Here is a 124,509-nt window from a genome sequence, read left to right as displayed (position 1 = left end):
CAGAGAAGAGCGACAAAACTTATTAAAGATCCAGAGAACAGGACCTGTGCGGGAAGATTGAAAAAACTGGGTTTGTTTAGTCTGGAAAAGAGAAGACTGAGAGGGGACATAACAGTTTTCAAGTATGTAAAAGGTTATTACAAGGAGGAGGAAGAAAATTTTTTATTCTTAACCTCTGAGGATAGGACAAGAAGCAATGGGCTTAAATTGCAGCAAGGGAGGTTTAGGTTGGACATTAGGAAAAATTTCCTACCTGTCAGGGTGGTTAAGCACTGGAATAAATTGCCTAGGGAGATTGTGGAATCTCCATCATTGGAGTTTTTTTAAGAATAGGTTAGACAAACACCTGTCAAGGATGCTGTAGATAATACTTAGTCCTGCCACTAGTGCAGGGGACTGAACTAGATGACCTCTTGAGGTCCCTTCCAGTCCTGTTATTCTATGATCCTGATACATGTCATTATCCACCTACCTGAGAAATAAGATAAATCAGTATTTGTCAGAAATAAATCACTTTGCTAAAGTACAAACGCTGATTAAGGGAATACAAATGGTCTGGCACTACATTGGATTATATGGACGTTTAATAATGATTCACTTACAGGGCCATAAGAAAATTAGAGCATTTGCACATTGAGCTGTCACAGAAGTTATGGTCTCAATGACAGAGAAAAACAGGCAACTCTTTTTTTAAAACACAAGACTTCATACAGCTACTCCATGAGGAATGAAAGAGCCAATTTGAACTCAACTTTGCCATCAGTTGTTTAGTTTGATTTTCCCCAGTTTGTTTGTTTGCCAAAAGAACATCTTTGAAATAACACAGGACCCTCAATTGTACAGATCTTCCACTTTTGCAGAACATAGTCTTACGTGTGAAGTCTGTCTGAATTACCATAAATTCTTTCCATAGCAACAGTATTGCCTAGCGGAGGTCTGGGACTATCAAAAGCCTTTGTAGATCAGACTTCTGTCTGGAGCTACCACCAGAATTCTTTCAGCGTCTCTGGTGTCAGGTAACGCAGCAATGAAAGTAGTGCTTTCTCTGTATTCTCCTGGTGGGAGTTCTTTAAGGCCTCCCCATATGTACTGTAATTAATCTGGATTTTCATTTACTTTTAAAGGCCTTGGAGCTCTGGCAGTATTTCCTCCCAACAACCCCATAATATAAATGATTTTTAGTCTGCACTGGTTTTCCAGAGCATAGTCTGTATCTATACTACAGAGACTACATTGGCGTAGCTATGTCCGTGTAGTTAAGGTGTCATAACCCCATAGCGTAAATGCAGCCTACACCAATGGAAGGGTTTTTTCCATGCGTTTAGGAACATCACCTCTCTGAACAAAGTCAGCTACATCAGCAAAAGTGTTCTTCCATCAACATAGCTGCATTTACACTGAGGGTTCGGTTGGCATAGCTCTGTCAGTCAAGGGCGTGCATTTTCACACACCCTGACTGCTGTAACTATGTTGAACTAACTTTTAAGTATAGACCAACCCTAGTAAGCACAGCTTATTTGTATGATTGAAATAAGTAAGCCTTGGGCTACACTTAAAAGTTAGGTTCTTAAGGTCATTATTGTTGAAAGCCTAATTTTTAAGCTCTTCTCCACAGCAGAGATGGTGAGTTGTAATTGTTGTCAGTGCCCCCAGATTCCCTTAAGCTCTGAAGCAAGACCACTCTGATGAAAGGAGTTGGAGGAGCTGAATGTGATGGTATGCTACAGCATCAGTTACAAGCTTCAATGTCAACATTATCAGCTACCAATTTTATTTTAAGCAGTCTCAGAATATGCTTATGTATATGAGCCCTACCCAGAAGCTGAAAGAGCTATTAAAAGGATCTGATGCAAAACAATGCTGATGTAGAGTGCTAATTATTGCTTGGGTGTAGCACACAGGAAGAACTACCAGCTGGTTGATGAGCCCTCTTCTCTTTTTAATTTGTCTCTTGTTTTCAAACAGATCACCAGAGATGACAATCTGTCACAAGACAAAAATAAAAGTGTGTTATAGAGAAGTTTTAAAAAGTCTGAGCTATCATAGGAGAATAATCAGTGGGGTTTGAGATATGACTTCTTTACACTATTAACTCAGCAGCATGTTTCACAGCCAACATATCTGCTTTTTCTCTAGCTGCTGAACAGTGAAAAAGTCTTCCTTCTAGGGACCCTGCTTCCTGCCATCTTCTTTTTAGTTGTATCAACAGCAGTTGATATTGAGATCTGCTTAAAAGTCAAGAAATTAAACTGACAACACTTGCCCACAAACAAACACTTATTTTACTTCTTGTTTCATCTTATATAGTCTCTGATTGTGCAGCTACCTCTTACTTTTACCTTGTTCACAATATTGTCTGTAGGGTGCAGTTTAAAATGTCTTGGATGCCTTTAAAAACTTTTAAAAGAACCAGATGTACATTAAGGGTTCTTGCTGTCCTTAAACTACCACGACATTTTGCAGTCACCAATTTTTCAGTCTGTTGCCATTTGAACACAGAACTGTGCTGTTTAAACATGACCATTCTTCTGAGTTTTAAATCTAAAACTCAGAAGCATAGATCAAAGATTTGCTTCAGCTTGGAAAGCTAGATTGATCTATTATTGTGCTTAAAAAAATCTACTGTAATTTTGATCTACAAAGCCCTTTATGGGACAAGTCTAAAAGTTGCCACATCCTCACAGAAGACAGCTGCTACGCTCAAGATGACAGACCCCAGATTTGTACAGAGGGACATAGGCTTGGTCAGTAGAAAGCTCTTGGTTCTGGCAGTTGTTGTTCCCTTGGTCCAACAAGCTCACACGGAGTCCAAAGCCCATTGCTCTAAGAATGGATGTTTGCTTTGTTTGTTTCTCCCCTCAGCTCTGGCTAGCAGTTATGTTATTCACAATGTATCATTCTTAACGTAAGCATGCCTAGAGATTTAGTATATATAGATATCATATACAGACCTGGAATGAGACTAACTAAGAGAGAAAAGGAACTCCAGTACTAAACCAGAAGTCAACCTAGTGTACTTTGACTATCCATTGTATCCACAGAGTAGGTTATGAGCCAAACTCTCCCATCAGATCCACAGCACATTGCTCTAGCTTACATTGCTGTGATTTCTGCAGCTCTGAGAATGGCGTCAGACTTAGCTAAGTAGGACAGCCCAGTGTTAGGGTGTTAAACCTGGGGTCTCCAAAGTCCCAGGCTAATTTCCTGCAAATGTCCCATGTGACCTTTTGCACATCACAGCCAGTTTTTTTAAAGGTATTACACATCAAAAGATGCAGATAGGCACCTAGTGGGGTTTTCCATGGTGCCTAGGTACCTACCTGCAGCTTTAGATGTCTAAATACCTTAAAAAAATCTGTCCCCTAGTATCTTTGGGCCTTACTTCCCCATCTGAAAAATGGGGATAATAGCACTTCCCTACCTCACAGGTCTTGGTTCCTTGAAATTTAAGAGGCTGCTCAAACACTATGGTACCGGGGGCAGATAAGTACCTTGTCAAGTAAATTTAAGGTTTACAGCAGCCACCTCATTTATTCTGATCTGCTCAAACTATGACTCTGTCTCTCCTGCACATTTGGCTCTGTGTGTTGTCTGAAAGAACAGACCTACTAAAAACACTTCCTTCTAGCTATCCTCTTTCCAAAGCAATAAACAATTCTGGACTATAAAGGGTTTAGCTCATAAAGCCACCATGTGTAGCCACACATATGTAAAGTTCCCTATAATTTAGTTTTAAGAGTTCCTATATCTGTGACAGGTTGTACCATGACATTTAGTTTGTAGTTCTGCAGTAGTCAGATGTTATCCAAGACCTTTACACAGACTATTTTTGTATGGCATAATGATAGCCTTCAATCAAATGAGTCCTTTCGCTTGAAAATTAAATGGAACAATGCATTAATTTATGAAAGAAACATCAGAGCTCCCTAATAAAGGCAGCGTTTGAATAAAAAGCTTTTTATTCTTGTAAGTCAGGGGAGAAGATGACATGTGCATGTGTTAATATCAACCAAATGCTGCTTGCTTTATTCACCCACATAGTCCCTTGGACTTCAATTAATTGAATTCATATAAGTAAGGGGGTGGGAGATGTGGCCCTTTGACATATCTAGAACCTCAAACCAAGTAAAAGTTCAAAACTCAACATATTAGATATGTGAAAAGTGGCACATACTGTGCACTGGTAAAAAGGAACCAAGAGAATACTCCATTCATTTATCTGTGACAAATATCTTGGCTCAGTGTTTACTAGTCAGGTGACAGGAGTCTCTTGACCAACTCCAGAACATTACATGATGTAAACATTCCTTTTTAAAAGGTTCCAGTAAACAGTGGTGTTTATTTTGGTGACAAAAAGTTGAGCTAGGAAAGAGAATAGGCTTGGCTGCACATGATAGTAATAGATGTAAGTTAAGTATGGATCATATTGATCTTCATGTGTCCTTAAAAGCCATCAAAAGTGATGTTTTACATCTCTTACCTACAAGGCAGAGTAGCTCTCAAAATTGACAGCAAGCTGTGACCTCCTCTTACCAAGGTCTGAGGTATCATAAATGTAACCCCCCCCACATATTTCTGAATTTTACTAAAGAATAAAGCACCATGCAATCAGGAGCGCTGACCTTCCGACACCATGACTTTCACCATCCCTTCCATAACAATCTTTTCACTTTCCCTAACAGTACACGATACTGAAATGTATGCAACAGATCTTTTCAGTCTCTTCACTTCTGCTGCAGCTAAGACTTCTTCTCCAATGTATAAGGGAGCTGGGAAGTGAATTTCCTGAGAAAGAAACACACAACCATAGCCAGGCATTTTAGTACCTATAACTGCAGAAATAAGTCCGTTGATCAAAACTCCATGTACAATTGTTCTCCCAAACCTAGTTTCCTTTGCATAGTCTTCATTCAAATGCAACGGGTTTGTGTCCCCAGTTAAGTCAGCAAAACAAACAACATCCTTCTGTGTGAAGGCTTTAGTAAGTTCAGCCTTGTCTCCAACTTGTATATGTAAATACTGAAGAGAGGGAGATTTAAGCAATGAGCTGGCAATGTTTGGTTTTGTTAGGATGGTTCTTTTGAAATCTCCACCAAAAATTCTAGGTCTGAGTACTGCCAACATCTTGAGCAACTTCTGCTTCTTACAGCCCAACCTTGTCTCCTGTGTATTCAATCCAATATGAGTTCTCTACTGTTCCCAGATAACGCAAGGAGAAATGGAGAGGTCTGGTGGGAAAAAAGAGACGCATTATGAAAACATCACACATACCAAACAGTTTCCAGCAGGCAAGATAAAAAGAACAAAAAAAAAAAAAAAAAAAAAAACACCCCACAAAGCAAAATTAGAGCAACTTAAGCCAACCATGTTATTCAACTATCCCCTTGGAGACCAATTCCAGCTCCCAGACTCAGGTTACTGAAAGTTACATGGCAGAATGAAGTGAAGCATTTCAAAAGGAACAAGCATTGGGCTCTGGAGTTCAAGTACAATGGGGTTTCAAGTGAGTGACTGACAGTGGGGGGAAAAAAAATACAAGTTTTATCCAGATGTGGGCCAAAGACAAACTGTAATGGAAATTAGTTTCCTCAAAAATCTGTTAATGAGATCAGACCTGACCTCATTGTAGTAAATATATAAAGTGATGAAACTCAGACACAAGAGTCTAGTTTTACAAGATCGCATCTATATGGGCCCCCAAAAGGAAAGAGGATTCCCAGCATCTACTTCCTCTCAGACAACCCCAGATATGACAACAGGTCATTGTTACAAGCACCGTACAATATAAAGAGAGACATGGACATGACAATTTAAGTTGACTGAATTTCAGTAATTATAAAACAGACTGATTCAATCTCTCACCAATCTGTTTCACACCTATCTTTAAGGGTATTTAACTCTAAATACTGATCAGTTTTTACACAAGTAAACCATGTCTCTATTAAGAGGTTTTGTGTACTTGAGTAGGCCGAGTAACCCTAAAGAGGACTAACATTCAGGGGCAGGTCCCAGAGTTCCCCAGGACTTTACCTGTATCACTCTAAAAGCACACTTCCTGTTCTGGTAGGAGCCCAGCAGTGTTAGAGCACTCCACAGCTTGACAAGGCCACTAAATAATGACAAAATTAAATATATTATTAGGATTCACATGACTCAAAGGTTTTCCTGCTGGTGTACACAGTTTAAATAGAGATACCCTAAACAGAAGGAATAATGAACTCTCAACTGCATTTAACAGCTGGTAATTTCATCAGTGGGCTCTGGTGACAAGTTTGTGACACAATTACCCTTCAGTGTAGTTTGTCTTATCGATGGTTTGGAGTATTTAATACAATCAATGCTCATGGGTTTTGCCCTTGTCAAACCCTTTTTTTCTGGGCCTGTTTCCTGAACCCCTCTTCCCGTTCCTCTAATCTCCTTCCCTACCCCCAATAGCTTTCATTCATCTTTAGTTCCCTAATCTCCCAACTGCTCCTGACCTCTTCCCACAGCAAGGGATAACAGACACCAGTTTCAGTATTGCATCATCCACACCTGGTCATTTTATGTTTTAAGACAGGAACCATATATATGGATCCATGTTTATCTCCTCATTGAGTACACATCAAGTTTCCTCAATTTAAGTAAAAAGATGTTTTAGTCTTTAACCTCCAGCCCTGCATACTCAGCCTAGCAAAGTCAAGCTGGGTTCTTTCTAGGTCATGCATGGTCATCAGTAAGAGATTCTGTGGGCCCAATTTTCCCTTCAGTGCCACCTGAGCAACCCAACTGCTGTCAGCTGATTAACCACAGCAGGAACCAATTCTGTTGATGCACAAGTAACACTCTCCAAGTCACTCTAACTTGCATTGGCTCTGCAGATGTAACTAGTACTGAACACTCACTTTTGTAACTAAATGCAGCAGACAGGACTACACACAAGAAGATGTGTCAAGACATTGTGAGGTTTACACATCTGTGTCACTTTTTAGACCACAGTGTCACCCTAACTATTCTGGACCTGTCATATTTTTAAGGTCAGAGTCAGAAAATAGTTGAAACCCACAAATGCCAATGGAAATTTGTTGTGTTTGAGGTGGTTTCTTAGTCTGCCTTTTTACTGCTCTTTTGATTCCCAGTGCTTTATCATTTTTCTTATGGCTTGTCTACGCTGGCAATTTACAGCACTGCAACTTCCTTGCTAAGGGCTGTGAAAAAACACACCCAAGCACAGCAATCACAGCACTGTAAAGCACCAGTGTAGATGCTGCACCAGCACTCGGAGTTACACCCCTCGCTGCCTTGTGTGGTCGCAGCGCTCTAAAAACCCCCCATCTCAACAAGGGGCATAGCTCCCAGCACTGGGGCACTGTTTACACTGGCGCTTTACAGCACTGCAACCTGCTGCGCTCAGGAGGATGTTTTTTCACACCCCTGAACAAGACCTAAATTAGGCAGACCTCACAGTATTAACATTGAAAGATAATAGGGACGTAAAGACTGCTCTAAAAGGCCAATTACTCGATTTCACACCTTAAAAAGGCATTTCACATAGCTTTTTGAAATGGAGATGAATCATTTACAGTTTTGCTCCACAACTAATTATCTTCCACGCCAAGTGCCAGGCACATTATTCAAACTGCTTTCTCTAACATGTAGCCGCATGTACATTCTAAAATCCAAAACAAAAGACACTACGCTATACACATAATTCTCCCCAAGGAGAGGATGAGAGAGAGAATAAACCATGTCATTTAATGCACTCCTGGAAGGCACTCAGATACCATGGTGATGAGGGCAGTAAAAGAGTACAGTACAGACTATCTAGAGGCCAATAAGGCTGTAAGTGTCCTCCTCCAGACTTTTAAGCAGCCACTTGATAACAGAGTGAAAAGGTCCCTCTTTCAGCAATGGATTATCTTATATCAGTGAAGGCTGAAGCTTCTACCAATCCTGGGCCATGTGCCCCCCTAGGTATCTCTTGAAATTCAAGCACAGTTAGGGGAAAAAAAACAAAATTCCTGAGTGATCACTAAGCAGCATTCACATACACCCCAGAAACACACAGGAATCATAGGACAGGAAGGGACCTCGAGAGGCCACCTAGTCCAGTTCCCCGCACTCATGGCAGGACTAAGTATTATCTAAGACAGTGGTTCTCAAACTTCATTGCATTGTGACCCCCTTCTGACAACAAGAATTACTACATGACTCCAGAAGGGGGGGACTGAAGACTGAGCCCACCCAAGCCCCACTGCCCCAGGCTGGGGGGGCCAAAGCTGAAGCTCTGGGCGGTGGGGCTTGGGCTTCTGCCCTGGGCGGTGGGGCTTGGGCCCCTGCCCTGGGCGGTGGGGCTTGGGCCCAGGGCCAACACCAGCCTTGGTGACCGCCATTAAAATGGGGTCCCAACCCACAGTTTGAGAATCCCTGATCTAAGACCATCCCTGACCGGTGTTTGTCTAAGCTGCTCTTAAAAATCTCCAATGATGGAGAACAATTTTTCTCCCTCCTCCTTGCAACAACTGTTTACATACTTGAAAACTTATTGTGTCCCCTCTCAGTCTTCTCTTCTCCAGACTAAACATTTTTTCAATCTTCCCTCACAGGTCATGTTTTTCTACGCTTATCATTTTTGTTGCTTTCCTCTGAACTTTCTCCAATTTGTCCACATTTTTCCTGAAATGTGGCACCCAGAACTGGACAATACTCCAGTTGAGACCCTAATCAGCATGGAGTAGAGTGGAAGAATTACTTATTGTGTCTTGCTTACCATACTCCTGCTAATACATCCCAGAATGATCGTTGCTTTTTTGCAACAGCGTTATACTGTTGAGTCTCATTTAGCTTGTGATCCACTATGACCTTCAGATCCCTTTCCACAGTACTCCTTCCTAGGCAGTCATTTCCCATTTTGTATGTGCGCCACTGATTGTTCCTTCCTAAGTGGAGTACTTTGCATTTGTCCTTATTGAATTTCATCCTATTTACTTCAGATTGCTTCTCCAGTTTGTCCAGATCATTTTGAATTTTAATCCTATCCTCCACAGCACTTGCAACTCCTCCCAATTTAGTACTGTCTACAAACTTTGTAAGTGTACTCTCTATGCCATCATCTAAATCACTGATGAAGATACTGAACAGAACTGGATCCAGAACTGATCCCTACAAGGCCCCACTCAATATGCCCTTCCATCTAGGTTGTATTTCCCTACTTTGTTTAGGAGAAGGTCATGCAAGACAGTATCAAAAGCCTTAATGAAGTCAAGATATATCACATCTACCGCTTCCCCACTATCTACAAGGCTTGTTATCCTGTCAAAGAATGCAACAGACAAACAGGCTCAGAAAATCTGACCCATGAGGGAACATTAAACAGGCATGTTTAGTATTGGGGGAAAAAAAAAAAAAAAGACTGAAGGGAGACCTGATAACAATCAACTATGTTAAGGGCTGTTATAAAGAGGACAGTGAGCGATTGTTCTCCCTATCTACTGAAGGTAGAAGTAATAGTGATGAGCTTAATCTGCTGCAAGATAGATTTAGGTTAGATATCAGAAATAACTTTCTAAACTTGAAAGGTAGTTAAGCACTGGAACAGGCTTCTAAGGAAGGTGGTGGAATCTCCATCGCCGGAGGTTTTTAAGAACGAGTTGGACAAACACCTGTCAGGGATGGTCTAGGTTTACTTGGTCCTGCCTCGGCGCAGGGCTGGATTTGAAGGATTTCCAAGGTCCCTTCCAGCCCTGCATTTCTAAGAAATCACAGCTATTATTTTCTCCCTTATTTTGATAGGAAACTGTCAGAAGTTGTAAGCGAGTTATTTTCAAATTAAAGGTTATTTACACATCTTACACAATTCCAGGTTGGTACTTGCAAGTACTGTATATGCAATCAGTGTCTCTTACCTGCTAGAAACTCTTAGTATTGCAGACAGGGTCTTTTCCTCATATGTTAAGACATCAACAGGCAAGGCTGCACCAACCTATGCACCAATAGGGCACTACTGTTAAATCAATATTATTCACGGCTTTAACACCAGTTTATGAACATATGATTTCCATGTTCTCCAGCTAAAATTATTATTAGAGCAACTTTGTAATATCCAGCTCTTTTATAGCCCTTTTCATTCACAGATCTCAAGGCACTTTACAAAGGAAGCAAACATCATAATCACCATTTTACAGCTGGCAAAACTCAAAGAGGTGATAGGACTTGCCCCACCTCACCCAGCAAATCAGTGGCAGGGCCAGGAATAAAACCTAGGACCTCTTGAGTTCCAGTCCAGCAGGCCATATTCCCTCCTGCTGTTTTCCCTTTGAAGCTTCACTGCAGCAGGAACAGGAATACCAGGACTTAAAGGAAAATGGTTGTTTTCACACCCAGATCAGTGAGTGTCAAATAGCACTGAAAGCAGCATTCAGGCTGATAGGAGGTACATTAAGGCTCCTACTTCAGTTTCTTGAACTTAAAAGCCAAAGTCTATGAAACAGCAGAAAGCAGAGAGAGAAGGGCTCTGAGGGAGCAGGAGGGAAATAATTTTAAATGGTTTCTTCCTTTCCCTTTATGTCCCATGAACCAAGCCTCCTTTCTGCTTTAGCTCTGACTTTTATTAGTAATTCTAATTTGGATAATACTATTCACTAAATTATGTTTTCTAATGGAAAGGATGAGCTGGAATCACTCATTAGGCCACAAACCTAGAGAATCTTGGTTATCTTTTGAGGGGCCCCATCCACATACTGACCCAGCCTGACCATTTAGCTTCAGAGATCTTCCAGAATCACTAGTTTGCAATTTGGGGTGAAACAGCTTCCACACTAAGAAGTCAATTAGTCAAAATTCTTTGCCCGGCTAAAATTAATTTTAGGTCAGATGAATCATGTATGCAGCACAAGAAACCTCAGGGTTCAGAAAACTTTGAATACACATCAGAACTGCCGTGAAGATGGGATTTTCATATATTTGCCTACTGAAACAGAAGAATTGTAACATTTACTACCATTGTTAAAAGCAGCCTGAAGTTTACGGATTTTTTTTTAAATGTAATCATAGCATGGTAAATAAAGAATAAGGTGTTAAGGTGAAGAAATATCAGCCTCTGCCATTCACCAGCACACTCTCCTAGACGTTCCATTTGAGATAATGGTTTTTTTTAAAAGTCAGCACTATTTATTTAGTGATTCTCCATCATGTTCAGTCTTCAAGTTGAGAGAGACGCTCAACTCAAACCAGAGGTATGGGCTTGATGCATAAATTATTAGAGGAAGTTCTTTGACCATTATTATGCAGGAGCTTAGACTAGAAACTAGATTCTCTTAATGGTTGCTTCTGGCCCCTAAACAAACAAACAAAAAACCTATGAAGTTATATTTACAAGGAATTCAGAAAAGCGCAATCGTCAGTCACACAGTCAATGATCCCGTACCTCCCCATGTAATTCCTTCAGTGCTGAAAGGATAAGTTGCTTGAAATGAGCAGCGTTCAATCTAACTCCACCTTCTTGAAATTCTCTGAAACGAACAACGTTCACACGAAGCCTGATTATTCAAGTCTATGCATCTCAAAAGGGACGCTGTGGTCAAAAATGGGGGGGTGGGGGGAGCCGAACTTACAAGCAAACCTTCACGTAGTGGTGCTCAGAAGCGTTCTTGAAAACGATTCTTTCAAACGCCGCGGGCGTGGCCCCCCTCCCGCCCCCGAGCTGGGCCATGCAAGCCACGCGCGGACCCGGGAGGGAAGACCGAGCAGGCCGCGGAGCGGCGGCGAAGGCTTGCGGCTGGCCCCGGCGACAGGCCAGGCGGGCTCCGGGAGCGGCCCGTACCCGCGAGCCCGCCAGAGCGGTGAGCGCCCGTTACCCTGCGGGCTGTCCCTGGGCCCCGGAGCCCAGCGGGTCCCGCCGGTTCTGGAGCCCGGAGCCTCCCCCTGCAGCCAGCGGCGGCTGCAGCTCCCGGCACGGCGGGCTCCGCGCCAACGGGGCCCGTCCGCCGCGCGCTGGGGCTGCGAGCTCTGCGCATGCGCAGCGCCGGCCCGGCCTAGGAGCGCGCTACAGAGGTGCGGGGTCACAGGCGCTCGCCGCCCTCGCGAGGCCCGGCCAACAGGGTGGGTGCGCGAGTAAGAACCGAACCGGCCCCGCGCTTCCAGCGTTCCCAAACCCACACGCTGCCCTCCTCGTTCGCTTTCTGAGGGGAGCAGCTCCTCCTCCTCGTGGCCAATAGGAGCCACCGACACGGCCCGCCCCCTACGGCGGCCCAGCGGGGCCAGTGAGAAGCCGGAGAGGGGGCTGGGCGCTGCGTTGGGGCTTCCGGGGAGTAGCAGGGGCGACACCTTTGTTACTGTCGCAGCTCAGGGCGCGCCCGGCGGGGTCGACTCTGCTCTGCGCGTGCGCGATGCTCCCCAGCCGCGCGCCGCTGGGGCCTGGTCACGGTTGCTGGGCTCCCTCCCCTCAGGCCGCCGCGTTGCCATGGGGATCCGACCCCGCCGCGGTGGGGCGCCCTATGCAGGGCTCCCCGGGGAGAGGCGGAGCTCGCGGCCCGGCCCGGCCCAGGGCGGCTGCCTGCTAGGCGGGCCGGGGACCAGGGGTCAGTCTGCGGGGCTGCTAAGTGACTGGACAGCGCGGGGCCGGGAGGGGGAGGGGGGCACAAACATGGCGGCTCTGGGGCCGGCGGAGGCGGGAAGGGAGAGGAGCCCGGGCTCAGGGCAGGCGCAGAGCAGAGGGACATTTCGGAGGAAGGGCGCAGGGTTGAAAATACACCCAGGGAGAAACAGGAGCCGGGCGAGAGAAAATCAACCACCACTTCCTTCCTCCACCGCCAGGCCTCAGGAGTCGCCTCCCCCCTGGTTCTTCGCCTTTCGGGGGGCCTCGCCTCGGCACCGGGGTTACTGGCAGCCCCGTTTGCTGTCACTGGTCCCTGGTGTTCGGAAAGGGGGCTCGAGGGCAGGGAAGGCGTTGGGCGCCTGCCGGGGACGGGACTTTTCGCGCCTCTGGTCCGCTGCTGCCAGTGCCCTCCTGTGCACACAGCTCAGTGCCCGTGTCCTGGCTCCTCATGCTGAAAATCTGGTCCTGCCACCCACCGGCCCCGCATCTACCCTGCCTCAGCTTCCACCTTCCCTCTCCTCCTGGTAGCCCTTTGACTGGCTGCGGAGCAGGATCTTGTGTGCTGAGGGTGGAGTTCACTTTTGTGCAGAGCTCCAGCACAAGGATTATGCACACAGGCCCTGTACTACTGCTTTGCACGAAGGTAAAGGGTGCCCTGAAGTCTTAAAGCACTTTCTGGGTAGAGAGCCGCTCCGACCATTAGTTCTGTAGACAGTTTCATCACTCTGGATGTTACAGAGAGACTATAACATGTATAAGCAGAACTTGAGTTGTTTAAACGCTTATTGGCTGGTGATTTTAAAACAGATATTCAGACTGGCCTCAGTGAGGGCTAGGCACCCGTAAAATTGCCAATTTAAAGTACATCCATGAGTCAGGTACACAAAGTATCTTAGCATTTTCACAGAGTGCAGCTACTGTATTTTTTCACCTTAAAGTAAAAACAAGTGAAAAGATATTCTAAAAAGTTCACCCTTTGGGCTGAGACAGAGTGTGGAAAATGCCAGACTCAAAGGGAAATTCACTGGAATGCTGTGAACTCTTAAGAATTGGAGTTTTCAGCCTGATGAAAGTCACAACAACCTTAACTACAATGCATGCTACCCAGCAAATGCTGCATCTAACATTTCATTTTATATGTTATAATGAACTTTCCTCCCTGCCTAAGTTCCACAGGGAAAGAGCTGTGCATTGCATGGGTATGGACACTTAGTGATTAAAATTCCCTGCACAGACTTGCCATGTTCATTAACATGGTACAGGATCAAAGCTGCATTTGTTGGAGCTGCTGCTGCTTCTTTTTTTAAATTTCCCATAACTGGGTTGTTTAAAAAAAAAAGGCAGAAGCTACTGGTACTGCCTAGAAACTGTTCCTGCACCATGGCCTCTACCTGCCCTCTAATCTACTATGTTACAAATGTCCTGGGGACCCTATACTGCTGACTTGTCCCATGACTTTGCTGCTGTCACTCCGCCATTGCAGCCCTCTCTATAACAAGTGCTGCTGTTGCTATCAGGACCTGTGCTCTAAGCCACTCACATGCCTGTCACACCTGAGGGATCCTTTAAAACTAGTTCCCTCTAGAGACAGGAGGGGATAGAGGAGGTGTTGCTGTGTCCATTGCAGGTGCTCTTTTAAACTTTGATGTGGGAGAAGGTCTTTAAGCATGGCGTTCCTGGGATTGATTTGTTGTTGGTAAGTTTGGTTTGGGCTTGTCTTCTGAACTGCAACTAGTACTTTGGTCAATCTTTCCAATCTTGGAAAGGACATGTGGCCCAGTCCTGCAAACCCTGACACATATGAGTACTCATTAACTTTATTGGAATTATGCAGGTGAGTGCAGGTTTGCAGGACATAAAGAGTAGACCTGGCCCATTTCTGGACCTCCTCTCAAATGGGTAGATGAGCACACACTGGACTTAATCTTTAGTCTAGCACTAGTCAGCAAGAATACAGAAACTATTCTTTAGTTCACGTCCCACGGTGTTGTCTTTTATATACACCTCATGATGGTGATCATCACCAATGACAAATTTAACACAGTCATTGAGCTGTCATTCAGAAAATTCCTAAGGCTAAAGTTTTTGGCTATTCCATCTGTAAACACCAGATGGCAATGCGGAATTCAAAGTGGGCTTGCGCAATGAAAGGGTGACCGTCTCACATGGCTCAGCGTATCTAGGCTTGGAAGGAGTAGCTTATCATCAGTAAATGTCTATAGACGTCTGTTTCACTGTACACACACAAACTGATGAAAAAATACTTACATTGATGATAATCAAAATTGACAGCTAGGCAAAATAAGAAAAATGCTGCTTGATTAGAGTCACAATCCAGTGATTTCGTCTTTTGAATTAGGCTTGTGACAAATGGCCCAGCGAAGGAACAGAAAAAACAGGTGTGATTTGTTGATATAGGATATTTACTTTGTCTGTGTGGACAGTTAATGCTGACAATGTGTGTTTTGATCGTTTATTAAGCTTTAACTTTTTGAATCCTAGCATCTACTGAACTGATCCTATGCAGACTCATTGAGGAACCGCCAGTCATCAGTAGTCTCTGAAACAACAGCAGTGCCTATGGATATTCTGACCCATTCCTTCTGAACTTGGTTCTCAAATTTCCTAAAAAGCATCATGGAAGGCAAGCTACATCCTGCTCCTCAAACATAGGATCCAGTTTGCACTTCTTGTTTTTGAGAGGTCTGCTATTAAGTCTTTGTCTTCATAATATCTCTATTTGTGTTGTTAGGCAGACAAAGCAGGAGCATGGCTATTGTCTTCTGTTCTCTCAGTGTCAGCTTCTGTGGTACTCTTTGGCTGGTTTTGGCTTGGAATATCTATGCTTGATCCTTTGTGAGAGCAAGAGTCCCAGGCTGGGGGGTTTGTTCCATGTGAAAAGCTTGTGTGCAGGTCTCAAGGGGGCCCTGAAAAGGGGGAGAAACAGAAGCAAAATGCTTGCAAAGTGACCTCCAGCCATGAGTGGGGTTATCGTGTCACATAAACCAGCTACATCATTCAACACACAGGGATCAGAAGAACAGAGTTGTTTTTTTTAAGAACTACAGTTAATGATAATCCCATTCCAGCCAGGAGCCCTTACCTCCCAGATGTGCCAGGAGTGGCTGTGTGTATTTGCTCTGTTTCTGATACAAGTTAATTGTATCAGAATACACAGGACATTTATTTGTAGATCCTGACAGGGCTTGTTGATGTGTGAATCACACATAACAAATGCTACCTAATACATAAGAGCAATAATAGAACTGAGCTTCTCTGGCAGAAAGAACCATACCAACAGGTCCTGTAAAAAGTCACTGACTATTATAGTACATGTAACTTGTACACAGATGGAAATATTCCATATACAGAACACCTGGATACAGGACAATAGCATTAAATGGAACAAAGTTCATGTCTTTCACACTAATTTTTCTTCCTTCCTGAAAATATATATATTTTTTAGAATATACCAAAGAAGAGTTCTGGAACATTCTTCATGAGAACATGAACGAAGTCCCAATGCGGGTCATCTGGGGAAACGAAGATCAGGTATTTTGGTTAATACAGGAACTGATACTCTCTGTAGCTGTGGGAATGGAATATGAACAAGAACAATTATTCATAACTTTAAGGAGTGTTTAGATTGCTGTGCATTTTATTTCCCAGAATCGTCACTATCATGAGGTGGCATCGAAGCAGTTAGAAATAGAGTGATTCAAAAAGAAAAAAGGTGACACGAGATGAGGTTTTGAGTTTAAGTAAATCCGAGGCTTGAAGGATGTCAGACTGGCAGCAAAGGAGTCACAATGACCTCGTGACTGAAACAGGACTGCTGGAGGCAGCGCTAGCTTTACCGTGCTGCCCCGGCGCTCTGCCTGGAGCTTCACTTGGAGGAGCTGAGCAGTCTGAACTCCCTCAAGTCGTGTCTCCTTCTGAAAGTGCCAAGATTATCAGTTATGAATGTGTTCTGCATACTAGGAGCTAGACGTGAGATCACAGACTCATTTCCCATAGATCAGCCATCATTGATACCAAGGACTGTAGTGACAGAATGCAATGTGATCTAGAGCAGAAAGGTTGCTGGTCTCGTCACTAGTCCACTCAGCCATCCTGGCCACTGATGGAATTATATATTGAACTGGCTGATGTCTCTCTAAGCCTGAATAAAGAAAAGGAGTACTTGTGGCAGTACTCCTTTTTGCGAATACAGACTAACACGGCTGCTACTCTGAAATAAGCCTGAATAGCACAGCATTGATCCCTATGGATAGAAACTCCTATCTGCAAAACAGAGAGAGATTCAGTGAAGTAGCTTAATAATGGGGAAATGTTGGTCCTGCCCTTACTAGGGGCAGAACTCTGCTAGCTACATTTAAACACAAGGGGTGTTAAAATAGCAGGGTTCTTGCTTTACTACCCTGATCTGAGTGTTCAAAGTGTTATAAACCTGTGTTACAGCCTGCCTGAGGGGATAGGTATCAGAAGGGGGGAAAACAGGGTCTGGTTTTCAGAAGTGTTCTGCATCTACAATGCCAGTTTAAATTTATGCTCAGCATTTCTGAAAAATCAGGCCTAAAAGAACCCAGCCTGCAGAGGGAAAAAGCACCATTTTTAAGGGGAGAAAATCTTGTCTAGAGTCAGCACACAGTGTTAGAGCACTGCTAGCATCAGCCATTCTGATCAGGGTTGGAGCTAGCATTGTTCCGAACACTGTGTGGATAAGGACTAAATGTTCTCATTACTTAACTATTATGAACTTCCTGTGGGTAGATAAAGGAAATAAATGAGTTGCTAGCTGAAGCATCTGATGTGAGGAACAAATGCTTGTCACACATAGTATCCTACTCTGCTACCCAAATGCATATAAGATAAATGCAGAGATTTTTTGCCCCAAAAGGGTCACGGTCACAGAGTCACAAATAACTTTGTACCCTGAGGCGAAGACTTCCTATAGTACTTAACCCTGTTTCTGTCATACAAGTGCTGGCTGTTTCTGGAGTGGCTGTTTCAAGAAACTCCATTCCTGTCACATCTACATTCCAGACAAAAGCGCATCTTGGAGTTTGTGGATCTGGTGGATAATACAAAGGACATTAAGAAACTAGCATGAACTTCAGGAGAGTTGCAAGAAGTAAAGTCTGATTCTGTTCTGAAAAGTAACCATATAAATGGCATACGGTGCTCTATTTGTCTCCAGATTTCTAAACAGATGTGCTCAATGTACAGGCAGAGATATTTAGTTCTTGCAGATTCAATCTGGTATCTGAGAACCCAGCTGCTCCCTCTGCTTCTCATACATTACCTGTAATAAAGGTCCCAAATTAGGCCCTGTACAAACCCACATCATGTCTTTACATGATGCCATCTGAATCACCTGTGCTAACTCAGTGCTTTCAGTGGAGTTACACAGATAGGGCTGACTAAATATTAGTAAACTCTTCTGCTGAAGATACATAAAAGGAATAGGGATTGCTCCCTCTGAGCATGTTTGGCTTTGCAGGGCTGACCAGAGGGGAAAAAAAAAAAAAGCTGCAAAATGTTAGTTTAGTTTAGTTCAGTTCTTAAAGTCAGCAGCTGTGTCTAAATATGTACCTGGAGCAAATCAGCTGAGCAAACATGGCACCTTCTCACAGCCGCTTCTCAGACTAGGACCACACGTTAATTTAGAAAATTCTGCTGCTCTGAAAAGCTTGTGGGAGTTCTTCTACAAAATGTGACAGTGCCAGAGTTTATGCAGCTCATGTGATCTCATCTTCTGTATCAAAATTTTATCAACATTTGTAAGTGTATAGCAGACCCAGGCAGATTTAAGATTCTCTTAATTTTTATAACCATCTAGGCAATATGATAGACCTTGTCATAAACATACAACTAAGGGTAGCATAAAATCCCTCCTTTACCTGTAAAGGGTTAATCAGTGCCATTAACCTAGTTGGCACCTGAACAGAAGGACCAATGGGGAAAGAAGATACTTTCAAATCTGTGGGGTGGAGGGTTTTTGTTTGTGCTTTTGTTGTTCTCTCCGGAGACAAAGAGAGAGACCAAGCAAGTAATCCAGCTCCTACTGAATGATACATCTAAAATTACAGAAGTAGTAAGTAATAGCAAGGAAATGCATTAGAGTATCTTTTGTTTTAGCTTGTGAATTTTCCTTATGCTAAGAGGAAGGTTTATTCCTGTTTTTTTTTGTAACTTTAAAGTTTTGCCTAGAGGGGAATCCTCTGTGTTTTAAATCTTATTACCCTGTAAAATTATCTTCCATCCTGATTTTACAGAGGTGTTTCTTTTACTTTTTTTTTCTTTATAATAAATGTTCTGTTTTTAAGAATCTGATTGGGTTTTTAGTGTCCTAAAAACCCAAGGATCTGGTCTGTACTCACCTTTACTCTCAAGCCTCCCCAGGAAAGAGGGTGAAGGGCCTGGGGGGCATATTTTGGGGAAACAGGAACTCCAAGTGGTCCTTTTCCTAAATCTTTGTCTAACTCACTTGGTGGTGGCAGCGATACCGTTCCAAGGACAAGGAAGAATTCGTGTCTTGGGGAAGTTTTTAACCTAAGCTGGTAGAAATAAGCTTAAGGGGTCTTTCATGCGGGTCTCCACATCTGTACCCTAGAGTTCAGAGTGGGGAGGGAACCCTGACAGACCTGAAGGAATAAAAATACCTAAAGTCTCAAACTAGAAAATTTAAGAATATGTAAGAAATGTGGTAAGAGGAAAACTTTTCTGGATTGAGATTTTAGGATTTTTTATTCCTTCGGGTTTATCACATTGCCTAGATGGTTATAAAAATTGTTGAGAATCTTAAATGTCTGGAACATCAGAAAAGTACTGCTTATATCATTATGTCATATGGAAAGAACTGTGTATGAAAGGAAGACTTGCAGGAGAATACTAACTCTGTACGTGTGGTGAATGAAATGGATGCCCATAGTAAAGAAACAATGTTCTGCATCTTTAAATTTGTTGAGAACTGTTAGATTCAGAGATATACTGCATCAAAGCCAAGCCCATTTAAAAGAAAAAGAGCATCTCTGCCTTTGTTGCCCACAGTGTATTTATCATGGAGCATTCAATATTTGTCTTTCTGAAGCTGAAAGAGCAGCTTAACTTCAGGAAAAGCCATCTGTACTCAGCTGTGTCTGAGGGGATTTATTCCAGAACCAGTGAGTATTTCTTGTCCTCAACAGCCTGAAACAAAATTGAAGATGAGACTGCAGCACCCTACACCTTCAGTGCCCAGTGAATTTCTTGTAGCTGCCTCAAGCCATGTTACGTACCAAGTATTTGCAGGGATGTTTCCATGTTAAAAAGGGCACTTTACATAGTTAAAATGGCCGTGTCAACTTGGGAGGAAATGTAATTTTCATAACATGCAGATTTGGCCAAAACAGTTGATTTTAACCTCACAGATTTAAGGGACAGTAGTTCTGATAACCATTCGTTTACAGTATCAGTATACTGTAGATGTTAACAGTTCTGCAGCTGTGGCAGAAGATTGGTTGTGCTTGACTGTAATCTCAATTTACAAGAAGTGCAAGGTGATGAACACGAATACATTTCCGACCTGGAGTAACCTTGGGCAGCATGAACTCATTTGGGGATGGGGTGGAGTTGAGACAACAACAGAACAGGGACATACTCAGAAAAGTGATAAACAGTTCTAGTCCCTCATGCTGGGCAAAAAAAAGCCGTTTTCTACATTTTGTAGTGGATCCTTTCTCACTTTGTAGTGATAAAGCATAAAAGATTCTCTGTACAGAGCAGTGCACCGTTCACAAGTGATCTTCAGTACAAACTGCTCTGCACCAAAACACTGATCCACATAAGGGAGCTAGAACTTTATCAGGATGGGAGAAAAATGGGTCACTTTTGCCTTAACTAAGTTCATGATTTAGGCCTGGTGTGCACACAATTCTTGTACTGATTGAGCTACTGCAGTTACAGGGGGGCGTGATTTTTCTACTGAGAACTTCATCGGTACAACCCCTAGCGTGGAAGTAGTTGCATCAGTGTAGAGCAGGGGTTCCCAAACTTGGTTTGTGGCTTGTTCGGGGTAAGCCCCTGACAGGCCGCGAGACACTTTGTTTACCTGAGCGTCCGCAGGTACGGCCACTCACAGTTCCCACTGGTCGCAGTTTGCCGTTCTCAGCCAATGGGAGCTGCGGGAAGCAGTGGCCTGGCCTGCACCACTTCCCACGGCTCCCATTGGCCGGAAATGGTGAACCGCAGCCACAGGGAGCTGGATGGCTGTGTCCATAGAGGCTGCACACATACCCTTGTGGATCCAACTGCTTGGCCCAGGAGATGCGACTTACTGTCCTGTAGCTCCTTTCCACATGACCAGAACCTATATGTGCCAGGATTCTGCTGTTGGGGAATTTCCTGCAGAACCTTTCCCTTGCTGTGGTCTCTCTGCTTTCATGAAAGAACAATTATTTATGTAGGCCTCTTCCTGCCAAAGAAAGCCTTCAAAAACACAAACCAAAAATAACTGCTGCAGTGCTGTCTTCCTTGAGTCTGCAGCCAGCCTGAAACAATGGCAGAGATCTGTCCCCATTTGCTGCAGTGGGGGTAATAATGCAAATCTTAACATCTTGCTGATATGCGGATCCCAGATGACAAGTGTCTAAGCATCACCTGCACAGACATCAGTAAACTGTTGATCTGCTTGGTGCCAAGGGAGCCTCAGCTCCATGCCGCTTGTTTTCTTGGGCTGGGAGGTTTCTCTCCCCGCTCGGTTCCAATGGAGAGGGATTCGAGTGCTCAGAAGGTGTGGGGTTCTTCCAAACGCCTAGTGTCTTGGCAAGCTTCGGATCCGATCTTTAGCTCATGCCTTGGTTTGGGAGACAGAGTCCCTAGTGGATGCACTTCAGTACATTTTAGTGACACTGACCTGAACAGTTCCTAGCTTCCCAATGCTGACATGGGAAGCAAACCCCAGAGACATGACACATTTATTTCATCCAAAGCCCCTAGTGAATTTGCTAAGGCACTTTCCATTTTGAAAGTTGATCAGTGTCCCATGGATACACCAGAATTCTCCCAAATCTATACATTTAAAGCTGTATATACAGTTTAAGAGGGTTAAAATAAAACCAGCTCAGCAAAAGCAAATATGCCATCATGCTGGGTGTTCAGATAGTAAACTCTCCAGGTCACACAGCACATCTTTTGTACTGGATGTTTACTTGTTTCCTTTAAAGGTTTTGTGTTAGTTTTGTTAAAGAAACAGACAGCCACAGCTCAGCACATACTATGTGTCAGCCACAAATGCAGGGCAGCTAACTTTAGAAACTTATCTCATCTTAAAACTAGTTTTGTTCTCCTGCAGAATTTGTTTTAGGACAATCTATGTTTTGCACAGTGCTCAACACACCAACAGTACTCAAATAATAAATCAGAAAGCCAGTTGCACCATTTTACTATGTAGTGTGGCAACAACAGCATAGGAGCTGGTTTTATCCATAGCAATAATATCCAAATACAGGTGTAATCTTAATGCATCAATAGGGTCCTCTCACCAAATAGTAAAATTCTGTGGTTGGGGAATTTTGTAACTGGTTTTATTGTGTCAGGGAGAGAATACCATTTTCAGCAGGCCCCTGAGAGTACTAACTATAGTGCCTCCAACAGTCCTCCAAGTAAGGCTTTCTCCTTTGTCACTAGACATACACAGCCACTTCATTACATAAATGCTGTGGGGGGCTGTGTCAGCTGGAATAAGTTAACACACACACAGGATTGTACCAGGAAGGCTGGACACGACATGTCAGCATTTTATTAACCAAAAGTGAAGCTGAACCCCAGAATGATTTTTTTTTAAAAAAACCATAAGCTTATATGGCAGGTATTTTTCCCTCCCGCTGTCAACACTACAGTGCAAGAATCGATCTCTCTGCAATCACTCATCCTTTGAGAATCAAATACTAGTTGTAAAATGAGTTAATAAAATATGGGTCTCCCAATGAATCAATAAAAAACATTTAACTCAATGCAACAGACCAATTTGCAAAACCAACTTATGGAATTCTCCCAGGTGAAAGACCTTAAAGCACTTGGAGCCTTGAGGTAGCATCTTTATGCAGAATTCAATTTTTTTTGAGTGGAGGAAAATATTGGTAGCACATCTTTAGCTCCAGCCAGGCTAAGTGGATTTCAGTAATTCTCTTATGAGGCTAGTGGCTTTCTTTTGCATCTTTAAATACTGATATTCCATTATAGCCTGTAAAGAGAGAAATTACAAGGAAGGCCTCTTGAAATAAAGCATATGGTTGAAGTGACTGAAAACAGAAGTAACTGTAATAACAACAAAAAGTAACTGGAGTGAAAAAACCCAAAACATCTGTATTTTGGCAAGACTGGTTTACAAATACATGTCAAGAACCAGAGTCCCAACATCAGCTAACTGAAAAGGAAAGAGAATGGAAGGTGACATTCAAAGGGGTTTTTCTTTTTTCCTCTGTGCAAAACTGCACTTTGTTTTTTTTTTGTTTTTGTTTTTTTAAAAGACAGCTTTTTTTTTGTACATTGTGAAACCTGTGCTGTGACATTAACCAGAAATACCATATGCCAGGACACTTGACCACTGAAAGCTCCTCTCACTGACTTCACAACAATCACAAGCAGAGAATCAGAAATAAGATATTTCTCCTAATCTCAAGATCATCATCCTCTTGCCCACTTTGCTGCTGAGGTCTCTTATTAAACTAGAGCTCTCTCCACTACCAGTTGCTGGGAATCCATGGCAGATTTACTGAACACAGAGCAATACCAACAGAGAAACTCACACATCCATTAGAGACATTAAAACAAAAGTGGCTGGAGTAAGACAGGGATGTGGTGATGTAGCTGAATCACTATTGGCCAATGTCTCAAAGTCAGTTCTCACTCTCTCTTTTCAAGCATTCTTTGTCCTTTATTGATACTCTGGCTGGCTAGCCAAAGGTGCCATTGAGTAACATTCTATAGGTCACCTCTCCTTATCTTCCTGTCCCCACTCCCCAAAAGACTACAAAGCAAATTGGTTAAAACAAACCAGACCAGCCAGGCAGATCCCAAAGATGGACTTTAAACTGATGATCCCCCACCCCCTGCCCTTAGAGGCTCATTCTCTCTGCTCAAAGTTCAGTTGCTCACTTGCATCATACTACAGTGTCCCATCTGACATTGGGTGTGACACGGCTGTGTGTGATAATTCCACTCTACTGCCTGCAAGGAGCATAGAGATAGATAAAAGTTTGTAAATCTGTTCCCTCATCTGGGACCACTAGCTTTCTGAGTCCATAGCCTCATGTTCCCTCCCTCTGCCTTCTAAATCTATTAAAATCCTTCCATGCAGAATTTCCATAAGGCCCTAAGGGTGTCCAGTAGACCTTGCTTCCTTTTGGCCAGGCTTCAGTACAGTTTACCAGGTTTGCATATTCTGAGGCACCGAGTCCTATAATGCAGAGAACTGAAAGTTGTAAGCGTAGCCAAATGTGCTTTACTCCGGTGGATACAAGGGAGGGGCATCTGAGGAAGTGTTTGTATGGGAAGGACCAAAGCTGGTTGAGGATAGTTATTCAGAGAGATTTCTTTAGTTCATGTGACAGCTTAAGCTGTACGGAAACTCAGATGGGTTTGGAGACCAGCTTGTGTCTGGATTGCCTGGACAATCCACAGCTGGCCTGATTTGAGAGCCTGAGTCTGCTTCTGAATCCTGATCTCTCAGTTATCAGCATGAGGACCTGCCAACTGTTCTTTTTTTAAAATTCTACAATTAAAAAGAAAGATTGAGTGTTTTTAGTGTTAAACCTCAGAAACATGAATGAAATTCCAGTTCCTGCTGCTTTTTTAGCCTTGCAGAACTGAACCTGTACAGTAAAATAGGAGAAACACACTGTGTGTGGAGGCAGTTACAAGAGCAACTAGATAACAGCATCAGGGCTGTAACAGTGAGGCACGCCTTGTTCAGTGGTATTCATTACAAACCAGTCCATCATCTGAAAGCATAATGCAATCTACTGTAACTAGACAACAACAGTACACACTCAACCTGATACGGATCCCACTTTACAGAACAGTGCAGGAGCTGGAAGGAGTGAGGAAAATATTACAGGCTAGAAGCCAACTCCGTGTTGTAGCTCTGCACCTTCCACCTTGTTAGAGCAGATTTCTAGTGTGCTAACAAGCAGGAATTCACAGTTGTAGTATTCTCTCCCCTTTCTCAGGTGATCATAAAAATTAAATAGTGGGTTCAGTTCTACCCATCAGAGTCTGCAATTAAAATTTCACCATCCCAGAAACATGTAGGTAAGTTTCACATAAATTTAGAACACTGAAAATGGAAAGGGGACCACTAGACTTATTACCTACAAATTCATTGCCTTTTCTTTATATAAATATTATATTTTATGCCATAAAAAGGGTCCCCCTGAAGGTCGGAGTCTCATTTAGATAATACTCTGATAAAATCTCAGCAGGATGTGCCTTAAGGTCAATAGATCTATAGAAATAGAAGTCTTCCTAATAAACGCTGCAGATCTGACAAATAAATATCTTTAACTGAATTATTACCTAAAGCAAAAGACCACTCCAAACACACCAACTGCCTAGTTAGCAAAGGCATTTGCTGCATGAAGTCAAATGTTGCTAATTTCTGAAAGATTTAACAAACAGACTTGGCATTTGGAAGTATCTAAGTGCCTAATCAAGTTAAATAATATTACAAAATATTAGAATTGAGGGGAGCTGCTTAAGTACATAATTATTATTCCTTTAAATTACAAAAAATTAACCTCCTTAAAAAGAGAGTTTTAAAACTGATCCAGACAACAGCAATGCCCTGTGAAATCTAGCAGTATAAAGGGTATCTAAGCAGGAGAGGGTCATGTGCTGCAACATCTCAGCAGTAAAATCTGCCCCCTTTAAGAAATGGAGAGCAAGTTTATGGGGATGATACAGCTATGGCACCTTCAGGCCACTGGAGCTGTTGGACGACTATCAAACTCTCTGCATATGTGGTAGCATAAAGAACGAAAACAATTCTTTTTACTGGTCAGAAAATGTTCAGAGTCAATCATTCTTCATTTTCTGCATTTCAGTATTGAGCAGTTATTTCTTTCTTGTGCCCCCAGCTTTGCTTATAGTTTTATTACAGAATTGCAGTACCTGCAGCTTTCAGCAGATGGCAGGAACACCTCAGTGCCAACTTATTCAATGGCTCTGATAATTTCAAGTCCCCTTGATATATTCAGCATCAAACCCAAATGCTACAATTACATTTTTGACACTCTGTAAAGGAAGTGTCAAAGGAAGATATTAAGAGACTGTAAAGAGAAGGCTGCTCCCTGGGGGAAGATAAGCAGCCTGCCATTACAAATCTGCTCTGAAGATTTGCCACAACAATAAAATGAGAAAAAAAAGGAAGGTTCTGTATCTTTTACACTTTGGGTTTTGCATCAGGCACTTATATTGTTGGAGAGACATGCCATTCTGAGCCAAACAAGTGAGAGAAGGGTTAGAATCATCTTTAAACTAAGCCTAATAATGAAATTTCAGCAGCAAAGTGGAGGCATGGAGTGAGCCTCTCCCCATCCATCTGTGCTGAGACTTATTTATGGTTTCTAAAATGCCCAAGAAGACAGCAGCAGTAACTGTTCTGTAGTGTCCATTTTTCCTTATGTGTTGTGTTGCTGAGAGGAGGCTTTTCTGTGTCTTGAACTGAGAAGGCACTAAGGTACCCTGTGCCTAATTCCCTGGATCCAACAGGTCCATGCTTGTACCAAACATTGCCACCAGCTGCTCCTCATAATGTGTTATATTCCTCTTCATAATGTCCATGCAGGGGCCAAGCAGCCTCTCGAATGCTTGCACATCCATGACTACACAGAAACAAATAGAAGAGTGAAAACAAATAAAGAGCTGCCCTGCAAAATAAAGCAATAAGCCAATCCGAATTACTTTCTAAAACTCATGTAACTTGAGTCCAGCCAACATGGTTCTAATGTTTCAGTGGAAGCCACTCACACTGAAGTCAAACTTCTCATTTTACAAAGCTGTCATGCTGATCCAGGAGACTAATAAAAATAAATGTCAGATCCTGGCATAAATCTGGAGGCCAAATGCAAAAAACACACAGCTGCAATACAAGCATGACTGAAAAATCTCTGTCATGTGTAACAAACATCTTTAGAGGGAAGGAAATCAAGCTGAATGGAGGTTGTGCTTTTTATGCTACCATGCTGCGGATACACACTTGACTCTATGACTTCCCTTTTCTGGAATAGTGGAAGCCAGGCACATAAAGGAAGTAACGTACTTAATCTCCATTGGGCACTTACGCCATCCCCAGTCAAAACAGAAATGGTACAAAGAAAGGCAAGATGAAGGAAACAAGGGTTCCCATACTGAAGTGCTGAAGGACCCTTACAGGCCAAAACTCCTGGCCTTGACTGAAGAACAAGCAGTCCAGTTTGGATGCCAGTTAGAATCTACATGGCTGTACAACTTAATGGAATAGCATAGACAACATGAAGCGATTGGGCATTGCTTGAAGGCACCTACTGCAGAGAGATACCTAGCAGCACAAAGTACCCTTACCTAAACACTTGACATCCCCAACAGCATAGGCAGAGGCTGCTCTGGGTTTGTTGGTAACAAGTGCAAGCTCTCCAAAATACTGTCCTTTCTGACACCGGGCAATCTCCACTTCCTGGTTAGCGTCCTTACTTGTCATAGTCTGTGCCAGAAATAGAACAATAAGCAAAGTGACTATTTTAATCACAATACAGTGCTATGCATACAGCTCTCTCTGAACAGAAGATCACAGCTGGCAGAGAAATGCTTCAGTAATGGCCCAGTATCCTGTGCACAGGGTCTCCAGAATATTCCCTAACAAAGATTTTAAGTATAACATACACAAGGCTCTGCCCAGTAAAGATTGCCTCAAACCGGGAGAACTATTTGTTTGAAAGCAAGACTCCAGTTAAAAGAAGTCACAGAAGGGCAAAGGGTTAAAAAGATGCTGTACTTTGAGTATCTGTTGACTGTTGCCTACTACAGTCCCCCCTAGGGAAGACTGTATCCATGTTTGAAGCTTGGAAGGAAACATCATGACAATTTGCACATGTGCAGATGTAAGCAAAGCATGTTTCTCAAAACAGACATGCATCATCTTCAGAATCGGTTTTTGAAATAGCTTGAAGTGACTTTGGGGAGATGTACAGCCTGCCTTGCCCAGCTAGAAACAATAACGATCAGATCTTCAAATAATCCGAGAGTTCGTCTGTTGTACAGTACAGCACTTTTATTAAGAACATAGATCAGGCCGAGAATCCATCGAGCCCACTGTCCTGTCTAACCCTATCCAGTACCACATGCTTCAGGAGGAAGGTCCTATGATGAGAGGGTATTTTTCTTTTTAGACCCCCCCCCCCGAAGATGTAGATTGAGCAGGGCTGCCTACAATGATGCCCAGGACTTTTTTAAAATTTAGAACACAGCAATAGCATGAAATGGTTCAAATTTTTTCCCTTCAGTGTTGACTTGCATTTGTCAACACTGAACGTAACCTGCCATTGTGCTGCTCATTCACTTTGTTAGGTCCCTCCGCAACTTTTCACTCTTCTGTAATCTTTATTCACCTACATAACTGTGTCATCTGCTGGTTTTGCCAACTCACTGTTCACTATTTTTCCCAGCGCATTGATAAATATATTAACCACCACTGACTCTAGTATGGAACCATGCTACACCTCCTCTCTATTAACCTTTGTCTAGAGTGAAAATTGACCATTTATCTCTACTTTTTGTTTCCTGTCACTTAGTTTCTAAACCACGATAGCACTGGACTTCTCACCCCATAACTGTATTTCAACTCACCTTGCTTTTAATCAAGATTTTTACTTCACCAGACTCTACAATGTAAAAGCTGTCTGCTTTATCACCCTATAAAGAGAAAAGGTAAGAATAAATTTGCCATCCTGTTTTAAGATACAGAAATTATATTCAAATGTTCACACTATTCAGGGCTTAGTGCTAAATTGTGCACAAGTTGAAAATTTGCTGCAGTGACTAATACAGGAAGTGGCCTATATTGGGCTAAAGCAGTAGCTCAAAAGAGGGGTGAGGAGTCTGAGGAGAGTCTTCCTGCTGACATCCAAAAGGCTAACATACCAATATAAACAAGGAAGGTTTTAAAAATGCTGGTGAAATAGAAGGGAAAAAATTGATAGGAAGTTGAACTGGTAAACAGTCATCAAGGAATGCACATGTAATATTAAGAAAACAAAAACAAAGCAACAAAGTGATAACTAGAGGAGTCAAAAGCAATAAGAAAGGGTTTTAGAAGTACGTTCAGTAAAAGAGAAAGGTGAGGAATTACAGAATCTCTGCAACATCAGAAAGGAGAGCAAGTATGAGAAAATAGCAAAAGAGCCAACACTGCAAGGAGCTGCTTCTGCTCAACTTGTAGTGAAAACCTTGTGCAGGAAGCAGTTCAGTGATTTGAGATGGCAAATGGAGAGGCCAACAGCAAAAGGGCAAACAAAGACGGGGGGAAATCTGGCAAAACTACTGCAGATCCTGATGAAATGCATCATATAGTTTTTAATAAAACTAACCAAGGAAGGCCTGGAACCTCTGAAAACAAGTTTCAGTGAGTCATTGGAGAGAGACTTGCTGTCTGGAAAATACCAAACATGGTAGCAACTATTCCTTTAAGGTCAATAGGAGGAAAGAACCAGAAAATTACCAGCTAATTAACCTGACACATTCTGGGCAAAACAGCTGAGACTAATAGGAGTCCAATACATCAGCTTTTGTGGGAAAGGTGTCTGAAAACTAATAAGAGATATTGTTTTGATAAAACTAAGCTATGCCAACAAATCAAATGGCCTTCTATAGGATTAATGGTATATCTGACAATGAGTGGACGGAGCATATTGGGATGTCAATAAGGCATTCAATATAAAGCCAAAAATATAATATTAAAGAAACAAAGTCATTCATTCAAGGGAAAAAAAAAGATACAAATTGGTGGACAGCTACCTGAAGAGCAAACAAGTCCAACAAAGATATTATAGGGTGGCTTCAGGTAATCAGCTAAATATGACCTTGAAGTGCAAAATGGCTGGGGAAAATGGGTGTGTACACCCACAAATGCACCAGAACTACCACCCTTGGAAATACAGTGTGTTCACCTTAGGGCTCACAGGATGACCCCCATTATCTGTCTAGCTTTACTTTGATTCCATATATATTATATATATATATATATATATATATATACACACACACACACACACACACACACACAAGTACAGAGACAAGCGTTTTGTAGACAGGGCAGGAGCTTCGTCTAACAAGAACATTGGCCAGCACTTCCCATTATAAGATTGCGTTTTCAGTTGCTTATAACTTTGCAAAAGTAACCATTTGGGCTGAAGTTTTCCATGCCAGGCCTCTGCTGCAGGAGAGTTTTTTGGGAAAATTTCAGCCAAAATGGTTCAGCTGTATCCAAGAATAAGCCTAGGGAAAAATTTGTTTTGCCCATGTTAAAAAATTCAGGCAACCTTTTCTTTGAGAAGCTCTAGCACTTCAAAAAGTGCTTTGGACCAGGAAGTTGAAATTTGTTAGGGGACTACCCTTTGTGTCAGGGATTTGCCTTTTGCCTTCCCTATGAAAATCTGCACAAATTTGGCCAAGCTGCAAGTCTCTGAAATATCATAGTTCATACTGCTCAGTAGAGACTTGATATAGCTTAATCCCTCTGCACTGGGCATGCTCCAGCCTCAGACTGAGCAGGACTTTCCTTGAACCTGTAGCTCTGGGCTGCCGCAGGCTGGCTGGGGTACCAAAACTGAGAGAAGGGGAGAGCCTGTCCATCCTGTATTCTCAGTAACCACTCCCCTCGCTGACACCCAGGCAGCATCGAAGAGGAAGCTACCTGAGTCAAATGCAAAGAGGACAAGAGCAGAGAGGACAAGGGCTGGGGAAAGAGGCCGGGACATAGGGTGACCAGACAGCAAGTGTGAAAAATCGGGACGGGGGTGGCGGGGTAATAAGAGCCTATATAAGAAAAAGCCCCAAATATCAGGACTGTCCCTATAAAATTGGGACAGCTGGTCACCCTACCGGGACAGCCTGGGCAAGCAGGCTGGTGGTAGACTGGGGATGGACTGGGCATTAGTGGGATGAGGCCAAGGAGACAGATCTGATGAGGAACCGGGTGTGAGCACACCGGAGTTGGATGAGGAGCATGAGAGTGAAACTGGGACTAGGAGTCAGTGAGGAAGGGAAACGCAGGCAGAGAGACCCAACTAGAGGTTGTGGGGAGACAGACAGTTCAGATGAGGAGCTGGGAGGTGAGAAGGGAAGACTGGGAGTGTGATGGGGAGTCAGAAGAGGGAACACTATGACTTGTTGGGCCAGGAAACTGGGATAAAAAACCCTGAGGAGTGGAGACTGGAATTGGTTAGGTGAGGAGAATGGGATGGGGATGAGGAGCCTGGATGGGGAAGAAATACAACTGGGACGAATTGGTGAGGACAGAGAAGAAGGGGTCAAGGTTTGGGGGCAATGGGCAGAAGACCATATGACTGCTAGAGCTTGGAATGGAGCCCAAGATTTCTGAGTCTCACCATTCCTCTGCTGCTTGCAAATATCTGTGAAACCCAGTGGCAAAGCATCCCATCCCCCTCTAGTGCTGGTCCACACAGAGGATGGCAACCTACCACGGCTATCAGTTACTCTGTCAACTCAAGTGGCAGAGGTCTGTGCAATGGATCTAGAGGTTCTAACCCTGCTGATGAACCATGTGGGTGTCAATGTGACACCACATAATGGAACTTTTTTTTTCTAGTTTGCTTTTTAAAGAAACTAGAAAACTGCACACAAAATTTATGTGAAAAGAACATTAAGGTTGCAAAGTCAAGCACTCGGATGTTAGTGCAACCTTAACTCAGCCCGTTTGAGTGCATACTTTATGATACAGTCTTTGATTACATGATCACATACTGTGTTTTCCACAGGACCCTGCCTCATTCAATATACAGGACTGATCTGTTCTGGGGATGAATCCGAGTTGTGTGTGGTGAAGGAGGCTGCTGTTTGTAGGACCTCTGCCTCATTTGTTGCAGGAGTGTAGTGAATGAAGCAGGGGATTGCAGGAAAAGAAAGGAGGGTCTCATATTTAAGGCAGCTGAATGCTGTCCTGAAGAACTGCATTCTTTCCCTGCTTCTGTTCCTCTGTGATGCTAGTTTCATATGTGGTCACTAATTGTGTGTTCTTGATTTTCTGGGTTTGTCTGGCTTGAGACCCCTGGACTCTGATTTGCAGAAACTTGGAGCACTCACAGGTGCAACTGAAGTCACTTAGAAATGTGCTTTGAACATATGAAGCGTTATACAATGTTAAGTGTTGTGAGAAATCAAGTCCTATGCGTCTCAGACTGGGCAACCAAAATTAGTGAACATAGGTGAGTTGTACAGACTCTCTTTATTCTGGCATTTCCTACATTAGCATGCTTGACTTTGCAAACTTAATGCTCTTCCATTGTTTATGTTCTTACTCTTCTCTTTAGTTTGTGTGTAATACATATATGGGAAATACATGGATATGAAACACAGATAGAAGGTACCTAAGTGGCCAAGGAAAGAGGATAGAGAGAATCAGAGGAGACATGAACACAGCTTATAAATACATTACAAAGAACATAAGTGAGAAGGGAACTGAACCCTAAAATATGGCAGGAGAGAGAGCCACAGCCCAGTGCCAAGGCAATACATGTTTCCAAGACTATAGGAAAAGATATGATGGTATGGCTCCTCTGCCATGTCTGAGGAGGACACCTCTCCTAGCAGCTTCAGGGCAAGTCCCAAAACCCACTGTCTATCATGCTGACCAGTGTCTCATTGTTCACTTGTACTCCCGTCCGTCTATATCTGTTGTTTCTAGTCTTTGCTTGTAAGTTCTGGGGGCAGGGACTATCTTTTTGTTTTGTGTTTTACAGTGCCTGGCATGATGGGGTCCTGGTCTATGATGCTAAGATAATACAAATACAACAACAACAGAGTATAAGCAGGCCAAGCAATCCAGGAGGCCATAGAGATTCTTTCTGTCATCTGGTCTTAGCACCCTTAGTTGGCTGGTGTTGGTGGCCTGTGACATAGAGCAGTGCTATTCAAAGTGGTGGTCCGTGGACCGGCAGCCATCAGCTGCTGGTCTGCGCGCACATTGGGAAAAAAAATTGCCGGTCCCCCACATCAGACAGCTTGAGAAGCACTGACAGAGGGTGTCAGAAGAGAGGAGCTCGTGGTCCCTCTAGACTTTATCTAGAACTCAGACACTGCAGAAGGTTAGGTGTCATTCAGACAGCCCAAATGTCAATCCAGCTATTTCATTTCACACAGTTTTGCAAGCTATTAAGGCATTAAAAGATCTGTGCACCACATCTATGTTGGAAAAAAACATTTCTACCTTAAAAGAAACAAGCTGAGTGGGAAATGCAAGGATTTCAACTAGGAACTAGATAATGCTAACAACTTTCAAATGCTTTAAAGATAATGTTACTCTTAGCTGAATGACCAAATTAATGGAAAATGATTTTTTAAATGTAAAATTATTTGGTAAGAGAGTGTGCATGGCACTGACATGACTCCTAGCATACAAGACTTTTCCAGGCACTAAATCTGATCCACTGTTGAAGGTGTACAAAATACATCATATCCCAGCTGCCCACATAAATTCAGATCACTAATCCCCTAGGCAATATCTAAGGAACGTTTTATATACTTTTCCTAAGTTCTGTTACTTGTGGAGATTAAAAGTGCTGCATAATTGGATCAATGACTGCATGTGATCCCAAACCTGACATCTCAGCGTGGGCTTTTTGCCTTTGACTCTCCGTTTGCCCAGAGCTCACTCTTCTCAGGCCCCCAAGCAGGAGGGTTTTTATCTTGCAAAACAGAGTGGATTTTTGGATGGAATTAATTGGCTTTGTTTGGTTATTAAAAGGCTAGGTTCATTTATTCAAAATTATCTGTCACTCAAAATAATTAAAATTAATGTATGCTGAAGACATCATCGATGATTCTTGGTCAGATTTTTACTAGTTAGACTCAATTCAGTTAGATAATTTCCTGATGACCTAATTCAAGTGTTATACAAATCACTGCTGCTGAATTGTTTTAGATTTTGATAGGAACAAGATCTAAAATTTGTCAGAGATCATTTTACTATTTATCCGCCCTTGTTTCATCGGGCTACACTGTGCATTTAAAAGGCTCGTTGTGATTGTCTAAGACGTCTGCTGTTTTCAGGAAGATGAGGAACTTCATGGAACTCTGTATCAATAGGGATCTTTCCTTAGTGTTTTTTCTTAATCACCCAAATAAGAGTCATTAATTGTATTGTACTTCCTGTATAACTTTTGATAAAAGGCTTTTTTAAAATATTCACAAGCAGGAAGTAAATTAGAGTAAGAAAAATGGATAATAGAACAAATTCCTAGGGGAACTAGGTACCATCCCATCCCTGAAAATAATAAAAAAACCAACAACCTTAAATAAGATGTTAGTAGGAATAATGGCGTGAATAAGGTCAAACTGGACAACCAAACTGGTATCTATGATTCTATGTAGTATAAAAAAGAGGGGGGAATTCAAAGTCCAAATACCTGAGAAATGATGCGCTCCCCATCTCGATACACCTTCTCCCCTATTACATCAACTATCTTCATTCGCTCTGAAACCTGGAACAGAGAGAAAATTTCCATTCAGCCTACAACTGCCCCTGACGAATTAGGACCTGAAACCATGTGAAGCTTTTCCTATTTTTGTGTACTATATTAAAAAGAATGCTTGCTATGCTCTTTGAGATCAGCATGCCATACAATTTACAGTGAGCATCTGGGAGTTTCTGCTTTTTCTAGTGTCATAGATAGGGAACCATATTCAACAGTGGATTAAATGAAGATTGACTATTGACTTTAGTGGCGTTTACTCATTTATTCCAGAGCTGAATTTGACCCTATGTACTTATGACTAAGTAAGGGGAAAAAGTCAAATGTGTTAACTTGACTACAGTTTAAAGGTCTGTTGTTTTAATGATGGTAAATTAGAAATTAAAAATTAGAAAGCGGTTGTACGAAATATGTATGCCCGAGTCTTCATGTACAGGGAAGAGATGATAGTTTAAAGAGATTAATCTTCCATTAAAGCTCACATTTCCTCTTGTCCACTTAGCCTCTCAAGAGAGAATTTGATGGGTCCAGAGTAGCGGCAAAAACAGTTCAGAAAGGAATAATTCTACACCAAAGATGATACATCAATAATGGATTTAAATCTTACTCAACTAATCTTGAGCATGTGTACCTCAAATGTAATGAAATGAGTTATTCTACATATAATATAAACACAGTTCGTCATGCAATAAGCCACCAGAAATGCTAATGAGATATTTTTGTATTTTCCTAAATATTTATGAGACACTTTAGTGCTCAGGAAGGTCACAGTGATGGAACTGGTTTAACCCAAGTACAGAGGGAGCAGGGGCTGTGGATGCTTCCTCCCATAGCTTTGCCAATACACCTCTGTCCTGACCTGTACCACCATGTTTTTTCCAGCCCTTGAGCAGAGATTGCCAGTCACATCTAACCATAATACTTTGCTTTTCTCTAGCACCTTCCATCAAAGGATCTGAAAGTGCTTTACAAACATTAATTAAGCCTTAGAGAACACCCCTGAAAGGTATGCCTGTGATGGGGAAACTGAAGCAAAGAGACATTAAGTCACTATCTAAAGTAACAACACATCAGTACCCATAATCTGGAAGAGAACCCTGACCCCTTAACTCCCATTCCTTGCTTTGAACAATGTTGTTTCCTGAATGTATGGTGATTTCGAAGAAGGGTACATATGGTATTTAAGATTAAATCAGCAACCTTTCATTCCACTTGTGAAGGAAGGATTTGAACAAATTTTTTGCATAATTGCTGTAAAAGAAATTAAGTTGTTCTACTAATGTGGTGTTACTGTAACTTCCATTTCAAATTGTGCTCTAGCAAGGATCCAACAAGAATCCTATCTAATTGAAAAGCATCAATAATAGCAGACTCTCTAAAGCAAATGCTAACAAAACACCTTTACCTCCAGCGATTTAAGAAGGGGCACAGACTCAATAAATAATTCAAATGTCTTCCTCTTCTTCGCATTGTTTTTCAATATAATTCTTCTGAACGTCACTCGATCCTATAAGAGAAAGGACAGAAAAATAGATTATTTCATTTGGACAAAATGGCAAGTGTTTAAGAGATATGCAGACTGATGCTTTCTCTCCAGAAAGCAGGAATGCTGCAAATGCTAGTTTATAAACAGTGTGTTTAAAAAGTCTATTAAAATTGTGCTGTATTAATCAAATAATGGGCATTGCTGATAAAAAGGACCTATTGTAATAGAAATCAGAAGTTAGGAATTGTTGAAAACTGATAAGGGAAGCAAAGGGACACAAGGCGAAATCTATAGCCAGCAGAGTTAAGGACAAGAAGGAGACTTTTTAAAATATATTAGGAACAAAAAGAATCCTGACTATGATATTGGTCCATTGCTAGATTTAAATAGTAGAATAGTTAATAATGCAGAAAAGCATAAGTGTTCAATAAATATTTCTGTTCTGTATTTGGGGGAAAAACACAGAGGATATAGTTTCATCATATGGTGACAGCACTCTCCACTCCACTAGTATCTTTGGAGGATGTTAAACAGAAGCTGTTAAAATTAGACTTTTTAAATCAGCGGGTCCAGATAACTTGCATCCAAGTGTTTTAAAAGAGCTGGCTGACGAGCTGGCTGGACAATTAATGCTGATTTTCTGTAAGTCCTGGAGCACTGGGGAAGTTCCAGAAGACTGGAAGAAAGCTAATGGTGTAACAATTTTTAAAAAGGGTAAATGGGATGACCTGGGTAATTATAGGCCTGTGAGCCTGTCACCGATCCTGGGAAAGATAGTGGAGAGACTGATATGGGGCTCAATTAATAAAGTATTAAAGGAGGGTAGTAATTAATGCAAAACAACATAGGTTTACGGAAAACAGATCTTGTCAAACTAACCTGTTTTTTTTTTTTATGAGATTACAAGTTTGGCAGATAAAGGTAATAGTGCTGTTGGGACATACTTAGACTTCTATGTGGCATTGGACTTGATACTGCACAACATTTTGATTATAAACCAGAATATTAAAATTAACATGACATATTAAATGGATTAAAAACTGGATAACTGATCGGTCTCAAAACGTAACGGTAAACAGGAAATTGTCATTACGCATGTGTTTCCAGTGGGGTCCTGAAGGGACCAGTCTTTGGCCCTATACTATTTAACGTTTTTATCAATGACATGGAAGAAAATATAAAATCATAACTGATTAATTTTGCAGAGGACACAAACATTGGGGGAGTGGTATATAATGATGAGGACAGATCACCAATTCAGCACCATCTGGATTGCTTGATAAATTGGTCACAAGCAAACAATATATGTGTTTTAATATGGGTAAATGTAAATGTATACATCTAGGAACACAGAATGTAGGTCACACTTACAGAAGGGGGACTCTATCCTGCGAGGTTGGGGGGGTCATGGTGGATACTCATGGCGGAACATGAGCTCCCGAAGTGACACTGTGGCCAAAACAACATAAGCAGTCCTGGGATGCATAAAGAAGGGAATGTCAAATAGGAGTTGAGAGGTTATTTTACCTCTCTTTTTGGCATTAGTGTGACTGGTAATGGAATACCATGTCCAGTTCTGGTGCCCACAATTCAAGAAGAAAGTTGATGAATTGGATAGGGTTCAGAGAACAGCCACAAGAATGATTCAAGGGTTAGAACACATACCTTATAGTGGTAGACTCTAAAAACTCCATCTATTTAACTTAACAAAGAGAAGGTTATGGGGTGACTTGATCAATGTGGCCACTAGGTAGCAGCATTTGACCAAATGAGATTAAGCTCGCCCAATATCTGCAAGGGTTGTTCACCTCATATTTTTGTACCCGCAATATCAGAAATATTTAGCTTTCTTGAGAACTTCTTCTCAGCAGGCTAAGGGAAGAATAGTACAAACATGTAGGGACAAAATCAGAAAAGCTAAGGCACAAAATGAGTTCCACCTAGCAAGGGCCATAAAAGACAATAAAAGATGTTTTTAAAACATATTAGGAAAATATGAAGGAATTATTAGGTTTTCTACTTGGTGGGGAAGCAGAGCTAATAAATGATCACATCAAGAAAGCTCAGGTGTTTAATGCCTATTTTGCTTCACTCTTCACTTAAAAGGTTAATGGTGACCAGGTACTCAACACAATTATAACAACAAGGGGGAAGGAACACAAACCAAGATAAGGACAGAACAGGTTAAAGACTATTTACATAAATTAGATGTATTTAAGATGGCAGGACCTGATTAAATTCATCCTAGGATATCTAAGGAACTACTGAAGCAATCTCGGAACTGTTAGGGAGTAGCTTTGAGAACTTTCATGGAGGATGGGGTGTGGTCCCAGAGGACTAGAGAAAGGAAAACAAAGCACCTATCTTTAAGAAGGGGGACAAAGAGAACCCAAGGAGTATAGACCAGTCAGCCTAACTTTGATACCTGGAAAGATACTGGAAAAAATAATTAAGCAGTCAATTTGTAATCACCTAAAGCATGAAAGGGTTATAAGGAATAGCCAACATGAATGTGTCACAAACAAATAATGCCAAACCAACCTAATTTCCTTCTTGGACAGGGTTACTGGCCTAGCCGGGGACACAGCAGCAATGATATACCTTGATTTTACTAAGTGTTTTGACACAGTCCTGCATGATATTTTCATAAGCAAACTAGGGAAATTTGGTCTCGATGAAATTACTATAAAATGGGTGTATAACTGGTTGAAAACTCATACTCCTGTAAGAGTAGTTATAAATGGCTTACTGTTGAAGTGAGAAGGCATATCTTGTGAAGTCCCACTGGGGTCTGATACTATTCAATATTTTCATTAATGACTTGGATAATGGAGTGGAGAGTACAATTATAACATTTGGGACTTTGGAGAACAGGGTTAGAATTCAAAAAGATCTTGAAAATTAGAGAATTGGTCTGAAATCAACAAGATGAAATTAGTAAAGACAAGTGCAAAGCACCACACTTAGGAAGAAAGAACACAACTACACACTGGAGAATAACTGACTAGGTGGTAGTACTGCTGAAGAGGCTCTGGGGGTCATAGTGGGTCACAAACCGAATGAATCAATGTGATGCAATTGTGAAAAAGGCTGATATCATTCTTGGGTATATTAACAGGAGTGTCATATATAAGTTATGGGAGATAGTTATCCCACTCTACTCAGCACTGGTGAGGCCTCAGCTGGATGAGTAAATACTGTGGCCAGTTGTAGGTGCCACACTTTAGAAAAGATGTGGATAAATTTGAAAGAGCCCAGAAAAGAGCAACAAAAATAATAAAAGGTTTAGAAAACCTGGCCTATGAGGCATGGTTAAAAAACTGGATGTGTTTAGTCTGGAGAAAAGACGACAGAGGGCGGACCTGATGCCTATCTTAAAATATGTTAAGAGCTGTTACAGAGAGGACAGTGCTCATTTGGTCCTTCATATCTACTGAAGGCTGGACAAGAAGTAATGGGGATTATGACCCCATGCCCCAGAATAGTCACAGAGACATGCTTATGATATGAATAGGGCACAGCTAAAGTGTGTTTTATGCAAGAGGGGTCATGTGAGGTGTCACTGGAAGGGTTACCATTTACTGAATGTGATTGTCCAGTCTGTATGCATGTTTCGTTTCTGCATCTGAAGTTAAAAATATTGACTATGTAATAATTACAACTGTGTTTTCACCTGGGGAACGCCCACCAGACAGTAGGCAAACAGCCAGGATGAGCCATTAGGAAGGACAATAGGACTTTGAAGATTCTAATCTCCCTCTTTCCTGAGAAGTTTCCTGGGATGCTGCTTTAAGGCTGTAGGGTCAGGTGATCATGTCACCTGGTACTGGACATCATTTTGGACTCATGGTATTCTTCTGTTGGAAGGGGGTGGGGGTCAAACTAGGAGACAAAGGATTCCTGCCATATGTAAATCCTATTTAAGGCTGGGGAGTGAGTTAATCTTGGCTCTTCTCCACTGCCTCCCCGCCCAAGAAGGAAGACTGCTGAAAACACCAGAAGAAACAAAGGAACTAAACTGGGGGCAGGGGCTGAGCCCAGGCGAGAAAGGTCAGCCTGTGAAACAAATACCTGGAGATTCAAGCTGCAAGCAGTGCAGTTTACCTTCAAGAAACTCTGCAACTTGCATAAACCACCACTTAGGGTGAGAATTGGCTATTAACAACCAGTTAATTTAGTGTAATAAGCTTAGTTTGCGTGTTTTATTTGCTCAGTGATCTGCTTTGTTCTGTTTGCTATCCCTTATAATCACTTAAAATCTACCTTTTGTAGTTGTTAAACTTATTTTTTGTTTATTCTAAAACCTAGTTTGTGCAATTCATAATGGGGGGGCGAGGGGGGGAAGCTGTGCATATCTTCCTCCACATTGAGGGAGGGAGCGAATTTCACAAGCTTACACTGTATAGATCTCTATACAGCACAAGACAATATAATTTTGGGTTTACACTCCAGACAGTGTGTGTACCTCTGTGCTAGGCAATTCCCCGAGCTGAGTCTTCCCACACAGAGCTGATTGCAGACTCTGTGCGATTCTGCAGCTGGGTGTGTCCCTAACTGTGTGTTTGCGCAGCAGGACAGAGTGAGGGAGCCCAGGCTGGTGGAATGGGCAGGCTCAGTGGGACCCCAATACATCAGGTGGCACCCCAGAAGAGGGTCCAACCCATCACAGGGTTAATTTACAGCAAGGGAGATTTAGGCTGGATATTGGGAAAATCCTTCTAACTATAAGGGTAGTTAAACTCTGGAATATGTTGTGGAATCCCCGTCATTGGAGATTTTTTGAGCAGGTTAGACAAACACCTGTCATGGATGGTCTAGGTTTACTTGGTCCTGCCCCTGTGCAGGGGGCTGGACTTGATCACTTCTCAAGGTAAGGAGGGCCAGAGGGCCTAGGTGAGCATTTTAGAGAAAGAGCCAGATCTTAGAGAGGTTATGGTGGAAACAGTAGTAAGATCTGGGCACAGCTTAGAGCAGGAGTTCTCAATCTTTTTCTTTCTGAGCCCCCCCCAAACATGCTATAAAAACTCCATAGCCGACTTATGCTGCAGTAACTGGTTTTCTGCATATAAAAGCCAGGGCTGGCATTATGGGGGTAGCAAGCAGGGCAATTACCTAGACCCCGTGAAACTACATTGCTCAGGGCCCTGGACTTCAGCCCCATGTGGTGGGGCTTCAGCTTTCTGCCCTGGGCCCCAGTGAGTCTAATGCTGGCCTGCTTGGCAGCCCCCCTGAAACCTGTTCACAGCCCCACAGGGGGGTCCTAGACTCCTGGTTGAGAACCACTGGCTTAGATATTGGTGTAGACAGATGGCTGAGTCATGGGCGACACTCAATCTGTGGCCCTGAGTGACAGAAAGGATGGTGTTGTTAGCAGTGAGAGAAGGGGAGCAGCGGGGGAAGACAAGAAGTTCAGTCTTGGGCAAAGGAGAGAGCGAATGGGGTCACTGGAGGAGAAGAGCGAGTGAGAAACACCTAATGAAAAGCAAGAGGAAAACACAGTTTTGGGGGGCAAGGGGAAAATGAAGTCACAGCAAATCTTGCTGATCTTTTCTTTGTAATAGTTGGTTACATCCTGTGTGGAGAGGCAGAAGACACAGGAGCAAAGGATGATTTCAGGAAGGCATCAGAGGTTGGGAATGAGTGTGGGAATGTGGGTTTGAGAGTCAGTGAGGGAGGAGAAGGGCTTCTGTTTGACCAGGAGGAAGGCAGAATTGAAAGAGGGGAGTGTGCATGTTAATGAGTCTCTCTCCAGAAGCATTCAGTGGCACAGGAGCAAGATAAATCAGATGTTGGGAGTAAGTACTCTTCACTGCCTTGCAAGAGACCTAGATTTGATTACTGATTTTAGTCCCTGACTCTTGCTGAGATGGGCTTGCAGAGCTGTGGAGGTAGTTAAAACCTCCTAAGTGGAAGAGAGCGCGAGTCATTCCTGTGGTTTACTGTTTACTGAGTAGCTGAGAGCTGAAGTGAGGTGCTTGAGACAGTGCTACTTCAGAGTGATGAAGGTATGGCAAAGAGAAAAGCAGAGAGCAGGCAAAGGGATCGTGGGAAAATAACCATAATTATGGCCAGGCAAAATCAACTTCATTTCAGCTTAAAGGTAACTGGAATAAAAAGTCACCTTATTCACTTTTTCTAATGAGCTCCATGTGCAGGTGGTTCATTTTATATTATTTAGCCTGTTTTGTTATAGAAATTAGTTAGACCCCAACATTACTCCCAGGTTAGCTTATCAGAATCTTTCCTTTATGAACTGCAAACAAAAAGAGAAGTCAATCTTCTCAGTGTGCACTGAAATTGCACAAACATGCTGGTGCGTAATAGCTTATCAATCATATAATCAAGGTCATAATGCACAGTCAACCTTAACTGATAGTTGCTGAGGAGCCATGTGTACTATACGACAAACTTCAAAGGCTTCTGTGGTATTACAGTCATTTTCTGACGTGAACTATAGCAGATGAGTAACACCGAGCACTTTGAAAGTGGACCTTACACAAATACTGTAAAGAAAAGGACCATATAGGAAGCTCCAATTTCTAGAAGTCACATTTAGCAAGCTAACCCAGAAACAAAAGCAGCAATATTGTCTATCAGCCAAAAAGGTGGGAACAACTCTCAAAGCTGTGCTCATCCTGGGACCTCTTCCACAGCAATGTGGGGCAGAGACCAGGAACATCATGAAAGCTATAGTTTGTCCTTGGGAAGGTGAACAAAGCTTTTGGTGTCTCTTCCTACAACCTCAAAGTGAGCGCTCCAGATTACCTGACAGGCTAACGAGAAAGAGAACTACAACTGTTCCCCAGAGAGAGAGGAAGATGCTGGGGAGTTAACATTCTTGCCTCCCAAGTCCTAAATGGGCAGGGCTGTTCTCCTACTATAAAATACATGCATTCGTTACCTTCTCTTTATCCCTCTGCAGTATGAAAAAACAGACTAACTAGCAAAAGCTTTACATTGCAGCACCTGTGAAGTGATCAAATGACCCTCACTAATAGATCTGGAGTTATGATTTATTGACAGATTGTTTTAGGGAAGTGGTAAAAAGCATTTGCACAATGAACTCTGGGTTGAAATAATAAATCATGATAAAATAGCTATTTGCATACAGACACGCACTGGGAAAAAGTAACTGACGATGGATGGGGTGCATTAATTAGTGTTTAACACTTGATGCAGCTTAGAGTAATTTTCCACACTTACCAGTCCCCAAAGGGCTCCTTCTGTTGTGGCAACAATGGTAGCAGCTCTAGGAGTGTTGTACATCAAGGCCAGTTCCCCAAAACTGCCGTGATTATCATAACGGCCGACACAACGAGGCTGGCTGTCTCTTGTTACAAAAATATCATACAATCCCCTGGAAAAATAGAAAAAATACCGTTCATTAGACCAAATTACAGCACTGCTAATAAAATACTGCTTTCAACACTTGGCTCAAATATAAATGATGCAAATGTTTTCCCAGTACAAAAATTAGTTTTCCTATCTCTGATCTGTGTACCAAGAGCACATGCTCTGCCCAGTTTGCCATTATCTGATTGTAAGCTATTTCTATGTAAGATGCCTTCAAAGCACCTCTCCCTTCACACTGCATTTTAACACCTGGAAGCTTCCCTCTGTCCGTCATGATCAGGGCTCCCTGCTTTCTTCTGAATTTATTACGTGGGCTTTCTGACTTTGCTATGCCTAGCAGATGTCATTGGGTTTAGGAGCTTTTTTAGTTAGGCTCACTGCTGCTGGTTCTGACATTTGAGGTGCCTGGCTCTTTAAAAGACATTTTGTCAAACTATATGTTGGAGTGGAGGAAAGAAGGGAGATGAATATCTGAGTATGAATGTGTCTTCTTCGGTTAAGTTAAGAAGATACACCAAGAGGGCTTTTGCTGCATTGGACAGGGATTCCAAGTACTAGGGCAGTCCAAATGAGTTTCTCTGGTTATTCCATTTACAATAAGAGAATCACAGGAATGTAGAGCTGGAGAAGTCACGGTTTTTGGGGGTGTAATCCAGACCAGTGAGGGATTTACCCTGTAACCTTGAGTGGCTCACAATGACTTGCTACTGTAGTTCCCAGCCTGGGACATTCACAGCAACAAATATGCAGGTCACACCCTGAATGCCTGTGCACTATGCAACCAGCCCTGGTTCAGAAACTTTGACCCCAACAGCCTATCTACAGACCCCCAGCCCCACTCTGACTTCCACCAGCCTTGATTACAACTAGCAAAGTGACCTCAACACACTCCCCATCCTGAATATTCCCCAAACCCTGTGCTCTGTAATCACCAGCCTTTTCCTGGACAGTCCAGAGAAATAATAAGGTTTATTTGTTCCTTTAAAGAGACAAAAGCACATTACAGCTTATTAACTTAACTGGGGTATATAAACTCTTCCCTGCAAACTCAGCACTTAGTTTATAGTAAAAATAAAACACATTTATTAACAATAAATAAAGGACAAAGTTATGTGCTGCTAAGTAAAAGGAATAAAGTTAGAAACTGCTACAGGCAAATAAAAGTGAAAATGCATCTAAAAGTCTGAAACTTAATCTAGGAAACTACAGGCTTTGTTTAAGATGGTTTCTGTTACCAGTCTCTCGAGCCATGGCTGACTTTCCCTCGGTCAGAACCTTCCACAGAAGTACAAGATGCTGGCTTGCCTTGTTTTCCTAGGTGAAAGATCTTTGCCTTTGCAGGTTTCTCACCTATAGTCAGTTTCCAGAGACTTCAACCCCTCCTGGGTTGAAGGACCCACCTTTCACAGCTGCAAGAGCTCTAGCCTCTTGTGTCTGTCTAGTGATGGATAACTTTGGGATGTTCTCTGCCCTCCCTCTCTCAAAGTTCAGAGACCTTGCTGTTCCTCCCTTCCTGTGGGCTTCTCATTCCCCATCTGATTTCTATGTAAATGGGGATTCTTGTTTTGGTCACACCTTGCTTAATTTCTTTGGAGACAGGGAGATAGCTAGAACAGACCTGTTTCTCCCTTTGTTTAGGTCACAGAATGTAAAGTATAATATTAAGGAGCATTCATAATTCTCTGTGTAGTGTTAATAAATACAATTCACAACTATACTGATCATCAGTGTGTCATAGGCTTTCATAAAAGACCTTGCTCAACACACTTTTATCATACAGTAATATTGTATGCAATCAGTAGATTCAATTGCTGATCACTTGAGGTTTAGCCTCCACCCCATCTTTATAGACCAGCAAAAATCTGTAATGTATTGTTTGAAAAGTAAAACACAGCCAAGCTTCTTTCTCCTCCTAGGTATAGATGTCATGCTGTGTCCTCCCCCAGTTGTTAGCTTGCTAGTTTAGTTTAACTAATATGTAAACAGACTCTCGTTCTCTCTGCCTGATGACCAGACTGGTCAGAGAAGCAAACATTTCTTTGTCTAGGGCAGACTATTTACCAATTTCCCCTGACATGCCTGATTTAAACACATTTTAGTCATAATTCTAGCATATATCCATAATGTTTAATACACACCACATACATATACTATGCAAGAATATTAATTGAATTGGGGTACACTGGTCAGGCCAGCTGAAACTCATTACAATACTCAGGAGTCCCCTACCCTCTGGCTCTGAGATGCTCTTAGGGTCACACCTGCCCCTTTACAACACTGCAGGAGGGTTAGCCACTGGCTGACCCAGAGGCAGAAGGTTAGAGCCCTCTTTCCTGGACAAGGCATTTGCCACCGCATTTTCCTTCCCTGTGAAAGAAACCTGTTTTCTCACCTTTGTCTGTTTACCGTCTCCAGGACATAATATTAGAGTATCCAGAATTTCACGTACAGAGTTATTACAAACATTTCAGTGACATTAATGACCAGTGTGTTATTAGATTTCAAACGATATACAACATGCCACCTTTTACAGAAATATCATGACACAGTGTGTATGCCAGGCCTGACAAGAGTTTCTGACAGAGTAGTGAACGTCAAATGGGCCTCTGATACAGAGGTCATCTACTCCATCCCGCTGTGCTGAAGCGGGACCACGTATACCTAGAGTCCCATATGCATTAGCAGCCACTGCACTGCAACCAAGCCAACCAATTGTCAGGGATGGTCGATGACAGTACCTCTGAACATACCTACCTTCATGAAAAGACAAAGATTCCCTACATTTTAATGTTATAAGGGAGGTGCCTGAGAAGGAACTATGCATCTGAGGAATACCCTAATAGTCATTCCTGGAACAGACATTGGTCAAGGAGAATTTATGAAAGATGTAATCTCTAGAGGAAAAACAGCCAATGAATCTGTTTACGGAAGAGAACCCCAGAAAAACCACCACATCAAGTTTTAAATAGACTTAATGTTGGATGCAAAGCTATAATCTTCACCAGCAAACTGGAGAGAATGTTATTGACCTCCCATAGGGTGTCAACTGCCACCTAGAAATAAGAGAATTGTCAGCTATAGCAGCAAGTGGAACTCTTCAGTAAATATGTTTAGGAACAAATAGAGTCCACTAAATTAAGTCCTAACTGGCAGCATCAGTTAGGAGTGATGACTGCATACCCTGCTATTGGATATGAGTTGTCTTTGAACTCTCCGGTTTCTAAAACAAGCACTGGATGCAGCTCTATGCCAACAACACTTGCAAATAGCTCCACCATACTGATTCCTGCACAGATACCTCAACTTGGAAACTATAGTGTATCAGGTGTGGGAAAGCTTTGCAACAAACCCACAAGCCGGCATTCCTGCCTCGAAGCCTTTCAGACCAAAAAGATTAAAATTTAGTTTGCTGGGTCAGTTTCAACTATGTCAGAGTCAGGCTTGTGAACATTTCAGGAGATACCTCAAAGCAATCCAAGAGTTACCAGTCTCAGTTGAGGCCTCAGCTGAGGCACTCTCCTTTCACCCAGAAAGCTAAGGCTGAAGCCAGAAGAACAGGGAAACAGCCTAATATGTCTACAAAGGACTTTGACCCTTGAAACCATATTACTTAATTATATATGGAATACAGACAAAACAATTTCAGTATGCTAACAGAAGGCCACTCCAGCAGTGAACAGTGAGCTACCAATGCCACATACAGTTAACAGAGACACTACGAACAACAAGCCTATTAAGGGAAGCATAAGACCATCAACAGAAGATAGGCGTAAGGTCTCCAAAACGAAAGAATGCACCAATATTGGTAGGAGCAATAGTCAGATGAGTGATACAGTCAGTGCAAGGACTATACCTAATCCAGCTAGGAAACTGGGCAAGGTCACACAAACAACAAATGTTTGTACACTAATGCAAGGAGCCTGGGCAATAAAATGGAGGAGCTAGAACTGCCAGGACACGACATGAAACGCGATATTATAAGGATAGCAGAAATCAGATGAATAGCGGCTCCATAGCAGAAGAGGACGTAGGCTGAAACCCACTTAAGTTTCTGGGTAGACACTGGCGTTCGCTTAGCTCTGTCTGCAATAGATACAAATAGTCTCTGAGAGGCTCTAGAAGATTTAGTTCTGTCCAAATAATATACTAATGCTCTCCTAACATCCAAGGTGTGATGGGCAGCATCCTCTCTAGTCTGATGGGGTTTAGTGTGGAAAACTGCCAGATGAACAGCCTGACTGATATGGAAGTTGAAGATGACTTTGGGTAGGAACCCGGGTATGGTTGGAGGGATACTTTATCCTTGAAGAAGATAGCATAAAAGCCAGGATTAACCATCAAAGCACCTAACTCACCAAGTCTTCAAGCATAGTTAACTGCGCCACTAGAAAAGACGGTTACTCACCTTTGTAACTGTTGTTCTTCGAGATATGTTGCTCATATCCATTCCAATTAGGTGTGTGCGCACCGTGTGCATGATCGTCTGAGAATTTTTAGCCTAGCAACACCCGGTGGGTCGGCTGTGGAGCCCCCTGGAGTGGCGCCTTCATTGCGCTGGATATATACCCCAGCCAACCCAGCGCCCCCTCAGTTCCTTCTTGCCGGCTACTCCAACAGAGGGGAAGGAGGGCGGGTTTGGAATGAATACGAGGAACACATTTCGAAGAATAACAGTTACAAAGGTGAGTAACCGTCTTTTTTTTCTTCGAGTGCTTGCTCATATCGATTCCAATTAGGTGACTTCCAAGCCTTACCTAGGCAGTGGGGTTGGAGTGAGATACTGCGGAGTGCAGAACCGCTGAACCAAATGCAGCATCGCCCCTGGACTGCTGAATTATCGCGTAGTGAGCGACAAAGGTATGTACCGATGACCAAGTGGCAGCTTTACAGATCTCCTGTATTGGACCTGGGCCAGGAAAGTGGCCGATGAGGCTTGAGCCCTTGTGGAGTGGGCGGTGGGATGCGTGGTCGGGACACTGGCCAAGTCATAGCAAGCACGGATACAGGCCGTGATCCAGGAAGAGATGCGCTGTGAGGAGACCGAGAGGCCTTTCATCCGATTGGCCATGGCAACGAAGAGCTGGGTCGTTTTTCTAAACGGCTTCGTGCGCTCAATATAGAAGGAGAGAGCCCTACGAACATTGAGGGAGTGCAGCTGTTGCTCCCATCGAGTAGTGTGTGGTTTCTGGTAGAAAATCGGAAGAAAGAGGTCCTGGTTGACGTGAAAGGCTGACACTACCTTAGGAAGGAAGACAGGGTGAGGTCGCAGCTGTACCTCGTCTTTATGGAACACCATACACAGTGGTTCTGACATGAGGATTCTGAGCTCGGATACATGTCTCGCAGAGGTGATAGCCACAAGGACAGCTGTCTTCCAGGAGAGGTACAGGAGCGAGCAGGTGGCCATCAACTCGAACGGGGCCCCCATAAGCCTGGAGAGGACCAAGTTAAGGTCCCACACAGGAACCAGTTGTCGCACCTGCGGGTATAGACGGTCCAGTCCCTTAAGGAATCTGCCGACCATAGGGTTGGAGAAGACCGAGCGACCATGTTCCCCTGAGTGGAAAGCGGAAATGTCTGCCAGGTGCACTCTGATAGATGATACAGCCAAACCTTGTTGTTTTAAGGACAGGAAGTAATCCAGGATGAAAGGCACCAATGTCCGCATGGTGGGCGTGCCGTTCTGAGCACACCAGCAGGAAAACCGTTTCCATTTGGCCAAATATGTGGCTCAGGTGGAGGGTTTTCTGCTACCTAGGGGTACCTGCTGCACCGAGTGTGAGCAGAGCAGCTCTGACCGAGTTAGCCATGCAGCATCCACGCCATGAGGTGGAGTGATTGCAGGTCAGGGTGACAGAGGCATCCGTGGTCTTGTGAGATCAGGTTCAGCCACAGCGGGAGCGTGATTGGAGCGTCTACCGATAACTCCAGGAGCGTGGTAAACCAGTGCTGCCTGGGCCATGCCGGGGCGACCAGAATCAGATGTGCTCTGTCCCTGCGTAACTTGAGCAGGACCTTGTGGACTAGCAGGAATGGAGGGAAGGCATAGAACAGCTGGTCTTTCCACAGAAGTAGGAAGGCGTCTGGGAGGGAACCCGGGGAACGTCCCTGGAGAGAACAGAACACTTGGCACTTCCGATTGTTGCGTGAGGCGAACAGGTCAACCTGGGGAAACCCCCACCTCAGGAAGATGGAGTGGATGACATCTGGGCAAATCAACCACGCGTGAGACTAGAAGGACGTGCTGAGGCGATCCGCCAGTGTGTTCTGAACCCCCAGGAGAAACAACGCCACCATATGGATCAAGTGAGCTATGTAGAACTCCCACAGGCGAATGGTTCCTGACAGAGGGGGGATGACTGGGCTCCCCCTTGCTTGTTGATGTAGAACATGGCCGTGGTGTTGTCTGTGAGGACTGCCACAGAACGGCCATCTAGGTGCCCGTGAAACGCTTTACACGCCAGGTGCACTGCCATCAGCTCTCGCACATTGATGTGAAGAGATAGCTCGGATGCGGTCCATAGACCCTTCATTCGGAGGTCCCTGAGGTGGCGCCCCATCCCAGAGATGATGCATCTGTGACTAGGTTAAAATTGCTTCTGGGACAGTGACCACCAAGCTCAGGCTGTCTCAACCTGGCCGATATACTGCTTACAGCCAGGCCTGAAGCGGGCGAAGCCGAAGTCTGGCATGCCTGGTTATGTACGTGCACGAAGCCATGTGCCCCAGAAGGCTCAGGCATGTCTTTACGGTTGAAGTCAGGAAGTTTTGAAGGCTGTGGACGATGTTCACCAGCGACTGAAAGCAGGCGTCTGGTAGGAGAGCTCAGACGAGTCTGGAGTCTAAGACTATCCCAATAAACTCTATTCTCTGGGTTAGTTCCAGAGTCGACTTTTCGGTGTTGAGCAAGAGGCCCAGCTGGCGGAACATGTCTATGGTGAGTCAAACGTGGGACTGTACTTGGTCCCTGGTGCGGCCCCGAATAAGCCAGTCGTCGAGATATGTAAACACTTGGATCTGTTGTCGATGAAGGGAGGCTGCCACAATGGCCATACACTTGGTGAACACCCTGGAAGCTGTGGTAAATTGGTAGTGTTTGTGATAGACCACAAAGCGAAGGAAACGTCTGTGCGCTGGATGAATCGCTACGTGGAAGTACGCGTCCCTCATGTCAAGGGTGGCGTACCAGTCTCCAGGATCCAGGGAAGGAATAATGGTCCCCAGTGAAACCATGCGGAACGTCAACTTTACCATGTATTTGTTGAGTCCGCGCAGATCTAGGATGGGTCGAAGCCCACCCTTGGCCTTGGGGATTAGGAAGTAACAAGTAAAAAACCCTACCCCTTAGCTCCCTTAGAACCTCCTCGATTGCTCCCATGGTCAGGAGCGTTTGGACCGCCTATTTAAGCAGTTGCTCGTGAGAAGGGTCCCTGGAGAGGGACGGGGAGAGAGGATGGAAGGGAGGGGAGAAATATCCCTTTTCCACTGTGCGAAGAACTCAACGGTCTGAAGTTATACGGGACCACGCATGGTGGAAATGGGAGAGACAATCTGAAAATGGAGGGGAAGGATCCTGGATGGTGACTGGCAAGCCGTCCTCTGGCACACCTTCAAAAGTTTTGCTTAGGCCCCAACGGTGGTTCGGGAGGGCCCTGATTCTGACTGGGTTGGTGGCCAGTAGATCTCTTCCTACCACCTCGCCCGCGCCTTCTATAAAAGTCCTGCCTCAGGGGTAGGACTGTTGAGGCTGCGGCTTAAAGGGCCTGCGCTGGGTAACTGGGGTGTGCGTTCCCAGGGAGCGCATGATAGCCCTGGAATCTTTCAGGCTCTGTAGTCTAGAGTCCGTTTTGTTCGAAAACAGGCCGGAGCCTGTTGACCGTGCCGCTTCCTTTCGTTCACCAAGGCCACCACTAGTGAACACGGCTGAGGGTGAGTATAAAGGCACTTGTACTCCTTGGAGGGGACAAAGTATTTCCTCTCCGCTCCTCTGTCCATCGGTGGGATGGAGGCAGGGGTTTGCCAGATTGTCTTGGCATTGGTCTGGATGGTGTGGATAATGGGCAAAGCTACTCAGGACGGGGCCTCTGCTGAAAGGTTGTCCACCACTGAGTCCTCCAACTCCACTACCTCCTCAGCTTGGAGGTTCATATTACGTGCCACCCTGTGTAGAAGGTCTTGGTGGGCATGAAGGTCTATCAGGGGAAGACCCGAAATTGTTGTCCCTGCCACTGCCTCTTCTGGAGAGGACGAGGAGGATACCACAGGGCCAGGGGATCCTGTGGCAGAACCTGCTGTGAAGGGTCCTGTTGCCCAGGATCCGCTACACTGGGGTCTGGGGCCTGCTCTGGGGTAGGTGCAGTCGCTTCTATACCCCCCGGAGGACGACGACTTATGGTGGCCTCTGGTACCAGGGGTTCTGAGTGGGCTGAGAGGGAGACCCCTGACGGAACCCTTTGGGCTTGGTGGTACGCCCACGGGGTCCAGAAGGACCATTGTGAAGGCTCCTGATTAGGATCTTGGCCCTCCTCCTGCCAGTGACCCACATCACCCTCGCTGTGGCTTGGAGTGGGGTAGGCTGAGCACGAGCTGCCCATGGACTGTGATGACTGTGGGGCAGAGCGCGAGAGCCAAGGCGGTGCGGAGCGTGCCTGCATCGACTCTCCGGGGCACGGTGCAGATTGGTACCGGGTCACTGGAGAGCGGTGCCGGTGAGGCGCTGGGGAGTGGTACCTGGATTGAGATCAGTGCTGATGACCGGGCTGGTACTGGGATCCAGATCTGGACTGCAACGACGACCGCCTGTGGGAGCGGCGTCTGAATCAGCTCCGGGAAGGAGATCGGCGCTCTGATCGGTGCCAGGAGCAACATCAGGAGCCTGAACGGTACCGTGGTCCAAAACCATGCCCAGAGCCGGATCGGTGCTGTGAGTACGACCGATGGCACGACTGCGAACGGCGCCGGGACTGCGAGCAGCGCCAGGATTGGGACTGGGACCGGGATTGTGTTTGCATGCGCAGAGACGGCGGACATATTAGAGTTGGCTTGCCCCTAGACAGTACCGCACGAATTGGAGGCTGTGCAGCAGTCTGTGATGATGCCGGCTCTGTGAGGGCAATGAGGCCTCGCGCCGCTGCAAACGTCTCCGGCGTTGACGGAAGCTGGGGCTCAACCATGGTCTGGGTCGGGGAGCCTGTGCACACCGGACTCAACAGCTCCACCCTCAATGCTGGAGTCAACGGCACCGGTATCGGCGCTTGTACCCTCAGTTTCTCTGGTGCTGGACGCGACTCCGAGGCTGGTATAGGAGGTCCCGGCGACTGTTGAGGTGGGACAGTCATCTCCGGCTTGCGCAGTCTCTTCTGGCCCGGAGATAGAGAACAACGCCGGGTCACTTGTACTGGCTATGGTGCCGGAGAGGTCCGGTGCTGCGGGCGTCTATCAGAGTCCAACCACAGTGAAGTACCTGATGCAGCCGCCAGGGCGCTGCGCACTGAAGCACCCGGTGCCGGGACTTGGCGAGCCAATGGAGGGCCCGGGCTAAGGGCCGCCTCCAAAAGGAGCTGCTTGAGTCTAAAGTCCCACTCCTTTTTGGTCCAAGGTCTGAACGCCTTACAGATCCTACACTTGTCAGCCTGGTGAGACTCCCCGAGGCACTTCAAACAGGAGTCGTGGGGGTCTCCCGTTGGCATAGGCTTTGAGCAGGCTGAGCAAGGTTTGAAACCCGGAGCCTTGGGCATGAGCCCAAGCGGCAGGCAGGGAGGAGGGGAAGGACCCCTTCCAACTCACTAAATTAAGTCTAAACTTATTACTATCTCTATTTAACTACTGCAACTATACAACTATAACAACTATCTAACAATGGGAAGCAAAAAGCTAGGGAGAGTGGAGGACAGCTATGCTGCGCTCCACAGTTCCAACGACTGCCACGTGCGGTAAGAAGGAACTGAGGGGGCGCTGGGTCGGCTGGGGTATGTATCCAGTGCCATGAAGGCGCCACTCCGGGGGCTCCACAGCCGACCCACCGGGTGTTGCTAGGGCAAAAATTATCCGACAATCGTGAACGCGGCGCGCGCACGCCTAATTGGAATCGATATGAGCAAACACTCGAAGAAGAAAGAAAGTTTTCATGGAAAAGTTTAAAACCATACAAGTATTATTATTAAGGATACAAGAACAAACTATCTCAATGCATAGGAAAGATAAGAATTGCAGTAAGAAAGCACCCTAGCTTAACCAGTAGATCTTCAATAACCAGAAATTCAAAAAGCAGAAACTAGATCAAATTATAAAGGATGAATATGTATTAAAAAAACACCACCACAAGCATGTAGACACAACATTAGAAAGGCATAGGGACAAAATGCGATTAAACTAGCTAGTGACATAAAGGCTAACCAGAAACCACAAATACATTAGAAGGAAGAGGAAAATTGACAGAGTAGGCCCATTACTCGATGAGGACGAAAAGACAACAGAAAACACAACAGTGGCAGAAGTGTTAAATACCGTTTTTGTTTCAATTTTCACCAAGAGGTTAGCAGAGATCAGACCACTAACATAGTGAACATCCGTGCAAATGAGGTAGAATCTGAGGCTACAGGAGGGAAAGAACAAGTTAAGAATTACTTAGACAAGTTAGATATCTTCAAGTCAGCAGAGCCTGACCAAGTACATCCAGAATACTTAAGGAACAGCTGATGAGTCTCTGAGCCATTAGTGATTATCTTTCGGAACTCATGGAGGATGGGAGAGATCCCAGAGGGCAAGAAAAGGGTAAATATAGTAACTATTTATAAAAAGGGGAATATGGTCTATAATTCCCTGGCTTGTCCAATCATCTTAACTTGGTACTTGGAAAAATAATGGAGCAAATAAACAATCAATTCGTAAGTATCTAGAAGACAATAAGGTGATAAATAACAGTCAACATGGATTTGTCAAGAATAAATCATGTCAAACCAACCTAATATCCTTCTTTGCGGATGGGAGGGAAGAATTAAATGTGGTGTATCTCAAATTTAGAAAGGCTTTTGATACTGTCTTGCATGTCATTCTCATAAGCAAACTGGGAAAAAGGTACCCTAGATGAACCTACTATATACAGTGGGTGCACAACTGGTAATTATCAGTGGTTCACAGAGTCAAACTGAAAGGGCATATCAACTGGGGTCCTGCAGAGCTCTGTCTTGGGCTCAGTGCTATTCAGTATCTTCACAAATAATTAAGATAATGGCATAGAGTACACTTGTAAAGTTTGCAGACAATACCAAGCTGGGAGGGGCTGCAGGCGCTTTGGAGGACAGGGTTAGAATTCAAAATGATCTTGACAAACCTAAGAAATGGTGTGAAATAAATAGGATGAAATTCAATAAGGACAAATGCAAAGTACTACACATAGAAAGGAATAATCAACTGCACAAATATAAAATAGGAAATGAGTGCCTAGGAAGGAGTACTGCAGAAAGGATCTGGGGGTTATAGTAGATCACAAACTAAATATTGGTCAACAATGTAATCCTGTTTCAAAGAGAGTGAATATCATTCTGGGATGTGTTAGCAGGAGTGCTGTCAATAAGACAAGTAATTCTTCCACTCTACTCAAAACTGATAAGGCCTCAGCTGGAGTAGTGTGCCCAGTTCTGGGCACCACACTTTGGGAATGATGTGGACAGCAACAAAAATGACAAATGATCTAGAAAACATGACCTTTGAGAAAAAATTGGGTTTGTTTAGTCTGGAGAAGAGAAGACTGAGGGGGCAGGAAACATGATAACAGTCTTCAAGTACATAAAATGTTGTTTTAAAGAGGAGGGTGATAAATTGTTTTCCTTATCCATTGAGGACAAGACAAGGACAAAAAGTAATGGGCTTAAATTGCAGCAAGGGAGATTTAGGTTAGACATTAGGAACCGTATGGGTAGTGAAGCACTGGACGAAATTACCGAGGGAGATTGTGGAATCTGCGTCATTCAAGATTTTTAAGAATAGGTTAGACAAACACCTGTCAGAGACAGTCTACATACAATTTAGTCTTGCTCCAGTGCAGGGAACTGGACTAGATGACCTACTAAGGTCCCTTCCAGTCCTATATTTCTCTAATTCTAAGTAGCTAGTGGTTCAAAGGGAGGTTTCATCAGAGAATTAAGAACTAAATTCAAATCCCAAGCTGTGGTGGGTTCTCTGCCATTTGGGAAGAGATTTGATAAACTTTGATGAATCTGGAAGTTGCAGGAAGAGCAAATGCCAAGAAACCTTCCACAAGAGAATGAAATCATGTAACGGCCACCATGTGGACTTTAAATGGAGCTCAAAGACAGACCTCCTTTCTTCAGAGTGAAAAAGTATTCTAGAACCTCTGAAATAGGAGAGCCAACAGGAGACAGAGGAAAGTAAGTACACAGTCTTTCTGAAGGTAAGTTTTCTTGTGGATTCCCTTCTGCTGTTGATTAGGACTTCTTTAACATTTCTGGAACAGGAGAGTTCTAACTCTGAGAGCCACCTAGGTACCAAGCCGTGAACCACACAGTGTTCAGGTGGAGGTGACAAGTGTTCCCCAAGTCCTGAGTGAGAAGACTGAGCATCAGAGGGAAACTGATGGCCAGCCAGGAGGAGAGGTGAAGCAGATGAGCTCCCCATCCAAGGAGGGATGCAGCCAAAACTACTGTGACAGTGGGAGGAAGATGGTTGAAGGGAACCCTGAGCAAACCTTGTCCGGGCTCTTCAGTCAGTCGAGGGATACTACTACACAGCTGGGAATAGAGAGCTACTTGTTCAGACTGTGTATAAACTGTCCTGGGCAGGCTTGGAAGCCGTGCAGATAAGCTCATTTGGAAGGAGCATGAGGAGCTGCAGGCATGATCTCGCAGCGACCTGTGGTCTCAACTGGACTTATCAATTAAGTGTGTCAAACTGAGAAATTTGTCCTCAGGTAGGTTTTGGATGTCGAGGCATCAAGAGTGGCCTCTTTGAACTCTATATCAATTGTTTGCACTTCAGCGTAGGAATTGGGAAGCCAAATATTGAGATAGGGAAAGACTACTACTCCCCACTGCTGAAGCTGTGCGGTCAGTACCACTATAATTTTTTTAAACACTCTGAGGGTAGCAGAGAGTCCGAAAGGGAGGACCTCCCTGACCTACATGAAACGTTGGAATCTCTTATGAGAGAGGCATATCACAACATGCAAGTATGCATCTTGATGGTCAAGGGCTATGAAACAGTCTCCCAGATCCACGCCTGGAACAACAGCTGCGATTGTTACCATCTTGAATTTTTGTACCTTGACTAAAGTATTCAGCATCCTGAAATCTAGAATTGGCCTCTACCTGCCCTTCTTATTTGGGAAGCAGGAAGGACTTGGAATAAAATCCCATTACTCTGTACTGAGTGGGAACTAGTGTCACGGCTCCTGTGCAAAGGAGGGAGACACTCTCTTGTCTCAAGAGAGGCTTATGAGATGCGTCCTTGAAAAGGCACAGGGAAGGGGTTGGGAGGGAGGTGTGGAATGGAAAAGGATGGAGTAGACAGATGTTCTAACCGCCAGATCTCAACTCTCATGAGATGCAGACGTGGGAGAGACAATCCCACAAAGTGGGAGGACTGAAAGGGCAGAATGGTATATAGCACCAGCTCTGGACAGCAGCAGGGGTGTTCATGGCTTTCAACGGCGGTGTCAAAACAAGTGCTTTGTAGATGATGGCTGTTGCATCAACCTAGGAGCAGCAGTTGAGAATTTCCCTGCTGAATTCTGGGTTTCTTTTTAGGTGGTTCCAACACCCTGTGGTAGGTGGAGAACTGAGCTGGGAATGATCTCCAAGATGTCTGAGCCCGACTAAATCTTCTCTTGTTTGCAGGCATATGTATGCCCAGTGAATGAAGGGTCAGCCTAGAATCCTTCAGCAAATGAGGGGACTCATCTGTGAACTCACTGAATAATTTATATTCAAAGGGGAAGGCCTCTACAACGTTCTGTACTTCATGCAGAAATCCTGAAGACTGCAGCCATGAGGTTCGATACATGACTACAGATATGGAGATGGAATGGGCTTGTTGTGCCAGCTGCATCAAGAGAAATTTGCAGATACAGGGCACAAGGATAGCTGGGGCATATGGACAGATCAAACAAGAACTGCTGCTGAAAAATCTTCAATTGTAGGTGCATGGGGACCTCAAGTGGTACACCCATAGGGACACTATTCAAGGAAGAATTATTAGTTAAAATGGAGAAGATGGGGCTTATACAAGTATTGCAAGGCAAGTAAGGAACTGGCTAAAAGGGAGATGACAATGGGCTGTGCTGAAAGAAAAATTTTGAGGTTCGAGGGAGATTGTTAATAGAGTTCATCAAGGATTGGTCTTGGGACCAATCTTATTTAATATTTTAATTGATGACCTTGATCCAAAACGTAGAAGTGATATAATGAAATCTGCTGATGATACAAAGTTGGGAGACACGGTCAATACAAGGAGGATAGGATTATTATGCAGGAAGAACTGGATGACCCTGAGGGCTGGTGTAACAGAAATTGGATGAAATTTAATAGTATGTAGTGCAAGGTCATGCATTTATGGACTAAAGAAAAATTTCTGCTATAAGCTGAGGGGAGGGAGGCTCATTAGTTGGAAATGACAGAGGAGGAGAAAAACCTGAATTAATTGATCACTTGAGGATTAGGAGCTACCAATGCAATGTCACTGTGAAAAAGGCAAATGTGATCCTACGATACATTGGGTGAAGTATTTCTAGTAGAGAAAGGGAAGTACTAATGCCATTATACAAGCACTGCTAAAACCTCATCTGACATATTGTGTATAATTCTAGTCATCTACATTTAAGAAATTATGAACTCAAACTGGAACAGGTGCAGAGAAGGGTTATTTGGATGATCAGGGGAATGGAGAGCCTATCTTCCAAGAGGAAAGTACAAAAGTGTGGCTTGTTTGGCCTAACAAAATGAAAGCTGAGAGAGGAAAGGATCTGATTGCTCTCTATAAATACATCGGGGAGAAGAGCTATTTAAGCTAAAGTACAATGCTGGCACAAGAACAAATGGGTAAAAACTGGCCATGAATAAATTTAAGCTGGAAATTAGAAGCAGGGTTCTAACCATCAGAGGAATGAGGATCTGGAGCAGCCTTCCAATAGGAGTAGTAGGGGCAAATACTCAAATTAGTTTTAAGATGGAGCTTGACCAAACCTGTGAATGGGAAAATATGCCAGGGTTGCCTGCAATAGCAGGCGGCTAGACTCGATGACCCAGAAGGTCTCTTCCGGTACAATGTCCCATATTCCTAATTCGCCCTGCATCCAGGGGAACTCAAAGAGTCATCTTAGTGCCTCTGACGCAAAGTGGACCCAAAAACCCTAGCCTCAAAGGCATTGATGGCGAAATTTACTGCTCTACATCAGAACCAGAAGGCTTTGAGAAAGACCTGTGCCTAACGTCTCCAAGAAGGTAGAGACCTGAAAACTGCCAAAACAGTTACAGTTCAAATAGGGAGCTCTGCTGTTGACCATGATCAGAAAGGAACTGTAAGGAAAGGTTCTCAAGAGCATTAGGGCAGCAGCAATTGCTCTGTGTACAAGACACACCTACTGATGGCTTAAAGAGCTAAAATCCTTAGAAAACAAAAAGAAAAGGCGTACTTGTGGCACCTTAGAGACTAACAAATTTATTTGAGCATAAGCTTTCGCAATGAAGTGAGCTGTAGCTCACAAAAGCTTATGCTCAAATAAATTTGTTAGTCTCTAAGGTGCCACAAGTACTCCTTTTCTTTTTGCGAATACAGACTAACACGGCTGCTACTCTGAAACCTGTCATTAGAAAACAAAGGAATTTCCACTTAACTCAAACTAGAAGTGCGTGACCCAAGAGCAGAATTCCAATCAATGTGGTATCTTTAGGGAAATATGCTTCTGGACATGGAAAATAGATACAAAAAAAGAATATGGATAATGTTAGACTTTCAAAGATGATGATTTGTGGAACAAACAGTACAGCAGACACTGCTGAGCCTGCATTTCCAAGTTGGGTCTCAACTGTCATACAATACAGGCTTTATTCACTTATTCTCAATATATTATCTTTTTGACCTGCACAGTTTTGCCCACAGTTGTGACAGCAGTAAAGTACCAACTACCATCATATCCTCTGGAAAATCACATGTGGCAAACTTTACCGCCTTAAATCTTCTGCAGCCAGCTAGCTGGCTTTCAGTATAAAATGTTTTGTAGCTGACAGCCTATTTGTAAAACATGAGCTAATCAAAACAGGAATTTGGCTAAATTAACTAGGTTATCAGAACCTAACATAAAAGTGCTTTGTAAACTCCCTAAATATACCATAAATGACAATCCAAAGGAAATGCACTGTCTTAAGGAACTGCTTTGAAATCTTTAGTGTCTATTTAATGGTGCCATTATTTGAAAGAGGAGCATCTGATAATTATATGAATCAACATCTGTGGCAGAATCAAGATCCTATTCCAACAACCACTTATTCTTACATTCCTCAAGATTATTCTTATTAAGATCACAGTTTTATAGGAGCCACAAACATATATTCTTCATATCTGCAGAAGAATTAAGTAGGTGTTCATCAATAGAACTATCACTAGGAGATGCTTATAAGAGGAAACACTGACACACAAGAGTTTCTCTGAATGCCTTTATTATAAAAGGGTAAATATATATATATATTTTATACATATGAAAGGGAGAATCTCTTAATTACACAGATATATAGAACCCACTGATCTGCAAGAGAACAGAGACTGACTGACAACCGGGTACCTTAAAATAGCTACCTTGTACGGACGATTAGGCCAAATAATAGAGGAATGATGTTTATAAAAATTCCTAACACCAGTGAATGAAAAAACTAAGAAAAACAAAAGATGCATGAGGTGCTAAGTCTATAGGAATTCCCTACTATTTCCAGAATGATTGAAATGGAACAGAAATTATGAGTTCTAGATTTTTATCTCCATAGAACTCATACAAGTCAATGGCTCATTTTCCTACCTCTCAACAACATAAAAGTTGTCTCCATCATCTCCTTGGTCAATGACGTGTTCCTGAGGTTTCACTTTCCTCTCAAACATGGCGTCGAGAACCTGAGACAGCTGCTCCTGGAAGGTTAGAAAACCCGCAATAAGATTATTCATTGGAAAAAGACTGGTTTGTTCAACTTTTGTTCTGGACAGTTAGTAGTAAGGCACATGGATTTTCATATCCTGAATAGGAATATTTGGGTTATTTTAATATTTTGACATTCAACAGTTTTCAATTTTATTTTAATATTTAGTATCTCAAGGGTTTGCTTGCATTGCATTTTCTGACAAAAATGTTGATTTGTAGTTTAAGCCTTAACAGCTTAATCCAGTGCTATGGGTTCAATGCCAAAGTGCACAGGCTGAATTAGATTCTCAGCAAGTGTAAACTGATATAGCTCCTTTGATAGAGACATGCGGATTTACATCCGCTGAGGATATGGTTCACTAAATCTATGTCTACATACAGCACCACATTTAACCATCACAGTCTCTATCACTGTGCCATTTAAGGGCCTTACATCAATGCTGAACTTCTTTCCTATATATGTTATCCTTAAAACCACTGACAATTGACTTTCACTGTAATTTCAGTCCATTATCAGATACACTAACTAACATTTAAACCACAACAAATTTCCAAAATGCAACTCATGAACACCCCTAATCCAGTATTTATGCTGCTTAATGCATTTTAAAATTTACTACACTAGTTTTACAATATGACTCATTACAGCAGTATCTGTAAGCACCACTATATTAGAAGCGCTGTCTGACTTTTCATCAGAAAGCTCTTATTTTCTCATCTTAAACCCTCCTGGTATTTAAACTGAGAAGGCAGTTGCAGCCTGAAAGCTGTTTTTTTTAACCACATATTTAAAGTATGTGTGTCTAAATAACAGAAGTCAGAAAAATGTAAGCATTGTGGCTATAAATGCTTTTTTTAACCCCTAAAGCTCAAAGGTGCCTTATTTTGGGGGGTAGGCAGCAGAGGGTTAAAAAAGATCTTCAAGCTTGTTGATAATGTAAACAAGTACAGTTGGATCCTGAAATCTAAAATGTAAACAGCCACAGGAGGTTAAAATACTGTGCATGCTCAACAACTCCTTTTTAATAGGAATTAGTAGCACAGCTGATGCACATGTCCAACACATTACAGCATTTTAAGATTCTACAAACTCACTCACAAGATATTGTGTAACACAGCTGCATTAATGCAACTATCACATTTTTGCAGGATGCTCTCCCATGACAGAACTTATATTTTGTTCCCCCATGGCTTTAGATGTGGGGACAGAATGCAAGTTAGTTTTCCACAGGCAAGAGTATTCAGATCTGCAGCATATTAAGGACTTTTGCTAGTAACCTGGATTGGTTTTACTCCAAAATTTACTCTGATTCTTGAAAGAAGTGATCCAAAGGACACTGGCTTCTTAGTCTTTGATTATGAGTGTTCTGGCAGCTAATTTATGCCTTTTTAGAAGATATATTTAAACAGAACAATTGATGTACTGAGCCTACATTTACTTTGGTTCAACTCAACTGAAATCACTGGAGTTAAACAAGAGATTAATTTGGCCAATTATGTGTATTCCAGTCATGCAAAGTTATATTTACCCAAAGAATAATTTTTTGACAGGTTAGTAAAACAGATGTCTAAGTGGGTCCCTTGAGAGGTATCTTCAACACTATTCTGTTAAAGGAAAAACTTCTACAACCTATGAAAGACGCTATTGTGGTTGTTCTCCCTCAGGACACAAAAGACCTTACTTTATATGGGCCTATTAGGAGCTGCATCACTGTTGAATCACAACAGAGACTATAGTAAAAATACTAGCTAGCTGACTGCAGTCTACGCTCCCAGTTTTTATGTAAATCCAGATGAAAGTGGATTCATTAAGGATAGACAAATGTAAAACAATATTTGAGAGTAATTGGAATCATCCATACTGCTAGATCAAAAAAGAAAAGATAATTTTTTTTTTTTTATCACTAGATACAGAGAAAGCCTTTGACAGAACAGAGTGAAGCTTTCTGTTTCAAGTCCTATCCCGTATGGACTTTGGCCCCCAGTTCCTTAAATGGATAACTGTTCTTTACACCAACCCAAAAGCAACTGTGCAAATTAATGGGTGAAATCTCCCCTATCAGAACTACAAAGAGGGACCAGGCAGAGATGTCCAGTGTCTTCTTTACTTTTTGCATTGCCCCTGGAGCTTTTTGCACAGAGGATAAGGAACAATGAATCCATCACAGGAATAAAACTTGCAAGAGTATATCAGAAAATATCATTACATGCAAATTATGTAATACTTTGATCTAAATCAAATATTTACCTAAAATGAGTTGCTAAAGAAATCCAGGAATTTGGGAAGGTGTCTGGATTTAAAGAAAATTATGCAAAATCTGAAGTGCTAGGTATAAATTTTCTAGACTCTGAAAAGTCAGTCCTCCAGAAACATTTGGGTACAAATGGGCAACAAATTATATAAGATACCTGGGAATTCAAATCTCAAACAACCTAAAAGAGCTCTATGGTTTAAATGTAAAACTACTACTTCAGCAAATGAACAAAGATCTGAAAGGCTGAGGAAAGTACGCAATGTCTTGGTTGAGAAGAATACCCATAGTCAAAATGAACACTCTGCCAAACACTTCTTAATTGTTTCAAAATCCTTATGCAATTCTGTGTAGTTTTAGGAAAAAAGCGTAAAACCAATTGGACAATGGAACAGACAATGGCAGGGGATTAAACTACATGATCCTTGAGTTCCTTTCTAACCCTATGGTTCTATGATTCTACCCCAGATAAAACCCTAGCAGGAATACAAAGGATGTTAGAATTACGTGGAATAAGAAGAGACCAAGAGTGAGTGCAGCTACTTTGCACAGACCCATTAAACAGGATAGATTAGCTGTTCCAAATATTCTATGGTGCCAGCCAGCTCAAAGCAGTAGTGAAGTGAGGGTGCTCTTACCCAGACAAACACTGGCCCTTTATGGAACAAGAAAATTGTGGCACTGAAAATATCACGAGGTTACAACAGATTAATAAAAAAAAATCATGCCCTCCACAAATTTACACACATCCTTTATCAAAGGCTACTCTTTGAATCTGGGCTAGAACTAGAGAAAAGATCAATTTTCTGTTGCCAATGGCACCCACTGCTAATAAGCCAGATCTTAACCCAAATTGTGAACTACAGAGCTTCAAAGATTGGGAGAGTGATGGAATACACATGGTTGGCCAGTTATTCAATAAAGAAACTTTTCTAATTTATTTAAAGAGCAAAACCATCTTTAACGGGGTCCACTCTACCCTGGTACCAGTAGTTTCAAGTCAGGCATTAGGTTTATTGATTTTCCAGAAAACCCGTTTTATACAGAAAACAAACTTTAATAAAGCGATGGTGTCTACTCAATTAGGACACAAACGAAAAATATAACTAATTTAGATCAATCTTTGCGGACAGACTTCCTAACAAAAAAGTCTCTATGTATAACATGCTGGGACATGGATGCTGATAGACAAATTACCCCAAGGGGGTCTGATCTGGAAAAAGAAGACCAGTGATCTTAATTTTGTAGCACAATACAAGAAAATTTCTTCAAGATACTTTTTCAATAGCACCTCACACCAGTCAGGTTAAATAATAAGAGAGAGACTCAATGGGGATAAATGTTGGAAAAGTTGCGGTGAAAGAGGAGATTTTATACTTATATGGTGGACATGTCCAGTCATTAGAGAGTACTGGGATGCCATCTGTAACCCAATATCACAAATTGTTGGAAATTTATTACCAAATGATCCCTTGGTAATCCTCCTACGGCTTCCAAGAGGAAATGAAGAGTTAATCCCTTATCTGCTAGTAGCTGCTTTGCTATTAGTAGCCTCTCGCTAGAAGAAGGAAAAATAGTCCAATCACAGAAGAAGAATGGTTCAAAAAAATATGGGAGGTTGTGGTTACAGAAAAATTAACACACCAGTTACATAGCCAGCAAAATAGACAGAGGACAGATAGCTACTTAGATATTTGTTTACATTTTATTCAATACTCAGACAAAGTATATCCATCACCCCCAACCCCCCAACCCAATACCTGTTCAATAATATTAACATTTGACAGACATGCCTGATCTGTTAAACGCATACACTGAGATTTCACTCAGCTCAATAAAATCAGTAGAAACAACATATTATAGGTGTTGTAATGATACCATATTACAGAGTGAGTAACACCCTGTTAAACAGAATACTATCTTCTGTAAAACGTCTCTTTAAACAAAAGGTAACTGTTGTAATGATAGTTTTGTTTGATATTTACATGGCAAGAATTTGTACAGTTGTTAAAACTTCCTAAATAAATAGAGTAAAAAATAGTTTTACACTCCCTCAGTCATCACAACAAAGGGCAGAAGAGCAGATTTTTGCCTGACTGTTTTGCAAGAATGGCTTACTTATATTAGGCCATTCATTATGTTGAGACCACATACAGAACTGGATACAAGCAGATGCTGCACGCACATTGTAGCCTGCTGTATATTCTGTAATTGTTCTTCCCACGCTGTTCATAGTTTTCAGTTACTCAAGGAGATTGGGGAAAAAACTTGAGAAAAAGATGGCAAATGCTATACACCATTCATCTTGCTATTGGAAAGAAGCTTGACTCCTTTTGTAAGATGCCCTCAGAGGTAATGACATACTGTACTGTCAGCCTTCACATCATGATCATTTTCTTTAGCGCACACATTGTTCTAGAGTTGGAGCCCTAACAACTGCCATAATTAAGGTTGCTCAGTTAAGAACATAAGAATGGCTATACTGGGTCAGACCAATGATCCATCTAGCCCAGTATCCTGTCTTCCAACAGTGGCCAATGCCAGATGCTTCAAAAGGAAGGAACCAATCAGGAAATCATTGAGTGATCCATCCTGTTGTCTACTCCCAGCTTCTGGCAAACAGAGGCTGCCACCACTCAGGGCATGTGGTTGCAACCCTGACTATCTTGGCTAATAACCATTGATGGACCTGTCCTCCAGGAACTTACCCAGTACTTTTTTGAACCGTTATAGTTTTACCCTTCACAACATCCCCTGGCAACGAATTCCACAGGTTGACTGTGCATTGTGTGAAGAAGTACTTCCATCTGTTTTAAACTTGCTGCCTATTAAATTAATTGAGTGACCCCTAGTTCTTATATTATGTGAAGGAGTAAATAAGATTTCCTTATTCACTTTCTCCATACCAATCAACATTTTATAGACCTCTGTCATAACCCTCTTAGTCATCTCTTTTCCAAGCTGAAAAGTCCCAGTCTTTTTAATCTTTCCTCACACAGAAGTTGTTCCATACCCCTCATCATTTCTGTTGCCCTTCTGTGTACCTTTTCCAATTCTAATATATCTTTTTTGAGATGGGATGACCAGAACTACATGCAGTATTCAAGGTATGGGCGACCACGGTTTTATATAGAGGCATTATGATATTTTCTGTCTTATTATCTACCCCTTTCCTCATGGTTCCTAAGTCTGTTAGACTTTTTTTTGACTGCCACTGCACATCGAGTGGATGTTTTAAGATACTATCCACAATGGCACCAAAATCTCTTTTTAGACCCCATCATTTTGTATGTATAGTTGGGATTATGTTTTCCAATGTGCATTACTTTGCGTTTATCAACATGAAATTTCATCTGCCATTGTGCTGCCCAGTCAACCAGTTTTGTGATATCCCTTTGTAATTTTTCAGTTTGCTTTGGACTTAAGTAACCTGTATTTTCTGCAAGTTTTGCCACCTCACTGTTTATCTTTTTTCCAGATAATTTATGAATCTACTGAACAGCACTAGTCCCAGTACAGGCCCTTGGGGGATACCACTACTTACTTCTCTCCATTCTGAAAACTATGTATTACTACCCTTTGTTTTCTGTCTTTTAACCAGTTACTGATCCATGAGAGGACCTTCCCTCTTATCCCATAACAACTTACTTTGTTTAAGACCCTTTAGTAAGGGCCCTTGTCAAAGGCTTTTTGAAACTTTAAGTATACTACATCCACTGGATCACTCTTGTCCACATGTCTCCTCAAAGAACTCTAATAGATTGGTGAAGCATGATTCCCCTTTACAAAAACCATGTTGACTCTTCCCCAACAAATTCTGTTCATCTATGTGTCTGATCAATCTATTTTTCTCAGATTCAACTTCCAAGTTCTGAACCATTTTTTAGGAAAAAGAAAATCAAGTACACTGGTACGAAGCAGCACTTATTGGCAGAAGAACAGCAGCATTAGCAAAATGGGTTTGTCAGTGAAAATAGTAAGGGATGCAATTTTCTTGGGGGGAGTGTCTAAAAATCATGTTAATCAGAATATTGAAATACTTAATTGAATTAAAACAGATTGATTGGTGTTTGATCTTTACGTACATGCTCAAAAACAGACTGCAAACAATTCATATTTCAGAAACCGGCACTGTGAAAGTGATGGGCAGGAGTGTTAGAGTCAATGACAAAAAGAGTGTGAGCATCATCTGCTGGGTGTGTAACTGGAGAATTCTGTCAAAATACTGGTATATTAGTATATAAATATCAATGGAGTGAATTTTAGTGAGTGAAGGGAATTATCACTTGAATGATCTGACATAGTTGGCAAGGTCATCACAAGGTAACATAGTAGTAGTGAGCAAAGCCACAATAAGCCATAATCTGCACTGGCACAGCTTACCACCGCTTCAAAGCGGAATGAGCAAGTCACGGCTTATATGGTTTTGCCTGTCTGCACTAGGGATTTGCACTCATACAGCTACAAGAGAGCTGACCATTAATGCTGAATCCCCAGAGCACAAGATGCCTCAGAACAAGCCAGTTCCCACTGATATGAAGAAAGTTATACCAGTGCAACTTGTGTATATAGACAAGAGCTGAGGAAGATCAGACCACAGATCTACAATGCCTAACTATTCAGTTATAAAATTTGTGTTAAGACATCAATATCACATGTCAGTTGCTTCTACTTTGGATACTGCAACAGTGTTTCTGGGCAATCCACAACCATGCTATGGAATGATACCTCAGATTCTTATTTTCTGCATCAGATGGTGGCTCACTTCATATTTCAGTGTACTGTTTCCTTCTCAAGTGTCATAACCTAAAAGCTACAAGAATTTAGAAATTTCCCTACAGCTTCTTTTAACAGCTCTTTGTGGTTCTCAAGTTAGCAGAAGCAATAAGGCTGTCAGGCCTTTGACTGTTCAGCTACCTTGGTTTCACAGTATATTATGAAAAGCCTTATGGCTCTGGTCTTGAGGAAACCAAATGGTTTCCAAGGCTTATCTAACCAACCTGCTATGTAAGACAGTTCTGCTCTTTTGTGAGGGGCAAGAAGAGATTCTGTTCAAGTTATAGCTGACTAAGTCACTTTTTTTACCCTCTGGTTTCCAACAGCCAAAAAGATGATTGGAATCCTGTCATGGTTCAGGGCAAAACAACAACAATGGTTACAAAGGAGAGCTCAGGATTCTGAGCTCAAGACTTGACTGGAGAGTATTTATGCCATCTAGCTAGTATTTTATTTTTGAATGTATTCAACTGTAATTTAAATATTCTCATATTCTGTTACTAGTTTGGGGGTTTAGATTTTTGAAATAGAAATTCTTCATAGTCATCTTTTATGTAGACAATTTCTCCTCCATCCCATTCAATCAGGAGAAGATAACAATAATGGAGAATACTGAAGCTATTACCTGGTTCTAATTTCTACTTTAACCTTTTACAAGTTGGATATTTGCTTCTTAGTTGAATCCTCCTTTGTAAGGTGGCTATTACAGGATACAAATTCAGTATGTCCTTGTATTCCTGCAATACTCCTTTTGCAATATTCCACTACTGAGAACAACGTAAATGGCTAGTAATTACACATACGGTAAACTACTGTAGTTCAAACATTATAGCAGTACTACCTGATCTAGGTTTTTGAAGAGGAGTATATCTTTGCATGCTTCCTGCAGTCTACATCTCTGCTCATCTGTTTTTGGATGAACTACCTGCAAGGAAAAATAAAAAAAACCCTGTCATGGCAGTAAAGAAATCTGATCACAATCTGAAGCATACTTAACCTCACAAAGTGAATCACAACATTAAGTAAGAGCCTTGATGTAGCTAGAACCTCAAAAGAATGAAAAGTGAAAAAAAAGATCTATATAGTGGCAATAATTGTTCAGGAACTCGTACTTAAAAAAAAATTGATATTCTGACAACGTATCTTTTTAAAGAACATCCAGACAAAAACAATTACACAAATATTTAGAAAATTAAACTGAGTGAGCAAAAGCTGTTTTAATATTGCTCTTCAATGAACTATTTTATTGTTTTAATATTTCCTCACCATAACAGCTCCACTAATATTTAATATAACTAGAGCATTTAAGATATTTATATATCTTAAAAGTAGTTATTTGGAAAAAAAAGAATTTATTTTTAAATTCTGGAATTCTTTTCTACTCTTTCCCGCTTCTGAATTGTTTAGTGATCTTCAGGCACCTGAAATACGAAGCCTGTCCAAGAGACTAAATCAGAGTATTGCATGGGAGGATGGAAAAGAACCCCCTACACACAAACACACGAACTTGGAAGAAAAGGAAACAAAAAAACAATTCCAAGTAAAAAAACAAAGTCAGACCTCTCTTTTCTTCTAAACTGTTCTGTTCTCTCTTTCCTCCTAATTCAGAATTTAGGCGAGCAAAGAGGGACCAGGCACCAACTCAACTGCTGTGACCATGTCTGATCCAGAGAGGTCTGTGCCTCTTATGAGCAAGAACTGGAAAAGAGACCCATGACTTTTATGAGGATGGGAGAGGTGAAGCTAGTGCAGAATGAGCTTCTCCCTGACAAATGACTCTTCCCAGGCACTTTCAGACACTAGGCATGGGAGGTCAGCAACTAAAATCTTTCCCTTGCACCAGTGAAAATTAGTCATCCATCCTAAGAGATGGGCTTATAAAAAGAGAACTGAGATCTCAGATGACAACAGCTTGTCCCAGTAGATCCGCACAGCCTACTAACAACAAGAGTTATTTAATTTTTTCTAAACTTAATATTAATTAAATCAAAAATAAATTTATAGAAGTATACTGTAAACCATGTTTTTAGAGAAAAATAGCCAAGAAAGCAATGAACAAGAAGGAGGAGGAACAGAGGATATCCCAGCAATAGCAACGTATGGAGCCTAACAATAAGTGTTGGTTCCACAAGAGAGTATATTTGCAGCCCCAATGGCCACAACTTTCTAGAAGGCTCAAATTTTGGTGCAGATGCACATGAGAGTGGGGTCTATATGGACAATAACTGAATTTGGTATTTTACTTTTAGTAAGCCTTAAATTCCACTGAAAATATCTGTAGTACTAAAAATCTTGATGAGATCCAAAATACATGGTATAGTACCCAGATACCTTTGTGAGGACCACAGTAGAAATACCTAGACAATACCGAAATCTTATGATACATGTTTCTAGTGGCCACAACCACCAGTAAATCATCTAAAGAACTTGATGCCAGAATTTCATCAGATGTCAAGACAAAAACCAAGAAAAACTGAAGTTTTAAGTTTTGTTTCCTTCAGATGATGTCTTCCCAGATAAAGAGAACTAATGTTCATTTCTTCAGTAAAATAATTCCTTATTATAATGAAAACAAAATCTAAGTAAATTCACTGGGGGGTTAAAATTGGATAGTAAGCAGATAAGAGGATTAATTGCTTCAAATTAACCACACAGATAGCCAGGATTCTGAAAGAAAGTTGCACCATTAAGTACTTAGCCATTAAATAAAAAAGAATGAGAACACACTGAAAAACTTGATGTAAAAACAAATTTCTTAAATCAAAATACTACTCAGGAATCAAAACCTCTAAAATGGTGGTTCTCAAACTTTTGTACTGGTGACCCCTTTCACACAGCAAGCCTCTGAGCGCGACCCCCCCCACCCATAAATTAAAAACACTTTTTTTTAATATTTTTAATCCTATTATAAATGCTACATTCCAGAAGTACAAGTCCCTAAAGGAAATATCGATTCCTATCAACCAGGATTTTGTTATATACAGTAGCACTCGAGAAATACAATTACAATATCTGAACTGTAACAATCCCTATAAATTGCCTGCATTTAAAAAGATACAACTGGTGATTATAGGCTCAAGCACATTTCAGCAAAGCATTTTTCACATAAGCAGCAGGTAAGCTCTCCCAGCACAGAACTGCTTTGATAAGGAAGGCAGTGGAAAACATAAGAGGTATTCTAGGCATCTAGACAGAGAGCTGTGCTAAAGCTTCACTAATTCTTCACACCAGCACCAGTGCTCCAGGAATTGTCTGAACAAGTGTTACTTAAGCAGATAATTAAGAAAGGAAAAGATGTAAGTTCATATAGATGGTAGGCCTCTAGGTACAATTTTAAAATCTTTTTGGACAACAAATTTCTAAATTAAAGCCGATAATGACCAAAGGAATGCCTAGGACAAAGAAACTTAACATTTCAGTAATTCTGCTTTTTCAGTAATCATTTCACTTTGCAGAATTAAATGTAGAATTGACAAGGGGATGATGCGCTTGCATATGTACATTAACCTATGCAAAAGACTGTGCCAGATGTAATTTGCTCACTCTTACCCTTGGTTCTGTATCTTCTTCTTCCTCATCTGGGTTGAAGGCTTCAGCACAAACTTAATAGGAAAAAGAAGAAAAAGTTACATAAAAGCTGTATTTCACAGGAGCATAAGACAAAATCTCAATTCCTTCCGTCTAAATTTGCCATTCTGTATTTCACTTTTGTTTTTAAAGTGATTTTTTGTGTGAATAGTGCCACTATGTCAAAGGATGAAATCCTATTTATTATCAGAATAGATACATTATGGTCATATCCAGACACCAAAGTGAGGGGCACGAAAAAGACTGAGGAAGCTTCCTCCACATTGGCCAAACTACCTCTGCCAAAACTCTACCTCTAACCAGCAAGCTTACCTTCAAATTATAAATACAGTGCTCCTACGCACATATAGATTTTAATTCTGCAACATCTTATAACCACATTCATAATGATCATGAACACAGATCCATTCACAAAACTTTCCCTAAACATTAAGAGGAAAAACCATCTTGTAGCCATGACCCCTCACTCACATACAATACATTTCAGAACTACAGACATCATCTATCAATTCACACAAACCCTTTATTAATAAACAAAACACAAAATATAACCAATAAATATGGTCTCCGTTAAGGCTATAAGATGGTGGCTTAGGATCACAGAATGAAGATGTGGGCTGTGAGTCATGGAAAGCAGGTAGGCAGGATTGAAAAGGGGAACGGATTTGTGGAGTATAGATGGGTTGTTGAATGACTTATTTGTTTTTTATGGTCTGTCTTGGAGAGGAAGGGGGGGGAATATGGAATCTATCCATATTAAAGTTCAGGGTTTTTTTGAGGGGGGGTGGTAGAGAATTTCTCAACTTTTAAATATGCATTAACACTAATAACTGCTCAGATGGGTAAGTATCCACTGTTGGTATGTAGAATCACATGCACTCTCCCCCTCCCAGAGTCCGTTTTAAACCATGCAAACAGCCTGGCCCCCAGAACTGTATTCCTTCCCAATGTCTCCTGTAGAGCCCCATTTCTCCTTGGGCACAGACTATTTCTGTGTCTCATGCACCTATCAGCACAGTAGGCGGGCTCTGTCCATAATATCTCTTACAGCTAAGCTAGCAGTTCTCAACCAGGGGTCCACGGCTCCCTGGGGTCTGCGAGCCCTTTCAGGGGGGTTGCAGAGTCCCGCTAGTGAAACCCAGTGCCCCAAGCGGGGAGGGGTGCAGGGCTGAAGTCCCAAGCCCTGGTGCTCCCCCTGCCCCCATGGGACTGAAGCAGGGAGAGGGCTGAAACCCTGATCTCCCCCACCCCCCGCTGAAGCCAGGAGCAAGGGGGGCCTGAGCCCCGAGCTTCCCCTCCCCCTACTGCAGCCAGGAGTGGCAGGGCTGAAATCCCGAGCTCCTCCCCCACCTTCTTGGAGCAGCAGAGCTGAAACCCTCATTTGTATGAGGAAGCTCAGTGTTCTGCTTCTCAGTAATGAAATCTTTGTTCAGCGGCACGTTTGGAACTGATGAATCCAAAGAAAATGATTTCCTGCATTTTTGAGATGAGCACAAATTCTGTCTCTCTAGTTATTCTGGGTCAGGATCAGCAGCAGCAGGGATGAACCCAGAACTTCTGGATCTAAAACCATGAGTCTCTGTTGCCTGAGCTGAGGCACTCAGGTCAGTTAGCTCAAAGCCAGTGGCAGATTCAAACCACTATGTGGGTCCAGCTTGGGTTACATTAACATTTACATTTTACATTGGAAGAATCCTGTTTACGTTATCTTCAGTTCATCTGATTATTTGTTTTCTACCATTTCCTTCAACTTTGGGCATATTAACCCTGATAAATTTATAAGTTGATATTGGTAATCACTAACCACAATCACTCGTTTGCACTCCTGAACAACAATTTTCACATTTACCACAGTCAGATTCCCTATGTGGTTGCTTCTCATTCTAACACTGAAGACTACAAAATAACATGAGCTAGCCAGCTCTGTAGAGAAACCGTTTATCAGATGCCCTGCCCATTTTCCAAAAGTTTCTAGATTCTAGAAAGCCAGTAACACCCAACAGTTAACCACCAGATCCCTTCTCTCCAACATTCAATGACAGTTGATTCCACCACCATGCCCCCTTTCTCCATTCAGCAATGACTCCAACCATTCCCTTTCTCCGCTAAGATTCTAAAACAGGTTAATAACTTTATTTCCTAATAGGCATAACAAGAACCTTGATGTTCTTATCTCAACTTTTACATTTTCAGAGTACCTACAGCCTTCATTTATAGATTAAAATTAGGGACTAGTGTTTTTAGTATGAGTAATTTTTTTTAAACACTTCAGTGATACAAATTGAAAACATAAAAAAAACTAAAACAAAACAGAAAACACCGTCTTTCAGAATGCTGACTATCTCTCACAAATAAATCAAGCCCAAGAAAAAAAACTAGAAGTCAGAGGTATTTGAGGGGATAAGTATTTAAGTGGCAAAGGAGAAAATGTGTTTTGATTTTCAATTCTGGAACCCCTGGTTCACATTCAATTTACAGTAGAAAACAAGTGAAAACAGAGATCAGAAAAACGACTGCTGAGCCTAATTTGGAAAACTCAGTCTCTGCTCAGGACCAAAAGGGCTGCATTGGCAGAGTTGCTCTGTAGATCTTATGAAGTGCCATGTGTTTGGTGCCTCTGGCTCTCATTACTGTCTTTCAATTTTAATAAGACTGTGAAATACTGGGGAAATGAATAACTGGACGACTACTCATAACATGATCTTGCCTGTGTCAAAATTCCCATTGCAGCATATCAGAAAAAACGGCAATAGTTCGACCCATGCTGGCACCAAAGGCTATATTTTATTGCCATAATCTCCGTCACTCACTCCCTCTACTTTATTTTAAATCTTTTCAGTGATGTGATGAGTGCAACCTAAAGGGCCAACCCTGGATCCTGCTTTTCAAACAGTCTAGGATAATGGTGCTTCATCACATGACTATCTTATGTTGTCTTTTAAAAGGAGCAAGTAAAATACAATAAAGAGCCATAAACACAGGTTAACCTACCCATAGGTTAAATTAAAAAGACATGTTAAATATAGTACAGTATTAAAAATACTAAGATTAAGTTCCCCTAGGGACCAAACAGGGAATTTTCTGATGGAAGGCATATGATAAAAGTAATTTATGAACAGCAAATCGAAACTGAAATCTGGCACCTTTACACTGAATAAATCACTTACAGCTATGAAGAACATAAGAATGGTCATACTGGGTCAGACCAAAGGTCCATCTAGCCCAGTATCTTGTCTTCCGACAGTGGCCAGTGCCAGGTGCCCCAGAGGGAATGAACAGAATAGGTAATCATCAAGTGATCCATCCCCTGTCACCCATTCCCAGCTTCTGGCAAACAGAGGCTAGGGACACCATCCCTGCCCATCCTGGCTAATAGCCATAGATAGACTTATCCCCCATGAACTTATCTACTTCTTTTTTTTAACCCTGTTAGCATCTTGGTCTTCACAACATCCTCTGGCAAAGAATTCCACAGGTTAACTGTGCTTTGTGTGAAGAAATACTTCCTTTTGTTTTAAACCTACTGCCTATTGATTTCATTTGGTGACCCCTAGTTCTTTGTGTTATGAGAAGGGGTAAATAACACTTCCATTATTTACTTTCTCCGCACCCATAGTGATTTTATAGACCTCTATCATATTCCCCCTTAGTCCTCTCTTTTCCAACCTGAAAAGTCCCAGTCTTACTAATCTCTCCGCATATGGCAGCCATACCATACCCCTAATCCTTTTTGTTGTCCTTTTCTGAACCTTTTCTAGTGCAATACATCTTTTTTGAGATGGGCAACCACACAATCATAGAATCTAAGGGTTGGAAGGGGCCTCAGGAGGTCATCTAGTCCAACCCCCTGCTCAAAGCAGGGCCAATCCCCAACTAAGCAGGAACAATCCCCAACTAATGACCAATCCCCAACACATCTGCACGCAGTATTGTGACTGCCGCTGCACATTGAGTGGATGTTTTCAGAGAACTATCCACAACTCCAAGATCTCTTTCTTGAGTGACAACAGCTAATTTAGACCCCCATCATTTTATATTTAGATATTGTTTTTCTGTGAGTTTAGTAAAAATTTAACAAGTTTTAATGATGGTTATTACACTGGGTGTAAGCCAGCAATAACTTAACATGAGTAACTAATATCTTATACGTTGTTGGTCCCAAGACACCTTTTATCAACCTGACAATTTTTAAAATGTTCACTTTTAGAGATTTGAGGTGATAAAGAAATTTGGTTTTCAAAATACGTGATTTTTTGACTTGTGTCCCTTGTAGTAGTATGCATCCAAAGGAAAAAGGCTTCTTTCATAGATACTAAGGTCAGAAGGGACCATTATGATCATCTAGTCTGACCTCCTGCACAACGCAGGCCACAGAATCTCACCCACCCACTCCTGCGAAAAACCTCTCACCTATGTCTGAGCTATTGAAGTCCTCGATCCGGTTTGTGAGGCGACAGTACCAAAACATTGGTGGTCTGGGTGATAATCTAAATTAAAATTACAGTGAGGTCTCATTGTAAAGGTTAAATGACAGAGCAATTACCAAGCAAGGAGATCTGTTATACTAACACCAGTAGAATCAAAAGTCTGAATGCAATAAATGAAGGACACTTAAAATTTAACAAACCAACCTAATCCACCACAGCATAATGCAGTTCTGAACTTTTCCCATCAACAGCTGCCATTCATAACTCTGCAAGATCCTGTTCATTCACACTGGCTGTAGTGCTCGCTTTCTTCCCTGAAGCACGTTCACTGTCAGCCCCATTGGCTCTCCTTTAGCATAGCTATGAACCATGAGAACCCCAGCTTGGCCAAGAGTTTGTCTGGGCAAGAGTGCAGCTGACTCAGTCTGAAGAAGCAGAACATGCTGAAGAGCTGGACGGAAGGCTGCACTCTGCTTAGAAAACTACAACTTCTCTAAAAATTGTACTCCTACCTGGATATTTCATTGCAGTTACTTCTCCGCCGTCCTTAGTCTTAAAAAGATTTGATATAATCTATCATAAACAGACATTTATGATCCAAGTGGGAAGAAGCTGGTCTAATTTTTAAGATTTCCCTCAGTCCACAGAGAGGTAATGCCTGTGCTTCCAGTCTTCAGAGACAATAAACCTGTTTAATCATTCTACTATTCAGAAATGTTACATTAAAAAAAAAAACCTGCATATAGGAAGGCTTGATTTTTAACTCCTTCTCAGAGAAGCCATGTGCCAAAGAATGAATAAATCCACACAGCCACTCACTCCTTCCTTCTGCAGTGAAGGATCTCTTTGAATAAAAATGAATAGATCCTTGTGGTGATAGTGGTATGCATTATACCACACACACACAATTTGGTATTACAGACAAACTAGTTTTGGTTAATTTGAAAACAAATGCCTAGCATTTACATAGCATTCCATCTTCAAAGCACATTGTAACATAATCAATAAACCTTAGAACACTGTGAAGGATGTTTCTCCATTTTACAGATGAAGGCTGACGCACAGAGAGGTTAAGTAATTTCCCCAAGATCATCTTGCAACTGAACCAGGATTAGGGAGGCTGTGTTGGTGAGTATCTGAGTGTCTGTTGTGGGGACAGTTGGATAGTTTGACCCTGTGCTTGATTGGTTGGTTGTTTGTTTGAAAAGTGTGAATTGGGAGTGCTTTGTTCCAAGTGAGCCTTGAGTGGGCCTGCTGTTACAAAAAGCCAGTCAGCTGCAAACCAGCTGAGCGGCTGAACAGCAGAGAGGCTAACAGAGGGAGTTTGCCTGGGAGTTCGCCCAGGGAGAGCCCACTGAGGCTTACATCTTCCCAGCTTCTCTGAGTAGTTACTACAACTCCTGAGGAAGCTCGTAATATGGATGGGGAGCGTTCAGCTGTTGTGACCTGCACTGGATGTGCCATGTTTGTCTTTCTTCCACAGGACAGAAGTGACTTTGTCTGTACAAAGTGCAAGCTGGTCTCCATATTGGAAGAGAAGGTTCAAGATTTGGAGAAACAAGTATCGACCTTGAGTTGTATAAGAGAAACTGAAGATTTCCTGGACAGACATCAGGATATGCTTCTACGGGCACTATGTTCTGAAGATTCAGAGCAGGCTGCGCAGCGGGGACAGGACGGTGAAGAAATTTGGCAGCATGTGACCTCCAGAAGAAGAAAGGGGAGCGTCCATGTACCAGCAGCACAGATACAGGTAAGCAACCATTTTCATGTTCTCTCCACAGGTACTAATGCAGGGCGTGGACTAGAAGATACATCTGAGGGAAGGGAACAGAAGGAGACTCCACCAATTGGAAGGCATGAGATGCACTGTCCTAGGGATGGGGTTTCCACGACCACTGCTCCCAAGAGGAGGAGGTGGGTGGTTGTGGTTGGGGACTCTCTCCTCAGGGGGACTGACTCATCTATCTGCCGCCCCGACCGGGAAAACCGAGAAGTCCGCTGCTTGCCAGGAGCTAGGATTCACGATGTGATAGAGAGACTGCCGAGACTCATCAAGCCCCCGAATTGCTACCCCTTCCTGCTTCTCCACGTGGACACCAATGATACTGTCAAGAATGACCTTGAGCGGATTGCTGCGGACTACGTGGCTCTGGGAAGAAGGATAAAGGAGTTTGAGGCACAAGTGGTGTTCTCGTCCATCCTCCCCGTGGAAGGAAAAGGCCTGGGTAGAGACTGTCGAATCGTGGAAGTCAACGAATGGCTACGCAGGTGGTGTTGGAGAGAAGGCTTTGGATTCCTTGACCATGGGATGGTGTTCCAAGAAGGAGGAGTGCTAGGCAGAGACGGGCTCCACCTAACCAAGAGAGGGAAGAGCATCTTTGCAAGCAGACTGGCTAACCGAGTGAGGAGGGCTTTAAACTAGGTTCACTGGGGTATGGAGACCAAAGCCCTGAGGTAAGTGGGGACATGGGATACCGGAAGGAAGCACGAGCAGGATAGCGTGAAAGGGGAAGGCTCCTGCCTCATACCAAGAAAGGAGGACAAACAGAAAGTTATCTCAAGTGCCTATACACAAATGCAAGAAGCCTGGGAAACAAGCAGGGAGAACTGGAAGTCCTGGCACAGTCAAGGAATTATGATGTGATTGGAATAACAGAGACCTGGTGGGATAACTCACATGACTGGGTACTGTCATGGATGGATATAAACTGTTCAGGAAGGACAGGCACGGCAGAAAAGGTGGGGGAGTTGCATTGTATGTAAGAGAGCAGTATGACTGCTCAGAGCTCCGATATGAAACTGCAGAAAAACCTGAGTGTCTCTGGATTAAGTTTAGAAGCGTGAGTAACAAGGGTGATGTCGTGGTGGGAGTCTGCTATAGACCACCGGACCAGGGGGATGAGGTGGACGAGGCTTTCTTCCGGCAACTAACAGAAGTTACTAGATCGCAGGCCCTGGTTCTTATGGGAGACTTCAATCACCCTGATATCTGCTGGGAGAGCAATACAGCGGTGCACAGACAATCCAGGAAGTCTTTGGAAAGTGTAGGAGACAATTTCCTGGTGCAAGTGCTGGAGGAACCAACTAGGGACAGAGCTCTTCTTGACCTGCTGCTCACAAACCGGGAAGAATTAGTAGAGGAAGCTAAAGTGGATGGGAACCTGGGAGACAGTGACCATGAGATGGTCGAGTTCAGGATCCTGACACAAGGAAGAAAGCAGAGCAGCAGAATACGGACCCTGGATTTCAGAAATGCAGACTTTGACAACCTCAGGGAACTGATGGGCAGGATCCCCTGGGAGAATAACATGAGGGGGAAAGGAGTCCAGCAGAGCTGGCTGTACTTTAAAGAATCCTGATTGAGGTTACAGGGACAAACCATCCCGATGTGTAGAAAGAATAGTAAATATGGCAGGCGACCAGTTTGGCTTAACAGTGAAATCCTTGCTGATCTTAAACACAAAAAAGAAGCTTACAAGAAGTGGAAGACTGGACAAATGACCAGGGAAGAGTATAAAAATATTGCTCAGGCATGCAGGAGTGAAATCAGGAAGGCCAAATCACACCTGGAGTTGCAGCTAGTAAGGGATGTTAAGAGTAACAAGAAGGGTTTCTTCAGGTATGTTAGCAACAAGAAGAAAGTCAAGGAAAGCGTGGGCCCCTTACTGAATGAGGGAGGCAACCTAGTGACAGAGGATGTGGAAAAAGCTAATGTACTCAATGCTTCTTTTGCCTCTGTCTTCACGAACAAGGTCAGCTCCCAGACTGCTGCACTGGGTGGCACAGCATGGGGAGAAGGTGACCAGCCCTCTGCAAAGAAAGAAGTGGTTCAGGACTATTTAGAAAAGCTGGACGAGCACAAGTCCATGGGACCGGATGCGCTGCATCCGAGAGTGCTAAAGAAGTTGACGGATGTGATTGCAGAGCCATTGGCCATTATCTTTGAAAACTCATGGCGATCGGGGAAAGTCCCGGACGACTGGAAAAAGGCTAATGTAGTGCCAATCTTTAAAAAAGGGAAGGAGGATGATCTTGGAAACTACAGGCCAGTCAGCCTCACCTCAGTCCCTGGAAAAATCATGGAGCAGATCCTCAAGGAATCAATTCTGAAGCACTTGGAGGAGAGGAAAGTGATCAGGAACAGTCAGCATGGATTCACCAAGGGCAAGTCATGCCTGACTCATCTAATTGCCTTCTATGACGAGATAACTGGCTCTGTGGATGAGGGGAAAGTAGTGGACGTGTTGTTCCTTGACTTTAGCAAAGCTTTTGACACGGTCTCCCACAATATTCTTGCCAGTAAGTTAAAGAAGTATGGGCTGGATGAATGGACTTTAAGGTGGATAGAAAGCTGGCTACATTGTCAGGCTCAGCGGGTAGTGATCAATGGCTCCATGTCTAGTTGGCAGCCGGTATCAAGTGGAGTGCCCCAAGGGTCGGTTCTGGGGCCGGTTTTGTTCAGTATCTTCATAAATGATCTGGAAGATGGCGTGGATTGCACCCTCAGCAAGTTTGCGGATGACACTAAACTGGGAGGAGAGGTAGATACGCTGGAGGGTAGGGATAGGATACAGAGGGACCTAGACAAATTAGAGGACTGGGCCAAAAGAAATCTGATGAGGTTCAACAAGGACAAGTGCAGAGTCCTGCACTTAGGACGGAAGAATCCAATGCACCGCTACAGACTAGGGACCGAATGGTTAGGCAGCAGTTGTGCAGAAAAGGACCTAGGGGTTACAGTGGACGAGAAGCTGGATATGAGTCAACAGTGTGCCCTTGTTGCCAAGAAGGCCAATGGCATTTTGGGATGTATATGTAGGGGCATTGCCAGCAGATTGAGGGACATGATCATTCCCCTCTATTTGACATTGGTGAGGTCTCACCTGGAATACTGTGTCCAGTTTTGGGCCCCACACTACAAGAAGGATGTGGAAAAATTGGAAAACGTCCAGTGGAGGGCAACAAAATTGATTAGGGGACTGGAACACATGACTTATGAGGAGAGGCTGAGGGAACTGGGATTGTTTAGTCTGCAGAAGAGAAGAATGAGGGGCGATTTGATAGCTGCTTTCAACTACCTGAAAGGGCGTTCCAAAGAGGATGGATCTAGACTGTTCTCAGTGGCAGCAGATGACAGAACGAGGAGGAATGGTCTCAAGTTGCAGTGGGGGAGGTTTAGGTTGGACATTAGGAAAAACTTTTTCACTAGGAGGGTGGTGAAGCACTGGAATGCGTTACCTAGGGAGGTGGTGGAATCTCCTTCCTTAGAAGTTTTTAAGGTCAGGCTTGACAAAGCCCTGGGTGGGATGATTTAGTTGGGGATTGGTCCTGCTTTGAGCAGGGGGTTGGGCTAGATGACCTCCTGAGGTCCCTTCCAACCCTGACATTCTATGATTCTACAACTCCTATGCTTCTGGCTCCCAGTTCTGTACTCACGCCAGTAAATCAGGGCATCCCATTAGATCCTGAACTGCTCTGGATGTTAAAGTAACACAGACGCAGAGTACTTTGTACAAAATAAGTTACATCGTGCTACAGAATTTATTAAAAACAATGTAACTTTATGTGGAAGCAGTGTAGAAGGAGCTCACATTCGGATATGGGTAATGCCTTGATTTTGACTATCACAATTAATGTTTGAACAGTAATTCATATTTGCTACTTAATTTTTGCTTCAATTCTCTGAATGGATGTTTAAACAAAATCTTAAAAAACAACAGTTTGTTAGTCATTTGTATTATATATGGTGTATGTGTCCTGAGAGATTAAAACAAGGCGTGTATATAGGGTTGCTTTTCCCAGCTCCAGAAAAAACAGGAAAGAAAAATAGAATGTAAACATACTGTTGATCCTATTCCAAACACTCCACTGTGAGGCAGCTTTCTAAGAGAGCCTCACTGATGACATAGCTGTCCATAAAAAAAGATCTACTGGAAAATATGAGCTACTGCTATTTCAGCATACCCTGCTTTACAACATAAGGCAGAAGGCTCATTTTTAATTATTTGCAATGTTTTATCCAATTTCATAAGCACAAGATATGTGTAACTGATTCAGATTGAACCAGCAACTGAGCACCAAAAATAAATAATAATTTATCTTGGTTACAAACATCAGGGAGAAATATTTAATTTTACATTTAGCCTTTTTTGTACAGTACTCAGGACTCTAAGATTCCAAGAAATTAATTGATCAGTAAATCTGTGCTTCCAAGATCAGCTTGTGTCTCTTGCATGCAGATTTTTAAATGCAAGCAGCTAACAGAAATTATTTAGCTGATGAACACAAAGCAGCCAGAGTATTTTCCCTCCTGGAAATAGGAAATCCTCTCTCTCAATGCCCACACAGAGAAATCCTTGCACTTTTGTACCTATATCTGTAACACGTGAATTGCATAGACAAAGGAATGTATTACATGAAAGGAGAACCAGCACCCTAGAAGTAGTGCATAAAAAGGCTTTTGAATTAAGATGCAAAAGAGAAAGCAGCAGTACATTTAGTGTTGAAAATTACCTACACCTTTCTGTCATCTATCATGACAGCAGCTTGAAGGATGTCGAAGTCAGCGGTTCCCAAGCTTTTTACTAAGTCCACTCACCAACTACATTTTGTCTTTTGTGGAGACACACACAATAACTACTCTTTTAAAATGTTTTTGATTCAAATGCAAACACAGAATTATGTGCTTTTCACACTGCTAGCACCTTTCCCCAGCCTCCTGTTCCCTCTTGTCCCATCTACCTCAGCCTAGCCCCCAACCCCGTTTGCTCTCCTAGCCCAGCCCCCCTCCCCTTTTAGCCTCCGCAAGCTGGGGACGTCTGGGGGGGGGGGTGCCCACCCCACAGTCACTCTACAGCAGCAGCTTGCATCCTGTGGACCTGGGCCCAGTCCCCCGCTCTGGGTGTCGCAGTGCCACTCACTTAAATTTGTCCTGGCCACCCCTCCACCATGAGGACAAACCTGAGTGGCGCTGTGACCTGGTGCACCAGGTTGCAATGGGAGCCTTCTCAAACAGAAGACCTGGCTCAAACCATCCCTCTTCCCCAACACTGTGCTTGGCCCCACTGGGGGAGTGCTTCCAGGGCATGTGGAGGTGATGGTAGGGGAAAGGGGATAGTGACAAAACAACCACAAAAATTCTTCCCAGGATCAACCACTTGGGAAATGCTGGTCCAAGTCCTAGAAGGCCTTCGTGAACTAATAATCGTTTTAGAAAATTACTTTCAAGAACTTTGAGACAGCGCTGCCTGTAAGTAAAGATGGCGTCATACCTCTGTCAAAATAGACCTAAAACTGGGTTTACATAAGAACAGCCATACTAGGTCAGACCAAAGGTCCATCTAGCCCAGTATCCTGTCTTCCGACAGTGACCAATGCCAGGTGCCCCAGAGGAATGAACAGAACAGGCAATCATCAAGTGATCCATCCCATCACCCATCCCCAGCTTCTGGCAAACAGAGGCTAGGGACACCATCCCTGTCCATCCTGGCTAATGGCCATTGATGGACCTATCCTCCATGAATTTGTGTAGTTCTTTTTTTAACCCTGTTCTAGTCTTGGCCTTCACAACATCCTACTGCAAGGACTTCCACAGGTTGACTGTGGGGAGTGTGAAAGAATATTTCCGTTTGTTTGTTTTAAACTTGCTGCCTATTAATTTCATTTGGTGGCCCCTAGTCCTTGTGTTCTGAGGAGTAAACAACACTTCCACATTTACTTTCTCCACACCCGTAGTGATTTTATAGACCTCTATCATATACCCCCCTTAGTCCTCTCTTTTCCAACCTGAAAAGTCCCAGTCTTATTAATCTCTCCTCGTAGGGCAGCCATACCACACCCCTAATCTTTTTTTGTTGCCCTTTTCTGAACCTTTTCTAGTTCCAATATATCTTTTTTGAGATGGGGCAACCACATCTGCACGCAGTATTCAAAATGTGGGTGGTACCATGGATTTATATAGAGGCAACATGATATTTTCTGTCTTATTATCTCTTTCTTAATGATTTCCAAGATTATGTTTGATTTTTTGGCTGCCGCTGCACATTGAATGAATGTTTTCAGAGAACTACCCACAATGACTCCAAGATCTCTTTCTTGAGCTGTAACAGCTAATTTAGACCCCATCATTTTATATGTATAGTTGGGATTATGTTTTCCAATGTGCATTACTTTGCATTCATCAACATTGAATTTCTCTGCCATTTTGTTGCCCAGTCACCGAGTTTTGAGAGAGCCTTTTGTAGCTCTTCACAGTCTGCCTGGGACTTAACTATCTTGAGTAGTTTTGCATCATCTGCAAATTTTACCACCTCACTGTTTACCCTTTTTTCATTTACGAATATATTCTTTTGTGCTTTTCTGCACGGGGGCACAAAAATATGCGGGCCATATGAATTCTGTCAGAAGCATAGAAGGTTCCTAATATGATTAACCATATACCCTGCAATATCAACAAGAAACATTTTGTATAGATTCTAGTCCTCTTAAATTAAAAGCACTTTTGTGTTACATGCATTATCCACAGAAAAACTGTAAAGAAAAACTCAAGTTACCACAGAAATGGAAGCATACCAAGATCTCAAAACAGTTACTATGAGAGACTGTTTCAAGGAGAATATTTTTTTCTATATCCAGCCTTAAAAGGGGGATCTAATACTGAAGTCCTAGATGGTTGGGATCTTCTTGAGGCCTCTCTCGCCATGTAATATTACCATAACTGTGATCAGCAGATACATTTGTGCTTTCATCTGTTTTCTCTGCTTTTGCTAAAGGCTGGTTGAAGTTTCTGTAGGGGCACAGAGTACTTTTCAGGGTGGATAAAATCTGTTTAAAATTAAACTTGAAATTATGACAACCGATGTTCAGAGCTAAAATTACTATTATCTCTTCAAATTATTTAAATAAAAAATGCTCCATCAATGAGCCCTCAAATTTAATGAGTTAAACAGAGCTGCTTTTAAAATTACATACAGAAATGGGGGGGGAGGGAAGACATCTAATTTTTGAGGTCTACTCACATATTTATGAATGTCTCTATGTAATGCATTATGTATATTATTTTCATACTTTATAATGAAGCGAATTTTCCACATGTAAATATTTTCAGTTTGTTACGCAGAAAAGCTTTTCCCTTCATCACTTTTGGTTTCAGTTAGCAGCAGGTGCAGAGTGAATATTTGTTTTCATCTGGAAAAACTCATTCAAAATTAAGAAACTGGGAGCTGAAAGAGCAGGAAAGCTTGTTTTTCTCTTATAATCTATGAATGAAAACCAGATGGGAGAGGATGAGATCTAATCATTCTAAACCTGAAGGCTGTGAGGCTGAATTTTCAAAGGTATTTATAGGCACCTGAAAGCCCAGTGTGACCAGAAACAATTCATCAATTCACCAACTACAATTAGTACTAGCTTTGTCTAATAAATCAGTTTTAAATTAAACATATTTCTTGATAAGCTTTTTTTTCTTATGTACCAAGTACATTTAAGGTAGTTTTATTTAACTAACAATTTTAAAATGCTATTTTGTACATTTTTATTGAATTTAACTACCATCATAATGCAGCCTGAAACAAATCCTGAGTAAAAAAAAAGAATTTTTAAACACAATTTTACCACATTTTACATATGTTACATAAAAAAGTAAAATGTAAGAATCTGCATTAATGGATGTGAAGATACGTAATTGCTTAATAAATGTGTATAGATACAGGCTATCCTCCTGGTTGGTTAAAAAGAGTTACAAATTTTGTATAAAGCCTGCTATATTTGATTGTAAATTAATACAGTTTAATGCTTATACCAACCAACCAACGTGAATAAATCTTTCTTTAGGACAAGAATTAAAATGTAGAAATGCAATAAAAGATCTAAAACAATCAGTAATTTAAATCCTTCCAGGTTAGTACTTTTTGTCCATCTGGTGATTCATTTGTATTGTGTGGGGGACGACAGATCCTAGTTGGGTCATGTATTATAAATAGTAGCTTTTATGTTATATATTTTATATTAAGGATCAGTACCTACAGCTTTAGACTTGACCTTTTTTGGTATGATCAGAAATATAAGCATCACTAAGCTGTTATCACGGAATTATTAAATATAAAACTTCAAGGTGAAATCTAATGTACCTGTACAATATTAATCAACTAACTGAAGTTACATTTACTGATTTCTAAAAGTAAATTCTTTTATTAAGCACCAATTATGCATGAAGAATTTTTAAAGAAGCCTCTGTATTCCAAAGAGAGGAAAAGGGCTTCTTTCCATTAATGTAATGGACGACTCATATTTCTTACGTGAGACCACCCACACAATGCAACACTACTTTCATCTGCCCTCCCACATACTTAGCTTCTGCACTCATATCAGCATTTTTAAAGACAATTTATTGTCACTTGTAGTTATGTCAGTTCTGCAATGAAGACCAGCAAAAAATGACAAATGCATCAGATTATTTTTGTAATAGAGAAGCCATTAGTAACAATCTGCATTTCTAAGATAAATCTCTTACAGATTACAGTTTGCATGTAAACACTCACCAGGAGTTGCCATACCAGTAGTATTTCTATTAAAATTGCAAATAGTGAAATATGAGAACTCACAAAATATCAGAAGAAGCCAGACCTCCATTTTCAGTTAATCTTCTCAGTCCCATAATCCAGTACATTAAAAGTATGGAGAGTACATCATTTATTCTGAATTAGTTACCTAATTTTCTTCCATGAATGACTTAAGGTTAAAAGATGTTGGCAGAGGAGAGAAGAGGAAGGTGGCACCGTTAAAGGAGGAAAACACTTAACACTATGACTAGATCTGCATCTCAGACAATAGGGTGCAGGCTTTGGCTACTGTCATTATTGGGGTATCCACAAGGAGCATGTATTAATTCAACAGGACCCCAAAATTTTATATTATATTGACCACCAGAGAGTAGACCTGAGATGAAGTTATAAAGTATATCGGGAGACTAATAGTTCACACACTCTTCATCCACCTAAAGAAGATCTTCAGAGTTTGAATGTGGATTCAATGTGTATAAATTAAAGTTATAATTAAGGCTACAATTCTGTCATGGGTATTTTTAGTAAAAGTCAGTGACCGGTTGCAGCCAATAAACGAAAATTCACGGAAACCTGTTGTCAAGGTTCCTTCCCCACTCTGAACTCTAGGGTACAGATGTGGGGACCCGCATGAAAGACCCCCTAAACTTATTCTTACCAGCTTAGGTTAAAAACCTCCCCAAGGTACAAACTTTGCCTTGTCCTTGAACCATATGCTGCCACCACCAAGCATTTAAACAAAGAACAGGGAAAGAGCTCACTTGGAGACGTCTTCCCCCAAAATATCCCCCCAAACCCTACACCCCCTTTCCTGGGGAGGGCTTGACAAGAATCCTCACCAATTTGTACAGGTGAACACAGACCCAAACCCTTGGATCTTAAGAACAATGAAAAATCAATCAGGTTCTTAAAAGAAGAATTTTAATTAAAGAAAAGGTAAAAGAATCACCTCTGTAAAATCAGGATGGTAAATACCTTACAGGGTAATCAGATTCAAAACAGAGAATCCCTCTAGGCAAAACCTTAAGTTACAAAAAGACACAAAAACAGGAATATACATACCATCCAGCACAGCTTATTTTACCACCCATTAAACAAAAGGAAATCTAACGCATTTCTAGCTAGATTACTTACTAACTTAACAGGAGTCGAGAGGCTGCATTCTTGATCTGTTCCCAGCAAAAGCATCACACAGATAGACGAATCCTTTGTTCCCCCCGGCCTCCAGATTTGAAAGCATCTTGTCCTCTCATTGGTCATTTTGGGTCAGGTGCCAGCTAGGTTACCTTAGCTTCTTAACCCTTTACAGGTGAAAGGGTTTTGCCTCTGGCCAGGAGGGATTTTATAGCACTGTATGCACAAAGGTGGTTACCCTTCCCTTTATATTTATGACACCTGTGATCTGTCCCTGACTTTTATAAAAATACCCTGGGGAAGGGGGAGAGACAAAGAGAGAGCTGCCGGGGCCTGCAGCTGCTTCAGCCCTGCTGCTGCTCCTGCGACAGGAGCTGACTACTGTTGCTCCAGTTCCAGAGAGGCTGGCCCAACCCCAGCCGCTGCTCCAGTGGCTGGGGACAGCTGCCCCAGGTCTGGAGGCTGGTCAGCTGTTCCAGCAACCGCTGCTCCAGCCCTGCACCAGAAGAAGTCACAGAGGTCTCGGAAAGTCATGGAAACTGTAACCTCTGACAGAATCATAGCCTTAGTTATAATCAATATAAACATAAAACAAATACAAGATTGGACAGAATAAGTTATGGACATCTGAGAACTTGTCTACTTGAGAAAGTCGCTCCAGTTTAACCTAGATTCTGATTTTAAATTGATTTAGTTAAACCAGTGCAAACCCATAAGATACTCTTATTTTGGTTTAAGAATGGCAATATTTTAGTTTCGTTTATGTCGACTGGTAACAGGTTTTATGGCTAAACCAGAGTAAGCCACTCTGAAACCAAACTAAGAGTGTCTGCACACAGGTTTTCATTGACTTAAAACATTTCAACATTACAGCATAAACAAGGTGTTGGAGAGATTAAACAAACATTCCAACGGAAGAGATTAGGTGAAGAGAAGAATCAAACTGCTGTTGTACGTACCAAGTGTCATGAACAGCAAACTCCTTTTTAGCTGTCAAAAACATTTTTAAAAGCAATGTACCACCACTTGTGATGTACAGAAAGAAACTTAACTGAGCAAGAAAACTGAAAAGGAACTAAAATAAAGACTATGAAGCATGCAAAGATTATGGTTTGCATTCCACTGAGGAACTGGAGAACAAAGTAGGTAACTGCAAACCCACAGAAAGTTACTCAAGCAGCAACTTGCTGCTCATAGAACATTGCACATCATGAATGAAAAATGGAAAATGTGATTACATTTATAATGGAATATGGAAATCAATGGATGGCAAGCAGAGCAAGAGCCATCAGGGACAAGATGAAAATATTAAGTAGGAGCCTTCACAGACAATTTATGATGACATGTTGTGGCACAAAGGCTCTGTGAGTAGTTTAGGATGGTTACATGACTTCAGAGTAATAAACTCACCAGTTATATGAAATACCCAAAGTGAGTACCTATAAAATCTTCATGTATGCTGTATGGCAACAGTTTACAGAGAAACTATTTTAGCAAGTGGACATAAAAGGGAGATACATTTAAACTACAATTTTAGAAGACTATAAATTACCTAAGATAGCTTTTCTGTACATAATGTTGTGACAATGTTAAGGTATATGTGATCCTAAGGTACCCGTCAATGCCAACTGTCAAAGGGTTTACCATTCTGTTACAGTAACTCCCTGACAAGCCTGGCAAACTCACGACACCCAGCACCTTGCTTTCATGGTATTTATCCAAAGAGGGTCAAGTGTGATATCTACTAAAAGCTTAGGTTACACTCATCCTTAAACACTGCAAGACGTATGTACAAGATGATATTTAAGGAGTTGTGTATATCTATCTATATCTACTGGAAAATGTTTTAAAGTCTGAATCAAAGTGGCATTCACAAGCAGGTTTTGACCAGACAACGGCTGTATATTCACCTGTCTGCCTTTGTTCACATGTAAAAGAAGCATCCAAAACACTGAAAGTTCATTTCCTTACAATGTCAACATGAGGATGTGAAGGCAACATGGAACTAGCACATGAGGGAGTAAGCCACAGGGGTTATCCTGATTCTGGATACAAAACAGTGGCTTTGGGAAACGTAAGGGGAAGGCAAAAAAGACATCCTTTCATCCTTCACTGAGGAAGGAAAAAGGACAGCACTTTTTGCATTAATAAAAAGAGGATCCCAACCATGTTGGTTTGAGGCACTGGGATATTGTTTTTGGTGACAAACTACTTTGAACAAGGGCTTTATCTGTTAAAGTTAGGAAGCATGTTATATATTTTGTTTTATATGTAACCATTTCTGCTTCCATCATTATCTTTATTCACTCTCTTTTAAATCTTATGTTTGGTAATAAACTTCTGATTGTTTTCACTATAAATATATCTCAGTGCTGTGATGTTATTTTGGAGCTTCTTCTCAGCTGAACCAAACAAGCTGGTGTGTATACTGTTTCTTTGGCAAAACTTTACCTGGTAATTTCTGAGAGTGTCTAGTGATTAATGGTTTTACACTGCAGGGTAACGTTTCAAGAGCGCTTGGGGTGCACCTGTTACCCTGCAAGTCTAAGTAAGAGCTGGCAGAACCCTGAGGAGATTGTTTGGGTGGTTAACAGACTGGTGGTATCAAGGAGCTGACAGCCAGTTAACCATCAGCAAGTCTTAATCTTGCTGAAAGCAGGGGGTAACAAGGTGAATCTTAGTCCTAGGCACCCTGAGAAAGCATCACAGTATGATATCTCATGACCTTCCAGGGCAAGACTCAAGTGCAAATATGTCATTGGAAAGACCAGATATCAGACCTTAAACCTATCAATGGTCTATCACAGAATACTGCCCATCATAAGCTCAGAGCCAAAGGAACTGAAGGGGGAGAGAGAAAGAGAAGAATTCCACATTTATGGAAAGAAGAAAACCATTTTATGGCTAGTGAGTTTTAAATCAGATGTATATTAAAACATTAAAATACATATACACTCACCCCAAGGTTTGGGATTCTGGAAGCCATCTCAGAAGAGACTGATTAGTGAGTAGAGTGTAGATGAGGTAGTCAACGCAGCATGATTAGGGCCCTACCAAATTCACAGTTCATTTTGGTAAATTTCATGGCCATAGGATTAAAAAAAAAAAAAATCTTAAATTTCACAATTTCATACATTTAAATCTGAAATTTCATAGTGTTGTAACCATGGAGGTCCCAACCAAAAAGGGGACAATGGGGGGGTTGCAACAGAGGCTACTATAGGGGGTCATGGTATTGCCATCCTTACTTCTGAGTTGCAGGAGGTGGCAGCACTGCCTTCAGAGCCGGGCAACCAGAGAGCGAGGGCTGCTAGACAGGAGCCCAGCTCTGAAGGCAGCGCGGCTGCCAGCAGCCGCGCTGCCTTCAGAGTTGGGGTCCCAACCAGCAGCTGCAGAGCTTCCTGCAGCTGGGGGAGGTTCCCAGAGATGGACATGACCCGCCCAGGAGCACCCATGCAAGGGCGCTTCAGCCTACCCCTCCCCAGCTCCGGTCCCAGCACTCAGGAGTTAAAGGGGCCTTGGGCTGGCTGTGTGGAGAGGGATGGGGGGCAGCAGACCTTAACCACAGCGCCGTGGGCGGTTGCCCACCCATAAGGCTGGTCCTGGATCCCCTGAAAGTGCCAACCCCCTCAAATCATGCCACCCGAACTTCTGCACTGCTGCTGGCAGTGTCATTGCCTTCAGAGCTGGGTATCTGACCAGAAGCCACTGCACTCTGGCCAGGGAGCTCTGAAGCCAGCCCAGAAATAAGGATGGCAATAAGGCAACCCCCCTACAATAGCCAGATTTCACAGGGGAGACCAGATTTCATGGTCCATGACACGTTATTCAAGACCGTGAATTTAATAGGGTCCTAAGTATGATAAATGCAGTTTATCACACAGCTATACATTTTATAATGTGGCTGTCACACTACCACAGATGTGATTATATAATGTAATAGTGGTGACCCACAGCTTTGCAATTTAAGTAAAGGGTTTTATGGTAAGTATGAGTGATAGTGGGTGAGTGGTGTGATGTGCTGGGAGAGTTCTGTTGAGTTACACGGGAGGGGGGTTGTACTGAAAGATTTGTGTTATTTGTGCAGGTAGTGAATAAGTGGTATGTGCTTTGGTGAGGGGCTGTGTGTCTCTGTGGGTTACTGTGTGTGCTGGTCGTGTTGATTTGTGTCCAGAGAAGAGGAGTTGTTCTGGGGCGTCTTGTGTTGATTTGTGTGGGTGATGAACAAGGGGTATGTGCTGCAGTGAGGGCCTATGTGCATTTGGGGTTACTGTATGTGCTGGTCGTGTTGCGTGGGTGGTTGTGTTGATTTGTGTGTGGATTGTGTTGTGCTGGGAGAGTTGTGCAGATTTGGGCAGAAGGCAAATGAGGGGTGTGTGCTGCCATGAGCGACTGTCTGGAGTTAGTGTGTGTGCTGGTTGTGTTGCTGGATGGATGGTTTTGAGAAACAGTGGCATTTGGGCCAAGTAAACCACCATCTGCACAGTCTCCATCATACAACTAGTGTAGAGTAAGAGTGGTGACTGGCTGACTTACCTCTGATATCACAGCGGTTTACAACTCTTGGTATGGCATAAATACATGCGTTTTACCCTGCATAGGTGTAATTCATAAAGTCAGAATGGCTGAGAATTTAAAAATTGGATGATGACAGACCGTAGAGCCTAGTGACCAATCAACCTGCTGAAACTCTGAGCAAAGAGCCCTTGATGAGACATGCAGCTGTTTCCATCACTTCACACTGACTCTACAGACACAATAGGCCTCAGGTAACACACAGAGCAACAATCCTAGAAACGTATAATATAGATTATTCTGAACAGGGACACTTAGTAATGTGTCCCCCTCTGGACAGAGTTACTTCCTTGTGAAGGACAGAAGTGGCATCATATGACAGGGATGTCTGTGATAGCAGAAAGAAAAGGAGTACTTGTGGCACCTTAGAGACTAACAAATTTATTTGAGCATAAGCTTTCGTGAGCTACAGCTCACTTCATCGGATGCATTCAGTGGAAAATACAGTGGGGAGATTTATATACACAGAAAACATGAAACAATGGGTGTTACCATACACACTGTAACCAGAGTGATCACTTAAGGTGAGCTATTACCAGCAGGAGAGCGCGGGGGGGGGGGGGGGGAGTAGTTTCAGATATTAGCATTTCTGTGGGAGCTCCTCTTTCCATGCATCTCCTAGTAATTTTTGTCATTTTACAATCATATCTGCTTGTTTTTTAAAGTTCTTCTCTCCATTGTTGATGGATGAGATCATGACACAAATGACCAAGGAGACTGACTGCAGAGGACATGCAGTCAATTTATTCTCTGATCTTTAAGAATCATCTTGAAGCAAAGGGACAAATAAAATGTATACCTTTTTAAACACTTAATTTATTATAATACTTGGAAATTTAGCATTTTAAATTGGTCTATGTATGCAACATGTAAGCATTCCATAACCCAGTTTGTTGTGCACAAGTACTGTTCATTCACTGCTTCTAAAGTCTTCTACTTCTTACAAAGTGTTTCCCAACAGTTAAACCGTCTGCTTCAAAGAGGTCTTTGAGTAATCTCATCTACTCACATGGCTCCAACTATCATCTCTGCTCTGCTGACTCAAAAATCCATATATAGACTCCTAGACTTTTCTCCTTTCATTCAGTCCTACATTTTATCTTGTCTCTCTAACATGTCCTCTTGGATATCTGACCATCAGTTAAAACTTAACTTTGCCAGAACTGCACTTTTCTTCCCTTCCTAATCCTCTTCACAACCCCTCTCAACACCACCCCTTCTCCTTATCAATCAACATCATAACCTGATCTTTATCTTTGACTCCTTTTCTATTGCCCACACATCCAAGCTATGTCCAAGTCACACCACTTCTTCCTCCACAAATACCTCTAAGATTCATCACTTTCTTTCTATCCCTACAACTAAAACCCTCATTCAGCCCCTCATGTTCCATTTTGATTACTGCAAGCTATTCCTCTCTGGCCATTTGACACCAGCATTATACCCCTCTAGTTCATAAGTGACGGCCATGAAAAATCATCTGTTCTTGCCCAGTATTCTGACCACGCTCTCACTCACATACTTTTAAGTCCCTCCACTATGTTTCCCCTCCTTCACTTCATCAAGATGAAGGTTGTGGCTGGCTCTTTGAAATTCTGTCCTTCATTCAGGCTGGGTCTACACTATAGACTTATGTCGGTAGAACTACGTAGCTCAAGGATGTGGAAAATCCCCACTCCTGAGCGACAATTATACCAAACTCCTGATATAGATAGCACGATGTCAACAGAAGTGCTTCTCCCATCAACATGGCTACCTCCTTCTGGGGAGGTGGAGTACCAGCGCTGACGGGAGCTCTCCCTTCGGCATAGCAACAGTCTTTACTAAGCACTGCAGCTGTGCTTGCTGTATGTGTAGACAACCCCTCATTTTGTGTTAGCTTTTCCCCTCCATTCCATCAATGATGCCAGCCTCGTCCATCCATTTATCAGCTTCTCACACAAATGTTTGTGTCTCCTTCCATGCTATACCCAGACACAGAATGCTCTTCTTGAGTCATCTACAAAACTATTACAATATACGCTTCAAGTCCTCTCTGAGCAGGCTAACTTGACAATGTCCTTTTAAACTTCATTTTGTGAAGAAGTACTCAGACTATAGTAGAAGCCTGCTAGTTAAACACCCAAGACATTCCTATTTCAGAATTACTGCTTCACACTTTTCAGTCTCCAATAAGAAAATACTTTGACCTTCAACTGAACTCTATATATGTAGCAATCAGAATTAGGAGGAGGAAGCCTGAAAGACTATCCTCAGCATTCTAAGGACAGATTTGGCCTGTATCTGCCCAGAATGTCTACAAGAGTAATGGTGTTATTGGAAAAAGAACGAGGAGTACTTGTGGCACCTTAGAGACTAACATATTTATTTGGGCATAAGCTTTCGTGGGCTAAAACCCACTTCAGCAGAGTTTTATAAGGCATATAATGAGTTTTCCTCGTCTTTACTAGAATTTAAAGCATTGGTCATTTTCATTATGATTTAATTTTCAAAATGATTTTTTCAAATGTAAATTAGGAATGTTTATTCCTCCAACCTCCTCTGCACCAAAGAAAGAAAAATGATATTTTAACAGCCTATATGGTGTGTTCCTATACTGTACATGTATGACAAATCTGTAGAAGTCGTGAGCTCTGATAGATCATTTTAGCAGATGCCCTTATTAAATATTGAGACTGCTTGAATGACGTGTTTCAGTGAAAATAAATACTTCACTTCTGTATCCCAGACTTAGCACAGGCCCTAGCAAAGCAAATCCAAAACTGTCTGAGTGTTCCATTTTACATTATCAATACCCACATTGAAGAGAAGACTTATTCCATGATATTTTAATAATATCAAGGTGAGAGAAGAAGTTGCTAGCAAACTTTAGAACTAACGTAATAATTGGTTACTTGGTAATTTTAAATAAAAGTGTGATTTTTTTAAAAAGTTAATATTTTTATTTAGAATAAGTCTGAATACATATCAAGTATATTATGAGGACAGTTCTAGAAATAGCAAGGTAGCCTGAAATTACCTCTGTACTCAGTACCCGTTGTTAGAGAACGCAAAAGCATCAATACCTGAAGCATTCTCTTGTCAGGAACTCAGAGCACCACCTCCATGACTCTCCCCAGCATAGCTGAGGGAGTAGCCAGAGAGCCAAAGATGCTCACTGAACCACATCTTCCAAAAGGCAGTGCAAGACAGCAATTTAAAAGGCTTTTCCCCCTTCTTTGTATTCTTCACTTAAACAATCATTACTTGAAATAAATCAACTTGGTCTTGCTGCATTCAGACCTTTGATAGTTCTACACTCAGCACTACTGAAAAAGCTAAAATATGGATTTCTGACCTCATTTTAGTTGTATACAAATTAAAGGTAAGTGAGGTGTTCTCAGAATCAGGGAGAAGGTTGAATTCTTCCATGGCATCATGTTAGTAACTTTAAGAGAAAGCCTCTATTCTTGTAAGCACAGTACTTCGAATCTATGCTTAACTAAAACTTTATTGCAAGCAGAAAGAGAAATCTGCCTGACATTTTTCTACTGAAAGATACAACCAACCCTCACAAATTTTGTTTCCTCCTTATGGAAGCAACAAGGGCAGTAGTAAAACTATCGTAACAAGTACCCCCCATGGACTTCTCCAAGCAGATTAATTCCAGAGCTGTTGTCAATCTTATCCTACTAAGAAAAGATAGCCTGTACCTTCAAAAAATGCATTGAAATTTAAAGGGTAACAGGTGGCTAACTCTCACCTCTGCCTGATGGAAGTGAGACTCTGGAGAGCATGATGAAGTGGTTGTCCTTCTTGCAATATAGATTCATAGATTCCAAGGCCAGAAGGTACTATTGTGATCATCTAGTCTGCTTTGCCGTATAACACAGACTATAGAACTTCACCAAAATAATTCCTAAACACATCTTGATTTTAAAACGGTCAGTGATGGAGAATCCACTGTGACCCTTGGGAAACTGTTCCAATGGTTAATTACTTTCTTTGTTAAAAAATTAGATCTTATTTCTAGTCTGAAACTTCCAGCCATTGGATCATGTTACACCTTTCTTGGCTAGATTGAAGAGCCCATTATCAAATATTTGTTGCTCAAGCAGGTGTTGGATTGAGGTTCACTGACTTAGCACATGGGTCTAACAAATATTTATTAAGACAAAACACTCAGAGTAATGATCAATTACTCACAAATGGGAAGCATCACAGTCGCCTCCAGCACCGGACAATAAAGCTTCAACCTCCCTTTGTTATACAAACTTATAACTTTTTATCTTTTCTCATACATATGTATTAGTCTCTCATTTTCATATTAGCTCTCCTCTCTCATCAATACAGGTTTAATGTTAGTTCAAACCAGTCTTGTCTAGCTTTTTATAGTTACTTTATCTTTTGTTGTTCTCACAAACACAGTTGCTCTGCAATTTTTAACACATGTGCAACACTAGACGATTACAGTTTCTTACAAGTGTGCAACACTAAATCCGATCACTCTACATTTTGTTATGGATACACAGTTCTATTTATGCTTACAGCGTTATCAGAACAGACTCAAAATCCACAGCAGTCTTCTGTTAGGACTAAATATGCCTTTGCTCCCAATAGCAGGTACTCATAGACTGATCAAGTCACCCCTTAACCTTCTCTTAAGCTTAAGAGACTGAGCTCCTTGAGTTTATCACTATAAGGCACTTTTAGAGTTTATTACGTAGCTGATTTCTAACATAGCAGTGATCACCAAGAGTGGAGATTGTTCAAGTCACCCATGTCAGATAAATGGACTTCTCCAGGGATCTGTACTTGTTCTGATAATCTTTAATCTACACATATACAGTAAAAGCTGTTTTATCTGGCACTTCACCAACTGGAAAAGCTCTATAAACCGGCATTTCTGATATTCATTGAAATTCCGGTTTATAGTCCGGTTGGTGCAGGGCCGGCAGGGGGCTGAGGCACAGGAGGGTTGTGGAATGTGGGCTCTGGGAGGGAGTTTGGGTGCAGGAGGGGGCTTGGGGCAGTGGGTTGGGGGACAGGAGGAGGTGTGGGATGCCGGATCGGGGGGGGGGGGTCACCTCTGGCAGCTCCCCGCAAGCAGCAACCTGTCCTGGCTGCTCCTAGACGGAGGCACGGCAGGCAGCTCTCCACGCTGCCCCTGCGCGCTAGCTCCGCCACTCCTATTGGATGGAAACCATGGCCAATGGGAACAGCAGGGGCAGCGCCTCTGGGCGGAGGTAGCGCGCAGAGCTGCCTGAGCGCCTCCATCTAGAAGCAGCCAGGACAGGTCGCTGCTTGCAGGGAGCCGCCCGAGGTGAGCACCCCCCGGATCCAACACTCCACACCTCCTCCCATGCCACAGCCTGCTGCCCCTAGCTCCCTCCTGCACCCAAACTCCCTCCTGCGCCCCTACCCCCAGCTCCGCATCCCCTCCAACACCCAAATTCACTCCCTCTGAGTTAACCGGCATTTTTCACTTACCGGCACCCCCCCCATTCCTCCAGCATGCTGGATAAAACCGTTTTTACTGTGCATATATACACACACACATTTTATTTATCTATTGTGACAAAGCTCTGTCCTTGCCTCTGTGGGTCCCGTGTTTCCTGGCGGATTTCGCTAGCCTCAGAGCTCACCGTGACCCTGCACTTAACCCTTCTCTCTCTAAAAACAAGGGTCACAGTCTACTGAGCCATTTTCATCATAAGCCAGTGAGGGAGGTGAGGAGAAGTTATCCTTCCTTGCACAGCCTCTGTTGCCTCCCAGTCTCAGTGATTAATCAGGGGGCAAAGGGCGGGGGGGGGAGGAGGAGCCCGGGCCCACCTTCTACTCCAGGCTCCAGTCCAGGGACCCTAATAGTATCAGCTATGGTAACTCACCTTTTAGAAACATGACATGTACAATTCCCTGGGCTACTTCCCCCACAGCAGACCTCACTTCCTCAAGCTCCACTTCACCCTTACCTCAGGGCCTCCTTCCTTGTGCCTGATATGGTGTGTACTACTCAGCCTCTCTAACAGTGCAACTTCCTCCCACAGCTCCTGACATGCACACCCACCTGACTGACTGGGAAGCTTTTAACTAGATTCAGCCAGCCCCTGATTGGCTGCAGGTGTCCCAATCAACCTAGCCTTCTCCCTGCCTTCTGGAAAGTTCTAAATTGGCCCCAGGTGTCTTAATTGACCTGGAGCAGTTGCCATTTCACTTATCCTGGTACCAGGGATTTGTTTAGCCTGGAGCTAATATATCTATCTCCCACTACTTTTCTACAGCCATCTGGCCTTGCCCCATCACACTATCTATATATGCATGCATTGACCTCCTGCCAACCTCTGCAACTAAGTTTGTGGACACTTCCTGGCAATATGCAGAAGGAGCTTTAAGGAGCTGGAATCCGGTCTTTCATCTGATCTTGATACCTTGGCCAAGTACTTCTCGAAGTGGCAACCTAAACAAAACACACTAAAGACAGAGTCATCTTGTTTCCATCTCACCAACTGATTAGCAGCAAGTCCTTCAAAACAATTAGCCAATAGCTTTTTAACTGTACTCTCTTATTTTGGGGATAAAGCTTGACTGATCTCTGTTCTTTTTCACAGCACATCAAGATGACATGCGCTAAAATCCACTCGAGTGTCGGAGTACTCTGCTGGTTTACTGGCAACTCATGAAGAATTAGTGCAGCTACTTTACGAACATCTACCTATGCCCTAAATCATTACACATGCTGAATACTGGGCAGCAGAATGGAGCTCCAGTCATCATCATGGCAAGTTGGACTCAACTATCAACTCTCCCCTTCATATCATCACTGATGTGACCTGGACAACTTCAATAGCCAGCCTTCCGGTCCTGGCTGGCATTGCTCCATGGCAATTAGGCGTAAAGGCATGGCTCTGGCTGCATTACTGCATGCAGCCAACTATGAAAACAGGTTACTTCACAATTTCATCTCAAAATTTCACCAAAAATGCTGCCAAAAAAGCCCAAACGCCTCCTTCTCTGAAATAGTTGAGCCTCTCAGACAGTATATCAGATATGACCTTTCTAAGGAACAGGAGCAACAGGAGGTACATGACCACACTTTGGATCGATGGCACATTCCTTGGCAGATAGACAACTCCGATCTGCATGCCCTAGTTTCTCTGGATAAGCTCTCACATGCCCCTCAAAACAGCCATATTAACTGAAAGAACCTCCTTTGTTACAACAGGATACGTTGCGACCACGGGAGGTTAACTTACATCTTTATCCTTGGGGCTTCTTGAGTTCCCCATCGTGCCCCTGTGGAGCTCAAGAGCAAATACCATGTAATCTGGTTATGGTCTGATCTCTTCATCATCTTGATGGTAAATGGATGCATTTGATGTCTCCAGACAATATTGCTGTGACAGAGTGGCTACTTCTCTTATCCAACACATAATTCATTGTTTATGCCTTCAAAGGCTAAGGCAGATTTTCTAATCTTTTAATCATCTTTGTGGCTCTTCTCTGAACCCTCTCCAATTTTTCAACTTCTTTCTTGAATTATGGACACCCAGAACTGGACATAGTATCTCAGCAAAGGTCACACCAGTATCAAATACTGAAGTAAAATAACCTCTCTACTCCAACTCATGATTCCTGTGTCCGCATCCCAGGATCGTATTAGCTCTTTTGGCCACAGCATCACACTGGGAGCTCATGTTCTGCTGATTAGCCACCCCCATACCAAATCTTTTTCAGAGTCACTGCTTCCCCAAATACAGTCCCCCATCCTGGAAGTATGGCTGACAGTCTTTGTTCCTAGATGTATACATTTACATTTAGCTGTATTAAAATGTGTATTGTTTGCTTCTGCCCAGTTTACCAAGTGATCCAGATTGCTCTCTATTATGGACCTGTCCTCATCATTATTTACCACTCCCTCAATTTTTGTGTCTTCTGCAAACTTTATCAATGATGATTTTATGTTTTCTATCCTCACAACTATCAGCTCTACAACTGCCACAGAAAGGAAGAAGCCTCATGTAATGATTCAATATGAATCTGAAAAATTAACACTATCAGATTTAAGCAACAATAGACAACCACAGTTACAATAAGTAAGCTATTTCATTAAAGTTGGTTTCTTTAATAACTGGCAGTCATAAGTACTGGCTTTAGGATGGAAGCCCAGTGAATGGAAACCAAGAGTTGTTTGAGAGAGAGAGGAGTATCTGATTTACAAAATCAAATGCTGACGTCTCCATTCCATTAACATTTCAAAATATCAGCAGAAAAATTTCATGAGCTACTTTGTTTTCTGAAGATCAAAATGATACCATTCTATACTACGCAAGACATCTTAACACTCAATAAAATTCTATTTATTGCGTACAATTATTTACAGGAAAAGTTATTTTTGCCTACTCTGCTAACAGACCTACCGGTAGTTTGATTAATTTTTCAGAACATACAAAGGCAAAAGATATAAGTTGTACTTCAGTTACCTTGACATTTAAAAACACTGATGAATACGGTGTTTGTTTTGGGGTTTTTTTTTTGTTTTTTGGGGGGTTTTTTTTGCAAGAGTTCCATAGTTTCTTGCTGCTAACTCTTTGTAGTGTGTACTGACGAAGCATAAACTATGATTACCAGTCAAACAATAAACTTGTGTGGGTCTAAGTCTTACGAACTGAAAGTTAAATGATTCATCAAATGTCTTGTTGGAATGGGAGGTCATCATCTTATCATGGGTATAGTACTCTAAAGCAATGCAAATGCATCCAGATTTATATATTTTACCTTGGCCTTAACAATACAAAGATTTTCTCTTTTCACCTAGATCAAACTGGAGGAGTTTTAGTTTCAGTATCAAACAAAACTGTGGTAAGTTAAAATGAATCCAAGAACAGTTTTTCAGCTAGTTTTTCAATTTGACCAGAGGTAATTAGTTCATATAATCAAGACCACCAATATGCTCAGCAACAAGCTGGGCCTAAATTCTGTGTTAAGGCCCTTATTACATTTCTGCAGCCCTCCATTCAAACTAGAATTTCTGCAGCAGATTCAGGTATATTCCAAAATGGAAATTTTTGCTTGATTAAATACGAAAATGAATTAAGTAGGAATAGACATTCAGTGAGCACAGCTTGGCTTGTGTATACTGATATTAAATTCAGTTTACTTCACACTGCTGCCAAGTTTTCAATATGCCAGATTTGTGTATTAACATGACCATATTGTAGAAGTTGTTTGGGGAAGGGGGAAACCGAAGCGTTGGCATCCAGGACACAGCTGAGACTTTCAGCAATGGAATGAAGAAACAACTCTTTTAGCTTTCCGTGTGATATGGTCTGAAGTGGCTGTTCTTGGATAGGGGAGGGGATGGGGAAGATGGGCAAGCTAAGTTTCCCACCACAGAAACCTTTGACATCAGTGGATCCAATGACAATGGATAAGCAAATTCTCTGGCTATTACTGCTAAAGGGGATCAGCTATGAACATAGTGAATTTTGTTTATTATTTTATTTAGTTTGGTTTATAGCAGCAGGACTCAAACAGGGGCCCGGGGCCCCCTGGGGGGCTGCGAGCAGGTTTCAGGGGGTCCACCAAGCAGGGCCAGTGTTAGACTCACTGGAGCCCAGGGCAGAAAGCCAAAGCCCTGCTGTGCAGAACTGAAGCCCAGGGCCCTGAACTCTGCCACCTGGGGCTGAAGTTGAAGCTTGAGCAACTTAAGCTTAGCGGGACCTGCTGTGGCGTGGGTCCCCAGGCACTTGCCCTGCTTTCTACCCGTTAACGCCAGCCCTGGCGGCACGGGTGGGCCATGGAGTTTTTAAAACATCATATTGTGGGGGGCCTCAGAAAGAAAAAGGTTGAGAACCCCTGGTTTACAGTAAATATTTTAACATTATCTTAAATGTTTTTTGCCTAAGTCACGGATATTTGCAATCTTAATTAAAGTTTATAAAAGGGTGCTGTATTTGGTTTGTTTTAATTGCCTGGGGATTGCCTCAGGTTTAAAAAATATTTAAGAATTTCTCAGTGACAGACATTCCTGTGTAACTTGCAAACTGCACAGGGACGGATCCCACTTCTCCCATATTACCTACCTCCCAAATGTGCTTACTTCCTCCCAGTGCCCAAAAGACCCTTCCCATTCCACCCATCTTCCCATGTAGTTGCCTGCTTTCTCCATGGAGTAGGGAAGGAAAACGACATGGAGACAGGGGAAAGAGGCATAAGAATTGGAGATAGGGTATATATTTGCAAAGCAGATAGGCTCTCTTTCCTCTCTATACATCTCTTCAAGACTCTACCCAGACTAAACCCAGGGGTGGTGGGCATTAAGATAGGGTGTGGGGAGGGCAGCTGCTCCCTTCCCCATGCTTCATAACACATGCTTGGACTGGCAGGTCTGGGTGTCAAAGCAAAACAGGAAGTGTACCACTCTCCCCATCCATCACCAGCAGTAACTGGAACCCTAAGGGGGCACTACTCCATGAGGGCAGGCGGCAGCTCCAGTGAGTGGAGAAAGTCAGAGAGGGGCAGAAAGATGCAGGGGGCAAAGAGCCGGAAGTGACACTGCAATAAAGAAGGTGCAGTCCCTGCTCTCCATCTCCTTGGTGCAAAACTGGACTGGCTCTGCAATGCTCTGGCCATGACCACTTGAAAGTTGATCAGCACTTTTCCCCTCCCATCTCCTGCTCCTATCACAGGTAGATGGAGGCAGTGGCTTAGCTCATGCTAGCTTCTCTCAGAGGACCAGAGCGGGACATGCCCAGTCCTCTGGCTTCCATAGTGTCACAGGGGAAAAGTGGGGACAGGGAGGGGTTCAGAGATGGCAGGGATTGCAGAAGTTAGGGTTTAGGATTTTGGGTGGGGAGGGGGGTGGAAGACGGGGGGAGAGGAGGAGGCTCAGACCATCTTTATAAATATCCACAAAAGTCCATCTCCATAGAAAGCTTTGGAACACTATCGATAAAGCCTTCCTGAATTGTTACAAATACGGTCATAAACAACCTTTACAAAACCTTAAGTTAAAACAGTTTGCTAACTTAGAGCCTGATCCTTCAAGCACAAAGCGTGGCTGGATCTATACCAGCACCTGCAGCTTATGCTTCATCCCGGAGAAGGGAATAAAGAATGGATCAGCAGGGCTTAGCACCTTTGGGAGGGGCGGGCAGGGTAGAGGGGAATGGGTTATATCTGCACCTTCCTCCTTAGCATTGCTCAGAGAGGTAGTCAGTGGGCCCCTGTGACACACTTGGCCTCCAACTGCCAGGGCCAATGAGTTGTTGCTAAAATGAGGCATGTGACAGATATGACTGTATAATGCAATATCCTGGGCAAAGCTTATGGAATTAAGTTAAACTTTATTGAATTACATTTAATACCTTTGGGGTCAACTGTATTGCTTGTGCACTATTGTGGGATTGTATAGAACTTGTTTAGGAGGAGGAAGGATTAATGCAATCTCGGAGAGAGAATATAAATTTCAAAAAACTATGTTGAACAATATAGAAGAAACAACTGACGTTTTGGGACAGTATGCATGAAATGGAATTCCTAGGAAGTACTGGAGAGGAGGGGATAGCAAACCCACACCTACGGACACAGCCTTTGAAGCTTTGCCATGGGTGGAGGGGTACCGTTTGTCTGCTGGGGAGGAGGAGGACAGTTCAAAGACCCATTCTGTATTTTCCAGTGACCAACACACATATCAAAGATTTTTGGATAAATAGCATGGTTTTAAACAGGCCCGGGACTTTTTGTTCTGATCCAGCAAACGGGCAGAACCTCCGATCTACAGAGGGGTGTGTAGTAATTGATAACTGCAGCAATAACACTGTGTACCATCTCTGAAGAGAGAAGTGAAGCAGGTGTGCTTAGGCAGACTGTCTTTTGCTAGGATTAACCCAGTGAAGGCAGGCAACTGTTCAGTCTGGAAATGTCCCAGTCAGGCAGGAGAGAGATACAGCTCTCCACCCAAGAAAGGCAAGAGCCAAAGAGCCAGAAGCCTGAGAGTGGGTGCCCTTGCTGAATCACTAAGGGGGTAAACAGATGCAGTTGTTTTGAACTGCAACATTTCTCCACCTGCTAACATGCAAAAAACGGTTACTCCCCTTCTCCTAACTGTTGTTCTTCGAGATGTGTTGCTCATATCCATTCCAAACCCGCCCGCCTTCCCCCTCTGTTGGATTAACTGGCAAAAAGGAACTGAGGCGGCGCCAGGTCGGCAGGGTCATATATTAAGCACCATTAAGGCGCCACTCCAGGGCGCTCCACAGCCAACCCGACGGGTTCTGCTAGGGGAAAAACTTTCCAACGACTGTGCACATGGCACACGCACACCTAACTGGAATCGATATGAGCTATCACTCGAAGAAGAACCCCATCCTCTGGGTGTCCTAAGCTTCTAATTGCCAGAAACTGGGAGTGGATGACACACGATGGATCAATCAGTAGTTGCCCTGTTCTGTTCATTGGCCACTGTTAGAGGACAGGCTACATAGACCATTGCTCTGACCCAATACAGCCATTCTTAAGTTCTTAGCTATCACACCCCTAGCACAGTCTCTATCATGCAGTCTCTCTCATTGGATCTCTGTCCCCGCTAGTGGCTGCTCCACATAAAATAAGAACCTACTAAAGGTACTAGCTGGAGGAGTCACTCTTAATTCAAGCTGTAGAGGCTTGTGTTTTTAGCTTTGACAGACCCAAGTTTGAATCCTGCTGTCAACCCAAGTGAAAGGGGTCAGTGTTGGTAATTTTGTTGTAGTAAACCTGTATGAACTTTTATTAAAATATTGACAGGTTTCAGAGTAGCAGCCGTGTTAGTCTGTATTCGCAAAAAGAAAAGGAGTACTTGTGGCACCTCAGAGACTAACCAATTTATTTGAGCATAAGCTTTCATGAACTACAGCTCACGAAAGCTTATGCTCAAATAGATGTTAGTCTCTAAGGTGGCACAAGTACTCCTTTTCTTTTTATTAAAATATTGGAAATAATCACAACAAAAGGTCCCCAAATACACCGATTTTTAATGTTTTATCCTTCAAAAAAATCCAAGAGCTTCCAAGGGCTAAAGCAGCCTCTGGCCTCTCAATGAAATCTGAAATGGACCCCCTGATAATCACCCCTGTATTTCCATGATTGCTGCTTCCACCCATTGTGGCCAGGTGGCATTTATACTGTTATGATAATAATGCAGATGGCACAGTTACAGTCTTATAAGTTCTTTTTCTTACCACGTGAACACCATTTGAAAGAAATGCTGCAGTGTTTTTAGTTTTATGATGCAGCTTCTTTCTGGGGGGGGGGAGCTTTCCAAACAGCAAGAGAGTTCGCTCTCTGCCTTACTCTAACTGGAACAGATTTTACCCCTTGCAACAGAGCATTAGCGTTCTAGACAAGATTGCTGAGAGAGGATTGTCTGAGGGCTGTTTGACCACCTCTGTTCAAGAAATGTTGTGTTTAATGCTATTAAAATAAGCCCTGCTCTACACTGGGGGGGGGGGGGTCGATCTAAGTTACGCAACTTCAGCTACGTGAATAACATAGCTGAAGTCTTAGACGTGGTGTCTTCACTGCGGTGAGTCGACTGCTCTGCTCCCTCGTCAACTCCACTTGCGCCTCTCCCGGCGCCAGAGTACAGAAGTCAACGGGAAAGCACCCGGGGATCGATTTATCGTATCTAGACTAGATGAGATAAATTTATCCCCGCTGGATCAATCGCTACCCACCAATCCGGCAGATAGTGAAGACATACCTTAAGTTATAGTAAAAATATATAGACTTTGTGTCACTGGTTTCTCCTTCAACAGAAAACAGACCAGCAAGGGCCTGAAATTTTGCTACCTTGCAGCAGCGGGGTGATAATATACAAGTCCATAATGTGCAAAAGCTACTTTTAATAAATAATTCCATCAAGTATATTCCAAAATTAGTCAATGACATTCATCTTTGCAAAGATCAGTAGCTCCTCTGGTTGCAGGCAATAATGTAACAAACAAAAGTCATGTACCAGTGACAATGGTTGTATCTGTCCTAGGATTCTGTACTAGTATCCAGCACGGCAGCATTTAAGTGCTTATGGAAAATATTAACAAAAATTTAACAGATTTTAAAGAGACTTTTCTTAGCTGAAAATATTACCCCTGTGGCCTACACAAGAATGATATTCTGATAAGAGAGCATACAGGGACAAGAATATATTTCTAGCAAATTGATATACTCAATAATTATCATCAATTCAGAAAAAAACAACCACTAACCAACCCACTTTACCTTCCACCTAAAGCACAAGGCTATGAGAGAACAAATCTATTACCTAGTTAAACTTTCCTGGGAGATTAAATTTCCTGGTAATGCTGAATTTAAAGGGCAGAGAGAAAAATATTTTTGTGCCTCTCTAGCACCTTACATACATGGATCTCAAAGAACTTCATAACAAGTTCTCTGCATCCCTGGCATTTAAAGTTTTATTATAGGTATGAAGCCAACAGTAGACCAATTACAATAGTCATTTGCAATCTTATTATTTAACTGACACCAGAAACTACAAAAGGCTGCAAATAATCAGCATAAGTGCACATAACAAGTGGGGGAGGGAGAATGTATTTAGAAAATCGGATTAAGGTCCTTCTAGCAATATTCAAGTGGGATCATGATCTTTCAAGTGATTAAATTTATTGAAGTAGGCTCCCATGTAAAATAAATATGTACTCAAATCAAAACTTGTAATTACATCTTTGAGTTCCGATAAGTAAGTCCTTATCAAAAACAAATATAAACTCCCCAAAATCAATCACTACACAAGTCTCCCCCAGTTCCACCACCTCCTCCAGCTAGTCTAACTTCCTAAAGGCAATGTTTCTGCCTGGTTTTGAAACCAGAACCTCACGCAAGGCAAATGTAATATCCACTACACTGCAGAAACGCAGTTCAGACTCAGATTAAGTCAGTCAGATGGCTGGGACAGGATGCTCTCAGTAAAGGGTCACAGATTCCAGAACTAACTTCCCATCTTAGTCTGAGAACCCAAAGTTAGCTGACCTTCAAATCACACCGCAAAGCTTCTCTTTTTACCTGGGACCTTTTATATATAGAATTATTGTTAATGACATTGTTAAGATCCTGGATTTTTTTCATATATAAATAAATAAACCAAAATAATTAGAGAACCTCTTGATGGAACTGCAACTTTATTTACAACTGAAGATGCACTCTACTTTATTTATATTATGCTAAAAACCTAGTGATTTGCAATAAAAAGCAGTATTAGGAATCTTGCCTTCTAACTGGTCAGGAATCAGAAACAGCTTTTCAAAGCACCATCAGTTAAGACTATTTTGTGTACTGAACAATGTCACAAAATATTACACCAAAATGCTGAGAACATTAAGGTTTCAGTGTTGTTAACCCAATTCTGCAGTTCCCAAAAGTGTGGTAGGCTCTTCAGTGCAGGGTTTCTGTTTTATTTGTACTTTGAAGAGCTTTACAATCTAATTTCAGACATGATACAATATGAGGAGGCATAAAGAGGCAGACCTTACAGATGCAAATTGACATTGAATGATTGCAAATGCAGAAATATTGGATAACCTAAATATACAAGAATGAAAGTTTGCTACAGGATGCTACAAATGTTAAACTGACCTTAAGAAAAAGGCTGAATGATATATGATCCACTCTCACATAATACAACGTAAGTAACGACTATCAAAATGCATATGCACAGAGAGGTGATGCTACAGTTATGCATGGAACCTTGTTCTCATTTCCTGAATTTCTGAGCAGTTAATCATGCAACTGTACCGTTTGCTCAACATAGTTTTCAGGTTTAATGAAATTTCCTAGGGGTTGGTTTTTTTGTTGTTGTTTTGTTTTTGTTTTTTTTTATAAACAAAAAAAAATATTGAAAAGGTTCCATAGTCTAAAACTATTCACATTGTTCTCTATCTCTAGATACAAAGAGTACATTTTTTCACCCCAACTCCTTTCTCAAAAATAGCTGAAGTGTTTGGGTTGAAACATAAAAAAAAAAAAAAAAACACACACCCAAAAAGGCTGAGAAATCTGAGCCCCAAATAATAAGTTACTGTGGGAAAAGCCAGACTTTATCTTCAATTTAAATCATTTTAAACTACATTTTTAAACAGTCTTGAAACTCAGTATTCCCCTCAAGCAGTTCCTTTCTGCAGTCAATATCTTTCATCTGTGAGCTTTCCTCATACTCCAGCATTCCAACCTAAAAAGTACCACCACACCACTTGTCTCAAATACACGGATATTCATTTTTATCTAAAATGAGCCTTCCACATCTTGTAGAGTTTTCCAAATGCAGTAGTGGCTAGACCAATTCATTTTATGTCATCTTCACAATTCCCATTCTTTGATACTAATCCTCCAAGGTACACAAGTTTTTCCCACTTGTTCTAATTCTTCGTTTCTATCTTCAATCTTTACCTCTTTTTTTGTCTTCCATTTGCCACAGTTTTTGTCTTCTCTATGCTGATCTTCAATCCAATTTTTCTGCTTTCCCAGTCTACCTCATTAATTATTCTCTGTAAATACTCCTTTGTCAAAGCCATGAGATCAATATATAATCTGTAACTTCAAGGTTATTCACCGTCTTCCCATGTAACATGACTTCTCATTCCATCTCTCAGTGCTATAGCCATTGCTACTTCCAGTACCAAGCTGCGCGGATCTGGCAACAGTATGCATCTTTATCCCACTCCTACTTTGTCTTGAACCATGCAGTCTGCTTCCTGTCTACTCTCACTGCACTCCTCAACTTGCTGTAGATGTTTTCTATCAGATTGAGCAATTACTCAGGAATGACATGCATTCTCAAGACTTGCCATAACCCTTTCTGCAAAATGATATCAGAAGCCTGCTTGAAATTTATAAAGTTGTTGCAACAGGTTTGGTTGTGTTCTAGGCGTCATGCTGTCTGGAGCAGCTCACAACTGTGAGTGCCAAACTTAGGTTAGAATGTAAGAAAACAGGGCAGACACCCCAAACTGGTGGTATACTCTATAATTATATTTCACCAAGCCAGTAACAAATCTGAACTCCTGGATCACTATACCAATCTTACTGTGGAGTCACAGACAGTTGCCTTCAGCACTCCAGTCTTATCCTGCCACCCAGACAAACTGGACTTAGTGATAATGGTCACAAACAAACAAAAAATAGTCACACCACATCTGGTTATTTGCAATCCCAAAGAATCAGTAACTTACCCCAGGTCAGTTGGTACTTTGGAGCTCACACCAAAGAAAATGCTGACAGCCAATTCTATAGTAAACTAACTACAGGTTTATTAGCTAAGAAAAAATGAGAGTTATTGAGAGTTAAAGCAGGTAAAATATAATAGGTGAATCAAAGTTTGCAAATCCAAAATGACAGCAGTTGATGTAATACACTGCTAGTTTTCCAAAAGTCTTTTCATGAAACCCTGATGTTTCTGGGGATCTCCACTTTGCATTTCATATCCTCTCTTTAAGAGTTCAAGCAGTCAGAGATAAGGATTATTCTTTTGAATCAGGATTTATAGTGTCTGCTCAAAGATGACAATATGAACAATGTCTTCACCTGTGTGGGGCAGTGAATTTCCATTGTCAAACATAATGACCCTTACTTTGAAGTTAGCACTCTTCTTCATTTACATATCCAAGGTTCCAATCGCATTTGATGGGTAATTTACCTTTTACATTGTGTATATCCCTGTAATTAATGTAACAGCAAACAACAATCCTTCATTAGTTTTCATAAAGTTTACACATCAAGTATATTCTCATCTTAACACCGACACATACTTTTGATCTAGGGTTAACTAGTTACAGGTATATACATAATGCAATGCAATAGCAATCAATGGGTTATAGATAAATGAAGACAGTATCTTTAACATTTCTTTTAACTAAACTAATACACAGATGAATTGGCCTGATTATACTACAATAACTTTTGTTGCTCCTTTAATTTCTATTAGCTTATGAGTGAATTAGCCTACAGCCCAGTCCTGAGCTGGCACCAGGGTAGACAGCATCACACTAGGTATTTCTCCAATACCTGTCTTATCACAAATAGTTGATCTACTGTATTTCATCTCCGTCTAAATCCAAATCGCTCTTCTGCAAGCACTGCTTTATTCAGATACCTCTTCATTCTCCTCTGCAACGTCTTGACAGATGCTTTTGCCAGCATGCTCAATACGATGATTCTTCTGTAGTTTTCACTTACTCTTAACTCCCTTTTTTATAGATTGGTACTATTATCACTTTCTCACATACACTTGGCACTTGATCTTGCTTGCAAATTTTGTTAAATAACTTGTGCATCACCTTTATCACGTGTTCCTTGCCAGCTTGCAACAGCTCTGTGATTATGTTGTCACTTCCTGGTGCTTTTTCTTTTTCAAACTTTCTACTGAGATCTTTACTTTGTCTTCTAAGAGTTCCACCATCTTGTCTCCCCCATTTGTACTGGAAAGCTTCTCCGGGAGCTTTTCATATACTGTGTTCACGACATTGTACAGGTCTTCAAAATACTCTTTCCATCGCTTATTCTTTATTTGTTCATCCTCAATTAATCTGCCCATGCTTATCTTACACCTCTGTTCATGGCCTGGTATGTAAGCCAAGAGTGGAGGAAGCTTACCTTATAGAATCATAGGACTGGAAGGGACCTCAAGAGGTATCTAGTCCAGTCCCCTGCACTCATGGTAGGACTGAGTATTATCTAGACCATCCCTGACAGGTGTTTGTCTAATCTGCTCTTAAAAATCTCCAGTGATGGAGATTCCACAACCTCCCTAGGTAACAATCACCCTAACAGTTAGGAAGTTTTTCCTAACGTCCAACCTAAACTTCCCTTGCTGTAATTTAAGCCCATTGCTTCTTGTCCTATCCTCAGCGGTTAACAACAATAATTTTTCCTCCCTCCTTCTTGTAACAACCTTTTACATACTTGAAAACTGTTATGACCCCTCTCAGTCTTCTCTTTCCCAGACAAAACAAACCCAGTTTTTTCACTCTTCCCTCATAAGTCATGTTTTCTAGACCTTTATTCATTTTTGTTACTCTTCTCTGGACTTTCTCCAATTTGTCCACCTTTCCTGAAATGTGGCACCCAGAACTGGACACAATACTCCAACTGAGGCCTAATCTTCCGCGGAGCAGAGCGGAAGAATTATTTCTGGGATCTTGCTTACAACACTCCTCCTCATACAGCCCAGAATGGTGTTAGGTTTTTTTGCAACAGTGTCACACTGTTGACTCATATTTAGCTTGTGGTCCACAAGGACCCCCAGATCCCTTTCCAGAGTACTCCTTCCTAGGCCGTCATTTCCCATTTTGTATGTGTGCAACTGATTGTTCCTTCCTAAGTGGAATTCTTTGCATTTGTCCTTATTGAATTTCATCTTATTTACTTTAGACCATTTCTCCAGTTTGTCCAGATCATTTTGAATTTTAATCCTATCCTCCAAAGCACTTGCAACCCCTCCCAGTTTGGTATCGTCCGCAAACTTTGTAAGTGTACTCTCTATCCCATTATCTAAATCACTGATGAAGATATTGAACAGAACCAGATCCAGAACTGATTCCTGCAAGACCCCACTCATTATGCCCTTCCAACATGACTGTGAACCACTGATAACTACTCTCTGGAAACGGATTTCCAACCAGTTTTGCACCCACCTAATACTAGCTCCATCTAGGTTGCACTTCCCTAGTTTGTTTTTGAGAAGGTCATGCAAGACAGTATCGAAAGCTGTACTAAAGTCAAGATATACCACGTCTACTGCTTCCCCCCATCCACAAGGCTTGTTCCCCTGTCAAAGAAAGCTATCATGAAGAGGTTTTAAAAACGTAAGGACTAATAAAAACTAGTATAAGACATGCAGCTTTAATCACACATTTGTATGACAGCTTCATGTAACTAATATAATAAGGTTCAGTTATTGCTATTACAACTCCTATAAATTTATCAAAAATGTGCACTGAAAAAGCTGAAGTTGCAACCATATTACCTAACATAATTTTAGCCCAGTTGCATTGGTTAGTAATCTGGTTTTACATTCACTGTGAGTTCACGCTAACATACAGAGGCCTTCATAAACAAGTATCCTGTTTTTCAATAAAGACTGACTCATTATTGCACTGATCATCAATGAGACCACTGATACTTCAACACTGAAGATGCAGTGAAATGCCTGTATGTCCCCTTTCGATGGTCACTTAGCCATTCTGCCCCTACACTATGGAGTTCACAGCCTTTGGACATCTGGAATAGCTCCATTTTCTCATTTAAATTTTCTATTTAATTGCTTTTAACCAATTATTGGTTCTCAGGATGGATTACTTAAATATTTACATTAATGTAAAATGGCTTGAGACCACCCCAATAAGGTGCTTTAATGAGTTGTCACTGTCCCTCCAAATTCACCACTGCAATAGTAAAATATATGCTAGTGTCAAAGTAATGAAAAAGCTCTGATTATGGCCCACTTCCTTATGTGCGGCAACACCCTTGTCTCCAAATCATGCCCTTAACTGAACCTAAACTATTGCACTGCAGGCTAATAGGGCTGCCGACGTGTAAATGAGGACATAATTTGGTCACAAGGGGACTAAACATGTGAAAATAATACAAAGGTCCTAAAAGATCTTTCCTTCTCATTCACTATCACAGGAAAGGACACACCCTAACTGTCTAACCTCAGGCTGAATTTGCACAGATGATTTAGAAAAAACATCTTTTTATTTAAAAACTGAGAATATGTGAACTGGAAATAACTGACAGACAATAAACAGGGAACTCACAATGCCATTTTCACAAAAGTACTTTTAAAAGTAGAACTATATTAACTAATTTCCCGGACAACTATCCAAGTTTAGTTAAATGAAAATCAAAGAGAATTTAAGATGATTTGTGCTGTGCTCTGGCGGAACAGTAGTGGAGTTCTGATGGTTCAATAGCACTCACTTTCAATGTCAACTTAAAAAAAAAAAAAAAGAACAACAAACCAGTTGGTAAAATCAAATGAGAAAGTTGCAAAATATTTAACCATGTGCAAGAACTATGCCTAGGAACAAATGCATCAATTATGCTTCCTGAACAAATGGACATTTGCAAATCTGACATTTTTAGCTATGGCAGTGTAGCTGTAGCCATGTCGGTCCTAGAATATTAGGGACACAAGGCAGGTGAGATATCATCTTTTATTGAACCAATTTTTGTTGGTAGAGAGAAAAGCTTTTGAGCTACACAGAACTCTTCTTCAGGCTCCTCCGTGTGGCTCGAAAGCTTGTCTCTCTCACCAACAAAAGATGGCCCAATAAAAGATACTACCTCGCCCACCTGTCTGTCTAATTTTTAGCTATTATTTTCTGGAGGCATGGTGCAGGCATCTGCTCTTCTTAAGATAACTATCTCTTCAGGTTAGACACAGTGACAAAAACTGACTATTGGACCAGGCCTTATTTTGTGCATTGTGCTGAAGATAAAACTGATAGCAATCTGGAAGATTAGCAAGAAGAAATAGAAGCAGATTCAAATAAAAGAAGCTGAAACATTCCCAGAGTTACTTAGATGAGTCTTTTCTGTGGCCCCTGTGATATATGTCTTCAGAAATGTATCCTGACTGAATGGTTATTAATGCTGAAGTTGCCTTAAAGCCTGAAATTGTCATTAATAGGAAAAAGGTTTTTCCACTAACCTATCATTTGCAATCTATTGATTTCTAAAATAAACAGAGAGAATTACAATTATTTAAATACAATAACTACTATGTAATGTGCTAAATACAACAGACAAGTGTTAACAGGCCACTAATTGGAAAGTCGTTGCTTTCAATAAGCACACATTTAAAACCTTTTCAGAAGTGTATTAAAATAATAAGGGAAACTTTACCTGATACTCTTCTGTTAAATCTGTTAATTACTGGAGCTGCAAAACAAAGAAAAAAAATCAGTTAGAGGTGAAATTACTGTTTACTAAAATAAGTCATTAAGAATCAAAATGATCACATTTGGTAATACCACTATATTTTTTCCATTTTATATCCCACCCTATTAAAATCTTACAGACACTTTTCATCCGCTTCCTTATGTACCAGCAGGAGTTTGGATATTTAAAGCTAAGCTAGATTTTCCAAGAATGTTATAGAATAAAAAATAAAACAGCCCTTTAGTACCTGGTATTTTCTTCCCATTACATTAATCAGGTTACCATCTCAACCTTCTTTTCGATAAACAGATTGAGTTCCTTAAATCTCTCATTGTAAAGCATTTCTTCAGCCTCTCAAGTCATTTTTATGGCTCTTACTGCACCATCTCCAAAATTTCAACATCCTTTTTAGAATGCAGACATCAGAACTGGATGCAATATTCCAGTATCAGTCTCACCAAGTCTGGATACAGAGGTAAAGTCACTTCCCTACTCCCTGGTTCATCCATCCAAAGACTGAGTTAGCCTTTTTGCCACAGCGTCACACTGTGGACTTACAGTATGTTCAGTTGTTTGAAAAAGATCTCTTGGTCAAAGTGGACAGTCTGCTCTGATCCGAGATTATGACCTTGCATTTGGCTATATTCAAACACATTCTGTTTGAATGGGCCCAGGTGAACTAGTGATCCAGATTGTTCTGTATAGCTGTCCTGCCATCATTTGCCACTATAGGCTCTCCACAATTTACCATCAATGGTTTTATATTTACTGCAAATCATTGACGAAATATTGAATAGCATCACATATGGAATCAATCCTGCAGAGCCCCACTCAGAATACCCCCATTTCATATGATTCCCTATTGACAATTACTTTTTCAGAAGTAATAACTTTATAAGCAGGCCAGAGAGCTCCTCAGCCAACTTTTAGGAATCAGGTGCAAGTTATCTTGGTCTGCTGTTTTTTCGTTTTTTGTTTTATCCCTAGCAGATGCTGTTCAATACCCCCTTCATTACTAATGGACTGGAAAGTAGTTCCTCGTCATATGATATGAATATATCATCCTGCTTCTTTCCAAATACAAAGCAGAAATATTTATTGAAAACTTCTGTCTTTTCTGCATCTGCACAGATAACTTTCTTTAAATCAAGAGTGGAACAAGCAAAAGTAGAAAGATAAAGCTGAATGGTGCCGCTGAAGACAAATAATGGCACTAGGGCCACTCTTTCTGCCTATGTGGAAGAAAGAATGGCAGTACAAAAAGAATCAAACCAAAACCTCACAGTCTTCTTCCAAGCAGAGAAAAGTGAAACTATGCAATCAAAACTACAGACAAGCCCAACCAACAGCTAGAATGGCTATATTGGCAGACTACCATAAAGAACAATGTGCAGTGCTAGCTCAAGACACACCAGAGAATCACAGCCCCGTGTGGAAAAAAATATTTCAAGTGGAAGAAAGAATGGACAACAACAACTAGGAATGAATGAAAAATATTAGAGACTGAGGCGTGAGATGGACCAGGGAAGCGCAGGGGCCTGAGAATTATTATGTATTTTGCTGAAGGGAAAGAAGAAATAAAGCAAGAAGCCTGGGATTTGGATCAGATTTATCAACGTTTCCCTATTTACATAAAAGTGTATCAAAATAGGGAGTTCTCTCCAAGAACACTCTACTACATCAAGCATACGTGAACCATGCATAGGAGTGTTATAGTGGCTATGTCAAATAGAGTTTTCCACTCCATTTTTTATTAAAAACTTACTTTGTTTTTAATAAGAACGTTGCCATGATAATTTGATCACAGAACTATAGAGGGGTGTGTACCAACACACACAATTTGTATGCCATATATCAAGGTTGAGAGAGCAAAGCATAAAAACACTTTTTGATACTTCCTTACAGAGATATCCACTATATAAGCTTAGCAGCACAATTTCTGCCCCACTCCTGTAAAGTGCACTGGCTGTAAATACCAAGGCATCATCTAAGACCTGCACGATTACTTTGCCTTATATTTTGGAGCACAGTAGATCTGGTACTTTTAAATGCTACCAGTTGGAAATGCTGAATTGTACACACAAATGCAACTCAGGTGTTTATGGCACCTTTTCACAAATTTAGCTCCAGGGATGCAGTAATTTTAACTCTAAATGCAGTTCACTCCTCAAGACAATCAATCACCACATATGAGTATATGAGCAAATAAAAAAATCTGCCCCTTCACTTCCATGGATGCAGAGTCTGAAGTCTTGAATTTGCTGAAAGTTTTTCAAAAGCTATCGTATTTAGGCATGTTAACATTCCAGAATTGCACCACAAATGAAATATTTACATTACATAGCTATTATTATTACCAGAACAAGTCAGTAACATAACAAAACAAAGGTAGAGACTATTACTAGAAGTCATAACATGAAAGACCTACCATATTTTACTACACTAACTCTCCGAATCACCATAGGGTAACAGAATTTTCTGCTGAAGTACAATTTCAACTCATGACTGAGAAATTCAATTTTTTTCTTCTAACATAGCTGGCATTGATATGGGATTGATACAGTTTTTTGCCTTTCAGGCTTCTGTGAGCAGTAAATACAACATCTGAAGAAGCTCTTAGAAGGAAGACAATATGGATAGTGAGTGATCAACTGTTGTGACCTGCACAGGATGTGCCATGTTTGTCTTTCTCCCAGAGGATAGAAGCGAAGGTTAAAGGACTAGAGACCTACGTATCAACCCTGCATTACATCAGAGAAAAGGAAGACTTTCTGGATAGAAGTCAGTGTTTGGTACTGCAGGCACAGCATGTTGAAGAATCAGAGAGGGCAGTGCAGAGCAGAACGGGGAAGAAAATTAGTAGCATGTGACCTCCAGAAGAAAAAAAGAGGAGAACCTGTGTACCCCCACTGCAAATAGAGGTAAGAAGCCGTTTTCAGGCTCTCTGCACAGGTACTATGGTGGAGAATGGTTTGGAAGAGTCATCTGAGGCAAGAGACCAGAAGGAGACCCCACTGACCAGAAGGCATGGGATGCATTGTCCTAGGGGGTTCCACCACCATCACTCCCAAGAGGAGGAGAGAGGTGGTGGTGGTCGGGGACTCCCTCCTAAGGAGGACCGAGTCACCCATCTGCTGTCCAGACCGGGAAAATTGAGAAATGTGTGCTGCTTGCCTGGAGCTAGAATTCAGGATGTGATGGAGTGTCTGCCAAGACCGATAAAGCCCTCAAACCGCTATCCCTTCCTACTTCTCCATGTGGGCACCAATGATACTCCCAAGAATGACCGTGAGCAGGTCACTGCAGACTATGTGGCTCTGGGAAAAAGAATAAAGGAGTTTGAGGTGCAAGTCGTGTTCTCGTCCATTCTCCCTGTTGACGGAAAAGGCCCAGATAGGGACCATTGAATTGTGGAGGTAATGCATGGTTACGCAGGTGGTGTCAGAGAGGCGGCTTTGGATTCTTTGACCTTTGGATGTTGTTCCAGGAAGAAGGATTGCTAGAAAGAGATAGGATCCACCTAACGAACAGAGGGAAGAGCATCTTCGCAGGCAGGCACGCTAACCTAGTGAGGAGGGCTTTAAACTAGGTTTGTTGGGGGGTGGAGACCTAAGCTCTGAGGTAAGCAGAATACTGGGAGGAAACTCAAGGAGGAGGGTGCAACAGAGGAGGCCTCCTGATTCATACCGAGAAAGTAGGGCAATTGGCTAGTTATTTTAGGTGCCTGTACACGAACGCAAGAAGACTGGGGAACAAGCAGGAAGAATTGGAAGTCCTTGCACAGTCAAGGAACTATGATGTGACTGGAACAACAGACTTGGTGGGGTAATTCACAGGACTGGAGCACTGTCATGGATGGGTATGAACTGTTCAGGAAGGACAGGCAGGGGAGAAAAGGTGGAGGAGTTTCACTGTAAATAAGAGAGCAGTATGACTGCTCAGAGCTCCAGTCTGAAACTGGAGAAAAGCCTGTTGAGAGTCTTTAGAGGCAAGAGCCACAAGGGTGATGTCGTGTTTGGCATCTGCTATAGACCACCAGACCAGGAGGATAAGGTAGATGAGGCTTTCTTCGGACAACTAACAGAAGTTTCCAGATCACAGGTTCTGGTTCTCATGGTGAACTTCAATCACCCTGACATCTGCAGGGAGAGCAATACAGCAGTGCACAGACAATCTAGGAAGTTTTTGGAGAGTGACTGGGACAACCTCCTGGTACAAGTGCTGGAGGAACCAACTAGGGACTGTGCTCCTCTTGACCTCCTGCTCACAAAACAGGGAAGAACTGGTAGGGGAAGAAGAAGTGGATGGCAACCTGGGCAGCAGTGATCATGAGATAGTCGAGTTCAGGATCCTGACAAAAGGAAGAAAGGAGAGCAGCAGAATACAGATCCTGGACTTCAGAAAAGCAGACTTGGATTCCCTCAGGGAACTGATGGGCAGGATCCCCTGGGAGGCTAATATGAGGGGGGGGAAGGAGTCGAGGAGAGCTGGCTGTATTTTAAAGAAGTCTTATTGAGGGCGCAGGAACAAACCATCCCAATGTGCAGAAATAATAGCAAATATGGCAAGCGACCAGCTTGGCTTAACAGAGAAATCTTCAATGAGCTTAAACACAAAAAGGAAGCTTACAAGAAATGGAAACTTGGACTAGGGAGAAGTATAAAAATATTGCTTGAGCATGCAGGGGTGTAATCAGGAAGGCCAAAGTACAATTGGAGTTGTAGCTAGCAAGGGATGTGAAGGGTAACAAGAAGGGTTTCTACAGGTATGTTAGCAACAAGAAGGTGGTCAGGGAAAGTGTGGGACTCTGACTGAATGGGGGAGGCAACGTAGTGACAGATGATGTGGAAAAAGCTGAAGTACTCAATGCTTTTTTTGCCTCGGTCTTCACGGTCAGCTCCCACGCTGCTGCACTAGGCAGCACAGTATGGGGAGAAGGTGAGCAGCCCTCAGTGGTGAAAGAATAGGACTATTTAGAAAAGCTGGACGTGCACAAGTCCATGGGGCTTGGTGCAATGCATCTGAGGGGGCTGAGGGAGTTGGCTGATGTGATTGCAGAGCCATTGGCCATTATCTTTGAAAACTCATGGCAATTGGGGGAGGTCCCAGATGATTGGAAAAAGGCAAATATAGTGTCCATCTTTTAAAAAGGGAAGAACGAGAACTATGATGTGATTGGAATAACAGAGACGTGGTGGGGTAACTCACATGATTGGAGCACTACCATGGATGGGTAAAAACAGTTCAGGAAGGACAGGTGGGGGAGAAAAGGTAGAGGAGTTGCACTGTATGTAAGAGAGCAGTATGACTGCACTGGATGGGTCTCTCAGTTCTGGGTCTTGATATTCAGTACCAGGATTGGTACTGGAACTAGGGTTCTGCTCCAAGGGAAGAAGTGGAGGTGCTCTAGATTCCGATACAACGGAGTAAGACCTTCTAGAATGTGTCCCCTGCATTGGAGGAAAAGCCCAAAGGTTCCAGAACAGCCACTGTGCTGGCATCTGCCACTGTGCAGGTAGCCAAGCCGCAGGTGGGATGCCCTGGCTTGGGTCTGTCATCAGGTGATGTCAGCTGGAGTGTTGATGCTGGCTCCTGCAGGAGACATACAGCTCTGCCTCTCAGGATTCCCTTTTAGAAGATCAGGGAGGAGCAGTGCTGGCAAACAGTGCTGGCAGGGAGGGGACCAGGCTGTGCCATCATGACTGGTTTCCCTTTTCCTCTCTTGTGGTGGAGAGTCCATCGGTGCCAGACTAAATAGTACCTGTTCCGGGGTTGGAGTCAACAGCACCAGACAAGTTACAGGAGGCTCAGAGTGGCCCAACATGGGTTGCACTCTGCTACCATCTCTTTGCCCCGCAGACTCGGAGTTGGGGATCGCTTTCTGTCCATCTTCTTCTGCTTCTTTCTCGGCACCAGTGGAGAACGGTGCTGAGAGTCCCTTACCATAATCATCATCTTCTGCACCGGGAATGATGGACAGTGCCAGGAGTACTGTGAAGCAGAAGGAGCATCCTTTTCCAGTGCCAGAGATGTGAAGCAGTATTGACGCTCCTAAGAGAAGTCGGAGTGACTCAGCTCCGAGGGATGACGAAGTACTGCCTCCATGAAGAGAAACCTAAGCCTAACGTGTCTATCTTTTTTGGTGCAGGGCCTGAAGCTTTTGCAGATCTTGCAGTGTTTCCACATGTGAGCTTCCCCAGGTACTTAGGCAGCTGGAATGGGGGTCACAGACAGACTTGTGGCATGAAGCACAAGACAAACTCTGGAGACCGAGGCATCCCTAGTGCCCAGAGGGACTTACCCCGTTGAGCGGGGTTTGCTATCCTAAATAACTGTCTTAATAACTGAAATTTAACAACTACAAACAGAGATGACTATACAAAATAAAAGAATCCAAGTCCACTGAAGGAGTATATGTGAAACACAAGGACAAACTGTAGTTCCAGCAACAGTAAGAAGGAACTGAGGGGGTGGCGGGTTGTCAGGACCCATTCTATCACCACCATGACCATGCGACTCCAGGGGGCACCAGAGTCAACCCGACAGATACCACTGAAGGGAAAACTTTCTGGTGGCAGTGCTGGGGGCAAGCACACACCAACATTGGAATGGACATGGGCAAGTCCTTGAAGAAGAACAAGAATGTTCTTTGCTTCAGAAAAGCAAGGTCCATCCGCAGAGACCAAAAACAGATCATGAACAAATAAAAGCAAATCCCTTAAGATTTTAAAATTTTCAATCAGATCATTTAGGAACTTTTGCATTGCTTTCATCGAGGTTTCATCTGTAGCAACAACACTCAATGTGGGAAAGTGCAACATCTTTCCTGTTAAATCTGTCTCAAAGATTGCAAGATTCCTCTGATAGGGGCACACTTTTTCAAACAGATCCCCAACATGGCTTGCACGGCCTTGGAGTTGCAAATTGAGGGAATTAAAGTGATCAGTACTATCGCACTGAAAAGATACCTGTGACATAGAGGGGACATCATTAATAAATTCTAGGAACTCAGAAGCCTTATTGGTCTTGTGGTTTGGAAGAAATTTTATTATTTCTTTTTACAGTGCACAAAATATCTCTAACACATACCCCCTACTAACCAGCAAATATCGCTGTGCTGCAATAGGTCACTATATTTGGCTGAAATGTCTTGTAAAAGAGCTTTAAAAATACGATGTTGCAAGCTAGAAGTTGAGCATATGTAGTTCACTAATCTCTTCACAACATCCATTGTTTTTTTCAAGTCCCCAGACAACTTATCACACAGGACAGTCTGATGAATAACACAGTGAAGTGTATTTAATGAAGGATATATCGCAGCCAGACTTGAAGCAAAGCCATTCTCTTTCCCTCTCATGGAGGGACCTCTGTCTGTAGCAAGCAAGTTTGCTTTCTGCAGATCTAAACCTTTTTTATTTTTCCAAAAAAGCCTTTCTTCTATGCAAAAATTCTCTCTCCTGTGGTGTAGGTTTCTAATGGTATTAAGCACAAAAATTCTTCCTTGAAAATTTCATCATCATAAAATCTAATGAACAGCGATAGTTGTCCAGTATCACTTAAATCTCTTGATTTGTCCACTGCAAGAGACATGTATTTGGTGTTTTTTAAATCAGAAAGCAGTGCTGACAGACAATCCTCAAATTACCTCCAATCTTCGCACTGCCATGGAATCAGACGGGGAACTTGCTTCACAATGTCATCTTTGTTTTTATCTCTGGCAAAAAGCTCCTCCGGCATTTCCAACTTGTACTCTTTCACAAGCTCGGCATCTAGAAAAGGCTTTCTTTTTAGCTAGTACTCACATTATCAGAAGAGAGGCAGCTGTTGCTTTTTCCTGTACTCGTGCTGATGTTGTGAGAATGACATTTGAAGTGTGATATGGAGACTTCAAGATTTTCAATTTTGTCACATCTTGCAACACTGTCAGGAGGATAGGCTGTGTTGAAATTTGTTTACTTTGATTCAAAGTGGCGCCTCACGGTGACAACCTTACAGGCAGGTACAATAGTTTGGCATATCAAACACAAAGGTTTTGTGTTTAAATGAGGTGGCATAATAAAAAGAAAACCCTCTGTCCAGTTTGAGTTAAAAGCTCAGTCTTTGCTGTCGACTTTGGAGGTTTACTCCCACACATTCATTTTTTGGTCCATTTCCATCACTAACAAAAAAGTGAGTGGCATCCTAGCTCACTCGCAGCTGATGCCATTGTGAGAACTTAAGAGCCAGTCAGTTACTTACTAAGGAAGCCATAGGCAAATGATAGGCAGCACATCACTGTTCGTGAATTTATTTATAAACATTATTTATATTTTTATTTATATGCGTGCTGGCAGGCCACACAGGAAGCCTTGGCAGACCCACATTTGGCCCCCAGGCCACCTTTTGTGTATCACTGATGTAGACCCTGCTGGAGTGCTTGTTTGTTTGAAACAGTACTATTAAAATGCACTACGGAACTTAGAGGACACTAGCATGATCTAGAGGGACCAATTAATGTGCAACACTGATTTCAGAAATTACATCCCTGCACAGAGCATTACCCCTCCCTGTAGAAAAGCCCTAAAACTCTAGAACCTAACTTCAGTGGACCATTGCTCAGTCACACTGCACTGTCAGATCTATTGGGTTCAGAGTTAATTATAAACTCTCAGGAAAAAGATGGTATGCATGACTGCGGATACCTCTATGAACTGGTGCGTTCAGTGCACAGCGGTGGTAAAGAAAGTAACCAAGATGTTAGCACAGATGTAATCACTTTGAATAATGAGTTCAGTTTTTGTCATGCTCTCAAAAGTGATACAGCAGAGAAACCAAGAGAAATACAAGGAGATATTAAAATCTTACTTTTCCTTTCCAAAACTATCAATGGTAAAATGAGAGATAAGATTACTACATGGCATAAAGAAGCATTTTTGACCGCAGATTCCATGGATCACTGTTCCCCAAAAGGAGGACTTACAGGAGCAGCTCTTCTGTAATGTTCTTCAAGGCAGAGGAGCGGTTACAGATGACAGTCACATTAGTAAGAAAAGGCATGCTGCCAAAAATGTTGTTTGATGTTACTGTCAGTTAGCTTAGCAAGAATATGAATCGTTTATACATTAATTAACTAAGGTTGGAAGATCCTTCTCCCCCTATATGACAAGTGATCAATGGCTCCATGTCTAGTTGGCAGCCGGTATCTAGCGGAGTGCCCCAAGGGTCAGTCCTGGGGCCGGTTTTGTTCAATATCTTCATAAATGATCTGGAGGATGGTGTGGATTGCACTCTCAGCAAGTTTGCGGATGACACTAAACTGGGAGGAGAGGCAGATACGCTGGAGGGTAGGGATAGGATACAGAGGGACCTAGACAAATTGGAGGATTGGGCCAAAAGAAACCTGATGAGGTTCAACAAGGACAAGTGCAGAGTCCTGCACTTAGGATGGAAGAATCCAATGCACCACTACAGACTAGGGACCGAATGACTAGGCAGCAGTTCTGCAGAGAAGGACCTAGGGGTGACAGTGGACGAGAAGCTGGATATGAGTCAACAGTGTGCCCTTGTTGCCAAGAAGGCCAATGGCATTTTGGGATGTATAAGTAGGGGCATTGCCAGCAGATCGAGGGACGTGATCGTTCCCCTCTATTCGACACTGGTGAGGCCTCATCTGGAGTACTGTGTCCAGTTTTGGGCCCCACACTACAAGAAGGATGTGGATAAATTGGAGAGAGTCCAGCGAAGGGAAACAAAAATGATCAGGGGTCTGGAACACATGACTTATGAGGAGAGGCTGAGGGAACTGGGATTGTTTAGTCTGCGGAAGAGAAGAATGAGGGGCGATTTGATAGCTGCTTTTAACTACCTGAAAGGTGGATCCAAAGAGGATGGATCTAGACTATTCTCAGTGATAGCAGATGACAGGACAAGGAGTAATGGTCTCAAGTTGCAGTGGGGGAGATTTAGGTTGGATATTAGGAAAAACTTTCTCACTAGGAGGGTGGTGAAACACTGGAATGCGTTACCTAGGGAGGTGGTGGAATCCCCTTCCTTAGAAGTTTTTACAGTCAGGCTTGACAAAGCCCTGGCTGGGATGATTTAGTTGGGGATTGGTCCTGCTCTGGGCAGGGGGTTGGACTAGATGACCTCCAGAGGTTCCTTCCAACTCTGATATTCTATGATTCTATGATCTACTTGCCTGTAAACAAAGTTTTTAAGATTATATGACAGAGTCAGATGTATAAATAAAGCAGTGCTTGCATATTCTGATTACCGAGGTTCATAAAAACATGGTTTACATCAGACACAATAAGAAACACTCCTGGCCAATAGCCGTACCACCTTACAGTATGAGCTTGTCAGATCTCACAAGCTGACTCACAGAAATGGGCAGAAAATTCAGCAGGTGGCACTTTCCCCTCAATCAGTAACTACCAACATCTTCTTCCACTTCCTCTTCTCTAATCAGGTCTACCCCAAACACAGACCTTTGGATCCTTTTACTGACTTCCTCTTTCATGTTAAGTTCAAGCTCACTTTGCTTTCAAGATTTTTCAAAACCCACCCCCACCTAACCTTTTTATTTCATCACATCGACTCCCTTTTTGGGGAAGACAGTAAGTAGCCTGTCGTAGCCCATCAACACAGGGAATTTCATAATTGAGAACACTGTGTGCAGCATCCTGCTCTGATTATCTCAGTTCCATTTCAGTTCTATAGTAAATACAATGTAATAAATTTTGTAAAATGAATTAAGTCAGTCATATGAAACCTCCGTACAATACCAGCCTATTGTAGTGTTTGCTGAGAAGCAGAGAGGAACTACCATTTTGTGTGGCAAAATACAGCATTTGTGGAGAAGCAATGTGTAAACAAGCAATAAGTTGACTATATAAAACAACAAATGGCAACATAGTTGCTCTGGTGCACAATGTGAGCAGGACCCCATTGTTCCAAACCCTTAAAGATGCACCAAAGTATTATGTGGCATCTTTAGGGCTACTGAAGATCAGATAAATATTCAGCC

At 42.3% G+C, this 124,509-nt stretch overlaps 2 protein-coding genes and 1 long non-coding RNA gene across 10 annotated transcripts; 1 reads left to right on the top strand and 2 right to left on the bottom strand.

Moving 5' to 3' along the window:
* Positions 1–3,941: 3,941 nt before the first annotated feature.
* Positions 3,942–5,124, bottom strand: HTD2 (hydroxyacyl-thioester dehydratase type 2). Its single transcript, XM_043552027.1, has one exon. The coding sequence runs from the start codon at positions 5,122–5,124 to the stop codon at positions 4,609–4,611; it is 516 nt and encodes a 171-aa protein (XP_043407962.1). The 3' UTR covers positions 3,942–4,608.
* RPP14 (ribonuclease P/MRP subunit p14) lies at positions 3,942–11,728 on the bottom strand. Its single transcript, XM_037905489.2, has 5 exons — positions 11,592–11,728; positions 11,405–11,489; positions 9,885–9,961; positions 6,031–6,109; positions 3,942–5,228 (listed from the first exon to the last, which is right to left on the bottom strand). Exons 1-5 carry the CDS (start codon positions 11,687–11,689, stop codon positions 5,172–5,174), a joined length of 396 nt encoding a protein of 131 aa, XP_037761417.1. The 5' UTR covers positions 11,690–11,728; the 3' UTR covers positions 3,942–5,171.
* Positions 11,729–12,566: 838 nt separating this feature from the next.
* On the top strand, positions 12,567–76,841 carry LOC119566849. Of its 8 annotated transcripts, XR_006292409.1 has the most exons (6): positions 12,567–13,217; positions 15,077–15,277; positions 16,041–28,519; positions 31,874–32,034; positions 76,369–76,449; positions 76,805–76,837. It is a non-coding gene; the product is annotated as an uncharacterized LOC119566849 (long non-coding RNA). The 8 variants fall into 8 exon arrangements; XR_006292411.1 differs by lacking the exon at positions 31,874–32,034 and having other exon boundaries at positions 76,805–76,841; XR_006292405.1 differs by lacking the exons at positions 31,874–32,034; positions 76,369–76,449; positions 76,805–76,837 and adding an exon at positions 34,802–35,753 and having other exon boundaries at positions 16,041–16,126; positions 16,244–28,519.
* The last annotated feature ends 47,668 nt before the right edge of the window (positions 76,842–124,509 follow it).

This window comes from Chelonia mydas, chromosome 7 (genome assembly GCF_015237465.2).
Source record: "Chelonia mydas isolate rCheMyd1 chromosome 7, rCheMyd1.pri.v2, whole genome shotgun sequence".
Classification (NCBI taxonomy): Eukaryota; Metazoa; Chordata; order Testudines; family Cheloniidae; genus Chelonia; species Chelonia mydas.
This window is presented reverse-complemented; position numbering and strand designations above follow the sequence as displayed.

Bases quoted from the DNA above. Each gene is read 5' to 3' on its own strand.
- RPP14 (XM_037905489.2), bottom strand. From the start codon at position 11,689: ATGGCCCAGCTCGGGGGCGGGAGGGGGGCCACGCCCGCGGCGTTTGAA. The intron at 6,110-9,884 runs GTAAGAGACACT...GTCATTATTTAG, and splicing joins ATACTAAGAGTTTCTAGCAG to TGGCCTTGTCAAGCTGTGGA. The intron at 5,229-6,030 runs GTAAAGTCCTGG...TTTTCCCACCAG, and splicing joins GTGCTTTTAGAGTGATACAG to ACCTCTCCATTTCTCCTTGC.
- HTD2 (XM_043552027.1), bottom strand. From the start codon at position 5,124: ATGTTGGCAGTACTCAGACCTAGAATTTTTGGTGGAGATTTCAAAAGA.